The sequence below is a fragment of the Aquarana catesbeiana genome, linkage group LG01 (assembly GCF_042186555.1).
Source record: "Aquarana catesbeiana isolate 2022-GZ linkage group LG01, ASM4218655v1, whole genome shotgun sequence".
Taxonomy (NCBI): Eukaryota; Metazoa; Chordata; class Amphibia; order Anura; family Ranidae; genus Aquarana; species Aquarana catesbeiana.
The window spans coordinates 354,254,194-354,398,372 of NC_133324.1; the positions used below are offsets into that span (position 1 = coordinate 354,254,194).

The window sequence follows — 144,179 nt, forward strand, 5'->3', positions numbered from 1 at the left end:
ATTTTGAAGCTGAAATGACAGACAGCTTGATGCAAATGAAAAAAAATGAAGAATGTGAAATATCCTTTGGCCATTACTTGAATGAAGAATATACTCAATAACGGTATTAGGATTACAGTGCTGAACAGAACAATCAGAACACATTGGTTCCAAGAAGGCTCCAGATGGAGACTGAACCTGTGACCTCTTTGCATAAAAACAATCTATGATACCAATTATACCATCTGTTGGCCATAAAATCATGTACATTATCTCTCCTTGGCTCTTTCACTACACAAGAAGCTGAAGGGTAATACACAGGACTGTTCTGCTTTATACGTGCTCTTTAATGCAGAACATATTTCCAAAGCGAAAGAACAAAGGACAATAGCATTAAAATTCAATTTACATTCTCAGTCGGCACAAAATAAATTGAAAATAGAAAACAGTTGTCAGCACAAAAAAAAAGAAAACAAGAACACAAAACAAGTTGAAATAGGAACTTTCCTGAAAAGTTGAAAAAAAGGAAATTTAAAAATAGCAAATATTAGAGAACCATAAAATTACTAAGAAGGAGTTCTGTTGCAGCTAATGAATATCTTACACGCTGGTGCAGTTCGCCAACATACAAGTATTAAAATCCTCACTAAGAGCATATGTTCAAGGCGGTGTGTACAACACGAGTTATAAGTTATGCTGAGCTCCTCTTAAGGACTGGAAAAAGTACAGAACATTCATCCAGTAGCTCTATTCAATGTAGACTCTAACAAAATTAGTCTATGCATAGCCAAAACTTCTTTCTTTTTTAGTTTTTGGATGCAGTAACAGTTTAGGAGGTGAGAGTAAATTTTCCAGTCTGGATAAATGTTTGGATGATCACTTTCAAAGAATGGAATTCCATTTTCTTTGCTTAGATTTCTTTTTACTTCCTATTGCATCTCCAAGACAGGAAGTAAAGTGAAATCTCCAAATGTCTCCCAACATGAAATGTTCCAATGGGACAAATACGGTAACATATAAACTGACACATCATACCCATCTTTACTGTATCAAAAACTAAAGAAAAGTTTGGGCTATACACATTTTAAAGGAAATCTGTCACAAGATAAATATATTGATTGCCATTGCTGATGTCTTTTGAAAATGCTAGTTGCCTGGCTGCAATTCTTATTTAATGTCTCCAATGCTGTCTGTAATGTAAAAGCAAGACACAGCCAGGCCATGTTCAGAAGGAGATTGCACAATTTTAGGTTGTTATTTAATCTTTTCTTCTTTTTTAAAACTCATACCTATGGTCTTCCAATGCAACATGTGATATTTTGTACACCATTTTTGTACAGAATTCCTCCCAGGAATATATTTTTTTTATGTCATTGATTCACTGCTTTCTTCACATAACTAGAAGTTACATTACAGGCTTCGCATGCAATTAAGAGCTTTGCACAAAGCAAGGTCCATAAAGACATGGATGAGTGAGTTTGGGGTGGAGGAACTTGACTGGCCTGCACAGAGTCCTGACCTCAACCCGACAGAACACTTTTGGGATGAATTAGAGCGGAGACTGCGACCCAGGCCTTCTCTCCAACATCAGTGACTGACCTCACAAATGTGCTTCTGGAAGAATGGTCAAACATTCCCATAGACACACTCCTAAACCTTGTGGACAGCCTTCATAAAAGAGTTGAAGCTGTTATAACTGCAAAGGGTGGACAAACTCATAGTTGAACCCTACGGACTAAGACTGGGATGCCATTACAGTTCATGTGCTTGTAAAGGCAGGCGTCACAATACTTTTGGCAACATAGTGTATATGTCGTTTTGTGCAAGACCACATCCGTTCCCTCTTACTCTGTATGGCCTGCCTAAGGAACAGAAAATCATTACAAATATTTCCTATTCTTTCTGGCAACAATTAAACCCTGCATTGTTAGCATTCCTCTGTTTTATCATTTTCTCTCTGGTAATAATCACACATAAAACTCCAATTATGTATGAAGTTTGGACATTAGTAAAAGACAAAAAAACGTTCAATAAATAGGTAAAAAACACAATAAAGAAATTTACTGCAGAACACAATGTAATCATTTTTTTAAGTTTGATTTCTACTGGCAATCAGTAGATGACATGAACTACTTACATCTGTTATTGATCTCCTAAGCAGGAATGTTACAACCATGTGAACACAATCAATGAATAAATAATGGCTGCCATATTTGCCAACAGTTGGTGCATTTCCTTCCATCAAGAAGAAGCAGTAATTAAAAAAAAAAATGAGATCAGAGAAAATATGTAATATCTGCTTACACATGTGCCTAAATGTGGTTTTGAAAGTTGCATGTGTTATGTGTAGATTATTTTTCTACCTTTCTTCCCACATGAGGCATCCAGAAGCAGCTGTTAAGGGACAAAGGTGGTTAGGATCAGGGAAGGGAAGACCAACTCTCTTAGCATGGCTTGTCTGGTGCTGCTAATATGGTCTCTTAAAGTGGTTGTAAACCCTTACAGATCACTTTGTGCTACAGGTAAGCCTATAATAAGGCTTACCTGTAGCTACCCAGGATATCCCCTGTATTTGTATGTGCCGACGTCATCGGCACATGCGCACTGACACAAACTGAAGCAAAAGCATGTATGTTCCGTTGCTTCAGTGAGTGTGCCGTTACTGCTCGACGTCATCGCAGCTCCGGCCAATCACAGCGCCGGAGCCGCGATACCCGGAAGTAACCCCTGGGAGTGATGCTACCGGAGTGGTGTATGTGCACCGCAGCGAGGGCTTCGATCTCTGGTGAGTATTACATAATGAGCTAGTATGCTATGCATACTAGCTCATTATGCCTTTGTCTTGCAGGTGTTTTTTTTTTTTTTAAACTGGTTGCCGCCTGCCCCGCCGTCAAATGACGGCAAGGCGGTGCGGCTCTCTTTCTGGGACAACGTCATATGACGGCGTCCCAGGACGGCCGCTCTCGCGCACCCCCGATCTTTGCAAAGAGCCACGTCTGCGGCTCTTTAACCTTGTGATCGACTGTGTCCAATCACAGCTGGTCACACGTAAACAAGGAAGTTCCGGTAATCGGCACTCCTCGCCTCACACTGACAGAGTGTGTGGCGGGGAGAGGCAGATCAGCGGCATCTCCACGCAGGGGGACATGTAGGCATGTAATCAGGGCATTGATCATCAAAAATAAAACAGTGTCACCATACAGTGCCCATCAGTGCCCACCTGTGGCAGCAATCAGTGCCCACAAGTGCCACCAATCAGTGCCCATTAGCGATGCCAGTCAGTGCTGGCAATCAGTGCCGCCTATCACTGCTGTCAATAGATGCCCATCACTGCTGTTGATCAATGCCCATCAGTGTCGCCCATCAGTGCCACCCATCAATGCCCATTAGTACCGCCTATCCAGGCCACCTATCCGTGCCGCCTATCAGTGCCCACCAGTGCCGCCTAACAGTGCCCATCAGTGCCACCTATCAGTGCCCATAAGTACAACATATTAGTGCCTCCTCATCAGTGCCACCTCATCAATGCCCACTAGTTCAGCCTATCAGTGCCCATCAGTGTCGCCTCATCAGCTCACATCAGTGAAGGCGAAAAATTACTTAGTTACAAAATTTACTGACAGAAAAAGAGTCAAAAACATTTTTTTTTTTCAAAATTTTTGGCCTTTTTTTTTTTTTTTTGCACCTTAGGCCAGTATCTATACTGATATGTTGGACCGGTGGCCCTGATTCAAGATACTTTACACTTAGACATTGATCAGCCAGTGGCACATGGGGGGTGATTTACTAAAGGCAAATAGGCTGTCCTCGCTTCGGCAGGACATATACTAAAATTGGAACGATACAGAGAAGATTAGCATGGCCCCTGCGCAAGGATGACATGCAAATTCGTGAAGCATTCTATATTTAAAAAAAAAAAAAAAAAAAAGGCAAATAGGCTGTTCACTTTGCAAGGGAATTTCCAAGGTCAGCCACCCCTCTATCACCAATAGATAGATTCATGCATTGCATGAATCTATCTATGGCCGGCCCTGCCACCTACTATTCAAGCATCTGGCCCCTTTTCGGGCGACAGACCCATGAATTAAAGCGGCGGGGTATTTTTGAAGCACCTGATTAGAGCCATAGGCTCTAAAAGGCATCAAAAAAGGTAAACAGCAAACGCCATGCTTGACGCTCGCAGTTCACTCAGCTGTGTTAGGAAAGTGAATGAATATTCGCTTTCCTAACACTGAACTGCCTCTCCACCAATCAGATGCTCGAGTCTGTTACCCGCCACCTGATTGGCTGAAAGAACAGGCGCTGTGATTGGAGGCCTATCAGGCATCCAATCATAGGAGAGGACGGGAGAAGGACATGGAGGAAACCGCTCGCCGCCATCACCCGCTGCCCCACTGAGACAGGGTAAGTGCCGGGGCAGAGAGCGGGCGGGGGGGCACAGTGGCAGCATTGGATGGGCACAGTGGGAGCAATTGATGGCACAGTGCCAGCATTGGATGGGCACAGTGGGAGCATTTGATGGGCACAGTGGGAGTATTTGATGCCACAGTGGGAGAATTTGATGGGGCACAATGGGAGCATTTGATGGGGCACAGTGGGAGCATTTGATGGCAAAGTGGCAGCGTTTGATGGGCATGGTGGCTGCGTTTGATGGGCACAGTAGCGGCAATTGAGGGGCACAGTGGCTGCGTTTGATGGCACAGTGGCTGTGTTTGATGGTACAGTGGCCGCGTTTGATGGGCACAGTGGCTGCATTTGATTGTACAGTGGCTGCGCTTGATGGGCACAGTGAGGCTGCAATTAATGGGGGTTTTCTTTCAGTTTGTTTGCGCACCAAAAAAAATTTGAGCACCAGCCGCCACTGAATTGGATGATTTTATATCAATCAGATGGGACAACTATATACACTTGACTTACTCCAGTCTCTCTCCAGCACATCATTTAACTCCAGGCACAGCTAGCACATGGTTAGGCCCAACTCTAACTCAGTCAGGCCTCAGCAACTGCCTTTTGTAGGCAGAGACAGCGGGTTCCTTTGATGTAGCAAAAATAGAAATAGGAAGTCTTTTAGTGCTAGCTGTCCTATGGTGGACTACTGCTCCTACTAAGTCCTCTTCAAGCCCTGCCATCCCTCCTGGCTGCAGCTGCCCAACTCCACTGCCTGACTCTCAGAGTCCTTACTGATGGTCCCATCTCAGACTGCACACTCCCAGTCCTCTCAGGCGTGCCTCCCAAGTCCTCCCAACCTTGCCTGTCACTCACTGACCCTCCTGGCCACACATACATCGGTGGTTCCCTCCCGAAGACTTGCCCGGCAGTACTAGCTCCCGCTGTTCTCTCTGACTCCTCTCTGTGCCTCCTGTCCAGATCCTTCATGCATTCTTGAAGGGTTCCCTTCTGTACCCGAGTTCCAGGCCCAAGGTCACCCCCCCAGACTGGGGAGCGCCCTCAAAGGCCACGACAACCTAGCACTCCATCCTCAGTTCTTCCACCCAACAACTCCCCTCTGCTGGGCTGACCCTGGATATATCAAGGAGGCCTGCCCCCTGCCAATCCTAAATGGGGATTAGTCAGGGATCCCTGAGACACCTCAGACAGCTCCACCTCTCTTCCCCTCCTCGCTTCTAGAATCTTCCAGAAGCCAGAGGGAGGTATCCGAGAAGTGATGCTATCTGTGAGTCACCAGCCTAAATTTACCTGTACTCACCAAAAATCTACCTCTAGCGTCTACCTAGGTAGAGGGTGCTACATTCACCCCCACCAGAATCCAGCTGGTCCCTCAGCTGGGAAAATTTACAAAAATATGGCTCCTGGGCCCAGGAGCAAGGGCATCCCATAAGAAAAAATGGAAGGGGGAAAGGGAAATTACTTGGATGGGGAATTGTACAAATAAATACGTACAAAAATAGAGTCAATTTTGTGGGTATTTACAGTGTTCACATCACTGTACACTCCTAACTACAGGTCCCTGTAGCTGACATCAACATTACACAATATTGTCAGTTGCGGGTATGGAGATCGAGATGCTAAGAGGGCCCCCTTGCGGCTAAGTGCAGCGCACCCCTGGAGTTGGGAACAGGTAATGCGGTGCCTAAAGAAGCACGGTTGGCCAGGTGCTTGTTTGAGATGGACTTGGCCACTGAGGGATGACCGGAACAGGCAGAGCTGAACTTGCTGTGTTCTGGTAAATGGAGAAACTGGGAGCCAGGCCAGAGGTCATACACGGATATGACCTCAATCCAGAGCATAAATGGGGACGAGCCAAGGTCAAACACGGAAGACAGAAAGAAGCCGGGTCCAGGTACAAGCTGAAGGTCACGCCGGGTAATCAGGAAACACAGTCAGGGTTCAGAAGCAGGCCAAGGGTCAAACTGGGAGAGAGTCAAGGAGCGAGGTCAAGGCAAGCCAGGTCACAACAGGTAATAACAATCAGGAAGCAAGGTCAAGGCACACAGGGAAGCTGAGGAGATAATCCAGCAATGTCCTGTAGTCCCAGGCTGGCTTAAATAGGGCTGTTGGTGCCAGTGTCTGTCACGCCACTTGCGCGATGTCGCGCACGCTCGTGCACGTCTCGGAACCCTCTGTGAGCGTCCATGTAGGTTCTGGGCAACATTGCCAGTTCTGTGAAGGTCATGTCCCTGACAAATATACACATTTGAGCCAGAGCATCTCTCCCGCAAGAAAGATCTTGACTCCAGCCGCTCAATAGAGATAGAAAAGAGAAACACGTGTTTCTTTTTTCCTTTTTGTTCTGTCAGGAGGGGGTTATGACCTGCTGGCAGAAACAATAAGGGGGGAAAACACATAAAATTAAACATCAGTTGGCCCCTCCCCGAGCAGTCAGGCTCCTAAAGGATCAGTTCAAGAAATAGGCCTCACCCAAGTGTCCTTGCAACAGAGAAAAAAAAGATCCATTCATTGAGCACACAGGTGGCAGGCTGGCCTGTTCCTGCAAAGTCAGGGAGGAAAAAGAACACAAACCTGCAACTCCCCTGCAGTTTCTGTGATTTTTTTTTCTCTATGATGGCTGTACACTCACAGTCCTCTCACGCATAGAAGTGAGGATCAGGTAGTCTCCTCCTGCCTACCCCATCCTCCCTGAGGAAGACCGAATGGCTTTTTGTAGGCCGTGCCGCCATCGCAATCAGCAACCGGTCTTTGTAAATGGCTCTCCCCAGCCTCCATTCCTGATGAATGTCCACAAAATGGACCCAGGCTTCATTCTACAGCTTCCGCAGAAGCTTGGGGATATGCAAATAGTCCCAGATCAGGTCATCCTCCCACTCTCCCCGGGAGTTTTCAATAACGTCCATGATCTGGGGAGAGACATAGGGATAGTCCATTCCCCACTCCAGAGCAACTTTCCTCTGCACCTCCTGCTGGAATCGGTAACCCTGGACATCTCCTTAGGTCTCCCCTCACCCGGCAGGACAAAGGCATCCTGGGATCTCACAACCCAGTGGTCAATAGGTGGGTGTTTGGTCTGGGTGGTGGAAGGTTTGTTCACAAAGAGTTTACTGCTGTGGGCAAGGGTTCCTGTAGCTTCCTCTGTTCCCAGCACTGGCTTTGGTCCATTTCCTCCCTCAGACTGACCATGTGAACCTCCTGTCTCCCATTCTACCTCATCCGAGCTTTCCTCGGGGGATGACCACTCCACCAGTCTCTCCAGGGACCCAAATTCTGCCAATAGTCTGGGGGTACCCCAATCGATGACCCTGCCCTCACACTCCCTATCCAGCACACTTTAGGGCACACCCTCCTCCTTGCACTAGCTGTGCTGAAATTTGAATGGTGAGGGGCATAGGAGCACAGGCATCTCAGGGACTTCTGGCACCTGCTATGCAGTACTCACAGTTACCAGGTTATCTGCCTTTAGGAAATAATCCAAGGCCCTCTCTGGCCTTCCAGGACATTCGCGGCTGTAACTGGCACAGTCCTGATTGCAGGTCCACATTGTAATATCGTGGCTCCTGCTGGGCGGATGCTAGCCGGATCAGCAATTCGCCACAATGGCCACACCAGATCCATGCGCTGACCACCGCGGTCGGTATCTGGCATTCAGGACACTGTAGGCAGAGTCGCTCTGTCCCATTGACCATCCCCAAGCAAACCCCCCGCGATGCTCCAATTGGACACCATTGTCCACTAGTGTCCGCTCCGACAGTCCGGGCAACCAAGACAATGCCAGTAGTAAACGACTTCCCTGCGCCGTCTTTCTGCGCCTCGTGGTGTCTAATGCTAGCAGGGAATGCTGGGTCTCCTCCAGGGTGCGGCACCGCCCCCTCGCTTCCAGACAGGCTGGCGCCAGTGAAATTGATAGGCAGACTCCTCCCTGGGAATGCTGCTGTAACTAATGTGGAAACAAACTGAATTTTGCAGGCATGCTTATGCTAGCAGGACTTGTCCAGGCATGTTGCCCAGCACCGACTGTGCCCGAGCAACTGAAAACAGATGACCGCTGACTTTTTCGTTATCAACAATAAAGTTTGTAACCAATGTCTTACTGAAGGGTACTATCTCAACACAGTCCCCCCTGCAGGCCCCCACAGGTTTACCCCGCTCACCCCAGGCAACACTAGACACTTCCAGGCACACTTTACTGTCTATAGCAGTAGTGTGGCACAAAGGTTTAAGATGCCCAGCATTTGCAGAGCGCTGGGCATATTTGTAATCCAGTGAAAAATGTTCAGAATTAGCAGAACGCTGGACATATTTGTAATCCATGGGCGCAATCACCGCCGTGGTTGCCACGGTTGACAGCACATGGTGAAAAGTCAATGAATTGCAGGATTTACTAAAAGTGTCCACTCCAGCGCTGAAGCCACTGGGTAGCAGGCAGCAATAATTTACAATACTTCTGCTGGTTCCTATGGGCAATGGCACCTATTTTTACAGCTCTGAATAGCAGGCAAAGCACACAAGTCCTTTCCAGGGTTCAATTCCTCAATACGGTTGGAACAAACACAGTTCCCACTGCTCACTTCCAGGGTTGCTAGGGGCAATGGCTGGCAGTCACACATGATCAGGTGATCCCGGACGAGCCCCCAAATGTATCGGTACCCCATAGGAGCTGCTGAAAGTTGTGGCCCACCTGTCACCCTGACCAGCCCGGCATTCACTTCCCAGTCACTTTTGAGACAATGAACAGTCCATGTGGTTGTTTTATATTTTAAATGAGGGATTTGAATTTGGATAGGGATGGGAATATGGGATGACCAGTAGAACAAGCAATTGATTGATTGTATATCAATCAGATGGGACAACTATATACACTTGACTTACTCCTGTCTCCTCCAGCCCATAACTTGTTTGCAGACTGTTACTCTCTCTCTCTCTCCCTCCCTCTCCAGCACATCACTTAACTCCAGGCACAGCTAGCATGTGGTTAGGCCCAACTCTAACTCAGTCAGGCATCAACAACTGCCTTTTGCAGGCAGGGACCGTGGGTCCCTTTCATGTAGCAAAAATAGAAATAGGAAGTCTTTTAGTTCTAGCTGTCCTATGGTGGACTACTGCTCCCAGTAAGTCCTCTTCAGGCCCTGCCAGTCCTCCTGGCTGCAGCTGTCTGACTCCACTGCCTGTGACATCACTGTCCTTACTGTTGGCTCTGCACCCATCCCAGACTGCACACTCCCAGTTCTCTCAGGCGTGCCTCCTCAGTCCTCCCAACCGTGCCTGTCACTCACCGACCCTCCTGGCCACACATACATAGGTGGTTCCCCCCTGAAGACTTGCCTGGCAGTACTAGCTCCCTCTGTCCTCTCTGACTCCTCTCTGTGCCTCCTGTCCAGATCCTTCATGCTTTCTTGAAGGGATCCTTCCTGCACCCGAGTCCTAGGCCCAAGGTCACCTCCCCAGACTTGGGAGCGCCAAAGGCCACGACCGCCTAGCACTCCATCCTTAGTTTTTCCACCCAACAACTCCCGTCTGCTGGGCTGACCCTGGGTATAGCAAGGAGGCCCCCCCCCAATCCTAAATGGGGATTGGTCAGACCTCTCTGAGACACCTCAGACAGCTCCACCTCTCTTCCCCTTCTCTCTTCTAGAAACCTCCAGAAGCCAGAGGGAGGTAACCAAGAAGTGATGCTATCTGTGAGTCACCTGCCTACTCTGAGACAGTATATAACCAAAAGAGAAAAAGTCTCTCTCCTGCGCTCAAGTGTCTAGATATCCAGTGTGTGATTTAAGGCCAGCAGGCTTAGTGGTATGTGGCGTCTTGCAGCCCTCTTCAGAATGTTGGGCATTCAAAAACTACAAAGAGGAAACAAAAAGAAGAGAGGGCGCACCGACCTAGCGCATTACCACTGGTAGCGTTTATTAAAAAGTAAATAGCAAGTAACATACTCACAAACGAGCTTGAAATACAGGCATGGACATGGACTGCAAGTATGCAGTAACAGACACCAGGATAGAATGGGACCGGACATCAAGTAGATGCGGCAACGGCTAACGCGTTTCGGGGGTGAGCCCCTTTCCTCAGAGCCTAAGCGGATGGTGACTGCTTACAGGTAAGAGCTCCTCTATATATGTGTGCATACATGCAACCTAGCCTCCCAATGATCACCAGCACCAGCCTACCATGGCCACTCCCCCCTCCCAAAGGCAAAAAAAAAAAAAAAACCCTCCCAGCTGAAAGAACCCTTTCAGGTGTCACCATGTCTTCGTGGTAACACTATAGTAGTCTCACATCCGAGAAAAAGCGTGCATATAGGTCGATATTAATTAATGGTATAATAATTGGTATAATAAATGTACCCAATCATAGTGCACTATAGAGCACTTATCCTGCGGGCTAATACGGGCCATCTGGGACTATACTATGGCCACCTGGTAAGTATAAATGTGAAAGTAAGCAGGCAAAAGTAACCTAATCAACTAGTTGATTAGGTTACTTTTGCCTGCTTACTTTCACATTTATACTTACCAGGTGGCCATAGTATAGTCCCAGATGGCCCGTATTAGCCCGCAGGATAAGTGCTCTATAGTGCACTATGATTGGGTACATTTATTATACCAATTATTATACCATTAATTAATATCGACCTATATGCACGCTTTTTCTCGGATGTGAGACTACTATAGTGTTACCATGAAGACATGGTGACACCTGAAAGGGTTCTTTCAGCTGGGAGGGTTTTTTTTTTTTGACTTTGGGAGGGGGGAGTGGCCATGGTAGGCTGGTACTGGTGATCATTGGGAGACTAGGTTGCATGTATGCACACATATATAGAGGAGCTCTTACCTGTAAGCAGTCACCATCCGCTTAGGCTCTGAGGAAAGGGGCTCGCCCCCGAAACGCGTTAGCCGTTGCCGCATCTACTTGATGTCCGGTCCCATTCTATCCTGGTGTCTGTTACTGCATACTTGCAGTCCATGTCCATGCCTGTATTTCAAGCTCGTTTGTGAGTATGTTACTTGCTATTTACTTTTTAATAAACGCTACCAGTGGTAATGCGCTAGGTCGGTGCGCCCTCTCTTCTTTTTGTTTACTCTGAGACAGTCCCAGCCCACACAGATCAAAACAAACAGGCTTAGCTTCTAGCTAGGTCTGCCTAAGTTTAACTGTACTCATCAAAAATCTACCTCTAGCACCTAGCTAGGTAGAGGGTGCTCCAAAAGTATATTTACTTGCACATGATTCAATGATGTAAGTCACCAGAGCTTCAACTCATAGACCAAGCTAAGGGGAACATTTCCTTGCAAAGTGAAAATAGTTTTGCAAAGTGAACAGCCTGTTTCCCTTTAGTAAATTAACTCATTGTATGCACTATCTAGATACCTGTTCCTGTTCAGACTTGTGATCACAGTGTCTGGCAGAAGAAAGTCTTCCAGCAACGACTTCTGGCTCTGCAGAAGTCATGCACACAGATGTTTATTAACTGATGATTAAAATCCCTGGTGAAAGCGGCGTGTTTGGGGAAATGCACCATATGTGCATGCACAAGGAAATGTCAAATCAGAAGTGACCAGCGTTTACATGAGTATGGCTGCATGTAGTCATGCAATTGTTTTGGCAGTTGTATGCGGCACCTGTGGTTCCCTAGGAACTGAAAAGCACCTGGGATTTTTTGCTTGTGGACACAAGATGTTAAAGGTCCATGTGCATGAGGTCAAATGAAGCTGATGCTTGAAGGTGTAAAAACGTGTGTCACAATAACCCATATCTTTTACTAGCTCATGCCTTTCACCAGTCACTATGGGACACTTTCCATGGCACACTTTAGCCCACAGAAATCTGCCAATGTCATGAAGGGGCCAATTTGTTGTGTTTGCCCCTCAGGCCAAAAATTCCCTGTCCACCCCTGGACTCTGACATCTAGTATGATGGGTCTGACCAAGGCCAGTACTAACAGTTTTCTAGTCCTGGTCCTGACAGCAATCACATGACCTTGGATCCAACAAGATGGTTTGAGTGCTAGCTTTATTAACATGGTTCTGGATTTGTATTGCCAGCACTACTCAGCACATAACTAATTCATAGATCTTTGAGTAGTGAAGCCTAAATCACTTTAGAAGCACTCTGCAGCATCTCTATTTCTTCTTGTGATGTCTGTAATTGAGAATATTATTGATGTAGTACACCTGTACAGACACACTGTGGTTGAGTTTCTAAAGAGAAATAGACTGCTAACTTTGCAAGGGAAGTTGCTCTTTAGAAGGGAATTTTCCCCCGAGCTTAGTGAATATAGTGCAAGTAATACCCAATCATGTGTAAGGAAAACAAAAAAAGAAGTATTTTTACTTGCACATGATTGGATGATGAAGTCAGAGCTTCACCTCGTTCATTAAGCTTTGGGGAAAGATTCCTTTCCAAAGTGAAACAGTCTATTTACCTTTAGTAAATCAACCCCACAGTGACACAGAGTTCCATATCATATTGTCAATTTTTCTATAAAATTATTCTCTTAGAACAAACGACCCGGCAGTACTACCAAGTGAATTGATTGCTTTGGAATAGATCACAACATAAGCACAATTCTTTCAGACAGAATTCTGTTCAAAGTATATACCTTTAATCCACATGAGTTTAGTACATTTTAGATTATTGGGCCAGTACGTGGTTACAAGCTGCAGCAGTGTTTTACTTTGAAGAGTGCGTTACAGGCTGCATACATTTTAATGAATTACTGCACACATCGTAGCTGACAACTCCTTGGCGTTCAGTTCTTTAAAAGAAACCAAATCAGTGCTTGCACTTCATAAAAAAAACAGATAATGATCAGTAACAATGAACAAAGGAATATTTTATAACCTCTCTGCAGTCCAAGTATTCTTCGTGGTTTTCATTTCATTTTAACATTACAGATTTTGAGAATTCTGATATTAAAACTGGCAATGCAGCATACTGTACAGTTTTACTTATTTCTGGTGCTGTTTGACATACCATGTCACCTTATCCTCCTAAAGTTGCTCTCCAGCTTATAGCGAAGCCTAAATAGTTTGACCCAAACAAAGGATTACCTTCAATACTAGATGTGCCTGCTTTGTGCGCTGTATAAACTGTATGTAGCTTCAGCTACACCACAATCTCTAAATCAGCCAATCACAGGAAGTCTTGTTTTCGTTCAAAGAATACAAAGCTCCCTGTAAATGGCTGAGCAACAATCAACCCAACTCAATTTTGTTCCGAGAATGGAATGAGAAGTTTGTGTCCTGCAGCCGGAACACAGTTTTGTATACTTTGTGTAGCTGAGGCTACACAGTGTTTATACAGAGTACACAGCAAGACAATCTAGTAGTGAAGGTAATAGGTTGTTTGGGCCAGTTTGGTCCAAACGAACTATCTAACCACTTGCAGACTGCCTGTCCGCAATTCACTGTGGATGGGTGGCCCACCCAGGCAGAGTGACGTACTAGTACATTGCTGCCTGTTTCCTGAGTTTAGGCCGCGACCTCCCCCTTTGCTGACATGGGTTTGTCAGCAGGTCCTGGCCATTGATTCATGGGATAAGAATCAAAGAGATCTTTAGTAAAAATCAGCACACATTACAAATTGCTAGGCACACATTTAACCCCTTGATTACCCGAGATGTTAACCCCTTCCCAGCTAATGTCATTACTACAGTGACAGTGTATATGGTGCAGGGGTTAGGGGTATAATGTACAACATAACATAGACAGTGCAGAGGTCAGGGGTATAATTTACAATATAGTGAGTGCAGCGCAGGGATCAGGAGAGTAACTTACAACATAGTGTATACGGTTCAGGTGTCAGGAGTATAACATACAACATAGCATATACAGTGCACTGGTCAGGGGTTTAGCTTACAACACAGTGTATACAGTGCAGGGTTCAGGAGTATGACATACAACATAGCAAATAGAATGCAGGGGTCAGGAGTATAACATACAACATAGTGTATATATAGTGCAGGGGCAGGGCTATATTGTACAACATAATGCATATAGTTCAGAAGTCAGGTGTATAATGTACAACATAGTAAATACAGGATGGGGTCAGGAGTATAATGTACAATACAGTATATGCAGTGCAGGAGTAAGGAGTAAAATATAAAACATAGCATATACAGTTCAGAGGTCAGGAGTATAATGTACAACATAATGAATGCAGTGTAGAGATCAGGAGTATAATGTACACCAAAATGAATGCAGTGCAGAGGTCAGGAATATAATCTACAACATAGTAAATGCAGTTCAGGGGTCAGGAGTATAATGTACAGCATAGCGTATACACTGCAGGAGTCAGGAAAATAATGTACAACAGTCAAATGTAGTGCAGAGGTCAGGAATATAATGTACAATATAGTGAATGCCGTGCAGAGGTCAGGAATATCATTTACAATATAGTGAATGCAATGTAGAGGTCAGGAAGATCATGTACAATATAGTCAATGCAGTGCAGAGGTCAGAATTATTAGCACTATGTAAGATACAGGACTTTGTACAGAATGCAGTAGTCAGTAAAATACTGTGCCCCTTAATGCTGGTTAGTGCAAGAAATAAGCCCCAAATTTGGTGTAAGGAAGTGGAATAATGAACCCCCCCCCCTCCTTACCACACCCCTGTCATAAAATGACTAGCTCTTCTTTGTCTAACCCACCATAGGACCTCCAGTGCCTTGTTATCTGCATGGGTACAACGTGTGGGTGAACAGTATCTCAGCCCTCTCCCTCTCACCAGCTCTTCCACTGCTTCCTCTTCTAAACACCAGACCATGGCCAGGACCAAGTTTCATATATATATTGGAATTGTATATACACGTTCAAGCATATCTAAACCCCAACATAAAAAGCATTGCAAATTACCAGTCCTTAGATGTTCATTATTATTTTTTTTTTTTTTTATTCAGGCTGTGAAGGCACAGGAAGTGTGTTATTCACCGGATTAACTGCCACTGCCAATTCATGCTGGAACAACTTATTGTTGAATACAGAAAATCTTCTAAAACTTCACTGTCCCATGTTCTTATGAAAAAGTGCCTGCCATATGTTTGAGGTGGAACACAAAATCAATATGAATTTCAAAGTTGAGGTAAAAGGGATCTTGTTATAATGAGCATCTGTCTAATTATTGATTTCTTCATCCACTTTGTCCGCTTTTTCCTTTATATGCTAACTTAGGAAAACATTTCAAATCATTGTCTTTGGCTTTTAGAACAAATATGGCCCAGCTGGACCACGGTTAAAACATACTTCTCTGTAGAACGGATTCTTGTGGGAAAAGTGATATATAAATCAATACTTCCACTTCTGGAAGCACTGCTACGTTTTGCCTCTCTGCAAAGTTGACATGTGTTAAAGTTTTGTAAAGTGATGATAACCAGAACTATTCATTGTCACTTTCAGAAAAAATGCAGACCATTCATGTTCCAGAAGTAAATATTTAGGACATTAGCATTCTTACTGTACCCTGTGTCAAACAGATTACTTAACAGATTCCATATTTAAAATAATCTAATATCTATAATAAAAGAAAGTTGTACATATTCTGCTCTATTTAATCGAGGGGACGTGACAGCTCAGCTGCAGTATTTATTAAAAACACCTGATGTGGAATAATCAACTGTATATCTCAAATGCTAGTTCCAGGGTGGAAATTTCTTGTGTGGAGAAGCTGCTTGCTTTCAGTTCTATAGCCCTGGATAGAACATTTGTGCTATGCTGTCTGACATTTACACAAAGAAGGAAATTTACAGAAGTGAAATCAGGTGAACTGAAGTTTACTTCAATTATCCAATCAACTGCAAGGGAAATCTCGTATGCATATACATTGAGGATACCACCTGATACAAAGCTGTCACCCTGTTTTGTTCTCGGAGCAACTCTGATAAGTCATCAGCCAGCATTTAATGAGGATGTTACATTAGAACTATGGAATACAAAGAATAAAATAATTTATGTTATGTAGGGTACCCACAATTTGATACTGGTAGCAGATCTCCTAATTGAACAATTTCTTTAGCAGGGTGACAATACTTTATAAATTAATTCCAGTGCTGTCATTCTTTGTAGCTGCTTGGACTAGTAGGTAAGGCTGGCCATATATTATACAATTTTCTTGTACAATTTTTCTTTGGATTTACCAAAACCATATAATATGAGGTCAACCCTAAACACTTTCAATTTAAATGCAATCAGCAGGTCCTTGTACTACATAGTTAAAGGTAAATCTAAAGGCAATTGAATAGGAAAATTGTATAATGTATGGCCAGCTTAAATAATTTTCTTGCCATGCCCAGCTAATCGCCAAGGTCTTAATAATGTCTGATTACTGAAGAAGCTGAGAATCCACACACTATAAATTGTGTGAATATGCACTTTTTTTTTTTGCAAGAAATTTATATTACTAGACATTGGCAGGTACAAACAATATCAGTTACATCACATATTTTGTGCATAGAAATGTAAGTACAAAAAGGCATTGTTACATCTGAAAATGGTTACACAATGTACATGACATAAAAAAACAACATCCAGACCCAAAATAAGTAAACTTGGACGAACTGTATCCCGCCTAGCCTAGTAAGCGTTTTAATGGTTTAAGATTTAACTCAACCCATAAAAAACAATGTAATAAAACATATGAAATATGACATTCTGCCAAGAAAGCCCAAAGAAACAAAAGATATGCAGGTCCTTTAGAGTGTGTGAGACCCCCGTTACCACTTTCCATCTATAGAGTGAATATTCACTTTAATTATCGAATCATGTACTGTAAATAGCAAAATCCTCTTTACTTATTTCATTTGCACAAGATTGGATTTTCAAAGTGAACATTTTTCTTTTCATATGTTTGGATGATTGAAGTTAACATTCACGATTCTCCAAGCTGAATCATGGGTAGATATGAAAGGGCAGCACAGTGGTTTAGTGGTTAGCACTAAAACAGGTCAGGACACTATCTGCATGGAATTTGCATGTATTCTCTGTGCTTATGCGAGTTACCTTCCACAATATAAAGACAAATGCTGGTGGGTTACTCGGCTCCTTTCAAAAATTGGCCCTTGTATGATATTCTACTGAGCGCACCCAAGATGGCTGTCCCGACAGCAGATAAAGTGCTTTGAGTCCACAGGGAGAATAGTGCTATAGAAATATAAATTCAATAAAACTTAATTAATTAAAAAAACAATATAATGCAGCTCTGTAATCCTTAAAATTATTTTTTTGAATGCAAGTGGCACAAGCACCTGAATTTGACCTGACGTCACTCACGTACAGTCCTTGTTCAGCAGGGCTGGATTGTAAGAACAAGCAGCGGTACAAGCAGCCATATGCCGCGTACACACGGTCGGAATTTCCGACAACAAGTGTTCGATGTGAGCTTGTTGTCGGAAATTCCGACTATGTTTAGGCTTCATCGGACATTTGCTGTTGGAATTTCCGACAACAAATGTTTGAGAGCTGGGTCTCAAATTTGTTGTTTGAAATTCAGAGCATGTGTACACAATTCCGACGCACAAAATTCCACGCATGTTCGGAATCAAGCAGAAGAGCCACACTGGCTATTGAACTTCATTTTTCTCGGCTCGTTGTACATCTTGTACATCACCGCGTTCTTGACGTTCGGAATTTCCGACAACATTTGTGTGACCGTGTGTATGCAAGACAAATTTGAGCCAACGTCCGTCGGAAATAAATCCACGGTTTTGTTGTCGGAATGTCCGATTGTGTGCGCGGCAATAGAGTTCATGTGCTGGCAAGGAGCATCCTAATAGGAGGAAAGAATAGTGACAGAAAGATAAGCTCATCGCTGTACTGCTTCTGCTTTTCAGTCACAAATAGGGATGAAGTTTGACTTCACTGCAAACTATACCTGTTTATGGGGGACTGAGATTGCCAGATTTGGCCTGTTCACCTACACAAATCTCTGACTGCTTCTACAGCCGGAAATCATTAATTTAGTGGCAATGTTATTACCACTGCTAAATAACAACTTCCCACTGTGCGAGCTGCAAGTGACTTTCGTTGCTAGGATGCATGTGGTCCCACAGTGTCATTGGTTGCTAGGATGCTGGCAGCTGCCTGCTTATTTGCAAGGGTGCTGTGGATTGCCTAATGCTTGCGTTCTAGCAAATGACTACATTATTATGGTGCATTGTTATGGAGTAACAGATGACATCATTATTAATGGTGCACCATAACAACAATGATGGTACCCAAAAAAAAACACCACATGCGTTCTTCCCCAAAATCCAAAAATCCATACCAGACTCATTTACTAGAAAGGGGTCTGCTATGGATTTTAAGGGGATACCTCATGCTATAAACCAAAAAAAGCGTGAGGTCCCCAAAAATCTATATTAGAGCCTTACCTGAGCGGGCAACCCTGCTGGCTGGGGGGGGGGGCGCCAGTGTGTGTTGCAAATACTCCCCTGCTGAAACATACCAGGCCACATGCCCTCCACATGATAAGGGTACTGTGACCCCTCCCCAACACAACCCCCAAACACCGCCCTCCCCTTTCTTTTACCACATCCCTGGCTCGATGGATGTGGGGATCCTCTAGAGAGCAGATTTATTGGAATTTGGACACTCCCTTTCAAATAAGGGGGCCCTTAGATATCTGTCCCCATGTATGTGAATGAGTAAGGGGTACATAGTGCCCCAGGTTGCTCATTTCCTCCTGGCAGTGACCCATGCCGTTTGTTTGATTATTGCTTGGCTATTAGTGTTGAAAATGGAGAACTGATTTTCAAGATTTGACTCCCCTTGACTCGAAAGGGGTTTGCATTAAAATTCCCAGTTTACAGATTTTTGGATGTGTTCACTGAACGTGCCTGCAGATCATATCCAAACAGATTTGCCCATCATTTGTGACATAAGAAGGGGTGGATCCAGGACAGCCTGGATTTAGAGGAAGTAGACTGAATGCTGCTGGCAATCATAATGTGATGGAAAAAAAGAATGGCAGACGAGGATGCCAAATTTAAAGTAAATATTGCAACAAAAGTTTACTTTTTTTTTAAATTTAGCTTTTAGTGTACATGCACACAAATGTTTGCAGATGCAAATGTCCTCTAATGTAAAATTCCCAGCGATTTCCTGTGCCCAGGGAGCTGCAGATGACACGTACAGCCAGTCATAAAAGTGAATGGCTTTACACACTTGTACATGTTTACCTGCGCATTTGCATTTGACAAATTTCCCAAATGCGGACGTTTTATGTTCAGGGAATATGTGATTCACACATACACAGGTAAACATGATGCAAAAGGGAATCAGCATTTACATGAGTACAAGTGCATACAGCCATTCACTTCTATAGCTGACTGTATGCACCACCTGCAAATTCACGGGCAGAGGAAAATGCCAGCAAACATCCATGTGCATGTACCTTTAATGGTATATTCATTTTATTTTTATTTTTTTCACTTGATTGGATAACTGAGGCAAAATATCACACAATGTACAGTATTGAGTGAAGATTCTTTTAGTAAAATCAGCTTCCCTGCCACTGCTCATGGAAGGTATATCTTCAGAATGTGCTTCCACTTTTATAAACGAAGCATAGAAAAACCTAACAGTGTATGGCAAGCTTTAGTGCAAAAGCTGAAAAGCAATTCTTCCCCAGTTGTAAAAGGTCCCCCACCTGGATTTCTGTTATTTTCCTGATGGTTGCTCTAGGCATTGGAATATTCAGCATTTGGCAGCTCTCTTCTCTTCTTCAGAAAGCCAAAAATAAATTTATTTGTTTTGGATCGAATTCTGCTTTAAGTAGAAAATTAATGTAATATTGATGGATGCTGGGACAGTAGCTCTGTCAGTGCATTCCAGTGTTTCATTTGTATACTCAAAATATATCGTTGCATTATTTTTGTTCTTAATACATACTATTGATATCCAATAAACACATTCCCCTAATATGAGTTAACACATATACTTAACCACTTCAATACCGGGCACTTTCCCCTCTTCCCGCCCAGGCCAATTTTCAGCCTTCAGTGCTGTCACATTTTAAATGACAATTGCGCGGTCATGCAACACTGTACCCAAACACATTTTTTATCATTTTGTTCCCACAAATAGAGCTTTCTTTTGGTGGTATTTGATCACCTCTGTTTTTTTTTTTTTTTGCTAAACAAATAAAAAAAGACAGAAAAAAGGGTTTTCTGTTTCTGTTATAACATTTTGTAAATAAGTAAGTTTCCTCCTTAACTGATGGGCATTGATAAGGCTGCACTGACGGGCACTGATAAGGCGGCACTGATGGGCACTGATTGGGTGGCACTGAGGAGGTGGCACTGATGGGCACTGATGATGAAGCACTGATGAGCACTGATAGGCGGCACTGATGGGCACTGATGAGGTGGCATTAATGGGGTGGCACTGATGTGCACTGATGATGAAGCACTAATATGCAGCACTAATGGCCACTGATAGGTGGCACTGATGGGCACTGATGAGGTGGCATTAATGGGGTGGCACTGATAAGGTGACACTGATGGGCACTGATGATGAGGCACTAATACGCAGCACTGATAGGCACTGATAGATGGCACTGATATGCAGCACTGATGGGCATTGATAGGCAGCACTTATGGGCACTCATAGGTGGCAATGATAGGCGACACTGATGGGCATTGAAAGGCTGCACTGATGGACACTTGTTGGTGGCACTGATGGGTGCTTATAGATGGCACTGATGGACACTGATGGGTGGTACTGATGGGCACTGATAGATGGCACTTATAGGCAGCACTGATGAGGAGGCACTGACAGGCATTACTGATGGACACTGATTGGCATCTCTAATGGGCACTGATTGGCACATCTAATAGGCTCTGATTTGCATCCCTGGTGGTCATGGGTGGGCATCCCTGGTGGGCATGGGTGGGCTTCCCTGGTGGGAATCCTTGGTGAGTCTGCACTGATAATCAATGCGCTGATTATCAGCTCAGACACTGTCAAGAGAGCAGCTGATTGGCTCTCCTCTACCCGCACCTTGTCAGCGCGAATAGAGGAAAAACCGATAAACGGCACTTCCTATTTACGACGAGACCAGCTGTGATTGAACACAGCTGATCACATGGTAAAGAGCCCACGTCATAGGCTCTTTACCAAGATCGGAGATTCGGTGTGTCAGAATGACACACCACCAATCGCCGCCCCTGTGGGTGGGCACCAGCGGCTTATCCTGCTGGACTTCATATTATGTCCAGTCAGGATAATGAAACCACTTTGCAGCCGTCATATTGCTATATGGCGGGCGGGAAGTAGTTAAAGTGTTACCAAACCCAGGACCCTGCATTCACTATATCTGGTCTCCCACAGTACACAGAACATGGAAATGCAATTATTTTAGAAAAATATAAACTGCTAAATACCTTTTCTCATTAGCAGTTAGAGCAGTCTTGTGACTTCTATCAATGTCTTGTTAAAGCTTGTAGGAGGAGTTTTCATTCTCCCCTGATTGTCCTATGAGGCTGCAGGACCCCTGACCCTCTGTCTGGACAGTGCTGATTGGCCCTTTGCATATGCAGCTTTCCCCCAAGGCTCTGTACTGTCAGAAGATGGATTGGGGACTGTGGAAGAAGGGGAGGATCAGAGAAGACAGGATCAAACAGCCTTCTTACACATTGCAGAGGATTAACCCCTTAGGTTCCACAGTGAGTAAAACAAGCATGCTTTACTGCATATACAGACTTATTTTACTGTCATCAGTTTAGTAACACTTTAATATCAGTGAACACGTTGACCTAATATGAGTTTCTGTTACAAGGGTGGTATAGTCTTGTTAAACTCAAGCTCCAGAGCTCTTTATATAGTGAGCAAAGTTTGGTCAAAGTTTAGGAGACACATACTGTCCTAGACCTTTTGAAATTTGTGCGAAGAGTTATGTAATAATGCTAAAAGTTTTTTTATTTATCAAGTACCAGGACATCCTCCACTTGTCAAAGGGTAAGATCCCACCAAAGGATAGGAACTGATATTTGCACCACTCATTAATTAACACTGGAATCAAATCCCGGGGAAGAGTCAGGATTATGTACTAGTTGCTATAAGGAGGTGTGGGGTAATTAGTTTGCCTTAGTATTTGACCCTGTCCTAAATTTCAATGAATACTTTGGAATGGAATTGACTATGTTCTTACATTGAGATTGAAGGATCCATAATAAGGTATACAAAGCAGCACTGGCAGTTTCATTTCTTTTCAGGTTTACCCAAAGAGGGCTCACTGGAATGGTATGAAAGCTATATTGCCTGAGTCCATATCATCTGTGCTGGAAGAGAAGGTGAAGTGCATAAAAGCACATTAAAATGGGCCCAATATATCTGTTGGAACATTGCTTGGTAAGGCTCTCTTGGGGTTTTGGAATTTAAGGAGCAGGGACATTTTAAGTGTAAAAATACAGTCAAGCCATGACATTTGGTAGCATTTCCAGGATTCAAGAAATTACTAAGTTTGTTGTAGGAGAGCCAGGATATTTGCCAAACATAATATATTATAATTCAATGTAATATGGACCTGAGCTACTGCAAACGTGTCATTTCCCACTTGTAGGGAGGTGCAGTATTTCATCCAGTAGGTGGTGCTGTACTACTATACAGAGGCTTAGGGGAACATTGTTCCTTTGCAGGCATCAAAGGTGTCACAGAGGGAACAGCTATCTGATTGGACGCTGCTTCCTCTGGTGACCTTCGGCGACCATCTTGGGTGAGGCAACCCTTTTAAATAAGGGTGTACAGCTCATTTTGGTGCAGTGACTGACAGTCTCGAGAGAGACCCTGCAAATAACCTGGTCGTCCTACACGAAACAAATATTCCTGCTCCCCAACACCCAAAACTCCAATAGAGCCTTACCAAATCATAAACCGACCGATATATTGAGCCTATTTTAATGTACAGGAATAGAGGGACCTGAGGAAAGTAGCACTCAGAGCACCTAGTAAACAAAGATGCGTTTACCCTAGTAAACAAAATGTGTTCATTTTGCACTCAGTTCTTTACCCCACAAAATGAGAGGAATTCCACTAGAACAACTTTCTAACTTGAGAATGTGGGATGTGTGAAAATGTCTGGCTTGGTGGACCACAGGAAAGTATATTATAATATACCTGGCAGCCTGTAGAACATTTATTGTTCGGTCACTTGTGGACAAGTTGCAACCATGTCCCTGATGCACCAGAGGAGAATTTTTGAATAGTCTCATTGGAACTGTTGTTTGTTAGTTGTTTTGTGATCCAATGATTTCCTTGTTTCTCTAACCTGTGTTTAGCAGAATAACCCTTGTGGTCTCTGAAAAATGTATGCGAGAAAGACATTATTCTCAGCCACCATGTGTGAAGTGCTGTGTCGTTCCATGCACCGTCACTACTTCTTCTGAGTCCTTGCTGAAACAATCCTGCAGTACTAATTATATAAACAGTTTATTTCTGGATTTGACTTTGTTTCAAAAATTGCTGCATTAACGTGTATGCAAGCCAAAACTTTTTTTGTTTCAATTTGGATACAGAGGGGAAGGATTACATTCCTTTGTCAGAGACAAAAATGTAGGGAAATCCAAGATTATACAGTAGCCAGCACAGGTAAGCCAGAATCTTCCAATAGGAACACCTATGCATGCTACTTCCTTTGTAGAGATCTCCTCTCGATTCCTGTTGCATCTTGGATTTAAAAGTTAAAGGAGAAGTACAGCCAAAGCTTGCTTGGCTGTACTTCTACTGTGAATCACAGGAGTGCAGTTCGTTCTGCACTCTTGTGACCTGTTTTCAGCAGGCAGCAGCCCACTGTCGGTTGACGTCACAGAGCCGGTCCAGGCTTGAGAAAGATCGCGACCATATGGTCGGGATCCTGCCACATGCCTGGACCTGCACCTGGCTCAGCCTCTCAGCTCCCCCCTTCCACAGCCCAGTGCTCCAGTGAGTGAGGGGGCAGAGCAGACAGCAGCGACTGACAGTCACCAGCTCTCTGCTCAGGGAACTTTGAGAACAGAGTGATCATGGTGTTTGATTGCTCAGTTCTTGGCCTTGGACAGATGCAGCACCCACCTAGGTAAGTATGATTCTAAAATAAAAAAAATCCCATACTTCTCTTTTAGGATGAATTTCACCAATGGAACTGAGACAGCAAAAAATAAACTTAAAGGGAATTTACCCCTTTCCTATGTTATTCACAACTTCACACTGCCTCCCGACAGCCCTTTAAGTGGGCTTTAATGGCAGTGGGTAGTGTGGCTTCTCTATCATGTGACTGCAATAATTGTCTCTTACAGCTGTCACATGATGGGGAGCGCACTCTGTTTGCTCCTGATCAGAAGCGGAGACTGAGAGCTGTTGTACACAGATCGTCATTGTGCTGGCTCAGCACACAACCTCAGGCCACCAAGGTCACATACGTGTGACCACTGGGTGTTAAAAGGTAAAGAGGAACAAGATGGACTTTTAAGGTGCCAGCAAGAACACGCAAATAAAATTAATACATTTTATTATTTCAACATGTGTAAAATCATTCTCTTAAGAGACAGGACCAATATAATAAAATTAACTTCCCTCAAGTACCTCCCACAGAGTAACAGGCACTTAAGTCATCAAATGAACAGATAGTTCCCAACCAAAAATAGAATAACAGATAAGGTGTCTTCCGTGAGTGGGTAATCTTGGTCAAGCTCAATGCGTTTTGCAGGAATACCCTGCTTCTTCAGGAGGCGAGGGGAGTTGAAAGGTAAAATAAATATAATGATTCACAGTACAGAGTAGATGATTTTCAATAGCAATAATAATACCACACAGACATCATAGTAATCTCACCAAGGTATATAGGTCCAACCAAGAACAAGAGGGGGTGCAAGATGATCAAAGGCATGTACTGTCTCTCCCTGGGGGTAGGTGTGGGAGTCAGGGCAAAGCAGAAAAACTCATTATCCTACCACGACCCTACCAGACCTTGCCCTGACTCCTACACCTGCCCCCAGGGAGAGATAGTACATGCCTCTGACCATGCTGCACCACCTCTTGTTCTTGATTGGACCTATATATCTTAGTGGGATTTCTATGATGTTTGAGTGGTAATATTGTTATTGCTATTGAAAATCACCTTCCCTGTGCTGTAAAATGAAGCAGGGTATTCCTGCAAAGTGCATTGAGATTGAGCAAGATTACCCACCCATGGAAGACACCTTACCTGTTATTCAATTTTCAGTTGGGAGCTATCTGTTAATTTCATGTATTAGGTGTCTGTTACTCTGTGGGAGGTACTTAGGGAGGTCCATTTTATTATATTGGTTCTGCCTTTTATGAGAATGTTTTTATACATGTTGGAATAATAAAATGTATTGATTATATTTTGAGTTTTCTTGTCGGAACCCTAAAAGTACATCTTGTTCTTCTCCTTTTGACCATAATGTAGGATGTGGGTGCCTTTTGGCAAACCTTTTGGCAAACCTTAAAAATATCCTACAAATTACCACTGGGTGTTAAAGCCCACTTTTCCTACCCCTGCATGTATGCGTTACGCGGTCGCAAAGAGGTTAACAATGGATGCTAGCCCTGTAGATAAATGCCTTCAATACCCCTTTCCAACCTGCTCCTATAGCATTCAACTTGTGTGTCTCCGTTACTGGAACCTGCAGGACCTTCAGAAACCGTTGTCTTTGGTGCCATACAGTAGGAAAAGGTTACTTATTTTCTCACTCTCAATTTCTCAGAGATGCTTTTTATGCAATGGAATATGTAAAATCAGCTATACACAGCTAACTCCCAAATATGTGACATAGTCTTCATTAACCCCGAGTCTGGAATTTGCAATCTCCAAACGGTCGGTTCTTTGTTCTGTCAACTTTGAACAAATTTGCCTTTTTTGTACAGTATTTCAACATCTGAGACTCGCTGTGAGTCAGCTTTCAGCTGTAACAATAAAATGTAGGCCAACAGTAAACAAAGATTTTAGTACAGTGATCTCAAGTGTGAGGTAAATTGCACAATGTTGTAAGAGGTTAGGAAACTGAAGAATGAAGGCATAAAGAATGAAAGCATAGTTAAAGCACGTAACTGTCTAGAGACACATATGTCAGACATATTGTAAGTCTACCGCATGTGCATAAAAAAATGAAGTTACTGTGTTTCTGGGGTATGACAGGATGTAAGAAAACAGATCTTTTAATCTAACATGATGAAAACATTTTGGAGTTAAAGTTGAAAAAGGATTGTATAATAAAAAAGAAAAACATTTAGGTATTGGGCCCTTCAAGCTCCAACATGTGCCTGAAGAATTCTTTATTGTAGACAAGAGTCTCTGAGAAGGCCATAGACACTGAGAAACCAAAAGCCAACACTGAATCTTGTGTCATCATGTGGGACTGTTAATATTTTAAGGCAACAGAGTAGATATGTTTTCAAAGAATATCTTCTCCAAAGAGGCAGAAGCATAACAGCCCCAATTATGTAAGAGTTTCCTGTCCTCTCTATGAACACTTTATGATCATCTAAATTACTGTCAGCATACAATTCTTTCTTATGCCTATGGAACATTGCAGACAATGGAGATGCCAAAACAGTTGCCTAGAAAACCCTGTCACGAACAGAAAAACTGGATGCTGCCATTGCTATATTCTCCTAAATGTACATAATATAACTGGCTACTAACATTTATAGGTAAAGCTAATCCAGGGAATATCCGATTGCCTCTCAGGGGGATCAGGAAGGAATTTTCCCCCTGCTGGAGCAAATTGGATCATACTTTGTTGGGGTCTTTTTGCCTTCCTTTGGATCAACTGTGGGTATAGGATTGTGTATATGGGATTGTATGATTTTTTTTCCCCACTTTTATTGGTTACTAGAAGGCCTTGTGTCTTTTTTCAACCAGACTAACTATGTAACTGGGCAACTAGAATTTTCAAAAACAGCCTGCACATACTTGTGTCTGTGCTGCAGCCCGTGTTTCCTCCATGCTGCTCACAGGATCAGGGAGAGAGGGGAATTAAGATACAAATGGTTGCATCAGTAGCCCCAAACCTAAGCCCCACAAGGGAGCAGTACGATGGTGGCTGTGTGTGGGATGAAAAAAAGAACCCCAGGTAAACACACGACCGGGGGCATCATGCTAGTAAGAAAGGATGATGTAGGCTGGAAGAAAGAATTATGGGATCCTCCAGGGAGACCCAGATATTGTGGCCCAAATTGAAGATATTTGTTTTGTTCCAGATTGGAGATATTTGTTGCATTATTGGTGTTTATTATTGTTTTGCAGTGTTGTTTTTTACCTATCCAGTGCATTTAACCACTTGCTTACTGGGCACTTAAACCCCCCTCCTGCCCAGACCAATTTGCAGCTTTCAGCGCTGATGCACTTTGAATGACAATTGCGTGGTCATACAACACTGTACCCAAATGAAATTTTTAACATTTTTTTCCCCACAAATAGAGCTTTCTTTTGGTGGTATTTAATCACAGCTGGGATTTTTATTTTTTGCTAAACAAACAAAAAAAGATGGAAAATTTTTGAAAAAAAAAAATCATGTTTCATAGTTTGTTATAAAATTTTGCAAACAGGTAATTTTTCTCCTTCATTGATATGCGCTGATGAGGCGGCACTGGTGGGCACTGATAGGCTGTACTGATGGGCACGGATAGGCACAGTTAAGGTGGCACTGATAGTCACAGTTAAGGCGGCACTCATGGGCACAGTTAAGGCGGTACTGATAGGCACAGATAAGGCGGCACTGATGGGGACAGATAAGGCGGTACTGATGGGCAAAGATAAGGTGGCACTGATGGCCACTGATGGGCCCTGGTGGGTGGCACTGATGGGTGGCACGGATGGGTGGCACTGATGGGCACTGATGGGCGGCACTGATGGGCACTTATGGGCACTGGTAGATGACACTGATGGGCACTGATAGGTGGCACTGATGTGCAGCACTGTTGTTGAGGCACTGGTTGTGGGCACTGATGGGTGGCACTGTGGGCACTGATGGGTGGCACTGTGGGCACTGATGGGTGACACTGGTGGGCACTGGTAGGCGGCACTGCTGCCTATTGCTAGGTGGCACTAGCGGGGGGCACAGGTGGGCACTGAGGATCTTTAGAAGCTTGCCATGATCGGGACTGATGTCCCTCTCACGGCCGCCGGTGATCGGCTTTTTTTTTCAGCTCTGTTGACATCACATGATCAGCTGTCATTGGCTGACAGCTGATCATGTGGTAAGGGGTCGGGATCGACCCTTTACTCCGATCTGTGATCAGGCGAGTCTCATAGACTCGCTGATCATAGAGCGCGCTGCGCGCGCCCTGCAGGGGGCATGCAGGCTGCTCGTGCACGGGACGACGTCAATGGACGTAATCCCGGCAAAGCAGGTCCGCGCTGTAGCCGTCATTCGGCTATAGCGCGGATCTCTGGTGGTTAAAGCAAGACCTCTCACTGGCGGTAAAAAGAACAAAAAGCAGTCCTATTTGTTTTGTTGCGTTATTGAATTTTATTGCTGTTATTGAACTGTTGTTTTTACCACTGTTAAACATTCTTGTCCAATGCTTTCATGTGAAGTGTATCTCTGTTTTAATAAAGCCCATTTATTTCACTATTGTTGGTGTACAGTCGGGTCCACCCCAGTTGGGCTAAAGGACAGGTCATCAATAGAAACATTAGGAGAAGCCAGCTTTTGCAGCAGCGCCTTTGGAGGTCATTGTTACAGTAAATACTGTTCACATCAATGTACCAGTCCTATTTCCCTCAAATATCTTTGGGAATTCACAGTAAACACAAGTTCATCACATTTACTAATGTTCATTTTTTTAAAGGGAATATACGAGGGGTGTTTAAGTCAAACTGGCACTTTTAATTTTACAGGTTAAAAAAAAAGGATGCTAGCGTGGCGGTACTACACGCAGTAGTTAGTTGCAAGTGTATCCTATTACTGATAGGAGGTGCACGTGACACGGGCCAGTCCAGAGACTGTTAATCAAGATGGCAGGCAGAGTGTTGGTGCGTGCATGGAACAGCATGTGGTGATGAAGTTTCTTGTAAATGAAGGCGTAAAACCCGTGGATATCAACAGAACACTTCAAGCACAGTATGGTGATGAGACGCTCAGCCGCAGTAAGACATTCCTCTAGAGAGGAATACATGGAGACAGTTGGGAATGGCTTTCCTCCATGGCTGACGATCTGAGAATATCCACCTAGCACTCCATAGCGGAACCCATCCACAGAAGGTGCAGCATCCTAAGAGGAGATCAGTTTATGCCTTTTTCCATAGGCTATCCGGTAAGCCTTAAATCTTTCTGAGGTGACGGGGTTCACAGTGGTGGAAGTCGGTTATCCAACAGTGATAATTTCACAATTTATGGACTTTATATAAATGGTTTAGCAATTCTTATTTTACACTCAATATTCACGGACAATATTTTGGTGGATTAATGTGCACTTTTCTCTAATCATAAGTGTTTGCACATAGTATAAATTATTTTCATTATATGTTTATGTATTTATTTTTTGTGAACAAATTGTGCACTTCTTTTTGCTTATATTTTAAAAGTATTGGCACATAGCACGACATTTTGTTTATATCCAGCGCTGCGCTCTTTTGTTTATGTTTAGTGGTGCCCCCTATCAGGGTTATAGCATATAGTCGCAGGATACCTTTTCACAGGTTTATATTTTATTCAATAGGTATATTTTTTATTCACAACAATTTTTATTCACAACATTTGTACACCTAGCGCAAATTCTTTCTTTTAAAAAATGCAGTAAGACATTTGAATGGTGTAAACATTTCAGAAATGGCCGTATGTCTGTCAGTAACAATCCAGGCCGTGGTGATTCCCAGCCCACAACAGCCATTCCGTGGAACGCCTGAGTGATGTGCATATGTGTCTGTGGAAAAAATTACCTGATTCGATTACTAAGGGCGTCCAGGACAATGCACAAACTCATACTGCTCACCGCACTACGTGTACATTACAGCAACTTGGCTGGGAGGTATTGCCACATCCCCCTTACAGTCTGGATCTCGCTCCGAGTCATTTCCACCTGTTTGGACCCCTAAAACGTTCCTTGGAGGTCAGCATTACAGCACTGATGACGAAATGAAGCAGGCTGTCCTAGGATGGTTCAGCTGTACCGACAAATCTTTCTATGCCCAAGCTTTTCAGGCATTAGTTAAACACTGGGATAAGTGTATAAATGTAACAGGGGAGTATGTTGAAATATAAATGCAGTTTCCATTTCTTGAAATTTGTTCTTTTATTATAAAAACTCGAAAGTCCTGGTCTGACTTGTACATTTTGCCAATGAGCCACCACTATTCCACCACGTCCCTTGTACATTTTGCCAATGAACCACCACTATTCCTTTAGTAAATCAACCCTTTAGTTTGAACTTTCTGAACAAAACTACCTTAATAATTCCTGAAGATCTTAATAACATCAAATTAAGCGCATAGAACAATTTGTGTAAAATTACATACACTGTAGATATCTTCAGTTCAGCTGGACATCCTATCTGGGTTAGAAGTGCAGTGCTCAACCCTTCTCCTACTGTTGTGTAAAAGAATAAAACCTCTGTGTTGGAATTAATTCAAACATAATCGTTCTTGTGTGATATACAAAATAAGAAATGTATGATGTTTTTAAGTCTACAATAAAAACAGTGTGCACTGTACATGGCTAGCTATGCCATGGACTTAAATATAGTGTATGCTTTACACAGATAAAATAAATTAAAAGGAATTTCCGGCAGTCTCTTTCTACTTAGTCAGACATTAGATTCTTTCTTCTTGACTTTCCATGCTGCATGCTTCTATAAAACAGATTCACTGCTCTCCCTGATTCCTCTGACAGTTTATTTAAATATGCCACACAGTCAGTGATTCAGCTACTGCCCTTAAACTGACAGATGATTTGTTAACACTCTTCTGTATTTAAACATACATGACTAATTGTCTATAAATCTATTTTCTTTTTAACAAAGAAGATCACTTGCAGGACATGTAAATTTGTCACAGGTCATTTCTTTGCATATTTCTAAGTTTTTCTCTTGCCTGGAAAAGAAAAAGCATCTGCGTAGTAATGCCCGTGGTGCTGACAGTGAAAAATAAATTTGAGCTACAGTATATACAGCGGGTAAAATAAGTATTGAACACGTCACCATTTTTCTAGGTAAATATATTTCTAAAGGTGCTATTGACATGAAATTTTGACCACATGTCAGTAACAACCCATGCAATCCATACATACAATGAAACCAAAACAAATAAGTTCAGAAATGATGTTATGTGTAATAAAATCGTATGACACAGGGAAAAAGTATTAAACACGCTAACTAAAATTTATTTAATACTTTGTGCAAAATCCTTTGTTGGTAATGACAGTTTCAAGATGCCTCCTGTATGGAGAAATTAGTCGCATGTATTGTTCAGGTGTGATTTTGGCCGATTCTTCCACACAAATAGTCTTTAAATCTTGAAGGTTCTGTGGGCCTCTTCTATGAACTCTGATCTTTAGTTCTTTCCATAAATGTTCAATTGAATTCAAGTCAGGTGATTGGCTGGGCCATTCTTACAGCTTTATTTTCTTTCTTTGAAACCAATTGAGAGTCTACTTGGCTTTGTGTTTGGGATCATTGTCTTGCTGAAATGGCGACGGGCAATTCATCCTCATCATCCTGGTAGATGACAAAAGATTTTTATCAAAAATGTCTTGGTAAATTTTCCATTCATCCTTCCTGCAATGATATGAAATTTGCCAGTACTGTATCCTGAAAAACAGCCCTGCACCATGATGTTTCCACCTCCAAACATCACTGTCGATATGGTGTTTTTGGGGTGATGTGCAGTGCCTCCAAACATGGTGTGTATTATGGCATCCAAAGAGTTTAATTTTGGTCTCATGTGCCCAGACTATATTCACCCAGTATTTCACAGGCTTGTCTAAAAGTTGTGCAGCAAACTTTAAACAAGCTTCAACGTGCTTTTTCTTCAGCAATGGAGTCTTGCGTTGTGAGTGTGCATACATGCCATGGCGGTTGAGTGCTTTACTTATTGTTTTCTTTTTGAATAAATTGTGCATGCTAATTCCAGGTCTTTCTGAAGCTCTCCACCAGTGGTCCTTGGCTCTTGGACAGATCTTCTGCACTTCTTTGTTAGAAATCTTGCGAGGAGCACCTGGTCTTGGCCATTTTTTGGTGAAATTATGTTCTTTCTACTTCTGGATAATGGGCTCAACAGTGCTCACTGGAACATTCAGATGTTTAGTAATCCTTCTGTAACCAATGCCATCAGTATGTTTTGCAACAGTAAGGTTGTGAAGGTCTTTAGAGAGCTCTTTGCTTTTACCCATCATGAGATGTTTCTTGTGTGACACCTTGGTAAAGAGACATCTTTTTATAGGCCATTATTTAAGACTGAACCAGCTAATATTAATTTGCACTGACAAGGGGCAGGATTGCTTTCTTGTCTCTTTTTTTTTTAAATATATTTTTATTGAGTTTTTATAAACCAACATACAAAAAAGCCTTTGGTTATTCATAGTAGTGCATAAATAGGTAATAAACTTGAACATTCAATAAACAGATATCAACTTACATGCCTCTTGTGATTATTAAATGCAAGATTATGAGAGATGACCAACATACAGTTCTCCAAATTTAAAAGGCAACCAGATGTGTTAACATGGTGAAGTGCATGGCATGATCAAGAATAGTATATAACAATGTACCTACCCTGGGGTAAGGGTTAGAGGGCTAGCTATTCATCTGCCTCATATTTTTTGAAAGGCTTTGGTTCCCTTCCGAGTCTCAAACGTGAGTTTATATAGTGGTAAAGAGTCTTTAATCAATTTTAACCAGAGGGATTTTAGAGGTGTCTGTGATCCTTTCCAGGACAATAAAATGGACTTCTTCGCATAGAAGTACAGGATGTGGAGAAGTGTCTTATAATGGGACAATATATGTAGGTCACCAAAAATGCCCAGGAGGCAATTTTTGGGATGTATAATGTTTGGGAGACCTACTGCTGACAAGATGAAGGAACCTATCTCCACCCAAAAGTCCTGGACTACTGGACAGGACCAAAAACAGTTTATGAAGTCTGCCACTTGAAGGATTGCTTTCTAATTACTGATAGATTTTAGATGGTGTCTTGACTCTCCATGCCTTTTTGCACCTCCCTTTCTTCATGTGTTCAATACTTTTATCCTGAGTCATTCCATTTTATTACACATAACTTAATTTCTGAACTTATTTGTTTTGGTTTCTTTGTATGTAAGAATTGCACCAACATGTGGTGAAAAATTCATGTCAATAGAAATATAGAGATATAGAAATATATTTACCTAGAAAAATGGTGACATGTTCAATACTTACTTTAATATATATATATATATATATATATATATATATATATATACACTAAATCAATAAACTCTGACAGGCTGACCTGGGCACTGCTGTCTTTCAACACAGGAAGGGTTGGTCTTTGGAAGATTTTCTGGGTCAGTTGCCATAATTTCCCCAAGATATCACTAACACCAAAGTAGTCTGCTTAGTATATGAATTTGTATGTTTGGTCAAATATAAATGTTTATGGAAAGATATTTCATAAGAAAACCATTCCTTTAAAAATCATAAATTGTATTGCTACATTTAACTAGCAAAGGGAACTGAGTCTGGATATCAATCTCCTTCAAATCAAAGTGGTCAGAGATATTTTATCGCAGTGTTTCTGTTTCTTCACTGTCCAATCAGAAGGCTGATTGAAGGCTGACAAGTGTGACACTGCTGTATTTAACAGAGAAAGTGGTGCCACCCCTCCTGGTTGTGCTGTCTGGCAGAGGTGAATGAATCACAGCCACCCATAGACGTGAATGGTGAATAGACATGAATACTCGGGTATATGCCCGTAAAAACAATAAATAGAATTTTTTCTATTTTTTGCATACGCCTGTAAGCTACACTTTTATGTGAGCACCAGCGTATACTTGAGTACAGCCACACAGGGCCATTCATATCTATGAGCAGCTGTATTGAGCATTAGGCAGGGAAATACACCCATAGGAAGGCCCGTAGATGTGGTGTATCTGGATTTTGCAAAAGCATTTGACACAGTTCCCGATAAACCTTTACTGTACAAAATAAGGTCCGTTGGCATGGACCATAGGGTGAGTACATGGATTGAAAACTGGCTACAAGGGCGAGTTCAGAGGGTGGTGATAAATGGGAAATACTCGGAATGGTCAGGGGTGGGTAGTGGGGTTCCCCAGGGTTCTGTGCTGGGATCAATCCTGTTTAATTTGTTCATAAACGACCCGGAGGATGGGGTAAACACTTCAATCTCTGTATTTGCAGACGATACTAAGCTAAGCACGGCAATAACTACAAAGGAAATGGAAATGGAGCGAGTACAAAGAAGGGCAACAAAGCTAATAAAGGGTCTGGAGGATATTAGTTATGAGCAAAGGTTGTGAGCACTGAACTTATTTTCTCTGGGGAAGAGACGCTTGAGAGGGGATATGATTTCAATTTACAAATACAATACTGGTGACCCCACAATAGGGATAAAACTTTTTCGCGGAAGGGAGTTTAACAAGACACGTGGCCACTCATTAAAATTAGAAGAAAAGAGGTTTAACCTTAAACTATGTAGAGGGTTCTTTACTGTAAGAGCGGCAAGGATGTGGAATTCCCTTCCACAGGCAGTGGTCTCAGTGGGGGGGGGGGCATCGATAGTTTCAGATAGTTTTAGATAAGCACCTGGATGACCACAACATACAGGGATATGCAATGTAATACTGACATATAAGCACACACAAAGGTTGGACTTGATGGACTTTTTGTCTCTTTTATGTCTTTTTCAACCTCACCTACTACGTAACTATGTTGGGCTCAGACGCCCCTGTGCTAGGTCTGTATGCAATGGAATCTCATTTTTCAATTGTTATCTGACCACTAGTGTTTAGAATGTAAAAGAACAACGATAGCCGTCTTTGACAGAAACTAGAGACACTTGTAATTAAAGCGGATCTTTGCCTCAGCGAGTCCCTTGGGCTCTTGCGATAAAGTTCAAGTATGCACAGCACATTGTTTTATGGCAGAAGAGACATGCAGAGCCTTTTCTTCCATAAAACTCTAACTATTAGCAATTTTTAAAGATGCAACTTCAGTTTCCCTTAAATAACACAATCGTTACATATTGGTTTAATTTTATGCCTCATACAAGCGCATTTTTTATGACTTAGTCAGCCATCTTGTTTGTCCGAGGCACAGTAACTATCCAGAGATCTCTTTCTTGCTTACATAGATCTGAACTGCTTTAGGAATACAGAAACTTGATGCCGTGTGAAACGTAAAGAAAATAATCACTCTTTTTTTTTAAGTTAGTCTAGGTTACAACTTTAAGGGTTTTTTTTTTTCTTTCATAATCAGAAACAGAGGGTCTGCCAGTTCAGGCCTGCATGGATCATTAATTCAGAAATGTAAATATTATCAGCAGGAGGATATTGGTCATAACTCCTAAACCTGTGTTGCTTAGCAGATGTGTAAAAACTACAGTTTGTATTGTCAGTTATTGCTAGTACTGCTGAACAGGAGAGCTGGCAAGTGGTTTAAGATACATTGTTTACCCAAATAAGGCCATCTGGATGGTAACAGTCTTTTGTTTTAAAGTGTAACTAAAAGGCAAAACTTTTGTTTAGTTTTGGATAGAGTGGAGAGGGTTAGAACCACTGGCAGGTTTGTTTTGCTGCCTGTGTTCCTGTTAGAGAGATGTGCTCTGTCTCATTGTCCTGATCACCAATGTCACCAGGAATGAAAGTAAGGGTAAGTCCGAAATTCTAAATTGCCACCAAAACAGAAACAGAGGGGAAATAATCCCTCACATTGGAAAGATATACTCTCACTTCCTGTTGAGTCTAGTAGACAGGAAATGAATGAGAGTCTCCCCAATGAGACACAAAAAAAAAATAAAAAGAAACTGACAGTGGTTTTGTCAGATTTTTAGGGCTAGTTCATACTATAGGGTTGATTTACTAAAAGCAAATAGACTGTGTACTTTGCAAATTGCAGTTGCACTCTCCAAGTGCAATTGTTCCAGAGCTAAGTAAATGAGGTAAAGCTTCACTTTACAATGAATACCCAATCACATGCAAGGAAAATAAAAACACAGCATTTTTGCTTGCCCATGATTGGATGATGGAAGTCAGCAGAGCTTCTGCTCATTTACTAAGCTCTGGAGTAACTGCACTTGCAGAGGAGTGCAACTGCACTTTGAAAAGTGCACAATCTATTTGTCTTTAGTAAATCAACCCCTATGTGTGGTGACCAACATTTTACTGCACTGCCAAATGTCGGTCAAAAAACAATTGTTTTCTGTGTGTCCTATTCACACTGCAATGCATTCCAGAGCTGCGCTGCAGTGAGCTGCCATAAAATGCAGACATGCTGCATTTTTTCACAGCACACCATACAGGATTACATATCACTGTACAGCAGCGCAGCACAAGTGCCACCTTTATGCACTTCAAATAAAAAGTTTCAGCAAACAAAAGGGAGTTTTGTGATGCACTGAATTGCGCACAACACCGCCGCCTACTGCAGTCTGAACAGGCAGCTGCCATAGGGTAAGGTGCTGTCTGGCAGCTGTCATTTCAGTGTGAATTTAGCTTTAGTCTAACTATTTTTTTAAATGCTGTATCTGACATATTAGATGTATGTGATCATAAGTTCACAAATATTGGATAAGTTCACTATGGATAATGACCATGTTTAGCTTGTTTTTAAAGCGGAACTTCAGTCATTTTTTCAACTTTCCATCTATTAAATCTTCTGCCCTTGTTTTAACTTTGGATAGTAAAACATTTTTTTTTTCTGCCAGTAAATACCTTATACAGCCCACTTCCTGTTTCTTGTCTGGTCATTAGCCTAGGCTTATAACATCATGCACAGCTCTCGTTCTCACTCTCATGAGAGTTTGCTAGGAAGGGAGGGAGGGGGGGATGAGTCATAAGAGGGCAAATGAGAGCTGCAGAGCTGGGGGTGTGCCTCTGTGTGTCTGTGTAAATCCAGGAAGTGAACAGGCAGCAGCTTCAGCTGCCCACAGTTAAAATGGTTGCAGCCAGACTCAGTGGAGGGAGATTTCTGCAGCATATTTGGCAAGTACAACATCACAGTATATATAAAATAATATGCAAAGTGGTTGGAGGGAAGCTTAAGAATGGCAAACGTGTTTTTATTACAAATTATGTGAGCAGACTACAGTTATTCTCTAAGTTGAACAAGACAAAAGAAAACGCTCAATAGGGGAGCTGGGATTTTTTAGGTGCTGATAACTTAGGTCACAGCATCTGATAAAAATCAATCAGTTTATGCATATATTATATGATATAAAAAAAGGTAAAGAGAACAAGAAATATTAAAAAAAAATTGGATCATTTCATGTTTGATATCCACATTACAAATTGGTTACAATTGCATGTCCTGGTGCAGCAATGCCGACATGTTTCGCCATTTAAAATGGTTCTTCAGGGGATATGTGCTACCACATCTGGACAAATAAATCAAACACATGGATGAATATGTATACAGATGAGCTTAAATATAACAGAATTACATCAAGGATAACACCAAATAAATGAAATATCCATTAATAATAATTTTGTCAAAAAAGATGAGTTATGGCTGAAAAATCAGCACCACATCCCTACAGTAATAGAAGAACAAGACAATATAGAAGTGGGACTTTATAAGTGCCAAACAAACCTCCTCTCAGAATGAAAAATACTACAAATATAAAGATAAAAAGTTTTTTATTACAAATCTGATAAAAAGGACATACTAGGGGTAATACCCCTTAAAAACATGAATATACCCACATATTTTGTTCAGATCATTAATAATAATATGGAGATTTTGCAACATCAACAAAGTTCATCTTATCAATGTACCAAACTAAGCAGAAAGGTTGATGAAATGCATCTTAACAATTTCAAAAAATATAGTTACGCAAACACTGATCCAAAAACATTCCTCAGACAGAAGGATTTAAATCCAAATTCAGCAGAAGGAAAGGAGGGAGGAAAATGTTTTCCATCCATATGAGCCACAAGGAAGGGAGCTGTATTGTGATTGGCTGCAGGAGGAGCAGACAAGGCATGCGTAAAGTGAAAATACTGATCCCTACGGAATTTCCTCTGACCAATTTATCATGTGCAATACAATATTGTTTTTAAGTTGTTTAAAGTGAGAATATAATTATATATAAACTGTTTTGGTTTTCAGTAGAGTGTAGACGGGTTGGAAACCCTTCCAGGTTTTTAAATTTGTTTATTGAGTTTTGAAAAAAAACTACTCCAAAAAAACATATATTTCAGCCAGTTAGTCAGGCAGTCAGTCAGTCATTTTTTCAAGTTTTATATTTGTCAGGTGAGAGTAATTCTTCCTATGTTGACAGTTGTCTAAAAGGGGATATACTCTCACTTTGCAGAGATTTTCTATCACTTCATGTTGCATCTCTGAGACAGAAAATGAAAGAGGTTAAAGAGAGCAAAATTTGCACAGAAATCAAGAAATGTCAGCATCCCCCTTACATCACAGAGTCCCAATCAGTAGCCCCCTTCACATCAGTGTGTCCCCATCAGAGAGAGTCCCCATCAGAAGCCCCCTTCACATCAGAGTCCCCATCAGAAGCCCCCTTCACATCAGAGTCCCCACCAGCAGCCCCCTTCACATCAAAATCCCCACCAGAAGCCCACTTCACATCAAAGTCCCCACCAGCAGCCCCCTTCACATCAGAGTCCCCATCAGAGAGTCCCCACCAGCAGCTCCCTTCACATCAGAGATCCCCCCTCAGCAGCCCCCTTCACATCAGAGTGTCCTCCCCCTCCCACATGTACTCACAGTTTTGAAGGCAGCTTCTCGTTCCTCTCTCCAGTCATGTGATAACAAGTGATAGGAGAGAGAGGAAGGAAAGTCTACCGTTGGTCTATCTCCCCCTGCAGGCTGGAGAGAGCAGAAAGCCTAATGCTCTCTCCAGCATATGACGGAAGCTGCTCCTCCTGACAGGAGTGAAATTACGATCACTCACTGTCAGAGAGGAGCGGCTCCAGGACTGCACCTGACTGGCCCACTGAGCCATCGGCCCACCAGGAATCTCCCGGTAGTCCCGATGGCCAGTACATGCCTGGGCAAGGAACTCTGGTTAGCCTAGGCCAAAAACAGCTGGACCTCACTCCTTACTAGCTGAAGTCAGTTCTCCAAGTACATCATGAGGGGCTTTTCAGAAGCGGAAAAAGACCCAAAGCCATGGATCCTCTTCCTGACCTTAAAAAAGCTACACCCTCCGTCTCTGTGACTGAATAAAAAAAAAAAAGAAGATAACACATGTGCAGTGTAAGTGCTTGTGATAAATACATGCAATGAATATGAAATAAAAAAGTGCCATGTGCAATACACACCTGTGGTACTGATCGGTACCAGTTGCTCACCGTGTTCATTCAGAAAAAGAAGGGCTTGGTAAATGACATATTTACAGGACCCTTTCCCCACTCTCCATCCTGAAAATCCCCTCCCAGAGCAGCTGGCAGGAGAGGGGGGGGGGGGGGCAGCAGCTGTGGGAGGGAGGGGAAGCAGGGGAGCACACGGGGGGGCCGGGCAGCAGAAGGAAGGGGAACCTGGACAGGAGGGGTGGTGGGGGCATCATTTACTGGAACTGATCTCCTGTATTTCCTGTGGCAGTTGAATGCCGGTGGGAGAGAGAAGAGGAGAGGCGACTTTCAACAGCTGCAGGAGAAAAATCCAGGGGATCGATTCCAGTAAATGCTGCCTTTGCTCCTATCCAGGTTCTGGGTGTTAGCATGGAAGCAATGAACTCTACCCATCGCCTGCCTGCAATCAACAAGTTGATGACCCCTGAGTTACAGAGCTCTTCAAAACTGAGCATTCATTTGTGAGAGTTATGTTTTACTTCAAGTATAATAACAAATAATGATACAAATAGTACGAAAATAAAAAGCCCAGCTACATATATGATGCAGCTCCTTCTTTTGTGGCTGTATTAAAACAATGATAATTGAATCAGCAAGGAAGGTTGAAAAGTGAATGTTAGCTTTAGAATTAGAAAGTATTTATTTAGTTTGCATAGTGAATGTTGGTAATTAAGGTGAATATCCAATCACGTGTAAATACATTTTACAAAAAGACAGGAGTTTTAACAGCACAGGATTGGTTGATTGGAATGAACAAAGTCTCACTTTATTCACTCCCTGCAATTTGCTAACCCCATCGATAAGCCCACATCTGAAACAAAAAAAGTTTAGTTAAAACAAAATTGCATATGATCCAAATGATTTTGTACAGTGGGTTAGCCAATTTTTGGACCTATTAACCGCTTGCCGACTGGCTCACGCCAATATACGCTGGCAGAAGGGCACGTACAGGCAGATTAACGTACCTGTACGTTTCCCTTTAAGAAGCAGTTTGCGGCACGCCGCGACCTCCGTGAGTATGATCGCGGGTCCCGCGGACCCGATGTCTGCGGGGATACCCGAATTGTCTCACAGAGAGGAAGAACGGGGAAATGCTGATGTAAACAAGCATTTCCCCGTTCTGCCTAGTGACAGGACACTGATCACCGCTCCCTGTAATCGGGAGCGGTGATCAGTGTCATGTCACACGTAGCCCCTCCCCCCCCCAATTAGAATCACTCCCTAGGACACACTTAACCCCTACAGCGCTACCTAGTGGTTAACCCCTTCACTGCCAGTCACATTTACACAGTAATCAATGCATTTTTAATTGCACTGATCAATGTATAAATGTGAATGGTCCCAAAATTGAGCCAAAAGTGTCCGATCTGTCCGCCATAATGTCGCAGTCATGATAAAAATCGCTGTTCGCCACCATTACTAGTAAAAAAAAAAATTATTAATAAAAATGCCATTAAACTATCCCCTATTTTGTAGACGCTATAACTTTTGCGCAAACCAATCAATAAACGCTTATTGCGATTTTTTTACCAAAAATATGTAGAAGAATACGTATCGGCCTAAACTGAGGAAAAAAAATGTTTTTTTATATATTTTTTGGGGATATTTATTATAGCAAAAAGTTAAAAAATTATGCATTTTTTTCAAAATTGTCACTATTTTTTTGTTTATAGCGCAAAAAATAAAAACCGCAGAGGTGATCAAATAGCACCAAAAGAAAGCTCTATTTGTGGGGAAAAAAGGACATCAATTTTGTTTGGGAGCCACTTCGCACGACCGCGCAATTGTCAGTTAAAGCGATGCAGTGCCGAACCGCAAAAAGTGCTCTGGTCTTTGGGCAGCCAAATGGTTCGGGGCTTTAGTGGTTAAAGCCTAACTCCAGTCAGAAATATGTTTTAGATAAAGTGGGGGAAGGTTAAAGTAGTTCTAAAGGCAGAAGGTTTTTTATGCTTTAAGATAAAAAACCTTCTGTGTGCAGCAGCCGCCCTGAGCTCCCCCCTAATACCTACCTGAGCCCCATCTTGATCCAGCGATGTTGCAAGAGAGCCTCGGCTGTCCGGGACTCTTCGCTCCTGATTGGCTGAGACACAGCAGCAGGCGCTATTGGCTCCCCCTGCTGTCAATCAAAGTCACTGAGGCAATGAGGAGAGGGATGGGGAGGGGCCAAGCCATGGTTCCGTGTCTGAATGGACACACAGAGCAGCGGCTCGACTCCGGAGCTCCTATAGCAAGCTGCTTGCTGTGGAGGCAGGAGGGAGGGGCCCAGTGCACCGGTGAGGGACACGCGAAGAGGAGGATTGGGGCTGCTCTGTGCAAAACCACTGCACAGAGCAGGTAAGGATAACATGTTTGTTATTTTAAAACCAAAAAAACACCATGACTTTAATGTCACTTAAGATTTCTGTGAAGTGTTTTTTTTTTTTGTCTGTGGTGCCATTCTTATGTCTGTGATACCTGTACAAAAAAGAGAGAGCATCTGTCTTTGAATCAGAAAGGCACAATCAGCAATAAAACACTCCTTATCCTGATAGGACGCGAGAGGAATATTCCCCAATAAGGACACAGACAGCAACAAAAATAGGATTTTTTTTATTCATCATACCTTTTCTTAGGGTCCAACTTTATTACATTCCCACCCCACACCTGTTCAGTTGTAGAAAGAAGTACAAAGACCAAAGGAAATCATATGAAGGGAGGGAGCCATGTCCCTTAATGGATTTTCTAGTGAGTATAAAAAAATTCTCATTATCCATTGGGGTCACAATTTTATCAAGCATCCAAGAAATATCCAAAAGTAGTCCAAAACCAAGGGGTAGATGCACCAATAACACATAGGTGACCCAGTCCAACAGAAAAAATTAAAACCAAAACAAGGACAAAACAAGGGCATTAGGTTGTCCCTTGCAGAACTTTTCATCCGAAACTAGCATCCACAGAGGCAGATATATCAACCTTTTAAAACTAAGAGAACATGTGAACAGATGATCTGATTGCAGTTTTACAGATGTGAGGTAGAGAGGCTAGATGCCAAAAAGACCAATAAATGCTCACTGCTCTGGTGAAGTGGGTTTTTGGGGAAAGGGGGGCACTTCATCTTGTAACACATAGCACAGGCTTGCACAAAAACCTGTTGAATCCATTTACAACTTGTGGACCTGGAGGCAGAAAAAAAAAATTTTAGGACCTCCTGGAATAACAAACTGGGATTCAGTCTGAATCAATCACCAAGATGTAAACCCTAATGGCTTTAACCCTGTCGAGACAATGGAAAAAAATCCTATTGGGGCGAATCGGATGATAAATCTTAGGGGAAGTAGATTTACAAGCTTTAAACATGGCAGGGATAACAGCATCGTAATGTCTTTGTGAATTGGGCCAAGTCATCAAAAGCAGAAGCATATTGTAAGATGGGTCCTTGGAATAACAGATCTGGCTGATCTAGTAGATGATACAGCAGGAGTAGGCAACCTCGGCACTCCAGCTGTGGTAAAACTACAACTCCCATCATGCCTCTGCCTCTAGGAGTCATGCCTGTGATTTTCAGGGTCTTGCAATGTCTCATGGAACTTGTAGTTTCACCACAGCTGGAGGGCCGAGGTTGCCTACCCCCGCGCTACAGAGTCTTGACTTACAGAATAATGAGGTCAGCATACCACACACTCTGAAAGACCAATCCTAAACTATGAGAATGACTGTAATGCCTTTGCTTTTAATCCTTCAAAGCAGTTTAGGTAGTTGCTTCAGCAGAGAAAGGCATATATCAAGGCATACTGATCCCATGGTGCTACCAGGGTGTCCACTGCATTTGCCATTAGGTTCCTTGTCCTGCAGACAAATCTGTCCAGCTTCTTGTTGAACTGAGATGCTAACAGATCCACATCCAGAAACCTCCAACACAGACATGTGTCCTGGAACAACTCCTAATAGAAAGGCTGTTCTTTCTCTTTGATGAAGAAGTTGTCTGCTGAGAAAATTTGACCTCATCATGGATTTGTGCATCTCCAAGATCACTAGAACATGAAGCTCCACCCAGGACAGGTTGGCTTTTACTTTCTTCACCGCCACAGCACTCCTTGTCCCCTCCTTATGACTGATGTAAGCTACAACTGTGGCATTGTTCAATTCCAGCTGCTGCCCGATCTTTACTTAATGATTTTCACCAGTCAGCTAAAGTCTGAGAAATAGTTACAGTGTCAAGAAAGATTGAAGGGCTGAATTCAAAAAGTAGATAGATCGAGAGGGTGCTTTGATATTGTTATCAGTAGGGTCCTTAAAGGATGGAGCATCTTTGATAGGAAAGATAACAACCTTGTTAAAATAAGACACTGGAGAGTCAATCTGGGGAGGAGTAGACCATTTGGTGACAATATCATCAGCAAAGGGATAGAGATTTTTTGTCTGGTTATTCCCATATATTGTAGCTCAATTAACTGAATAGTGGATGAAGCGGAAACTCACTGGAGAAACAATTAGGTCTATGAAAACTAAGGCCAGATACCATAATAGGTAAAGTAATTGTGGAATCCTCTAATTCTAATGTGGAATGTACAGCCTTAATGAGAAAGGAAACAGTTTGTTTTGATGAAATAAATTCTGACTGATAGTTAGCAGGCAGTGCCACCTCCTCCTCCTGGGAAGAGAGAGACTATGCATATGAAAATAAATGATCTGGAGGATCTCTAATGCCGCGTACACATGAGCGGACTTTACGGCAGACTTTGTCCAGCGGACTTTTCGACGGACTTTACGATGGACTTTCCGAATGAACGAACTTGCCTACACACGATCAACCAAAATCCGACGGATTCGTATGTGATGACGTACGACCAGACTAAAACAAGGAAGTTCATAGCCAGTAGTCAATAGCTGCCCTAGCGTTGTTTTTTGTCCGTCGGGCTAGCATACAGACGAGCGGACTTTTCGACCGGACTCGAGTCTGTCGGAAAGATTTGAAACATGTTTCATTTCTAGGTCCGTCGGACTTTTGGGGAAAAAAAGACCGCTGGAGCCCACACACAATCGAATTGTCTGACGGACTCCGATCCGCCGGAACAAGTATGCCGTAAAGTCCGGTCGTGTGTACGTGGCATAACAGACTCAGAAACGGTATATATCATTGTATCTGAATTTGTTGGGGAAATGTGTTGGATGGCATTTATAATCCATAAGATCAAGGGCAGCAACTAGTTGCATTAACTGAGATATAAAACCTTGATTTACAGAAAAGAATTCATCCCTAAAATAGGGGAGGCCATTTCAATTCCTTCAGGTTTAAGGGGAGCAACAAGTTGCCTTAACTGAGACCTTAGACCTGAGATAGGAAGGATCATCTGAAGAAGGAAGAAGGGCTTCAGAAATTTCCATCAGCACAGGCAATTCTGATTGAGATGTGTGAGAATGACAAACATTTGGAGGTAGAAATTTTTTAACTAACAAAAGCAAGTATGCCTTTAAGAAAAGCAGCTACAGATAACCCAAACCCAAACTGGGGTCAGTCAGTCAGGGATTAACCAACAGCAATGAGTCTGTGACTACTGGTAACTGCAGCCAGCATGTAGGGAAAACCCAGAATGGTGTCCCAATGACAGAAAGCTGTGGGTAGCGCAGGAGGGACGTTTCTGGTGGGAGAGAAGTCAGTCAGTGCTTCCGTGAAGGGAAAAACACAGGAAGTCAGCAGCAGATGCACACGCATGCGTGCACAGTCTGTTGTCACTGTGTAACCAAGCCCCAACCACAGAAGAAAGGCAGTGGGACACTAAAAACGCTCAAGCCAATGACCTTTGTGTGTGTGTATGCGCATATCAAAGCAAGTGGTTCACAGGATGGTGGGAAGTTTAAAATGACGTGTAGGCTGAAGGTCCCAGCCACCTAAAACAGAATACATGTCAAAGAGAATAAAAAGCTCCCAAATGCAGTGCAATGAGAAAGGCATGTCTATAATGCACATACTGCAGATACAATCCCCAGAAACAGCAGCTATTCTTTAACCTCCACATATAGCCCTATCCTCACAGCATAGCAATAGCCCTCCAGAAACTCACAACAGTGAACTTTCAGAGTATACCAGAATCTGTGTAATCACAAATGTATGTTACCTAAAGTCACATGTAACTATCATGTCAGGTTAAGAATGTGTTTTGGATGTGTTACAAATGAATGGTGCATGCCATGGTTTTGCAGTACAAACCTTTTATGTTGTCTATGTTATCTGATACATGTAATGTTCCCCAGTCTTGAAAATAGAGATGGTAGATACTTTAAACTGCAGTAGGCGCCATATTTTTCTACCTAAAATAAATAACAATTTTTATGATTATTTGCAGGCAACCTTCCTTTTGTAAACCAAATTCAATGCAAATTTACCACTTGAGCTCCGGTAGATTTTACCCCCTTCATGGCCAGGCCGTTTTTTGCTATTTAGCACTGCACTACTTTAACTGGTAATTGCGCTGACATGCAACACTGTACCCAAACAAAATATATATCATTTTTTTCACACAAATAGAGCTTTTTTTTGGTGGTATCTGGGTTTTTAATTTTGCAATATAAATGAAAAATTAACAAAAAAAAAAATCTTTATTTAATTGCTGCTATAAAACATATCCAATAAAAAAAATGTTGGCCAAAATGTATTCTGCTACATGTCTTTGGTAAAAAAAATCCCAATAAGTGTATATTGATATATTAGTTTGCTTGAATCTCATAGCTTCTACAAACTATATATATTGGAATTTGTATTTATTTATTTTTTATACTACTAATGGCGGTGATTAGCGGTGATCAGTGACTTATAATGGGACTGCGATAGTGCAGTGGGCACTGACACTAACTGATGCTGGGGGGGACAAACTAACTGCCACTGACATCACTAGTGACACTAACACAGTGATCAGTGATAATACTGTACTATACACTGTCACTAAACTAATGACACTGGCTGGGAAGGGGTAACAGGGGTTAACATCTAGGGCGATCAAGGGGTTAAATGCGTACCTAACAATTATTACTGTGTGTGTTTTACTAAGCAATGTGCAACTCCTGTTGCAGGGAGAAAAAAAACAGCACATTACTGCTGACAGTGGAGCGCCCTGTGTTGTTTACCTACACAGGGCTCTCTTCTGTCATTCGCTCAGCCGATCGGCAGGTTCCGGCCATAAATCATTGGCTGGGACCCATTGATTGGCTAGTGTTGCAGCGAATGGCAGGACAGCCAGGGCAGCAGGCGCACGAGCGTGTCCCCTACCTGGAAGTGCTGGATCACATACATGTACGTGATGCAGCGCAACGGGGTTAGTCTCCTGCACAAAGGTATTATATTAAAACATTCTCATGTTTTAGAAAGCTATTTTTCCTTTCATTTTAATGTTCTATATGGGCACATCGAACAGTGGCTAAGGAGCTCTAAAATGTTTTCATACATTGTTATGTTGGACTTATGCTGCTGCTGGCTAAGACTGAAAGCTGTACCTTTTAATTTGTGAAAGTGAGAGGTTTGAAGGAACCAAGTGTTAAAAAAAAAAAATCTTGTATTGAGAATATAAATAGATTACTATGCTGATCGATGGGCTTTAATACTTTGGGTCACTGGCATGGAACAAGGTCAGAAATTCTGGCTTTCCTCTTAACTTACTTTCTTCATGCTTGTACTAGGTCAAGAGACACAAAAAGTATTAAGGTGTCCGTTTATGAAGCAGTGATCAGCGGTGATCCCGAGGATCACCGCTGATCACAGTCCATAAACAGTTTATGAAACAGTGATAATCGGGGGAGAACATGTTTGAACTTGTTCTCCCGCCGATTATCTCTACACGCTGAGAATCCTCATGAATGACACAGTAAGGGCCAGTTTATGAAGCGGTGATCTCACCGCTTCACTGCCGATCTGAGTCAAAATTCACACTCCCAGGTTCACCAGCTCAGAGGTGGTGAATCGGGGAGTGAAGAGGAAATCTGGGGGGATCTGAGGGGGAAGGAGGAAGATTTTTAACTTCCTTATGCCTCGTTCAGACCCCCCAACACTGTTAGCATGTCCCCCTGTCATATTTATGTGTATACATATATATACATATATACATATAATGTGTATATGTATATATATATAATGTGTGTGTATATACATGTATATATAATGTGTGTGTGTGTATACATATGTATATAATGTAGGGGGACTCATTATTTTATTAACATTAATCGTCCGTGTATTGAGCGGTGATAATTTATCACCGCTTAATAAACTGACATCTCTGTATTTCTGGTGCTGTAATCTCGTAAAGTCTCACGAGATTCCAGTATCAGGGGCCGTTCTCCACTGTTTGAAGCATTTGTAGATCTCTTCACTCCTCCGAAGGTGAAGCGATCTACAAAGCTTCATAAACTGGCACACAGAGGAGAAAGATCTTCACTGTGAATGCCAGAGAACGAAGCAGTGAATAGATTTCACTGCTTCATAAACGGACACCTAAGACCAGAGGCACCAGGAAACTATCATTTTCAGGAGTTCGGCAATGAAAGGCATCATGACTGTTCAGTGCACAACCATGTTACTTTGGACAGATCAGACTCTTGAACACCACATCTATGGATCAGTAAGCTGCAGTATATGAATTTGGGGGGTGTTAAGATTTAAAAGCAAAAGTGTGAGGAATTTTATCAATTAGTCAAATTAGTCATGCAAAACAATTGATTTTTTTGACTTGGACAAACCCATCCAGTGATCAACTTGCACTATGGAAAAACAATGATTATAATAAATCTAAAGTCAATCTAAAATTTAGAGTCTTATTTACTTGATTTTCTTGAATCATGTAAATTGTGGACATATAAAGACTTGATGTGCCATCAAACACCACACTTTATTGTAATAAAATGACAAATTAGAACTGGACATTTATTATTTTGTCAGCTAAACCCCATGAAACACACTTAATTTTGCAGGCTATGCAGGGCATGTTTATGGCATTATGCTACTTTTTTTCTGTCAGTCTAGTATCATTAATATTACTAATTAGGTCACTATTTAAAAAAAAATCAACATTAAATACAAAAGCAGAATTTTCTGAAAAAGACATAGCAAAAAATGAACAAAGAATATATATAAGAATATATGCAAATATATATGCAAATATATAAAAATAAAGCCCTTGTAGATTGTAAGCTCTAACAAGCAGGGCCCTCTGATTCCTCTTGTATTGAATTATATTGTAGCTGTAATGTCTCCTCTTATTTTCTTTTTTTTAATTGGAAAAAAACAACTTTATTGAGATGTTAACATGTTATACATTGATATGTTCAACATACATGCAGAGTTTTGTACATAGCATACTTTCAATAAACTTCTTTATATACCATTTTTACCACTGCTGCTCATTTTTTAACTATAAAGATTTTTTTTTTTGGTATTTTATTTTATTTATTCCCCTTTTTTTATTAGTAATGCCGGCGATCTGCAATTTTTATCAAGTATGCAACATTATGGCGACCACATCGGACACTTTTGACACTGTTTTGGGACCATTGTCATTTATACAGCGATCAGTGCTATAAAAATGCTCTGATTACTGTGTAAATGACACTGGCAGGGAAGGGGTTAACCACTAGGGGCGATAAAGGGGTTAAGTGTGTCCTAGGGAGTGATTCTAACAGTGGGGGGGATGGGCTTCAACTTACACGACAGCGCTCACTGCTCCCGATGACAGGGAGCAGTGATCTCTGTCATGATACAAGGCAGAACGGGGAAATGCCTTGTTTACATAGGCACTTCCCTGTTTTGTGGCTCCGTGACATGATCGCCGGGAGACTGGGACACCTCCAGTGGCGTGCACGCGCCTGCTATCCCCGCTTCTTAAATAGGTGCCCCCTGCTTCCATTGTGCTGACGTATATCGGCGTGCAGCGGTCAGCAAGTGGTTAACAGTTCCAAACACAAAGCTTAACAGTTCCTTCACTAATTCTTCAGCACACTGAGCTCCCAGTCTCTCACTAGACCCACTGATTTACTGCCACTGAATCCCTTCATCTCCTCCAATGTTCATGGTGGTATCTTCCTCAAGCGTCTCTGCTGGGTCCCTAACTTGGCACTCTAGATACCTCTCAAGCTTCACCCCCGCTGGCCTGCTTGGTCCCTAGCTTGATACACAAGGCTGCTCGGCAAGCGTCACCTCCACCCGCTGGGTCCCTGGCTTAATACCCACTGAAGTTTGCCAATTCTTTACCATCCCCGGTTGGAGAAGCAAGTACTTGCTTCAGTTACTCACTGTGGTCCCTGGTAATTAGGCGGATAGTCCCTTACTGGTGATAGCTTCCCCTCTACTCCCGACCACGACAGGTTCTCCGGCTGGCAGAACCGTCACTTTTGGCTGGACTGCAAGCTGCAGTCCCAACCCTGCGCTGCTCTCTTGCTTTTGCATAGGCCCTAAGACACCCTAGCAGCCAGATGTGCCCAGGATAGGCCCCATCTCCGGCCTAGCAGCCCAGGCAGTACAACACAAGTCCACCCAGACAGCTGTCCAGGTGGCACAGAACATAGATCACCTGACTCCACCCGAATATATAGACTCTCTCAGCAGGCCAAGGGATCCAAGAAAAACCCTGCCCTTGCTGAGACACCCTATATACCCACAACTTGACCTTGCATTGCCCTTCTCGCATCTAGTACCACCAAGTACCCGGCCACCCAGTGGTAGAAGAGAAAAGTGCAACAAGGCCAAACTTAGGGAGGAAAGTTTTTGTTTTAAGTAGTAATAAAATGGTTACATTATCCTGTATGAACTCATTTTTGTATAATGTAAAATTGCATCACTTTAATACAAAAAAATAACAAAGTCACGTGTAAGAATTGATAAAACGTACTTGAAATTATTCCTGAAGGTGTGCCGCCGTTCTATTCTTTGCTAGAAGCTAGTGACTAAACACACTTTAAAGATTGCTTACGCCCAGTGAAAGTGATAATATGACAGGTTGTTGAATGCAGCTTTTTTAGCCTGTGAAAATAAGTATAGTGTGATTCTTTGTACCTGCTGAGCTAGCTTTGTGGTCACATCCATCATTATAGACAAGGAATTATCAAACTATATCCAGATGTTCACAGCTGCGTGGCACTAGATGCTGGGATACATATTTTTATGTTAACAGTATGTCCTATCTACTAATCAGCCATCCAGACAGGCATGTTACAAAATCAGCTGAAACAATGTTAGATGCTCAGGGAAAAAGTTTTTGGATACCTCCTGTGTAATCACTAGTCTTACAAATCAATCCTACATTCTTCACTTGTTCATATTATTTTTATGTTATAGTAAAGTAAAGGAAGCAGCCTTGGCAGCTGGGGTCATGCAAGAATCTGAATATTCAGCCTTCAGTTATTATACAGTAAATCCACAGGCATATTTATGAAATATTTCCTTTTATTTAGCTTTACATACTCTGATTGACACTTTAGTGAGTATCTGGGGTCAGAGATCATATGAAGCATGGTTGTTGCTGTCCTAGTCAATTGATAGGGTTCTTACACTGGGCCTAAAACATTTGACTAATCCAAATGAACAAGAGCAGGGATACATCATTATGATATACTTGCATTTGCGGCTCGGATGTACGCACACAGAGTAAATCCCTGGACATAGCTTATGTGACACTTATGCTTAATTTATATAGATAATTTCTAGTTTATCATGTGTATTTATATGTGTGGAGAAGCTGCCCTGTTCAAGCTACAAGTTGATCAAGTCATTACTTACACGAGGTAGTGCTGGTGCTTGGTGATTGACCCAGTACTTTCACATGTAGTGGGTCCCTACCCTGAAGTACCTGGTATTTTCTTGACTCCTGCCAGCTGCATGGAGCAGCAGGGGAGTGGAGAAAAGGTAACTATGTGGTGCATAGGGAGGGAATTTTAACACAAACCTGTTGTTTGGCTCATTAGATTTAATGTTTTGCCCCACACCAATGATGATTATAGATAATCTGCAACCAAAATTGTCCATTTATGGGTATGGTTAGAGAAGCCCCTATTTAACTATTGGCCCTGAGGCTACATTATGTTTTTTTTTTTTTTCATTTAAAGCATTAGCTTTATAATATAAAAAACAATGTTTCAATTATTTTCAATTATTTCGATTTATTTCTTTAAACGGGTTTTGAAGAAGGAGCCTCGTGCGCATGCTCCGAAACGTGTCACTGCCCCTATTCTGACGTCACTTCGGATGCACCATGGTTCAGGAAGAGCGGCGGCCATCCTGACTAGGTGATCCTACCCTCCCTCACAGCTGCTAGTCGGCACAGGGAGATAGGGATACATTGACAAGAGCCCTGCCAGTAATGTCTTGATATGATAAGCCCATTATACGTCCACTTCTTGTGAGTTTTTTAACCTGTGCTTTTTAATAAACTGCCTACCTTGTTCTTCTCTTTTCCTGCTAGAGCTGCTTCTACTCTTCTGAAGAGCTGCCGTAAGTGTTATCTCCAGCTTTGTGAGATCATTTACTTCCATACTGGACTGGTCCACCTGGCAGAAGCACCCTATTCCCTTTCCCCTATTGAACAGGAACATCTACCAAAACATGCTGCCTATAAGCATTATCAGATATATATGTTAGTTTACATTACATAACTATTCAAAATCTCATTGATGTATGCCACAACATTATTTAATACAGCTTTGCATTTTTTGGGGTCAGTCCCCCAAAAGGTGAAATCTGAATCACAACTGGTAGACTGAGCCAGTCATTGAATGCTCCAGCAGTAAAATCTTACCACCATAATTCTCATTTCTGCTCTCTTATCTAGGAATCTTACTCTTCTTGCTACAACAGGAGCATCCTTGTTATGCCCACATTTCTTATTGCATTCTCTCATAATAAATTAAATTAACAATCCAGCAGGAAGAGTGACTCGCCATGGCAGCTGTACACATTTGGATCCTGAGATCTCACCTCCGGAGTCCCTAAGAGACATATTAAACGGAAAGGCTTCATGTACACGGGACGTTGTTTAACCTCTCCTGAATGATTTAACTTGACAGCTAGAAACTGACGTCTAAAAACGTCCGTTTAGCCGCGTTTGCATCTAGAAGCGATTTTTTTAGTTGTTAAAATGAAAAACATCTGTAAACGAAATGCTGCTAAACACGAGTTACCGCGTTTAGAAGCATTTACAGGTTGTTACAGGCATTTGGCGTTTCAAATGCCTCTGAACATCCATCCTGAACACATTGTTTTGTGTTCCAAAATATGATTCTAAACTCAACTGCCTAGAAACGACTATAAACGACCCTGTGTATATGTACTGATAAGATAACATAGAAAAGAGTTCAGGGGCAGCTGAAAAAAATGCCCAACTGCTTCTAAACATCCGTTTGCCAGCAGCAGTGTACATGAGGCCTTAGGGGATTCAACTCTGCTGCATGAAGCGAAAATTGAAATCTCAGTATAAAGCGTGCTTCCTACAAAGATTTCTGAATCCCCACCACACTATATTCTCATTGATCTATAATATTCTTCATTTATAAACTGAAGAAAGCATTCTTAGAAAGGCAGAGTTATGAATGCTAGTGAATCAGTTGCTAAAACTACACAAGGGAGTAAAAGTCCCCATCTCTCCTTGGAGACTATGCTGTTTGCTAAGTAGGACTTGTCAGATCTGGTCCAAATTAAGGAATCATTTAGCTGCAGGCATCTACAGCAAAAATTGATTGGCCTCCTCCGATTACTGCCTCACCAGAAAATATTACCTGCTAAGAAGGACCAACACTGACTGGGAATTATCTGCACTGGCTCAGAACCAGCTCTTTAATGAATTCCTGCTGTACCAGTAGAGGACTGGAAGAAGTGTTTGCCAGAATGTAGCTCTGTCCTGAAATATATCACTCATCTTGGAACACTGCTCATTGTCTGTCAGATGTTACACACACTGATTATGTCATTCATAGAAACACAGGACTAATACCTACATGTGTCATATAACGTCACATTTAATAGGTCAAATATTATGCTTATATTGTTTCATATTCCCTCAGTGTCCCTTAGATAGACACATACCATTTTTTATTGTTTGGGAAGAAATAAATGCATTTCAGTGCAGTCATACTAGAATATAACAGAAGTTCACTCATGACAGGCTGATAATATAAGAACTCAACAACATCTAGTATACTGACTCATGAGTTCTTACTTGCCCTTAGGCTACTCTCCCGTGCTTTCTTAATCAGATCTGTTGGATGGTTTACAACCTAGTCACTCCAACTGTGGCCTGGGACATCAAGCAGGATCTCTGTAAGAGAAGCTCAGTATGTATTGGAAAAAGAAGGCTACTATATGCTCATGCTCATAATTCTGAGCAAAAGATCACTGCAAAATAGGCATTGGCACGTAGCCAAACATATTAGCGTGCATACAAAACTGTGCGGGAAATTTAAGCTGGACTACAACATGCACACACTCAGCTTGCTTCTGACCTGCCTTGGGATTTCTGCCTGCCTGCTGTGACCGCGGCTTGTATTCTGACTCTGCTTCTGTCTTGTGCTCCTGTACTTCACTGCCCAACTGTGTATCGATCCCAGCTTGTATCTTGACTCCTCCTCTGCCCGATGTTCCTGTACCTCGCTGCCCGGCTGTTGATGACCTTTTGGCTTGTGTCCTGTCTACGCTCCTGTTTGTCCATCAAGTGTGACCGTGTTCCAGTTCCTGGCTCCTGTTTGGTGGTCATTTGCTTCCTGCATATACCAGCTGGCGCTGCCTTTTTCACTGACCCTTGTGCCACTCTGTGTCTTCACACCTTCTGTCATCACTATCAGGGGTGTCGGACAAGAGGTGCAAGAGAAGCCCCCTCTCCAGCTTGATCTCCAGCAGATATGTGACAATCCCAAAATAAATTGTTGAGGTCCCCAGGTTCTTATTTATTCCAGAAACTACTATTAAAATGTACATATTTTGGTTTCAAAACAGCACATCCATTGGTATATATAGACAAAATATAGCATCTTACTTTTGACTTTTCTTAAAGGATAGGGTCACATTTGGGAACATGTAATATGCTCCCAATGCTGCAGCTACTGCCCGACCCCCCCCCCCCTCCCCTCCCTCCCTGTGGCAACAGTACAGGGAGAAGATCCCCATACTAGCTGTCACTTTTTGAAATCAGTGCACCTGTGCGGGGCCCCACCCACGCAACCACGTCATTCATTCACACAGCTCTGTATGTGAATGAACTACAAGCCCCGACATCTTTAGCGGCTGTCGGCTTGTAGTTCTCAATGAGCTACCACAGTGCTGTGGAGCGCCGTGCTAGTTAATTGATTCTTTCTGTTAGTGTATCTGCTTCCCCGAATGGGATGTAGGGGCACACAGATACACTGACAGATCTGCAGGAGACCAGCATGGCAATGCTTTACAGGCTCCAAAAAAAGAAAAAATAATAAATGCACATTTTTTTACCTGCAAAAAAATGAACATTTATTTATTTATTTATTTTTAGAAAAGTGAACTTATCCTATAACTTGTGGTTTGAGAACTGTTTTCACATACCATGAGTAAACACTGCTTTAACCTATCTGCAAGCTGAAATGACACACATCTGCAGACCAGAACTAATAACAAGGAAGGCATTCTGGTTTTTACAATTGGCTAGCTGGGATCACGTGGAAGGAGGGAATGGGTAGGGAATAACAAAATGTATTCAGGGGCTGCCTTCTTCTAAGCACCGGTTCACACAGGGGCAACACGACTTGCAGGTCAACTCACCGAGGCGACCTGCACACAACTTCAGCAGCAACTTGCAAAATGACTTCTGTATAGAAGTCAATGCAAGTCGCCTGAAGTCGCCCCAAAAATACTACAGGAACCTTTTTCTAAGTTGGAGCGACTTGCGTCGTTCCTATTAGAACGCTTCCGTAGTAGAGAACGGGACGCGACTTGTCAGGCGGCTAGGTCGCCTGACAAGTCGCCCCTGTGTGAACCGGGGCTAAGAGTTGGCAATTATATATATATATATATATATATATACACACACACACACACACTTTTCAGTGCACACCCTAATGCAATAGTCTGCGCACACCAATGTGTACCACTCAACCACTCAAAGCAAGTGGATCTTGTTTGCATGTCTAGCTGACCTCTGTAGTGTGTGGGCAGCCTCTGAGTTATTACAGAAAGTGAGCTTTACAAGATAACATTGCAGTAAATGTGGTACCACTTTCTCAGCATAAAAATGAGAAGGAAAGAATTTAATTCCTTTAACCACTTGCCGACCGCCGCACGATGATGTACGTCGGCAGAATGGCACGGGCAGGCATAAGGACTTACCTGTACGTCCTTGCCTGCTCGCGGGCGGGGGGTCCGATCGGACTGCGGCGGTTGGATTATCATCAGGGGCAATCAAAGGTGAGGGGGAGGCCACTCATTCGTGGCTCCCTCCTTGCGATCGCTCCTGGCAAATGACAAGCTTCCTCGGCTTCTGTAATGTAAACAGAAGCGGAGGACGTGATGTCATCTCTCCTTGAGCCGGTCTTTTCATTCTGTCGCCGAGGAGAGAAGACATCAATGTGAGTTTGCACAACACTACACTTACAGTAGAACACGCAGGCACACTTTTCACCCCCCAGTCACCCCCGATCACTCCCCAATCACCCCCCTGTACCCCCTGTCACACTGACACCAATAGCAGGTTTTTTTTTTGCATTGGTGTCAGTTTGTGACAGTTATAAGTGTTAGGGCAGTTAGGGTTAGCCCCCTTTAGGTCTAGGGTACCCCCCTTTAGATCTAGGGTACCCCCCTAACCCCCCCTAATAAAGGTTAACCCCTTGATCACCCCCCGTCGCCAGTGTCACTAAGCAATCGTTTTTCTGATCGCTGTATTAGTGTCACTGGTGACGCTAGTTAGGGAGGTAAGTATATAGGTTCGCCGTCAGTGTTTTATAGCGACAGGGACCCCCATATACTACCTAATAAAGGTTTTAACCCCTTGATTGCCCCCTAGTTAACCCTTTCACCAGTGATCACCGTATAAGTGTTACGGGTGACGCTGGTTAGTTAGTTTGTTAATTGTTCCTATTTAATTTGTTCATAAATGACCTGGAGGATGGGATAAACAGTTCAATCTCTGTATTTGCAGACGATACTAAGCTAAGCAGGGCAATAACTTCTCCGCAGGATGTGGAAATCTTGCAAAAAGACCTGAACAAATTAATGGGGTGGGCGACTACATGGCAAATGAGGTTCAATGTAGAAAAATGTAAAATAATGCATTTGGGTGGCAAAAATATGAATGCAATCTATACACTGGGGGGAGAACCTCTGGGGGAATCTAGGATGGAAAAGGACCTGGGGGTCCTAGTGGATGATAGGCTCAGCAATGGCATGCAATGCCAAGCTGCTGCTAATAAAGCAAACAGAATATTGGCATGCATTAAAAGGGGGATCAACTGCAGAGATAAAACGATAATTCTCCCGCTCTACAAGACTCTGGTCCACCCGCACCTGGAGTATGCTGTCCAGTTCTGGGCACCAGTCCTCAGGAGGGACGTACTGGAAATGGAGCGAGTACAAAGAAGGGCAACAAAGCTAATAAAGGGTCTGGAGGATCTTAGTTATGAGGAAAGGTTGCGAGCACTGAACTTATTCTCTCTGGAGAAGAGACGCTTGAGAGGGGATATGATTTCAATTTACAAATACTGTACTGGTGACCCCACAATAGGGATAAAACTTTTTCGCAGAAGAGAGTTTAATAAGACTCGTGGCCACTCATTACAATTAGAAGAAAAGAGGTTTAACCTTAAACTACGTAGAGGGTTCTTTACTGTAAGAGCGGCAAGGATGTGGAATTCCCTTCCACAGGCGGTGGTCTCAGCGGGGAGCATTGATAGCTTCAAGAAACTATTAGATAATCACCTGAATGACCGCAATATACAGGGATATGTAATGTAATACTGACACATAATCACACACATAGGTTGGACTTGATGGACTTGTGTCTTTTTTCAACCTCACCTACTATGTAACTATAGTTTATCATAGTTTCAGGGCACCCACCGTTTATTACCTTATAAAGGTTTAACCCCCTAATTGACCGGCGGTGATATAAGTTAAGTTTTTAGGGTCAGATAAGGTCTGTGTCGCCCCAGGCAGCGTCAGGTTAGCGTCAGTACCGCTAACACCCACGCACGCAGCATACACCTCCCTTAGTGCTATAGTATCTGAACAGATCAATATCTGATCAGATCTATACTAGCGTCCCCAGCAGTTTAGGGTCCCCAAAAACGCCCACCCAAGTGCAGTATCGATCGATCACTGACACTTACAAAACACTAAGCACACATAACAGCAGCGTTCGCAGAGTCAGGCCTGATCCCTGCGATTGCTAACAGTTTTTTGGTAGCGTTTTGATACAGTCGCTGACAGTCAGGAGCTTTTTTGCCTGTGAGTCTCACTAGTGTACCACTAAATTTAGTGGTACACTAAATTCCCAAAATGGCAAATCGAAGGTACACTAGTGAAGAGGCCTACACGTTTCTGAGCATGACAGATAGTGAAGAGGAAGTCACTCATCTGTTAGATTCAGGCTCAGAATACAAACCTGTAGACAGCAGCGGCTCCATGACAAATAGCTCTGACGACGGAGTTGTGGTCCCTGCCAAGGTCAGGCGTACCAGACCCCAAACTTCTTTTTCTGTCCTTGAAGTGCAAGAACCGCAGGTCCCTCATATGGAGCAGAGCAGTACTAGCGCCGCTATTCCTTCTGGTGAACTGGCAAGCACCGGCGGCCTAGTACACCTTGGTCGTACATCCAGCACTGCAGTATCACGTGGTCACGTGGCGAGTCCCATAAGTGCAGTTCAAGCTGGCGAGGTGGCAAGCACAAGTAGTGTCCCGCTGCCACCAAGAAGACAAACACAGGCCCGTCGTGCCCATAGTGCCCTTCCACTTCTGCAGCACCCGTACTTCCCCCATTCACTGGTCAACCCGGAATTCAGGTGGAAACAGTTGATTTTACGCCACTGGATTTTTATTCGCTGTTTTTCACCGAAGATCTCTATAGATCTGTTGTGGACCAAAGCAATTTATACGCTGGTCAACACATCGCCACTATTCCCCAGTCCTCCTTGCCAGAGATTGGAGACCAATTACGGTCTCCGAATTTAAGCTCTTTCTGGGCCTTTACCTCAACATGGGCATAACTAAAAAGAGTGAGTTGTGGTCATATTGGTCCACTGACCCAATTCATCATATGCCCTTGTTCTCTGCCTCCATTACCAGGGCACGATACGAGCAGATCTTGCGGTTCATGCACTTCAACAACAATGAACTCTTTCGTCCTCGTGGAGACCCTGAATATGATCAGCTCTACAAAATTCGACCCCTGATAAACCACTTCAACCAACGTTTTGCAGACTTGTTTACTCCCCATCAAGTTGTCTGCCTTGATGAGTCCCTGATTAAGTTTTCTGGACGCTTGTCATTCAAACAGTACCTTCCCAGCAAGCGTGCCAGATACGGGGTCGAGATGTATAAGCTCTGTGACAGGGCCACAGGCTATACATGTAGTTTTATGGTTTACGAGGGCAAAGATAGTCACGTAGAGCCGACAAACTGCCCTGACTACATAGGAAGCGCTGGCAAGATGGTGTGGTGACTTGGTGTCACGCTTATTCGGAAAGGGGTACCATTTATATGTGGACAATTATTACACGAGCTTGCCACTTTTTAGTCACCTTTTTGATCATCAAATTGGAGCATGTGGCACCGTGCGACCTAATCGCCGGGGCTTTCCCCAGCAGCTTGTAGATTCCCATCTTAGGCTGGGGGAGAGAGCCTGCTTGCGGTGTAATAATTTGCTCGCTATGAAGTGGAGGGACAATAAGAATGTTTTCGTTCTTACCTCCCTTCATGCAGACATGACGGTCCAAATTACTACGGCGACTGGTGTTGTGGAGAAACCCCTCTGTGTCCACGAATATAACCAAAATATGGGATGGGTGGACCTCAACGACCAGTTGTTGGCGCCGTACCTAGTTGCTCGTAAGACCAGGCGCTGGTATAAAAAAGTGTCTGTATACTTATTTCAATTGGCTTTGCTGAACGCTCATGTGCTATACAGAGCTTCAGGACAGACTGGATCCTTCCTTAAATTCCAGGAAGAGATCGTCAGAGCCCTTCTGTTTCCAGACGGTGCTCCACCTCACCTTTCCCAACCAAATGCAGTAAGCTGGCTGCTTGAGAGGCATTTTCCTTATGTCCTCCCGAGTACCTCTACCCAACGAGCCCCCCAAAGAAAATGTCGTGTCTGCAGAAAGCGTGGATATAGGCGTGATACCCGGTATTATTGCCCCTCCTGTCCTGGCAATCCTGGTCTTTGCATTGGTGAATGTTTTTTTTTTTTTAAATATTTATTGATTTTTTCAAAATATATTCATAGAAGACATTGTACAGAACAATTGTAAGGCTTGAATATACACAATTATTCTTTATACAGAATGCACGTTCTATCTAAACATAAACATATTTATAAGGAGCACTGGGGAGAGGGAGGGGAGAGGGGAGGGAGAGGGGGGTAAGCAATTCACGTTTGCCAGCTTGTCACTAACATTAGGCAAGAAGTTGCCAAAAGGGTTTATCCTACATTTTTGTACCTTTAGGGAATGGATTGGGCTGGGTGTAAGAGGGACGGAAGTAAGAGAGCTAAACGTGATGCTACGATTTTAGACAAGATTTTTACGTCTACATTTATTAATGAAATTGGACGTTAGGAGCCTGGAAGTAAGGGATCCTTTCCTTTCTTGGAGATTAATTTAATATGAGCTTGTGTCCCTGTGGGGAGGTATGGACCTCCGTCCCACATGGCTGCATATACATGCTTCAGTGTGTTGGGAATGAAATCGGCCGTTAATTTGAAGAATTCCGCAGTGTACCCGTCAGGACCCGGAGCTTTAGCAGAGGCCATAGATTTGATCGTGTGTTGTATGTCTTCTAAGGTAATAGGCGCATTAAGTGCCTCCAAGTGTGACGTTTGAAGCCTGGGCAGGCGTATCTTGTCTAGCAGAGCTTCCACGGCAGGTTGATCTGCTGGGTCTGCTCGGTACAGATCAGTATAATAATCTGCAAGTAGTTTGCTGACTTCGGTAGGCGAGGTAACTAACGAGCCGGAATCATTTCTCAAGGTTGGGATATGTGTAGAACATCTTGGTCCTGAACATAGTCTGGCAAGCAATCTGCCTGCCTTGTTGCCAAATTTGTGAAAGTGAAGAGTAGAGTACGAAGTTTTAGCAGCTTCGTGTTGTTCTGCCCAGAGATCAAAGGCACACTTGGCCCGCTTCCATTCCTGTATATTAGCTAAGGTGCGGTCTAGTGTCAGCTTGTCGTGAGCTAGACGTAGGGATTTACTTGCTTGCATATATTGTTGTCGGGTGTGTTTTTTAAATTGTACGGTGTACGAGATGATTTTACCCCGAAGGAAGGCTTTGCCTGCTTCCCAGAAGAGGTTTGGGTCAGAGATATGTGCTCCATTTGTGGAGATATATTCTTCCCATGTTTGGTGCAATACTTGTCGGAAGTCTTCATTATCCGCCAGATATGAAGGGAAACGCCAGGTAGGGGAAGGAGTTGAGGGTGTGGAATGAGTCATATGGACTGCGATGGGGCTGTGATCTGAGATTCTGGCATCGTAAATGTCTGGGGTATTTATTACAGATACTAGGGCCGTGGAGGCAAAGAAGTAGTCTATACGAGAGAAGGTATTATGTGGGGGCGAGAAGAAAGTATATTCTCTGTCCGTTGGATGTGCCAGGCGCCAGATGTCTACAAATTGCATAGATTCAATGGAGTGCGCTAAGGGAGTCAAGTCTGGTGTATGGGAGGGACCGGGCCTTGTCTTTTGCTTAGGGGGATAAGTGCGGTCTGCCGGTGTGGACATGGCCGAGTTAAAGTCCCCGCCCACTAAATGCAATACCTCAGGGGCAGTGAGGACCCATTGAACCATGTCCTGAAAGAATGAAGTGTCTGGAGAGTTGGGAGCATAGATATTAGTGATAGCTACGGCTTTGTCGCCTATGGTCATATGTAAGGTCAGTTTGCGGCCTAGGGCGTCAGCCCTCACTTCTCTGACAGAGTGTCGTAAGTTTTTATTAAAATAGCTACACCAGCCTTGCGGCCTAATGCAGGGGACCCGTAAACAGAACCTACCCACATTTTTTGAAGGCGTGTTAAATCGTCTGCGGAGAGATGTGTCTCCTGTAATAGGGCCACATCTGCCCGAAGACGCCGTAGATGTCTAAGGATGGACATACGTTTATTCGGGGATCGGAGCCCCTTAACATTCCATGATATAAATTTCAGGTGACTCCCATCGGCTGAAAAAGACATGATTGGATATGATAGTTGTGATGAATGGGAGGCTGATTAGGGAGCCTCCTGATATGTACAGTGTCAGCCATACAGGAATCACCCAAAAGTTGTAGGTCACATAAGAGAAAAGGTACTAATAGGACAACCATGAATTGCAAATGTATAAAGCAATAGGTATTGAGCTGTAACAAAGCAGGGTTACGGTTATAGCATAACAAACTACAAACAGTGTACTTCAATTTTTTCCACATGGGATACAACTACCCATAATGCCTCTCAGCAACCCGCTAGCTCCTCACATATGAGCATGATTTTGGCTAAGAGGAGTGGGATAAGGGAGGAAGAGATAAGGGAAAGGGGGGAGGGGTGGTAGGTAGGAGTTGGTATAGGGGTAGGATCAGGGTATGGGGTTAAGGGAAGTGGCTGGTTGTATCTGTGTCAAAGAATAGGCTCAGCTAAGATAATAAAGTACAAAAAAAGGGGGGGGGCTTAATCAAAGGGTCTGCCCCGTGAGGGGTCTATAGCCATGGAGATCACCTGAGTTATTATGTTAACCTTTTGGGTAAACAGAGTGTGGGCGGTGGGTAGTGGTAAACCAGGCTGGGAGGCATTATAACAGGATCTTTAGCTAACAAGTAATAGCAACCGTGTAAGACATTACACCTAAAACAGGCTAACATATAAAATAGGAAAAAAAACAAAAACAAAAACAAAAAAATCAGGTTAGAGACAATGGGGGGTAGTATTACCCATCCTAGGAAGTGTAAATGGTTAGATAAGGTTCCTGGAGTCCTTCATCGATTTGCAGAGCGGTCGTCTTGGTTAGTGAAGCGGCTGCGCTTGTATGGAGGTTTTGTGGGGCTGCGTTGATGTTTAGGTGGTACCTTCGCTGTCGACGGTGATGATGACGGTGAATTCTCCTCAATGTTGCTATGCTCCATTTCTGTGCCTCGGGTGGCGAGAAAATGTTCCGCCTCCTCAGGGGTATGAAACGTGAGGTGTTCTCCTTCATGTGTTTGGATGCGGAGGACAGCCGGATAGGCTAAGGAGAACCGGATTTGGTTATGATGAAGGGTGGAGCAAATCGGTGAAAACGCTTTACGCTGCTTCATTACCTCTATGGAATAATCTGCAAAAAGTAGGAGTTTTGCACCATCAACCATTAAAGACCGTGAACGACGAAACTTTTGCATTATGGCATTCTTGTCCGCGTAGTTGAGGTACTTTACAATAACATGGCGGGGTTTAGCGCGTGATTCTGAGAATTGACCTATGCGGTGCGCGCGTTCAATAGTGCAGGGAATGCGAAGGCCCAGTTGTTCTGGGATGATTTTTGCGCATATATTGGTTAGCTGTGGTGTGGAGACTGATTCAGGCAGACCAATGATGCGTAAATTGTTTCTCCTCGAACGATTTTCCAAATCATCGAGTTTGTCCTATATGTCCCTATTAGTAGCTGTGAGACGTGCTACTGCTGCAGATGAGGCTGCGAGTTCATCTTCCAGGGAGGAAATCCTATCCTCTACCTGATTGATTCTCTGTGCCTGTGCTTGTAGGTCAATATGTAGCTGCTCTAACCCTCTATGAACTGCTGCATCCACTGTAGCTGTGAGAGTGGGGCCCAGCAGCGTGACTACTGCCTGTGCAATTCCAGCAGGGGAGGTAGGGTCCGTACCTGTCATGTCAGGAGCTGAGGGGAGCTGTGGTTGCAGCTGGGGCTGCGTGTGTGCCTGCTCCATCATGCCTGGGGCGGCCGCCATCTTGGCTGTGTCCACCGCTGTATCTCCTCCGGTGGGGATCGTGGATGTGACCGCCCGAGCGTACGATCGCTCCACAAAGCGATCCATGGGAGCCCGCTGTATATCCGCACTGCGATGGGGGGTCTCCTCAGAGCAATAGCCGGTTTGAGAGGCAGATTAGTGAGGAGCGCTGCGGGAGCTGGAGCTCGCTACCTCCTCCTCATGTGGCGCCGGAACCGGAAGTTTGGTGAATGTTTTGAGTGCTACCATACACTAGTTGAGTTTTAGCGTAGGGTACAGCATTGCACAGACTAGGGCACACTTTCACAGGGTCTCCCAAGATGCCATCGCATTTTGAGAGACCCGAACCTGGTACCAGTTACAGTTATAAAAGTTACAGTTATAAAAAAAATGTTAAAAAAAAAAATACCAAAAAAAATAAAATTAAAAAAACCAAAAATAGTTGTCATTTTATTGTTCTCTCTCTCTCTATTCTCTCTCTATTGTTCTGCTTTTTTTTACTGTATTCTATTCTGCAATGTTTTATTGTTGTTATGTTTTATCATGTTTGCTTTTCAGGTATGTACTTTTTTTATAGTTTACTGTGTTTTATTGTTAACCATTTTTTTGTTTTCAGGTACGCCATTCAGCTGCAGCGCAGATTTATTTATCTTGACAGCAACAGCGTTTGCTCCCACGATACATAAAGCCGTGACTCCAGCGCTGTCGGAGGTGATTTCACCACCACAGTTACATACTTCAGCATATATGCCGAAGCGTGGGGGCAGCAGTGGGTGGAGGAGCGATTTGCTCCTACCTTTTGCGGGAGGATGCCCCCATGCTTCGGCATATATATATTTTAGGCACAGGTTGTGTTAAATGTTTTATTTTTTACTATTTTTTCTTGTATTTCCTTTGCAGGTATGGTAAGTCTTACTGTTATACTTTAATGTTATTTTGTTTTATTGTTAACCATCATTTGCTTAGCAGGTACGCCATTCAGTTGCAGCACGGATTTATTTATCTTGACAGCAACAGCGTTTGCTCCCCCGATACATAAAGCCGTGACTCAATCGCTGTCGGAGGTGATTTCACCACCACAGTTACATACTTCAGCATATATGCCAAAGCGTGGGGGCAGCAGAGGGCGGAGGAGCGATTTGTTCCTACCTTTTGTGGGAGGATGCCCCCATGCTTCGGCATATATATATTTTAGGAGCGATTTGCTCCTACCTTTTGCTCCTACCTTTTGCGGGAGGATGCCCCCATACTTCGGCATATATAAACGGTGCATATATGCCCATCATTAGAAGTGGGTGGATGAAGGGAGGTATTCTAATGGTGGGCATACCCACCGATCAATCTCTTTTTTTCGTTCAGCCCACAGGCTGCATGAAAAAAAAGTTTACAATATATGCCCAACAAGGACCAGCAAGGTACTGGTATGTTGCTGGACTTTAAGTGGTTATATCAGAATGATGTCTGCAGGTTTAGGTATCATCTTGGTATCATTCTTTTCAGCCAGCAGTCGGCTTTCATGTAAAAGCAATCCTAGCAGCTAATTAGCCTCTAGACTGCTTTTACAAGCAGTGGGAGGGAATGCCCCCCCACCATCTTCCATTTCTCTGGCTCTCCTGTCCCAACAGGGAACCTGAGAATGCAGCCGTTGATTCGGCCAGCTGAACATAGAGCTGATCAGAGACCAGAATGGCTCCAATCATCTCTATGGCTTAAGAAACCTGAAGCTACGAGCATTTTATGACTTAGATTTCGCCGGATGTAAACAGCGCCATTGGGAAATTGGGAAAGCATTTTATCACACCGATCTTGGTGTGGTCAGATGCTTTGAGGGCAGGGGAGAGATCTAGGGTCTAATAGACCCCAATTTTTTCAAAAAAGAGTACCTGTCACTACCTATTGCTACCATAGGGGATATTTACATACCGAGATAACAATAAAAATGCTAACTAAAAAAAAATGAAAGGAACAGTTTAAAAATAACATAAAAAAGCAAAAAAAATAAGAAAAAAAAAAAAAAAAAAAGCACCCTTGTCCCCCCCCCCGCTCTTGCGCAAAGGCGAACGCAAGCGTCGGTCTGGCGTCAAATGTAAACAGCAATTGCACCATGCATATGAGGTATCACCACGAAGGTCAGATCGAGGGCGGTAATTTTAGCATAGACCTCCTCTGTAAATCTAAGGTGGTAACCTGTAAAGGCTTTTAAAGGCTTTTAAAAATGTATTTAGCTTGTCGCCACTGCACGTTTGTGCGCAATTTTAAAGCATGTGTGAAAAAAAAAATGAAACACCCACCATTTTAATCTGTAGGGCCTTTGCTTTAAAAAAAATATATAATGTTTGGGGGTTCAAAGTAATTTTCTTGCAAAAAAAATAATTTTTTCAAAAAGTGTCAGAAAGGGCTTTGTCTTCAAGTGGTTAGAAGAGTGGGTGATGTGTGACATAAGCTTCTAAATGTTGTGCATAAAATTCCAAAACCCCCCCAAATGACCCCATTTTGGAAAGTAGACACCCCAAGCTATTTGCTGAGAGGCATGTCGAGTATTTTGCAGACTTCACTTTTTGTCACAAAGTTTTGAAAATTGAAAAAATAAAAAAAAATAAATTTTTCTTGTCTTTCTTCATTTTCGAAAACAAATGAGAGCTGCAAAATACTCACCATGCCTCTTAGCAAATAGCTTGGGGTGTCTACTTTCCAAAATGGGGTCATTTGGGGGGGGGGGGGGGGGGTTGTGCTAGCTTGGCATTTTATGGCCTACGAAACTGTGATAGGTAGTGAGGAGTGAAATCAAAAATGTATGCCCTTAGAAATCCTGAAGGCAGTGGTTTTCGGGGCCCCGTATGCAGCTAGGTTCCCAAAAAGTCCCACACATGTGGTATCCCCGTACTCAGGAGAAGCAGCAGAATGTATTTTGGGGTGCAATTCCACATATGCCCATGGCCTGTGTGAGCAATATATCATTTAGTGACAAACTTTGTGCAAAAAAAAAAAAGTTTGACATTTTCCTGCAACTTGTGGCAAAATATAAAATATTCCATGGATTCAACATGCCTCTCAGCAAATAGCTTGGGGTGTCTACTTTACAAAATGGGGTCATTTGGGGGGGCTTGTGCCATCTTGGCATTTTATGGCCTTCAAAACTGTGATAGGTAGTGAGGAGTGAAATCAAAAATTTACGCCCTTCGAAATCCTGAAGGCGGTGCTTGGTTTTCGGGGCCCCGTACGTGGCTAGGCTCCCAAAAAGTCCCATACATGTGGTATCCCCATACTCAGGAAAAGCAGCTAAATGTATTTTGGGGTGCAATTCAACATATAACCATGGCATGTGTGAGCAATATATCATTTAGTGACAACTTTTTGTAAAAAAATTTTTATTTTTATTTTTTTTATCATTATCCAATCACTTGGGACAAAAAAATGTAATATTCAATGGGCTTAACGTGCCTCTCAGCAATTTCCTTGGGGTGTCTACTTTACAAAATGGGGTCATTTGGGGGGAGGGGTTGTACTGCCCTGCCATTTTAGCACCTCAAGAAATGAGATAGGCAGTCATAAACTAAAAACTGTGTAAATTCCAGAAAATGTACCCTAGTTTGTAGACGCTATAACTTTTGCGCAAACCAATAAATATACGCGTATTGACATTTTTTTTACCAAGGATATGTGGCTGAATACATTTTGGCCTAAATGTATGACTAAAATTGAGTTTATTGGATTTTTTTTATAACAAAAAGTTGAAAATATCATTTTTTTTCAAAATTTTCGGTCTTTGTCTGTTAATAGCGCAAAAAACAAAAACCGCAGAGGTGATCAAATACCATCAAAAGAAAGCTCTATTTGTGGGAAGAAAAGGACGCAAATTTCGTTTGGATACAGCATTCCATGACCGCGCAATCAGCAGTTAAAGCAACACAGTGCCAAATTGTAAAAAGTGCTCTGGTCAGGAAGGGGGTAAATCCTTCCGGGGCTGAAGTGGTTAAAAAAATAATTTGGTGTGAATTTACTATGCAGAAAAGGAGGCTGAATCCATCAAAAACAAATACATTTTAGTTTATAAAAATTAGGTTTCAACTAATTTTCTCATGTATATCTAATATTGGTTAGAACATCTACTATAAAAAAAGTTAAATAAATAAGCACAGAAACATTGGTGCTGCCATTGATGACTTTTTTTAATTGCAAACACCAGGGATGATAGCCTCATCCCAGTTTCAAATAGGGATCCACTGATGTAAAACAAGTATGCAAATCAGGTGTACTGACATATCTCATGTGTTCTCCATACTGTACATAATGTATCCTTCGCAAAAAGTATTGAACATTTGAAAAGTATGATGGCCATGAAGCTTGCACCTACAAAAACAAATTAGCAGTGGCAGTTTCTGTTTTTTTTTTTAATAAAATATACAGCGGGGACGGAAAGTATTCAGACCCCTTTACATTTTTTACTCTTTGTTATATTGCAGCCATTTGCTAAAATCATTTAAGTTCATTTTTTCCTCATTAATGTACACACAGCACCCCATATTGACAGAAAAACACAAAATTGTTGACATTTTTGCAGATTTATTAAAAAAGAAAAACTGAAAGATCACATGGTCCTAAGTATTCAGACCCTTTACTCAGTATTTAGTAGAAGCACCTTTTTGATCTAATACAGCCATGAGTCTTTTTGGGAGAGATGCAACAAGTTTTTCACACCTGGATTTGGGGATCCTCTGCCATTCCTCCTTGCAGATCCTCTCCAATTCTGTCAGGTTGGATGGTAAACGTTGGTGGACAGCCATTTTTAGGTCTCTACAGAGATGCTCAATTGGGTTTAAGTCAGGGCTCTGACTGGGCCATTCAAGAACAGTCACGGAGTTGTTGTGAAGCCACTCCTTCGTTACTTTAGCTGTGTGCTTAGGGCCATTGTCTTGTTGGAAGGTAAACCTTCGGCCCAGTCTGAGGTCCTGAGCACTCTGGAGAAAGTTTTCGTCCAGGATATCCCTGTACTTGGCCGCATTCATCTTTCCCTCGATTGCAACCAGTGTCCTGTCCCTGCAGCTGAAAAACACCCCCACAGCATGATGCTGCCACCACCATGCTTCACTGTTGGGACTGTATTGGACAGGTGATGAGCAGTGCCTGGTTTTCTCCCAACATACCGCTTAGAATTAAGGCCAAAAAGTTCTATCTTGGTCTCATCAGACCAGAGAATCTTATTTCTCACCATCTTGGAGTCCTTCAGGTGTTTTTTAGCTTTCATGTGACTTGCACTGAGGAGAGGCTTTCGTTGGGCCACTCTGCCATAAAGCCCCCACTGGTGGAGGGCTGCAGTGATGGTTGACTTTCTACAACTTTCTCCCATCTGCATCTCTGGAGCTCAGCCACAGTGATCTTTGGGTTCTTCTTTACCTCTCTCACCAAGGCTCTTCTCCCCCCCCGATAGCTAAGTTTGGACGGACGGCCAGCTCTAGGAAAGGGTTCTGGTCGTCCCAAACATCTTCCATTTAAGGATTATGGAGGCCACTGTGCTCTTAGGGACCTTAAGTGCAGCAGAAATTTTTTTGTAACCCTGGCCAGATCTGTGCCTTGCCACAATTCTGTCTCTGAGCTCTTCAGGCAGTTCCTTTGACCTCATGATTCTCATTTGCTCTGACATGCAGTGTGAGCTGTAAGGTATTATATAGGACAGGTGTGTGGCTTTCCTAATCAAGCCCAATCAGTATAATCAAACACAGCTGGACTCAAATGAACCCTCTGAAGGATGATCAGAAGAAATGGACAGCACCTGATTTAAATATATGAGTGTCACAGCAAAGGGTCTGAATACTTAGGACCATGTGATATTTCAGTTTTTCTTTTTTAATAAATCTGCAAAAATGTCCACAATTCTGTGTTTTTCTGTCAATATGGGGTGCTGTGTGTACATTAATGAGGAAAAAAATGAACTTAAATTATTTTAGCAAATGGCTGCAATATAACAAAGAGTGAAAAATGTAAGGGGGTCTGAATACTTTCCGTCCCCACTGTACATAAACTACAATGGTGATCTTACCTATAGCAGTAATAATGTTTCATTGGGGAAGGAATTTTAAGCTGCAATTTCTCCACCATAGAAATAAGTGATTGCCAAATGTTCAGGCTACTAAAGATATTTAAGCACCTTATCTTCCTAAAGACTATTTTGTATTATTGGTCCTTTTTACATTGTGCTTTATTAAAAAATAGATAGTTGTGGTGTGCAACATTGTGTCAAGGGAGTAAGAAAACACATAACCACATACTATACCATATAATGCAAAATAGGCCATATTGGTAGGCTTATAGTTAGTGAATCCATTTTAGATGTAGTCTGGCATACATCTCCTAGAGATCAGAAGTAGAAGGAAATGAGCAGATAGAAAGAAGAGGTAAGGTAAGGTGTGTGTGTGGAGGGGAGGGAGGGGATGTCAGACATGGCACAACACATTATAGTGAGTGTGTTTAGTTGTGCTGCCACTTGCAGCATTTATCCTAATGAGCCGTTCTGACAATCTGTAAAAAGGTAAAACTTTAGTTCTGTGCATAGTCCATTAATAGTAGATTCCATGCCTTGTAGGCATCCATGTAATTACGTAAAGCTGCTGTAAGTTTATCCATCAAGCGTATGAAATGTAGCTTCTTTTGAAGAGTAGTCATAGGTAGAGCTGAGTTTCTTTAGGATAAGGAGATGGAACATCTGGCTTCCATTAACATCTGGTTTAAAAATGTTTCCAGTGGGCAGGTGAATGTATTAAACTAAAAAATCCATAAAAAAATCCATGAATGTTGCTTGACAGATAAAGTAACTGTCTGCTAAAACTTCTGAATATTTGTGCAAGGCCAGAATAAATGTGATATGGTCCTAGGAGGACTGCAAATTTGCCCAGTCAGAACAAAATAGGATATTGAGCCTTTCTGATGTAAAGTACCAGCGAAACATAACTTTATTTTGTACGTGATGGGGTACAAATTGGGATTTTGATTGCATAAAGCTATATTTTCTAGGTCAGGAATTTGACCAAATTGTTATTCTCTGTAATGAATATGCATGACCTTTTGGGAATAAAAAATAACTCAGATGCCCTCCTGCCATTTTTTAATGACAGATACTTTTTTAACTGAACACTAGATTCACAGACTTCAAATAAGCCCTTAAAATTGAAGACATATCACAAAAATTCAATTTTACGTACTTTTAATGGCTATGAAATGTAAATGATACAGGATCTATAAGCTATAAGATCCCTATGTTTTGAGTGTATTGGTTAAGAGTCTGGGTCAGATCAAGGTGGTAGTCACTAAACATATAATATTATCTGCCTCTACAGCAAGCCTTCATGGAAGATGGATTGGCTAGTTGTAAATCTGGATTAAACACACATGTCAGTATAGCTGCACCTGCAAAGTGCTCTCTGCCCTGTGCTGCCTGTCATAATTTAGTGAATCATTTGTCCATGTCCTCCATCTTTTTCAGTGCAATAAGCCACATGTTGAATAATTCCCCTTATTCTCTGCATGCACTACACACTGTGAAAGCACCTTCAAGCGCATGCATTTCAGCACACCACAATGCACAATAACTAGCTATTGTGTGTTGTGTTGTGCTGCTTTGCCATAAGTGCGACATGTTTGTTTTTGTTTTTTTTTTGGTGCATTGCCAGCCCATTCAACTGAATGGTTTACATTAATGCAATGCACAATAATGCGTGGAAGGAAAAAGCATGTTAATGCAATGCACCAGGATGCCAAGGTCTAAGTGGGCGCTTACTGACATGCAATAATATGCATGATATAACTAAAACACACAGTAAAGGAAATATGTGATGTGTTGTTTTGAATCTGTTACTAACACGTGGCAAGGGCAAGCTGCGGCAATGTAAAAACTTGTAAAACTACAGATAATAGATGGGTTACATTTCCCTCATCCTTTAAGGAATAGATGGTTTACTTTAATTGAGCACAATACCCTATTTATTATTTATTACAGGTACTTATATAGCGCAGTCAATTTACACAGTGTGTTACATATATATTGCACATTCATATCAGTCCCTGCCCTGAAGGAGCTTACAATCTAAGGTATATCTAAACAGACTAATAATTTATAGCGGTATATCAAGCAAAACATTTATTTGGATCTAATTGCAACATCAAAAGAAGCTGTGTTTCTAATGTTTCAGCACCCTATTTTTTCACTTTTCAAGCATTGTTTTGAACCTGTATTGATTATGTCATATACAAAAAATGTTTTTTATAAAAAAAAAAAAGTCTTTATTTTGTTCGTAAACATCTTTACTAGTATAATAAACAGGGAAAACTATAGAATAAAATGTCCACTTTTTATGTAGAGTAACACTAGTTGTTTCAAAATGAACAATAGTACAATTAGCAGAAAGTGTATTTTTTTTATTTTGTTTGTTTTATGAGCTTAAAACCATACTCATAGTACATGCAAGGAAGCTAAGAAAAGTAATGTCAAGCCAAATAATTTTTCATCTAAATCAACAAGGATCATGTCAGCACTCCTTGGGTTGCTGACAACAAATGGGTTTTATTCATCAGATAAGCAACCAGAGTTGAAGAATGCAGTGATTCCCAAAGACCAAGCACTTTACTGGCGGTCAACTTAACAAAGATAAGATAATCAGAGAAAATATACTTATGCCGCGTACACACGATCGGAAATTTGGCCAGCAAAAGACTGATGAGAGCTTTTGGTCGGAAAATGCGACTGTGTGTATGCTCCATCAGACTTTTGGTGGCTGATTGAGAGCATGTTCTCAATTTTTTGGTTGGAAAAAGTTCCTATCCGAATATGCGATCGTCTGTAGCAATTCCGACGCGCAAAATTCCTACGCATGCTCGGAAACAATTCAATGCATGCTCAGAAGTATTGAACTTCATTTATTTGGCTCGTCGTAGTGTTGTACGTCACTGCGTTCTTGACGGTCGTAAGTTCAGCGAACTTTTGCGTGACCATGTGTATGCAAGGCAAGCTTGAGCAGAATCCCGTCAGAAAAGCCATCATATCTTTTTCCGACCAAAATCCTGATCGTGTGTACGCGGCATAAGAGGAATTAGATCTTTTCAGATGTTGAATGCAGGTCCTTCTGAAAAAGCTATGAACCAAATTATTATTATTATTATACAGGATTTATACTGCGCCAACAGTTTACGCAGCGCTTTACAACATGAGGACAGACAGTACACTTACAATACAAATCAACACAGGAGGGATCAGAGGGCCCTACTCGTTAGAGCTTACAATCTAGAAGGGAGGGTCAAGTGGAAACAAAAAGGTAAACACTGTGGGGGGGGAGCTGATGGAGAAAATGAAAAAACTGTTGTTTTAAGCTGTAAGAGCTAATAGAGTAGGAGATAAACGGACAGATTGGCGTAGGGCATTCCATAGGGTTGGAGAGGCTTTGGAAGGTCTTGAGAGGAACGAAGAGAACGAATATGTTGGTATTTAGAGACTAGGCTAGTGATGTAGCTGGGGGCTAAATTGTGGATGGCTTTGTACGTAGTTGTTAGTATTTTGAATTTAATTATTTGGCCGAACGGAAGCCAGTGGATTGACAGAGAGGGGTAGCAGAGACAGAGCGATTGGTAAGGTGGATGAGTCTGGCAGCAGCATTCATGATGGATTGAAGAGGTGATAGACTATGTAGAGGTAAGCCAATGAGAAGGGAGTTGCAGTAGTCGAGGCGAGAGATGACCAGCGAGTGAATTAAGAGCTTTGTTGTGTCATTGGTTAGAAAGGGGCGTATTTTGGAAATGTTGCGAAGGTTGAGGCGGCAGGATTTGGACAGTGATTGGATGTGGTGCTTAAAGGAGAGTTCGGAGTCAAAGACTACACCTAGAACCTTGGCATATGGGAATGAGCTTGTAGATGTGCCATCGATTTTGACAGAGAGATCAGGGGAAAGGGCATATGGGGGAGGAAAAATTATAAGTTCGGTTTTGGATAGATTGAGTTTGAGGAAGTGGTGTGACATCCAGACTGATATATCTGATAGTAAATTAGTGATACGTGAGGAGACAGAGGGAGTGAGCTAATGGGTAGAGAAATAGATTTGGGTGTCGTCAGCGTAGAGGTGGTATTGGAAGCCATGGGAGGCTATCAGCTGACCCAGGGAGGAGGTGTAGATTGAAAATAGGAGTGGTCCAAGAACAGAACCTTGGGGGACCCCAACTGAGAAAGGAAGAGGAGAAGAGGAAGTAGAGTTGTAGGAAACGCTAAAGGTGTGGTTGGATAAGTAGGAAGAGGGCCAGGGAAGACTACAGTCATGGAGACTAAAGGCATGGAGTTTTTTGAGGAGGAGGGGGTGGTCAACTGTATCAAAGGCAGCAGAAAGGTCCAGGAGTAGGAGTACAGAATAGTGTTGATTGGTTTTGGCTGTTAGATCATTTGTTAGTTTTAGGAGAGCAGTTTCTGTGGAGTGTTGAGGTCAAAATCCAGACTGAAGGGGATCAAGAAGGCTATTATCAGTGAGGTGGATGCTCAGTCAGTTGTAGACCAGACGTTCGAGGAGTTTGGATAAGAAGGAGAGCAAGGAGATGGGTCATAGGTTGTTAAGATTAGATGGGTCCAGTGAGGGCTTTTTAAGTATGGGTCTGACGAGTGCATGTTTTAGAGAGTTGGGGAAGATGCCAGAAGAGAAGGAGAGATTGAAGATGTGGGTTAGAGAGTGTAGCATAGAGCCAGAGGATGAATGTAGCATTTGTGAGGGAACAGGATCCAGGGAGCAGGTGGTAAGGTGGACATTAGCAAGTAGTTTAGCAACCTAGTCTATAGTGGTGGGGTTGAAAGAGGGAAGTAATGATTGTGCCTGTGGGCATAAAGTTTAAAGCGTGGAGGGTATCGGAACAGTAGAGATCTCCTCATGAATTGTATCAATCTTCTGTTTGAAGTGATTGGCGATCTCCTGGGCAGTGAGTGAGTTGGCGGGTGGAGGATGAAGTAGAGAGTTGAAGGCAGAGAAGAGTTGACAGGAACGGGATGATAAATTGCTAATGAGAGTGATAAAATAGGTCTGCTTGGCAGTGAGGAGGCTGGAATTGTATTTTTTTTTTTTTTTTATTTATCATTTTATCATAACAAAATCATATCCATCCGGGAACATTCCATGCTACAAATCCCCAATAGTATAAAAATAATTGTCCCCAACTTCCCCCCGCCGCCCTTCCCCCATCCCCCCCAACCCACCCAATCCTGCAGGGGACTGCTCACGGGGATCGCCCTCCGTCTTGGTCTTGCCAATCTCAAAATGAATTCCTGCCTTATTATGCCGTATTTATAATGTCCTTTAGATAACTCCAGGTCTTTTTAAATTTAAGCCATCCTGCCCATTTCCCCGTATGTTCCTCCTCTTCATCAGGTACCACACCCCCATCGTCCAAACACTCAACATTATATATTTCATTTATGCAGAGGTGCCATTCTCGTGTGTTAGGACTTGATGAATCAAGCCAATTCAAAGCGATCTGCCTCTTGGCTACATCTAACATTATGGGGACCAAAGAGGATTTATAGCTCTTTACCGGCATCGTAGTCCCGTGAAAGAGACAAACCCACGAGTCCTCTACTTTTACTGTCTCAGAGATCTCCTTGATCAGTGATATAATTTTTTTCCAATAGGTTTTGATGATGGGGCACTCCTACCAGATATGGGCCATTGTTCCCACACATGTGCACCCCCTCCAGCAGGTATCAGGCTTCGCCCTATCCATTTTGCTTAATCTGTCTGGGGTGGCATACCATCTTGCGAGGTATTTATAGTGAATTTCCGTTCTCCTAGTGTCTAACGCTGAATAATGAACCAACCTCAAAATCTTTTCTATCATATATTTACTACATTGTGACCCTAATTCCTGCTCCCACCTTTTGATGTAAGGGGGCACCTCCAGTTCCATCTCTGCTCCCAGAATCCTATAGATTTGAGCTATAACACCGCCTGTTTGCTTCTTCGTACAAAGCTGCTCAAACGGTCTGAGTTCCTCCTCACTTCTAAGTGGTTTCGGTAATTTATCTATAAAGTGAGAGAGCTGAAGGTACCTCCATCCATCCATCACCCATAACTCTGACTCACTCCTTAATTCAGTGAATGTGCGAATTCTCCCCTTACTTATAAAATTTTTTAGTTGAATGGAGTTATCTTTCAACCAATTCCCTCCCACCTCCCTCCTCCCAGGTTCAAAAAATAAATTATTTTTCATGTATATCAGTGGTGAGTTGTGTGACCATTTATTCTGAATGTGTATCTGATCCCAGTATTTAAGAGTGTTGTGAGTCAACATAGCTGTGTTAATACTTAGTGCTCTAAATTTTGGAGGGTTCCATAACGCGTGCCCAAGGTTAGTGTTACTCAAATAGTGCTCAATGTTAACCCACCACTTCTCCGACCCCTTTTTAACCCATTCAATAACTCGTGAAAGTACTACAGATATGTAGTACCTGTTGAAGTCAGGCAGAGCAAGTCCGCCTTTTTTTTTCCCCTGCTCAATATTACATAGGAGATACGTGTTTTTTTGCCACCCCAGACACCTATTAAGCTCCTTACCTATTAAGCTCCTTATAGCTCTAAAGAAGTACTTGGGTAGAGGGATAGGTAACAACTGAAATTTATACAGTAGTTTGGGAGTCAGTATCATTTTGACCGCATTTACACGCCCAAACCATGAGAAGGGCCTAGATCGTATTCTTCTCGCTTCTTGCCTAATCTCATCCAGCAACGGGATATAATTTTTTAGATACAGTTTTTTAAAACTATTAGCTAATTTAATCCCCAGGTACTTGATTTCCTTTTTCCAAGGGAAGGGGAACACTTCGGCTAGGTGGCCTTCTTCTAGCTTGCCCAGGTTGATGTTTAGAATCTCAGACTTCCTCAGATTTATTTTAAAGTTTGAAATATCTCCATATCTTCTAAGAATCCGGAGCAAGTTAGGAAGAGTTATTCTGGGGTTTGTGATGAAAAACAAAACATCATCGGCAAATGCCGCAAGTTTGTGTTCCTTAGTTCCTACCTTCACACCACTACAATCAGGACTGTTACGAATAGTGGCCAGCAGAGGTTCGAGGGACAGGACGGACAGAAGGGGGGAGAGGGGGCAGCCCTGCCTAGTTCCGTTTACCATCCTGAATGGTTTTGAGATGGCCCCATTTACTCTTACAGCAGCCGTCGGGTTGCTGTAAAGTATTCTGACCCATGAGACGAACCTCGGGCCAAACCCCAAGGCCTCCAGAGTATTCATCATGAACCCCCAGTCTACCCTGTTGAACGCTTTTTCGGCGTCCACTGACAGGAATAGAGCTGAGGGCCCACCCCGTTTACAGATTTCTGTCAGAAGCACTGCCCGTACCCCGTTATCCCTGCACTGTCTACCAGGTACAAAACCTGCCTGGTTCGGATGGACCAGGGTGGTCATTTTTTCTTTCAGTCTATTGGCCAAAACTTTCGCGTATAATTTAACATCTGCATTCAGCATCGAGATAGGTCTATAGCTTGAATACAACCTAGCATCCTTCCCCTCTTTCAAGATCAGGGTAATCGTAGCGGCCAGTGCTTCTCCCTCCATTCCACAGTTGGCACCCAGTTCGTTCCAGTAGTGGCAGAGCCTAGGAACCAATATATGTTTCATTTTCTCTAAATAGCTAGTGGTGAATCCATCCGGGGCTGGGCTCTTACCCTTCGGGGAGTCTTTCAGGGCAGCCATAATTTCCTCCTCCTCAATGGGCTTGTCCAGGGAAGAACTATCCTCAACGGACAACTCTACTAGCCCTGCCCCCTTTAGGAATTCCTCGCCCCTACCTATACGGGCACTGTCCTCCACCCCCTGTTGACCAATAGAGTAAAGGGCGGCATAGAACTTTTTAAACTCTTCTGCCATACCTCCACTGGTCACTATCGCCTCGCCTCTTTTGTTGTGTATTTTATCGATAAAGTTCCGACCTCTTTTTTTCCTTATTAGTCTGGCCATGTGTTTACTAGACTTGTTCGCCCAAAGATAGTTGTCCCTGGTTATCATATTGAAAGATCTTTTAGCCTCTTGTTCCATCGAGTCCCTCAGCTCCTCCCTTTTGGCAGCCAATTGGCGATAACAGTCCTGATCCTGCCCCTTTGACTTTTTATGTACCTGTTCCAGGGAAAAGATTTCCTCTATCAGCTTTTCCCTTCCTTCCCTTCTCTTTTTTTTTAGCCCTGCTCCTATTGAGATGAGGATCCCTCTAATATAGGCTTTGTGTGTTTCCCATAGAATAGAGGGGGACACCTCTCCCGTGTCATTTGCTTTAAAGAAGAAATCCACTTCCTCCTGAATCCTCTCAACTACTTTGGGATCTTTCAGCATACCTTCATTCAGCTTCCACGAGAAGGGCCGACCCATCGCTTCTGGGATCTTCACCCTCATCGTGACCGGAGAATGGTCTGAAAGAGACAGTATCTCTATTCTGGTTTCTTCAACCCACTCCAATAAGCTGTGGTCTACAAAGATGTAGTCTAGTCTGGAGTAAGTCCCATGCACAGGGAAGAAGAAGGTGAAATCTCTCTCTTTAGCATGTTGCAGTCTCCATACGTCCATCAACTGACTGCGAAACAACTTCCACCTGATTGCACCTAACGACACCTTCTTTATCCCCTGGGCACGGGACGTACTATCCAGGTCAGGATCGAGGCAGAAGTTTAAGTCCCCTGCCAGAACTACCTCCCCCTCCCCAAATTCTGCCAGCTTCGTCAATACTTGTCCCAGAAAAAACGTTGGATCTTTATTGGGGCAGTAGACATTCGTCAAGGTAAACGTCCTGATTCCTATGTTACCTTTTAAAAAGATATAGCGACCCTCAGGGTCAGTCATTCTATCCAGTAGCGAGAAGTTAGAGGCCTTAGAGAACCCTATGGCGACTCCCTTTGACCTTTTATCCGGGGAATCCCCATAAAACCACTGAGGCATCCCCGGGGAAAATAGCCTGATTCTAGTATCCAGGGTCAAATGAGTCTCCTGAAGGAATACTATATCACCTCGCAGGTGGCATAGTTCCCTTAATATTTTATGTCTTTTCTTAGGCGAGTTTAACCCTTTCACATTGTATGATTTGAATTTAAGCTCAGGCATATCTGTTGAATCGGCCCTTCTCCCCTGCCACCTGCTCCCCTAGAGCCCGTCCTGCAGGAACCCCTTCCCAGCCCCACACCCTTCCCCCCCTCACCCTTCCCCCCCTCACCCTCCCCATCCCTCCTCCCTCCCCATCCCCACACCCCACCCCCCCTCCCCTCTCCCTCCTCCTCCACCACTCCCAATCTCACCCTCCGCCCTCACCTTGGCTGGAAATTCGCCCCAAGCCCACACGTATGGAAATTCTCCAATTCCAAACTATGTAACTCCTCCCCCGGGGCGGAACTCCAACACCAGCATCCGGTGCCCACCCCTCCCTGGGGAGGGAGTGGCGTCGGAGGAATAGAGACAGAACGCCCTGACCGGGTGACACGCCACCGCCCCCCTCCCTCCTGCACAAACAACATACTATTAAGGAGAGTCCTCAAGTGTCCGTCCCCTCCTAATCCCCGAGTCCTATCTTGGTGCAACTTGAGTCCAGAAACATAACTCCAACTACCTCCCGAGGTGGTCGTCCTCTGGGGAGGGAGGGGAAAGGGGGCAGAGAAAAAAAAAAACCGCCCCCCCACCCACGGTTCCCCACCTGTACTCTCTTTCTCCTTTTATGACGCATCAGGGATGGGTATACCCAGACTGTTACAGAAGTCCTGCGTCTCTTCCTGGAATCTCATTCTGTATGATCTGCCATCCTTTGTTACTATCAGGGATGTTGGGAACCCCCAACTATATTTGAGGTTTGCCCTCCTGAGTTGATCGAGGATTGGTCTCATCTGTCTGCTACGCGCCAGAGTTCCTGCTGAGAGATCTGAGAATATCTGCAAATTTTTACTTTCAAAACTTATTGGGGGAACCCTCTTTAAGTTCTTCCATATTCTTTCTTTATCCTCATACGAATGGAACTTAACAATGACGTCTCTGGGGATATCTTGCTTTATATTGGGGGGCTTTCTCACTCTGTGTACCCTATCGATCCTTAGGGCCTCTTCTTCTCGCCTACCCAAGGGTTGAATATCTTTCTCATCTTCTCTCCCAGATCCTCATTTTGTTGTTCCGGAATGAATCTGATGCGCAAATTTTGTCACCGGCTCTGATTCTCCTGTTCTTCTAATCTGAACGCCAATATGCGATTTTCATTCTGCATTTTCCTGACTTATTCTTTTAAATCCGAGATTTCTTTGGCTTGATTTCCTGAGGCCTCTTCTACTTCCTCCACCCGACGGAGGAGGTGTCCCAAGTCCGAACGAACATTTAGAATTTCTGCTTTTATCGCATTTTCTAGTTTGGCGAACATTTCACTCAGATCAGTTTTACTTGGTACCAGGGCCATTATTCTTTGCTCATCGGCCGAACTCCAGGCGGACGCACCTTCGAGGTCTTGACCTTCTCGGGTTCTATCCCCCTGTCCCCCCTTTTGTTTCTGTTGATCTTTCTTCTTATCCTTCATTCCTAATTGTTTCGCCTACATTCCGGGGCTCTTTGTGCTTGCTTCTTTTAGATATTTTTGTATGGAACTGGTATTTAAGCTCTCCCTTGAGTTCTGGGGTTTCGTTGTTCTAGATGAGCGGCCTCTCATACTTCTTCTCCCTGTTCACACTTCGCCCCTTGTAATAAGTGAGTATGTAAGAGGAATCAAAGTCGCTACCTCCAAGATTCTCAAAGCACTTCACTATTCAGAAATCTCCTTCTCACCCCGTACCGTAGACCTATGAGACTATATGCTCACAGGAAATGTCTATATGTAATACCGGGCCTTCTTCCTCATCCCTGCCCAGTCAACTATATATTCTACAGGTGAATGCCTCTTGCAACCAATTTTTTCGCTAACTGCCCACACCTGTAGTCCCCCGTATTACATGACCATACGCCGGGTGGGGAGAAGGGGCCCACTGCGCGTTCACAATAGCTAATCAGAGAGGGGGGCAGATAGGAAAGGTAAATCAAAAAGTCACAAAGAATACTGCAAAGCGTGAGCGAAGCGTCCCTAGTCTCTTCAGGTTTTTGATCGCTGTTGACAAAAATTTAATTGGAGGATTCAACTCCAGGCCATGCATTGAAGTTACTATTTCAGTTTAGTAGCCGTGATACTTGTCTGGCCCACCGGTGACCTCACGCACAAAGCTTGTGATCGAGGAGGGGGGTCAGGGGGGGCCTCAACTCTTTTTCATTCAACCCCATCCAAGGTAAGGCAAATAAGGGTATACATGTGGTAGTCCTGAAATCTTGTATCCACCTAGCCTCACAATCTCCCAGCAGACAATTCAGATTAGGTACCAACAGTTCTTGTCTATGGTTATTTATGCACACAAATAAGACTGCAGAGCTTTCCATACCTTGCTTCCTGCTTCTCTGAACACCGCCGACATTCAGTACTTGGCTGTAGTAACTTTATTTTTGGTTGCTGCATGTCATGAGGCAGAGGCTCTGAGTTCTCGGTATGAGCAGCCGCTCCGGCCCGTGAGCCCTCGGACCGGGGCTCGATAGGACCCGTCGTCTACGGTTGTCTCCAGCTTCCGGGATTCCAGGCTTCAGAGAGGAGGGTCGCCGCTGGCCTGTCCCGGCTCTCACCAGTCAGCGAACCAGAGGGTTCTCTCCCAGCGCCACTGCCATAGCATCAGCAGGAGGGAAGGGGTCAGGCGATCAAGCGGCCGCACACCCGCTCTCGTCCAGGCGTCCCGCGGGCTCTCACCCCGCACGGCATCACCAAGACTCGCGGGCGCGCCATCTCCAAACCTCCCCGGAGCCGGCGTTAGGCTCCTCCCCCATGCGGACGTCACACGTCACATCACGTCCGCGCCCCTCCTTCTGGAATTGTATTTTTGGAGGGCAGATTTATATTGGTTGAAATCTCCCTGAGACTTAGTCTTACGCCACAGGCACTCGTGAGTATGACTATGCTTTTTCAGACTTCTAGTAACATCTGTTTGCCAAGGTTGAAGGGGTCGGGGCCTGATTCTGTGTGTAAGGAGGGGGGCCATTGAGTCCAGTGAGGCTAGAAGTGAGGCGTTGTAGACTGAAGTGGCTAGGTTGGTGCAGGATAGGGGTGAGATTTTGTTGTAGAGGTTGTCGATAGCAGAGTAGAGAAGAAGGGTTGAGATGACGTAGGTTTCTGCGGGTAACTTTTCGGCGGTTGGAGGGAGAGGAGGTAGAGGAGAGGGAGAGAGTGAAACTAATAAGGTGGTGATCAGAGAGAGGGAATGGATAGTTAGAGAGGTTGCATGGAGTGCAAAGGTGGGAGAAAACGAGGTCAAGGGTATTGCCTTCGGAGTGAGTAGGAGCATGTATCCACTGCTTCAGGTCAAAGGAAGAGGTTAGGCTGAGAAGTTTGGAAGTGGCAGGAGTGTTAGTATTAATAGGGATGTTTAAGTTCCTGAGAATGATTGTGGGGATTTCAAAAGAAAGAAAGTAGGGTAGCCAGGCAGAGAGGTCAACAAGAAAGGTTGATACTGGTCCAGGGGGCCTGTAGATCACAGCTATCGTTAGAAAAACTGGAGTGAAAAGACGAACTCAGTGTGCTTCAAAAGAAGAGAGTAAAAGAGAGGGAGGTAGGTGTAGTACCTGAAAGGTGCTATGTGGGGCTAGAAGGATTCCGACACCTCCTCCCTTGTGTCCACTGGATCTGGGGGAGTGAGTCCAGAGAAGACCACCATAGGATAGGGCAGCAGAAGACACAGTGTCGGATTCGTGGAGCCAGGTTTCGGTAATGGCCAGTAGGTTAAATGAGTTGGCAATAAAAAGGTCATGGAGAGAGGTGAGTTTGTTGCTGACAGAGCGGGAGTTCCAGAGGGCACAAGAGAAAGGGAGTCTGGTCTTAGGAAGAATAGAAATGGCAACTAAATTGTGTTGATTGGGGCGGCTACCAGAGGTGCAGGGTGATGGGTGCATGGGGTACAGTTAAATGATGGAGGAGTTGGAGCAGGAGTTGGTGGGTGCAGTAATAAGGAGAGAGCAGAAGTGAGGGTGATATATATATATATACTGTGGGGGGGGAGAAGAGGGGTGAAGGAGAGATAGTTTAAGGATAGAGGACACAGCTGTCAAAAGGAGTGGTAGAGAGTGCATGTTACAAGGAGAAGGAGCTGAAGGGGTAAGCAATGTAACCTGATGTATGTCTGGTGTTTTTTAAAGTATTTTCTTGTGTTCATTTGCTTTGTGTATTTGCTGAAGTGCAGAGTCAGAAGTGCGCCCACTTTGAGAAAGAGCCCCAGTTGCAAATGTGCCCCCTGCAGATGCTTCCCCCAAAAGAAGCTTATATTTATACTGAGAGGGGTATGTGGTGGGTGGATTTGAATTAGCAATCAAGAGGTAATAAAGGTTGGCTGGTTAACAGGGCAAAATTCTTACTTCAGAAACAGACTAGCAAGAGGGCACTAAAGTTAACGGGCCATAATTCTGGGTAAGACAAGAGAGATAATAAAGCATTGTAATGTGGACAGGTCTACAGACTGTTAAGCAAAAATAACATACCAGCAATTATTAAAGACACCTAAGCAAAGCAAATAGCAGTGTTTCAGTTTTTAGGTGGAGATGGTTCAGTTAGCACATACCCTAGCAATTTAGACTAGGGAAAACAAATACTTTTCAGTTTTCAATTCTGGGTGGATGGCAGTCAGCTGCAAACATACCAAATCAACTCTTTTGCTGATATTGGCTAAACACCAACAACTTCTCAAAATGACTACTGCACTACTACATCTGCGCTACTACATCTATTAAGAGCCCTTAGGCCGGCCATAGATGGTTCGAATCTCAGGCAGTTCAGCAGGAACCTGCCGAGATTCGAATCATTTATGGGCAGGCTGAATGTACTGAGTTGATCGATCAACTTGGGTACAACCAGCCTGCCAGATTTCACTTGCGATTATAGCTAGTGGCTGCTATAGCCACTAGCAGTAATTACTGTCTTCTCCCAGGGGTACAGCTTCCCCCACCCTGCAGCCGGGAGAAAACAATGTCTCAGCAGGAAGGATTGCCCCATCAGCACTGTCTGTGTTGATGGGAAAATCATGTGAATTTCTTTCCTGCAACCTGTGGTTGCAGGAAAGAAATTCATACTGTCTATGGCCTGCCTAGCTCTACCTAGCTGAACTGGCCACCATCAAAGGGACCACCTATGGCTATTGTTCTCCCCTTGAGATAATTGGTAACAGCTTTTGGATCTAGGGGCAACCTAATATACCAACCTAATATCCAACTAATCTCCTACCACTTCCACCAGCTCATTCCCCACAGTTACAACCTTTTGTACCACCTGCCCCACCCTATTAGATTGTAAGCTCTTCTGAGCAGGGCCCTCTTAATCCTATTGTATTATATTGTATTGTATTATAACTGTATTGTCTCCCTTTTATATTGTAAAGCGCTGCGTAAACTGTTGGCGCTATATAAATCCTGAATAATAATAATAATAATAATAATGATAATAATAATAATATGATCATAAACCCTTAGAAAGGGGTAAATGACTAAATTAAAAATATTAAATATATAGTGGAAAGAAAATAAAGGTATACGCTGCTAGTAAGGAAGCTTGTTATGAAGACAGAACTGATAGTGATTGTAATATCACTTCTGGGGTCCACTCAATATGTATGCAAAGATCAAGAAGATGAAATTAAACCCCAAAACAAAAATGTGATATATTGCAGATTACTAGTACTTGGTGTGTTGGTTGCATTGATTTTCTTTTTTGAAGATTCTTTGATTTATTTTCAGCGGATAATCCTTAAAAAACACATCACACATCCTTGGGCACCTACATCACTCCTCTGCAGTATCTATGAATGAGCCATGGTTGTCGCCCTAGACTGCTCTCTTGATATGGACTCCAAACATGTCCATATCTCTTCATCTCCATTAAATGGGTGGCTAGACCAACAGGTAGTTTCTGTATTTGCTGAAAATGTTGTAGTTTGAAAATAAGAAAGCTAATGCAGCCACCACATCTAAGGACTATAAGCTACAATATACTTCAATTTTGTTTTAGGTTTAGTTATCACTATCATAATCACTGCTAATAACAAATACTTCATTATTTGAATTAAGTTTAAGTTAGGTTTAACAGAGGAAAGATTAAAAGTAAAATGACATTCATGTTTCTGGAGAAAACATTAAAAACAATAATTTGAAGGAGTATACCAAAATGAAGAAACATATTAGCTATAATTCATTAGAAAGTGTTCAAATCCAAAATGAAAGCGGTATTAAAGGATTTGTAAACCCAACATTTCATATTCATAATATGTGCCTACTGTACCATGTACTTGAATGAAAAAGTATCCTGTTTTCTTTGTATTGCTTCCTTTGTGTGAAATTCCTGGTGTTCCTTTCATAATAAAAAAAACTGACCACACTAAGCAGGAGAACACACTGTGGTCAGTTTTCTAGCTATGCTGGGAACTCAGTCCCCTCAACAGCCTTTTACTGGGAAAACCAGTGTGCTGCTGTTTCTCTTCCCTGAGTTCTTATGCAGCTGAGAACAAAGGCAGTATGATTACAAAATGATTTAAAAAAAAGGGACAAAAAATACAGTATACAGTATATATGTTTTTTCTACATATACACAAATGTTTTGCCTTTCATTTCTATTTTAAACTGAATGATTTTTTTTAACAAAGTAATCGTTTACAATCACCTTAAAGCCCTAACAAAGTGTAATATATTGCAACTTACCAATCATTAACTGTGGTGGCTGTATTAGTTTTCTTTTTTTTAGGCTTTTTCATTCTGTTTTCGCCTGGTGTTCAGTCCAATAACACACTTCATTTATTAGAGTGCCCTCTCTCTAGATGAAGGAGCACAGGGGCACCTATGGAGCATTGTTAGTCTGGGGGGAGGGGAGTTTTAGATGGACTAGCAGATTTAGACACTAAGAAATTGAAGCCAAACACCAGATCACACTGCAGTTACACAAGCAATACAGCAACAGGTTTTTCTTTTGGGTTAAAGGTTATACATGACTAAATAAATGCTGATCATTGTAAGAACCCACGGCAGTGGTAAATGGTTTGTCTCAACACTCTAACTGATACATTTGCAGGAGAGCCTGTTCTGTTGAAAAACAACAGACTTACTGGCCAAATCATCAGATGAAAATAAATGAAATAAAGTCTAAAAAATAATGCAGCCATCACATCTAAGAATTGTTAAAGCGTAACTCCACTTTTGTCGAGAAAAAAAATCTATGATCTATGTACATTGCAAGGATTATAACAACCTGTTGCAGATTCCTACCTTTTGCTATTCTGAAGAAATCCCTCTGTGGTTCTCTGTGCTTCTCTGTGTTTCTGTTCTGAGTGTGTCTAATGGGTGTGGTTCCATATTTAACTGTCAGAGCAGCTGCAGAGCACTAATGAGGAAATCTACTGGGCCTGCATCCCTTTAGACATGTTCCTATTGAAAGTATCTCTCCAAAAATGAAATTTTTGTTGCAAGGGATGCCTGAAATCTGACTTGTATCTTAGGCAAGCTTCAGGGAAAATTGGTGAGCCAATCACGCAAGCAGGAAATGATGTTTCTGGGGAGTGGTCTGTACACATTGTGTGTACAGAACAACCCCAGGTAGCCATATTCCATTACATTCTCAGAAAATTACAGTGGCTGCAGATTGAAAAGGAAAGGTAATTTTTAATAACATTCAATTAAAATATGATTAGTGTCACAATTATATGCGCTATATTATTTTTTCTTTATTTGCTATTTTTTTTCCCCATGAAAGTGGAGTTACCCTTTAACCACCTCAATACTGGGCACTTTCACCCCCTTCCTGCCCAAGCCATTTTTCAGTTTTCAGCACTGTCGCAATTTGAATGACAATTGCGCGGTCATGTTACACTGCACCCTAATGACATTTTTATCATTTTTTCCCCACAAATAGAGCTTTCTTTTGGTGGTATTTGATTACCTCTGCGTTTTTTATTTATTGCGCTATAAACAAAAGAAGAGGGACAAGTTTGAAAAAACACAATATTTTTTGCTATAATAAATATCCAATTTTTTTTTTTATTTTAAACAAATTTTTTTCTCAGTTTAGGCCAATATCTATTTTTCTACATATTTTTGGTAAAAAAACCCGCAATAAGCGTATATTGATTGGTTTGCGCAAAAGTTATAGCGTCTACAAAATAGGGGATAGATTTATAGCATTTTTATTATTATTTTTTTTTTTTTTAACTAGTAATGGCAGCGATCCGCGATTTTTATTGTGACTGCGATATTGCGGCGGACATATCGGACACTTTTGACACATTTTTGGGACCATTCACATTTATACAGCAATTCGTGCTATAAAAATGCATTGATTACTGTGTAAATGTGACTGGCAGGGAAGGGGTTAACACTAGTGGGTGATCGAGAGGTTGAATGTGTGTCTTAAGGAGGTGATTCTAACTGTGGGGGAGGGGACTGACTGGGGGAGGTGACCGATTGGTGTCCCTATGTACAAGGGACACACCATCGGTCTCCTCTCCTCTGACAGGACGTGGATCTGTGTGTTTACACACACAGATCCACGGTCCTGCTCTGTTAACCGGCAATCACGGGTGCCCGGCTGATATCGCAGCTGCATCGGGTCCCCTAGTGGCTCGGGTGGGCAATCACGTCATATGACGTCCGCCCAGAACGAGAGCTGCCTCGTCCCGCAGTCATATGACAGTGGGCAGGCAGCTAGTGGTTAAGCTCCAATATAATAAATGTTTGCTTTTTAGTTTAATACTGCTTGAGTGGTGGCAATTGTATTAAACACATCAATAGTTCATTCCATACACTGCAGGGATAATGGACTGGACTAGGGCAAAGCTGGAGGTCTACAATAGGAATACAGGAGGAGGGGCACTCGTTTCCCAGTGGAACACTTGCAGAGAACTCTCTGCAGCAATAGGAAAGTCAAAAAATCGGGCTTATAACAGGGGAGGAGCTGCTGGGCTATAATGGAGGAGAGCACAAGAAAGCATTTGTTACACAATCATTCAACATTTCAATGTTTAAAGTGGAGTTCCACTCACTTTTACAACTCTTCAGCATCCCTCACTAAACTGTGCACTGTAAACAAATTAGATATTTTTAAATTTTTTTTCTCAGCACTTACTGTATATCTGCTGTATTCATTTTTCACTTCCTCCTCCCTGGCCGCGGCCCATCGCATCATTTCCTGTTTGCAATGCCTTCTGGGAAGGGGCGGCAACTTCCTCTGACACTGCCACTGCTATGGAAACCTGACCTGAAACCTATTACACTGCTTGGGCTGCACTGAGCATGTGCGAGATCTGCAAGGATGAGATCCAGGAAGAAACACAGTCTGACTTCAGATGCCCACACTTAAGATGGCCACGGCCTGCTGTAAGTTTATAAAATAACAAACTACTGCTATAAACTAACAAAACAGACCTTAGTTTAAAGACTAACATTACTAGAATACATTAGGCTTGTGTATTATAGGGGTATTTTTATTTAAAAAGTATAATTTCGGCCGGAACACCACTTTAAGTATATCAACATGAATCTATGCACCAGAATTAAATGTTTCATTGTTCATAAGACTTCCTCTTTAATGAAAGCTGCAGATTTAAAAATACTTAAAATTATTTTTGAAATTATTTTAACATGTTAAAGCTTCTATGGGATTTAAGTAATTGTTTGGTTATATGTTAAACAACAAGATACACTAGGATACCTTAAAATGTAAAGGTAACAACATTGTGAATTCCTTTAAAGGTTTGCTGTAGCAATTTTATTATTTCAGTCTGTTTTCGCTTTAATTATGCAAGTAAAAGACAGTTAAGTAAATGAGTAATTTCTTTGACTGCACAAATGTTTAACTGTAAGAATATAGATGGCATAAAACCCCAGCAAGCACAGTAGTATTAAAACTTGCTGTCATCATTATTATTATCACACCAGTGGCACTGGAAAGGCACAGTATGTTCAGTAATGTGTCCCAGAGGAAACAGCTTTTTACCATTTTCTTTTCCTGAAAATTGCATGTTGTTAAAGATTCAAGTCATTAAGTTTTATTGATTCTGAAATTAGTTCCAGAATTTTACAAATAAAGACAAATATTTATCTTTAATACAACAATCACACTGTGAATCCTCAGAGTTTTGCTGTTAACTTCTCGTTGTCTTATTTATTAAATACGACATAGAATCTAAAAGCTTTTAATCATTTTTGTGTGATTAGAATTTAAGTAATTAAAGAGCAGGACTTACAAATGTTTACCTTAAAGACCCCTTTACAAATGTTCATATGTGAGTTAATAGTAGTACCCGTCCCCAATCATCTCCTATGGGGTTCTCAATGAGTGCCCACACACAAGAAATGTACCTGACCACTTTTCCAACTCACTGCATGTGTTTTCTGTATCTATGCTGGTGCCCTAAAGGGTGAGATACAGTGTTTATGCATTTATGTGGATCTGCATTTGGGGCCCTTTATAAATAAATAGCAGAGTGCACATTGTAATACATGTGCATGTGTGTAAAACTGTCCTATTGTATTCTGTCATTAGATAATCATTGCCCAAACATGCTACTAGTTATAGTCGGTGCTTGACTTTAAAACAAACAACACTCGAGTGAGATTTGGGGCAAAACTATGTCCCCTTTTTCAAGGCTTAGGATGCTGTGTATGATGGCTGTCAGAGTCTTTTTTTTTTCAGAAAAAAGTTTTCACCAGTTTAAAAGGCTAACTAGACAGAGTCCTGATTTGTTTTCACCATACATAGCATTCTAATCTCTGAAGAAGGCCAGAGCGTGTCCTGCCTACCAACTCCCCAACACCCCCCCCCCCCCCCAAAAATGCATTGGCATGTTGTCTGTTTGAATAAAACTTTTTGGACTCAAAAGGTGTCGTACTTTTATTCATCTACTGATTCCTGGTTTCCCTCAAAACAAATAGTAAAGGACCAGCTTTGACTGAACAACGGGATAAATTATTACAGACAGTATGGCATTGTGAAAAGTGGGTGTGTATTAATGGAAATGGGTTTGCTTAACAGGCATAAATTAATAGTGGCTTATTTTGAAATATCAGTTTGATTTTGTAATGCTGATAAAGTATTATTTTCTAGGGGTAACCCTGGCAGTTTGGTTGTTAAGCACATATATAAGAGCAGTGTATTCTTAACTTGCATAGGATGCTAGAAATATGTACCTGTTACAATGTAATTTCAAGCAAATTGCTGTACTGACAGGGTAATCAGAACATAACAATAAATTTTGTCTGGACATAGTTATGCATACAGTATATAGACTGTAGGTATGCATGTGTGATCTAACCATTTTCACTCTATTTAATGCTATAAAAAAAGATATACAGCATTAGAATAATAGTATGAGTCTACAGCATTAGAGTGTATTTAAACCCAATAACAAATATTGAATATATTGAAGCTAGTCCTTAGTAAGGATGGGCCAAATGTATCTGGGTTCAGATACCGAATCTGATCCCCACTGAAGTCCATGGGAGCCAAATTATTTCATTTAATGTTAGCTATAAGCAACAAGCTCATACTGGAAATATACCGTAAATACACTTAACTTTAAGAGAGCAAATTTTCCAAGGATGAGGGCTGCTCTCCAAGACTTCGACTGGGAGGGAAAAGTAGCATCCAAGAACACAGAACATAAATGGGAATTCTTTAAAAAGACTGTATGCAAACTCGCTGCAAAGTATGTTCCCATGGGCAATAAGTTTAAAAGGCCAAAAATAAAATCTATGTGGCTCACGGCCAAAGTTCAAAAAGCTATAAATAATAAGAAAAGAGCGTTTAAAAAATATAAAAATAAAGGAACACTATCATTATTTTATTATTATTATTATACAGGATTTATAGAGCTCCAACAGTTTACATAGCGCTTTACAACTTGAGGGTAGACAGTACAAATAGAATACACTTTAATACAGTAGGAATCAGAGGGCCCTGCTCCTTAGAGCTTACAATCTAAGAGGGAAGGTCAAGAGATACAAGAGGTAATAACTGTGGGTGATGTGCTGACTGAGAAGATGAATGTACAGTTGTTAGGTGGGGGCCAGATAGGCTTCTCTGAAGAGATGAGTTTTCAGGGATTGTCTGAAAGTGGATAAAGTAGGAGAAAATCGGATGGATTGGGGTAGAGCATTCCAGAGGATGGGAGAGGCTCTGGAGAAGTCGAGCATGGGATGAGGTTACAAGGGAGTTTGAGAGCAGGAGGTCTTGGGAGGAGCAAAGAGATGGATTAGGTTGGTATTTTGAGACTAGGTTAGAGATGTAGTGGGGGGCCAGGTTGTGGATGGCTTTGTAAATTATAGTTAGTATCTTGTATTTAATTCGGTGACTGAGTGGCAACCAATGGAGGGATTGGCAGAGGGGTATAGCAGACACTGAGTGGTTTGTGAGGTGGATGAGCCTGGCAGCAGCGTTCATGGTGGACTGAAGTGGGGATAACCTATTTAGAGGTAAGCCAATGAGGAGGGAGATGACCAGGGAGTGGATTAGAAGCTTTGTGGTGACATTGGTTAGGAAGGGACGTATCTTGGAGATGTTGCGGAGGTTGAGGCGGCAAATTTTGGATAGTGATAGAATGTGGGGTCGAAAGGTTAGTTCAGAGCCCAGGATTACACCTAGGACCTTGGCGTGGGGGGATGGGTTGATAGTTGAACCGTTGATATTGAAATAGCTTAAATGTTACAAAGAACATAACAGAATATGTAAAAAGGAACGAACAACAGATTGCAAAAGATAGTAGGACAAGCCCCCAAAAATTCTTCAAATATATTAATAGTAAAAATGACATGTCTAAGCATGTAGGCCCTTTACAAAATAATCTGGAGTGGGGGACTGGGGACAAAGAGAAGGCAAATTTATTATAAACTTTCTTAAGTTCTGTGTATACCAAAGAGCATGGGGGAGCTCATGTCCATAATGGGGGTGGTAGTGACACAGCCCCAAATGATCCACAATGGCTCAAAAGTGATATGGTCATAAAAGATTTGAGCTCTGTCATTTCAAAGCCATCATTTCTAATTTTTAGGGTCTCTAATGACTGGAATAGTACCACAGTATTGGCGTAGGGCCAATATGGTGCCTATATTTTAAAAGGAATCAAAGTCTTTACCAAGTAACTATAGACCTGTTAGTTTAACTTCTATAGTCTGGAAGATACTGGAGAGTTTAACCACTAGGTGGCGTGGTGCTCAATTGCCGGGAGAGCGTCCCTGGACGTCCTCCTGTTTACTTGTTCCCCTTGCGCAGCCGCGGGCGCGCATCAGGGAAAATCTGTGTTGGCCATTTCCCTTGGATACAGCCAATCACAGATCGTTCTAAATGGCCAATCAGAGAGGCCATTTAGCATTCAATCGGCGTGTCCAATGAGAGATGATCTCAAATGTAAACATATGAGATCATCTCTCATTGCCGACTCTCCCTCCTCAAACGCAGTCTCTGCGACCTGTGCTGCAGAGAGAGTGAAAACTATATAAAACACAATAAATACAGTGCCCACAGTACCTGTCAGTGCCATCTGTCCCCAGTGCCACTTGTCTCCAGTGCCACCTGTCAGTGCCATCTGTCCCCAGTGTCACGTGTCATCTGTTATCAGTGTGACGTGTCATCAGTGCCAGGTATCAGTGCCATCTGTCATCAGTGCCACATCAGTGTCATCAGTGCCACGTATTAGTGCCATCTGTCATCAGTGCCACGTATTAGTGTCATCTGTCATCAGTGCCACATCAGTGTCACATGCCATCAGTGCCACGTATTAGTGCCATCTGTCATCAGTGTCACATCAGTGTCATCAGTGCCACGTATCAGTGCCATCTTTCATCAGTGCCACATCAGTGTTACGTGTCATTGTCCTGGTGCTCCAGGGCCTTCAAAAGTGTAATAGGTAGTCAACAAGTTAGATGTGAAATTTATGCTCCTAGAACATCTGATGGTGCTCCCTGCATGTTGGGCCTCTCTATGTGGCCAGGCTGTGAAAAATTCCCACACATGTGGTATCGCCATACTCGGGAGGAGTAGCAGAATGTATTTTGGGGTGTCATTTGTGGTATACACATGCCATGTGAGAGGAATAACCTATTACAATGACAATTTTGGGGGAAAAAAATCTTCATTTTGCTAAGAATTGTGGGAAAAAATGACAACATCAAAAACCTCACCATGCATCTTACCTGTTAAATACCTTGGAATGTCTACTTTCAAAAAAGGGATAATTTTGGGGGTATTTGTACTTTCCTGGCTTGTTTGGGTCGCAAGAAATGAGATAGGCCACCAGTACATCAGGTGTGATCAATTTTTTATGATTTGCACCGCAGCTTGTAGACTGTCTAACTTTCACACAGACCAAATAATATCCACTGATCTGGGTTATTTTTACCAAAGATATGTAGCAGTATAAATGGTGGCCAAAATGTATGAAGAAAAATTAATAATTTGCAAAATTTTATCACAGAAACTAAGAAAAATGCGTTTTTTTCAAAACGTTTTGTCTTTTTTTATTTATAGCAACTTACAAGCCAACCTCAATGCACTGTTTAACCGCTTGCTGACCAGCCGCCGTCATTATATGGTGGCAGGTCGGCTCGTTCCTGTGAATCGCCGTACTGGTACATTGTCTCCTCTAAGAGCCATAGCAGGTGCGCCTGCTGCACGGCAGAGGACCCGATGCACGTGGCTGGTGGCCGCGATGTCTGCTGGCCACCCGCGATCACGAGAGCAAGAACGGGGATCTGTGTATGTAAACACACAAATCCCCATTCTGACAGGGGAGGAGAGACAGATCTGCTGTTCCTAGTAATTAGGAACAGCGATCTGTTCCCTCCTCAAGTCAGTCCCATCCCCCCACAGTTAGAAACACACATGAGGGAACACATTTAACCCCTTGATTGCCCCTTAGTGTTAACCCCCTCCCTGCCAGTGACATTTACACAGTAATCAGTGCATTTTTATAGCTCTGATCACTGTATAAATGTCAATGGTCCCAAAAAAGTGTTAACAGTGTTTGATCTGTCCGCCGCAATGTCACAGTCCCGCTAAAAATCATAGATTGTCACCATTACTAGTAAAATAAAAAAATAATAAAAATGCCATAAACCTATCCCCTATTTTGTAGACGCTATAACTTTTACCAAAAATGTGTAGAAGAATACATATTGGCCTAAACTGATGAAGACATTTTTATTTTGGGATATTTATTATAGCAAAAAGTAAAAAATATTTTTTTTTTTCAAAATTGTCGTTTTTTTTTTGCTTATAGTGCAAAAAATAAAAACCGCAGAGGTGATCAAATACCACCAAAAGAAAGCTCTACTTGTGGGAAAAAAAGGACGGCAATTTTGTTTGGCTACAGCATTGCACGACCGTGTGATTGTCAGTTAAAGCGATGCAGTGCTGTATCGCAAAAAATGGCCTGGTCAATAAGGGGGCAAATCCTACTGGTCCTTAAGTGGTTAATTGGGCAACTATGTGGCAAATGAGGTTTAATGTTGATAAATGTGAAGTTATGCACTTGGGGTTAAGAATATGCATACATCATACATACTAGGGGGAGTACAACTGGGGGAATCCATAGTGGGGAAGGATCTGGGGGTTTTGGTAGATCATAAGCCTAATAATAGCATGCAATGTCAAGCTTTGGTTTCCAAAGCGAGCAAAGTTCTTTCTTGTATTAACAGAGGTATGGACTCCAGTGAGAGAGATATAATTTTGCTCCTGTACAAATCATTAGTAAGACCTCATCTGGAATATGCAGTTCAGTTTTGGGCACCAGTTCTCAAAAAGGATATCAGGGAACTGGAGAAAGTGCAGGGAAGGGCAACCAAACTGATAAGAGGCATGGAGAAGCTCAGCTATGAGGAAAGATTAGAGGAACTGAATTTATTCTCTCTTGAGAAGAGGAGATTAAGGGGGGTATATGATCAACATATACAAATACATAAAGGGTCCATATAGTGAATTTGGTGTTGAGTTATTCACTTTAAGGTCATCACAGAGGACAAGGGGGCACTCTTTAGGTCTAGAGAAAAAGAGATTTCATCTCCAAATACGGAAAGGTTTCTTCACGATAAGAGCTGTGAAAATGTGGAATAGACTCCCTCAAGAGCCAGTTCTGTCCAGCTCAGTAGATTGCTTTAAAAAAGGCCTGGATTATTTCCTACATGTACATAATATAACTGGGTACTAACATTTATAGGATGAAGTTGATCCAGGGAATGTCCGATTGCCTCTCGGGGGATCAGGAAGGATTTTTTTCTCCTGCTGTAGCAAATTGGATCCTGCTTTGCTGGGGTTTTTCGCCTTCTTCTGGATCAACTGTGGGTATAGGATTGTGTATATGGGATTGTATGCTCTTTTTTTTTTTTTTCTATTGGTTGAACTAGATGGACTTTTTTCAACCTGACTAACTATGTAACTAGGTAAATGTTAAACAGTGATGACCATTTTCTTGGCTTGTAGACAAATGGCATGGGGTCTGGGTGCTTCCCTGGGGAATATGTACCAAAGCAAAACATAATTAAAAAATTCAGTTTCCACTTTAAAAATGCTTTAAGGACAACATTACCATTGCAAAATTACTTTAAATAGCATGCCTGGGAGCATCCCTAACCTGCCTGTGAAGTGATGTATACAACCTACTGGAGCAAAACTGACATTTACAAGGAAAAAGAATGCTGTTTAAATTGCCAGCAAATGACAGCTCTGGCTGCTTTACTTTTGCTTGTAAACAAACAGCTGGGATTCCCTTTATCTATACCCTTATCTTAAATGAGGGTGTGATATAGATGTTAATAAGGGGCCCCCACAAAAAATGTATATTTATACCCTAAAAATACATATCAAACCCTTATCCTTGACTAGGGTCTGGTATGGATGTCAAGACAGAACCCGTTGTGCAAAACAAAAAAAGTGAGGGGTTCCCACAAAAGATTCATACCAGACACTTATGCGAGCACGCAACCTGGTAGGATAGGAGAGTGGGGGGATGAGCATGCACTGCCTGAACCATACCAGGCCACATGTCCTCAACATGGGTGGGGGGAGGACACTTTACCAGGGTGGACCAACTCTGGCAAACCACCTTGTTCCCATGTTGATGAGGACAAGGGCTTCTTACACAGAACCCTGACCCAATGGTTTTTTGAGGCATTGCGGGCAGGAATCTTATCAGAATCTGTAAGCCCCCTTTAACAAAAAGAGGGATCCCAGATACTGCTTCTTGACCTCTATGTGAATAGATAAGGGGTACAAAGTACCCCTACTCATTCACATAAAAAAGTAAATAGATATACTTACACAGTTTATGACAAGTGATTTATTTAATAGAAAAACCCCGAAAATGTCCTAAAATGTAAATCCTTCATCAATAACCTTGTACAGCGATGCAGATCAACATAATTTACAATGAACAATGCTTGATGCCTCCTGAAAGAAACTCTCAGCTAAAAAGGCCCCCCCCATTTTGTCTCTAAAAGTTGAGCGGTATGGACAGAGAGCACAACTTTAAAGAGGTAATGTCACAATGCACCTTTAAAAAAGCTATCAGCCTCTCCACCACCTGCCCACACTAGTTACATTCACTTATGCCGTGTACACACGGGCGGACCTTTCGACCAGACTGGTCCGACGGAACGTATGCGTCGGACCATCCGACCGTGTGTGGGCTTAATCGGACCTGCAGCGGATTTTTTCGGTCGAAAATCAGACAGACTTTAGATTTAAAACATGTTTCAAATCTTTCCGACGGATTCGAGTCCAGTTGAAAAATCAGTTCGTCGAGGGCAGGAGGCGGAGCCTAGCAGAGCAGACATGCATTGTTAGAGCTCCACACCGCTGAGGAGAGAAGAGAAGGACAAAGCGGAGCCTGCAGGCTCAAAAGGTATCCATTTGAACCTTTTTGCCCCAGGGAACAAACTGTGAAAGTTTGGGCAGGAAATATGGTACTGGGAGGAAACCGTGGCAGAAATAAAAATCACCTCACAAAGAGCTCACAGGCACTCACTGCAGCTGAAGCAGCTCCAGTCACCTCACAAGATACAGCATCAGGGTGCTCTCACAGACAGAAAATGTCACAGCAAGACTCTCCATTTGAGTCAGATACAGAACAAATCCTCTCACAAACTTCTCCACAAGCCTCCTCAGTATCCCCAGTAATATTATTACAATTTGAAAAGATGCTTCATAAGGCTTTAAAACAAACCTCAGACCAAATAACAAAAATCCTAACCAAAGAAATAAGAGAGCTGGGAAACCGCACCGCAGCCTTAGAAATAAAAATGGATGAAATTGAAATTACAACCCAAGAAAATATAACAGAATTGGAACAATTAAAAAAAGAGAATTTAATACTTCAAACTAAGCTCGAAGATTAAGAAAATAGAGCCAGACGTTCAAACTTGCGCATAAGGGGAATACCTGAAACTGTGACAGACCTGCAATCTACTATTACTGCTCTATTACAAGAACTAAAGCCAGATATCCCTATTGAACGTTTAGAACTGGACAGAGTACACATTGCCCTCACAGCCAAAAAGAAAGATGGACCCCCACGTGATATAATCACAAAATTTCATTATTACAGAACGAAAGAACAAATACTAATTGCTGCAAGAGAAAAAAAGAAACTTAATTTTCAAGGACACAATTATCAAATTTTTGCTGACCTATCCCAACTTACTATTACTAAAAGACGATCCATAAAACCCCAACTAATGGAACTGCAACGCCACAACATTATGTATCAATGGGGCTTCCCCTTTTCAGTCAGGTTTAACTACCAAGGTACAATTTACAGAAGCAGATCAGCAGATGAACTACAACAAACCCTTTTAAAATTAAATCTGACAGAACCCACAAGCAGCAACACTCCCACACGCAGAAGAATGGCGTCATCTTCACCTTCAGGCAGCACCCAGAAAATTTCAGAACAAAATGGGAATCATCATTCTCACAAAAGAGGCCGTTATGCCACATCATCCATGGACCAAGAAGATTCAATGGACTGACATCCTAATTCCTGATATCTCTTCATTTATTATACTAAGAGATGGTTCTCTATAAAAAACCTATATTTATAACTGAATGTAACTGCATTCTGATAGTCACACACTGTGTGGGATCATGTTACATTCCAGTTATATTTCTTATTACTTCTGATTCATATAGCCTTAGAATATATAAGTGAAATAAGGAAATTCTTGTTCAGTTATATATTATCAGGTAATAACAATAGATTTATTACTTTTTAGGACAAATATGTTCAATAATCCAGAAGTAATGGAAGCTTTTTCTTTCTTTTCTTAAAACAAATATATTATTACCTAACTAGTTCCTAGAATTATGTTTTTGTTTATTCTAATCTGAAGCAATACAACCTCAATTTTATAAGTTAACATATCTAAACAGTTACATATGAATAAAATATGTAATTGTTTACTCTAAAAGGGTTAAAATCCCAAAATAATTCAAACTATCTTCATCAATACCAAAGTTATTAACAGTACCTTTCTAACTGAATTATTTAGCCTAGGGCAAGACTAACCATATACAACCACCCTGGAATAAATAATTTCAACAAAAACTATATTCTGCACTCCAATTAATGAAACATCATTTTGATGTCTTTTGACATAGCACTTCTCTCCTGTAAGCGGAAGATCCGTGTACCCCCATTAGCCCTCCTCATTCTCCCAACCATATTATGTGGGAGTGTGACGAAGGCACTTATTCCCCTGAGAGAGATATTTATTCTCTTTCACGGGTAAATTGTGATTACTTGCAAAAAATAATTTATACAATGTATCATCTAATCTCATATGTTTTTTGTTTACTCTTTACTCCAGAATTCACTGATTTCTTTTCTATCTATTCATCTCTTCAGTCCACACAGGTTGATCTGCGCAGTCAGCTCTGCATAACAAAAAGTAAGTCAAAACTATTTGATCTATTGCCATGGCACCACTGAATATACTTTCCCTGAATGTTCAGGGAATAAATGTCCCTCAAAAAAGGACCAAAGCCTTCCGTACTTTCCATAACAAGAAGGCTCACATAGTATGCCTCCAAGAAACACACTTCACCAAAGATTCTACTCCAAAATATATTTCTCCTTTTTATCAACAAATTTACACGGCTTCTGCCTGTACCAAGCAAAGGGGAACTCTAATTGCATTTTACCGATCCACACCATTCACCTTATCATCAGAAATTAAAGACCCAGAAGGTAGATACCTGATACTCATGGGTTATATAATGGATACAGCAATCACAGTGATTTCCTACTACGCTCCTAACAAACAACCTACACCATTCCTCTCACATATATTACAAGTGATTAATACACACAAAATAGGAACAGTGATAATGTGTGGGGATTCGAACCAGGTCCTCCTCCCATTTCTAGATAAATCACCTTTTACACCATCCAAAATAACCTCTAGATTACCTTTTTCTCAACTTCTTTCCAAATACAATCTGGTAGATTCATGGAGAGAAAGTAACCCAATGAAAAAGAAATTCACTTATTTCTCGCACCCTCATCAAACCTTCACCAGAATAGATCATATTTTTCTAACAATAGGAATGATACCAGAAATTATTGCATCAGATATAATTCCGATTCCGTGGTCTGACCATAATGCAGTATACACTACTATAGCCTCAGCCATACCAAAAGCGCATGACCCAACGTGGTACTTACCGGACATAATGCTCAAACACCCACTACATCAGATGGCCATTGAACAAGCTTTAAAGGAATACATATCAATTAATAATACAACAGACATCTCCCCAATAACACTGTGGGAAGCTCATAAGCCTGTCTTGTGTGGTACAATACAAAGACAAATGGCACTATTTAAACGGGAACGCAAAAATCTAGCAAAAAAACTAGAACTCAATTTTAATGCAGCCTACATATCATTTCAAGATAATCCATCTCAGAGTACAAAATCTCATCTGGAAAAATCTAGATTGGAATACGATCTATTTCTCACTGAGTCAGTTGATAAATCCCTCAAACGCTCCAAACACAATTTCTACATGAATACAAACAAACCAGGTACATATTTGGCTTGGGCATTAAATTCAACTAACAAATCTTTCAAACCAATACGTTTGAAATGATCAAAAAATGTTTACACTTGTAATCCAGTTAAAATAGTCCATAAATTTCACTCACATCTCGCAACTTTATACAAGACAAACAATGAATTTAATCCTACAGAAGCTGAATCCTTCTTCTCAAAAATAACCTTACCTGAGTTATCTCAGAATCAAAAAAGCATTTTGGATGAGCCTATAACTATAGATGAAGTTGCTAACGCCATAAAAGACCTAAAACTTAACAAAAGACCAGGCCCAGACGGCTACTCGGCTTTATACTATAAAACATTCTCAGAAATACTCTCTCCCATTCTCACTGAAACTTTTAACAAACTTCTAGATGGACATTCTTTTCGGCAAGAAACACTAATGGCAATTGTTTGTATGATCCCAAAACCCCTTTCTGATGATACTTCCTGTGTGAATTCTCGGCCTATCTCTCTGTTAAACCTCGATATTAAATTATTAGCAAAAATAATAGCAAAACGCCTCAATAGCATTATAGGAAAATTAATACATAGAGATCAAGTAGGCTTCATGCCAAATAGACAGGCAGGCGATAATATACGCAGGGCAGTGTTATTGGCACATATTGCTAAAAAACGGAAAATCCCTTTATGTTTTCTATCTCTCGATATTAAGAGGGCATTTGACACAGTATCCTGGCAATATATGCAATATTCATTACAAAAATGGGGTTTTGGACCCCACTTTTTAACATGGATCAAAGCATTATATAATAAACCCAAAGCCTATATAAAATATGCTGGATACAAATCTGAAGCCTTTAATATCGAAAGAGGTACCCGACAGGGTTGCCCATTATCTCCCTTATTATTTGCCCTTATACTCGAACCCATGGCCCAATACATCAGAACAAACCAAACTATAACTGGCATTGAAGTAGGAGGTATTACACACAAATTATGTATATTTGCAGACGATATATTACTTTTTCTATCATCACCACAGGTCTCTGGTCCTAACTTAATACCAGCTCTTGATGGATTTGCAGCCCTATCCGGCCTTATGATTAATCCTAAGAAATGCCTAGTGCTTAATATTTCACTCACAAACATGGAATTGATCCCGGCTAGGGCTGCACTCCCATTCACATGGGCAGAAAAATCAATCCCATATCTTGGAATTCATTTAACAGCATCTCATTCTGACTTATTCTCAAACAATTATCCTCCTGTATTAAGACAGATCACAAATCTAATAAAACAATGGTCGCAACTTCCTTTATCCTGGATAGGGAAGATTAATGCAATCAAAATGACTATTCTACCCAAATTGCTTTATCTATTCAGAGTCCTCCCTATTCCAATTCCTTCCTATTTTTTGAGAATAGTACAAAAAAGAGCAACTTCGTTTATATGGGGCTCTTCTAAACCACGTATACCTATACACACACTACATCTTGCCAAAAATAAAGGAGGCCTGGGATACCCTAATTTTACTAACTACTACAGAGCAGCACATTTGGCCAGTCTGTCCAAATACCATGCAAAACAGGAAATCCCATTATGGGTATTTATAGAGGCTTCAGAAAATGACCCTCTATTAATATCAAATTTATTATGGCTTGATCCTAAAGACCGCTTTAAAATTCATAATCCCATAACTAAACACTTCTTATCTCTCTGGGATAAACTAAAAACCAAATATCAGTTACAATCTCCACACAATCCTCTCCTTTCTTTTATCAGAAATCCGGCCTTTTATCCGGCATGGATCTACCCAAATTCTTTTAAAGCTTGGACAACATCAGGCATTCAGACACTAAATGATTTCATAGCATCTAAATCATTCCTTTCATTTCCATCGCTTAGAGAAAAATATGATCTACCAAACTCTGAGATATTTAGATATCTCCAAATCAAAAATTTCTATACACCATTCCTAAAGGGGGATACACCATTATCCCAATTATCCATTTTTGAATCAATCTGTACAAAAGATCCATTTGCTAAAGGTACAATTTCATCACTTTATAATGAATTATATGGAGTAGCAAATCTTAATAGACCCTCTTACGTTCAGAGGTGGGAGGAGGACCTGGGACGAACTTTAGAAGACACGGACTGGTCTAATATATGGCTCACATCTAAGTCATCTTCACCCAACATCTTGGCACTGGAGACAAATTATAAAGTCCTAACTCGCTGGTACCTTGTACCCGCTAGAGTGGCAAAATATTCACCTAATACCTCAACTCTTTGTTTTCGAGGATGCCCAGAAATAGGCACATATTTACACATATGGTGGACGTGCCCAGTAATCCAAACCTTCTGGAAGGAAGTCTTCGTGATTGCATTTAAAATATTTTAAAAAATAATACAACCAGATCCATATTTAACTTTACTTAATCTAAAACCGGAATGGTTAACACTCTCTCAATTCAAACTTATGATCCAACTAATAACGGCTGCAAAACAAACAGTGGCCAAGGCATGGAAATCTCCTACATTGGTACTAGCAGAAACAATTCACAGAATGAATAATACAATGTCCCATGCTAAGATGGTAGCCATCGATCAAAATCAAATTCCAAAATTTGAAAAACTTTGGCATCCTTGGATAAAACAACAGTTCCTGTCAAATTTCAATGACTCTGTCCTGTTGCCATGGTAACAGATTAAATGACTTACAGAGACACCCATTCTAAGGCTTCAAAGAGAACTAAAAAGAATAATAAACTGACGAGCGGGACAACCTTGTGGACCATACCTATACCTTTCAACCCTTTTTCTTCTTTCTCTTTCCTTTTCTCCACCTTACGATTAAAGCTCATTATCAGAATTTATTTGACCTATATACACTCTACTTGTAAACAATATGTATAGTAGGTATAAATCATTTAAATACCTACAAAAGTAACTAAGGAAATGATATATATCTTTAATTTAGGTTTACGTGAACCCAATGTTTAATATTTGAAATTTCATGATATTTACCTATATAAACCCTACTGTAAAACAATGAGCTTACTTTATAGATCCTTGTAAACTTACTTTATGTATCTTTATGTATCTTTATAACATTGTATACTCAATAAACTTCTTTTGACAAGGAAAAATCAGTTCGTCTGTATGCTAGTCCAACAGATGAAAACCGATGCTAGGGAGCTATTGGCTACTGGCTATGAACCTTATTTTAGTCATCACATACGAATCCGTCGGACTTTGGTGTGATCCTGTGTAGGCAAGTCAGTTTGTTCGAAAGTCCGTCGGAAGTCCGTCAAAAGTCTGTACACGGCATAAGATTAGTATAGACAAAGACACTCTCACTTTGTTCTGAATGGGCAAGGTGATAGTGTTTCTTAAAAAAATAGGATAATAACCATTATAAGTTCTGATTCTGATGATCGTTATTATGTTATCATGCTTCTGTCCCAGTGACACCTTTTCTGCTCATTTTTTGTTGTCACAGGTATTTTATGTGAAGGGAAATCCCGAATGGAGTCACAGGCAGCAATAAACACTAGACAGGCTCTAACTCTTCCTTATTCTGTCCAAAACTTTAAAAGAAAAGAAATCACTTTAGCTGGGTATTTATTTCTCTGCAAAGAAACAATGATGTTTTGTACCGACCCATCACCTTAAAATGCCCATCTTTTTCTCATTACTATGCTCTTTGAAGATGAGCCCATGCCATCTACAAATTGTATTGCATAATTGCCTGTTTTATCTGCCACGCCTTTGAAAGCAGTGCGGGACATTTTATTGGCACTGTAAATTTTATTTTGCCAGGTTAATAGCTATCTGCCCGTATGTTTCGTTTTATATCAACAATCATTAAGAAAAACCTCTGTACTATCTGTTGCATTTTGTAAAGTCATTTTGAGACTATGAAATAGCTTATAACATCCAGTGGAATTAATTTTTTTCTTGTAGCACTCTCTGTAAAACTGAATTATAAAGACTTGCAGCTAGCATTGTCAATAAAGGGGTTAAACTGCCTATCCATAAAAGTGAATATGTGCTGGAGTTGAAGAGAGCATACACATGTGTTTCACATTGGTGTTGCATATATAAAATACCTTTTAGAAGGGAAATATAGCCTGATTTTCTCATCTAGTCTAGCTCCTAATTGAGTGAATATCCCTGTCACGCAAGATCAAATGTGCGCAATAATATTCACTTTACTCCAGGCAACATCCTGCAACCATTACATTACCAAAACGTGAGTCCAGTATAGAACATAGCTTTTTTTTTTTTTTTTTGGTATAGACTTGCCTGAAATACTGTTTCCATTGTTAGAACACGCTTATTCTTTAAGGTTGTATATACAGTATATTCCCTTTTTCTTATAGAGAGCACTATTCATGTTGTCAATGGAAACCATATTTGTTTCTCACTCTCCCATGCTACAGTTGGGGAAGCAATGGAAGAGTCTGGTTTCTATGGTCAACAAGCATACCAACAAAATACATAATACATTTAAAATCAGTTAAAGTTGAACTAAACCCTCCTCTCCTTTACAGTTAAGAAAGCTGCCATCTTAGCCTCTCTTTGATCTGTAGTTGCCATGGTGCTGCACATGACCAGTTATGATTTATGGCATGCCTTAAATGTGACTCTTTTGGGAAATAGTTAAATCAATGAGTTTAGTTTGCTTTAAAGTGGAGCTAAACTCTGCAATACGTACCTATCCTTCAAAGGTTTGATGTCCCTTGCCAGTGCCATCTTGTTCTACCTGGCTTCTTCCGGGTGCGGGCTGTGGCCATCTACGTAGGTTGGTGCGGGATGAGGTCACTCTTGTCATCCTGTCATCAATCACAGTCATCCTGGCGCACAGGCGCTGTGCTGGAATATACACTGAGCTGTGCTTGTGCAGCTCAGTGTACATTCCAAAGAAGACTGTGAGCAGGCAGGTAAGATTCTTTTACTGCAGAAAAAACATTGCATGTCTCTTCTGCATAAAGAGCCTGCCTGCTCCCAGTTTTTAAAGTGGAACTTCAGTAATTTTTTCATCTTTCCATCTATTAAATCTTCTGCCCTTGTTGTTTTAACTTTGGATAGTAAAACATTTTTTTCTGCCAGCAAATACCTTATACAACCCACTTCCTGTTTCTTGTCTGGTAAAAATTTATGGCATGGGTATCCACGCAGGGGTCCCTGAAGATTGAGTACACAAACTATTGATGGGAAGAAGGGGGGAGGGAGAATGGGAGTAGGTCTGATAGTCACCCTGAAGAATCATTTAGCTGTAATGGAAAGATCTGAATTGGATATAGTTTTCTCAATCATAATTGAAGGTAATGTCTATAAAAATAGATTTATGTTGAAGGAACAATTTGCAACGATGTTACTAGTGTGGATATATAGTCCAGGTTAAATCCAGGGCGGTGGCTGTAGGATATCCTATATAATGCAAGGAGAGTTATACTCTTATATCTGCCTAGGAGATAGGGCCGATAATGCCGTGGAGCAAATTCACTTCTTGTGATGGACTAAATTATTGCTATTTCATTGTATAGATCAAGCAAAATAGTATGATCTGATTGTTGGTCCTTACACATGTATTATGTGTTAACCAATCGGGTTTCGCAATGATGAATCACATAGCTTCGTCTGGTCTCCTGGTCTCCCCCCTTCTTCCCATCAATAGTTTGTGGACTCGAGTCTTCCAGGGACCCCTGCGTGGATACCCATGCCATAAGTTACTAACTATTATGTAATGCATATAAGACACGTTGGTCTTGGCATGGACATACACACATACACACATAGATCTCTGGTGTCCAGACGATTGTTTATTTGTTTAATTGTAATGTTCTGTGTTGTCTTGTGTTGCATGTTGCCATATCTAGGGACTATCTGACACAACAGCCTCTGGATATTTGTCATTTTATTAGTGTCACAAGTGCAATTAGCGGGCCTCCAGCTGTTGCAGAACTACAAGTCCCATAAGGCATAGCAAGACTCTGACAGCCACAAGCATGACACCCAGAGGCAGAGGCATGATGGGACTTGTAGTTTTGCAACAGCTGGAGGTGCGCTAATTGCATATCCCAGATATAGAGTGTACCATCAGTGCCCCTTGCCACTAATGAGGTTATACTTGAGGTCAGAGATTTTATATGTTTTTATTTATGTACAGGGAAACAAAAGACAAAATACAAAAGGCATTAGCAGCATGGGAGCCCCCAAGAGGAAAATTGGCACCAACAAACCCCCCACCACCGGTCCAGAGTCAACAACAAACTATCTGAAAGAAGACCAAAAGGAAAAGAAAAATGGCACAGAGAGATTTCAAAGTGTAACTCCTGACTCCTAGCATGCATGGGATACCTTGGTTAAGTAGACAATATCACTGATCACTTACAACAACTTTGATTATCTAAACTCCTGTTGCCCAACTTGTGGCCCAGGAGCCACATACTGTCCTTTACCACTTTTGGTGCTGCCCTCAGGCCCCCCCCCCGCAAACACTAATCTAGGTTTCACTGTTATAGCAGTCTCATGTAAAATGTCTCCAGTCTGTGACTGTATACTGAAGCATGTTCACAATCTCCAACAACTCCTATAGCATGTTCATAATCTCAGAGACTCCTTCAGCATGTCCACAGTCTCTGACCATCTCCTGTAATGTAAAAGAGAGAGAAAGACAGAGGCGCCTCTGAGTAAGGACTGTAGCATTTAATGAGAAAAGTGCATTAAAAACTCACATTTGAGGTATCTGTATATAGGCATGATAGGGTCCAGTGAACCGCACTATCACCGTCCAGGCTGTCTGCAGCAAACACACCTCACAGGGAACCAGCGTCCTGACCAGCAGGAATCGTTGGAGCTTGGGTGGGATCCAAACCGAGGGTTGGAGCACAGCTGGGGACCACAGGAGAGGGCTGGAACGTGATGGCGTCACGGACGTGCTCGCGACGCATTTCGGAGCATGCGCATTGGGGAGATGTGTACAGTGCACACTCCTTTTTCAAGCAAGTGCCTTCTGCTGGCAGGATTCCAGCTCCACCTGGACCTGTGAGACGTGTTTGCTGCAGACAGCCTGGACGGTGATAGTGCGGTTCACTGGACCCTATTGTGCCTATATACAGATACCTCAAATGTGAGTTTTTAATGAACCATTCTCATTAAATGCTACAGTCCTTACTCAGAGGCGCCTGTGTCTTTCTCTCTCTTTTACATGTTTGGTGTGTTGCTTCAACTTCCCCTGCAAGGCTTGCCCTGGCACAGTGGACTCTTTTCTCAGTATAGAGCTGGTTAGATCAAAAGACTTCTTATGGACTTGTGTTACATTTAAATATATCGCAGGTTGCGCTACTACCCCATGTATTCTTACATCTCCTGTAATATATTTGCAGTTTGTGCACATCTCTTGTATCATGTCTGTAGCCTCTAACCATCTCTTGTATCACATTTGCAGTCTCTGACCATCTCTTTTATAATGTCTACTGTCTTTGACCATCTCTTGTATCATGTCTGCAGTCTTTCACCATCTCTTGTATCATGTCTGCAGTCTCTGACCATCTTTTTATCTGTCTGCAGTTTCTGACCATCCCCTGTTTTATGTCTACAATCTCTGACCATTTCTTGTATCATGCCCATAGTCTTTGACTATATCCTGTTGTGTGCCTGACACTGAATATTTACTGAATTTTATGTTTGGCCCTTTGGTGTTATTGGGGGCCGCACTTGAGGCTCCCCATATTAAGAAACCACCACTGATCTAAACCCTCATTGGATATCCTTTAGTCCAAGGCTTCGTTCAGATGAGTGTTGACATCCATTCTGCATGCAGGACGCATTTGTTATTGCACCTGCATCCACCCCAAGCTGCATGCAAGTAGCCTATAGAGGCGGATGCAGACGCAATGGCTGCACTGACAGCTGGATGCAGCCACATGTAAAAATTTGACATGCATGTAGAAGAGGGTACATTGATCCGAACACAGTAATGCCCCGTACACACGGTCGGATTTTCCGATGGAAAATGTCCGATCCGACCGTGTGTGGGCTCCATCGGACATTTTCCATCGGATTTTCCGACACACAAAGTTGGGGAGCAGGAGATAAAATTTTCCGACAACAAAATCCGATCGCGTCAATTCCGACCGTGTGTGGCCTGTTCCGACGCACAAAGTGCCACGCATGCTCAGAAGAAATTCCAAGACGGAACAGCTCGTTCTGGTAAACTTAGCGTTCGCAATGGATACAGCACTTTCGTCACGCTGCAATGTTAAAAATGGTTTAATACAGCGCACTCTCTTCTTCTTTATAATGTGACAAGAATTAAGTAGTTTTGCTGCTCATATTCACACACACTTCTCACAAAGTTTTATTTTTGTTTTTTTATTGGGATTCCCTGAATATATTGTTATTAGTTGTCACATCTGACTGAATTTTTTTTTTTATTTAATTTTTTTGGGATTTTAAGCCTTTTATTTTTTTTAATGTTTAAATTTTTTCAAAGGCTGATCTTTGTTCAATGTTATTTTTATTTTTCCTCCAGAATATTTTTGTGTGTGTTTTGTGTGTCAAGTTACCCCAACACCATTGATATCTTTTATTATTTAATCTCAAGGAGATTGTTTGGTGTTGGTGTCCCTTGTTCATTTCACATTGTATATTTGAAATGTACCTGAATCCTCACAAACCAACTGTCCTTATTGAAGTAAAACACATAGGAGAGTATAATTCAAAACAAAAATCCTTTATTAAGGGCTCAGAACCAAACAAAGAGGAAGGCAACACTGGATCAACAGGAGAAATTAGCGAAGCCTGGGACCCCCAGGGCAGACATCAATTCTTGAACATCAAAATTGGTGGCCTGAGGAGTCCATATGTAAGGGAGGGCAGTCTGGTCCAGAATTCGCAGAGATCCAGATAGCAGCAGATGACATGCATTTTTTGGCCGACCAGACTGGATCCAGGGTCCTCACTTTCTGGTCTTCCTTTCATGCTTCATTCCGGGCTGTGGCTGTGCAGTTGGAGATGTGGCAGGAGGAGGAGTAGGACCTGGAGGAGGATTGGGAGGACCTGGAGGAGAAGGAGGAGGAGGACCTGCAGGAGGAGGAGGAGGACCATCGCAAAGGTGTGTCTGAGCTGTCATTTGGCCCCTCATACCTTTATTAAGAGCCTCCAATATGAGCGCCTCACACAAGACTTGTTGGCCCTCCTCCATCCTCTGCATTTTATATGCAATGACTGCAGCAATGTCCTCCTCCACGGTCTGTCATGCTCCCAGGACCTCTGTAGCCCTCCAAAAGAGTCCTCCGGTAGCCTCCTCTAGGGTACTCCTCCTACTGCCACTTTCTCTTTTCAGGGGGGGTGGAGGGACCTGCAGATCAGCCAGCCAGCCGGCTCGGCCCGGCCACCTCCTGGCTGAGACTTCCCTGTGTATGAAAAAGGGACATGGTTGTAATGTTTTGCTTCATCAATCACAATCCTAAATTAGTACTCCAAACTAACATCTAGGTAACATCATTGATTGGACAAGCAGAAATATTTAGAGGAATGCTATACCTGGCTCAATCTGGGCTCCTCCACATGTTGCCTGGAAGGCCCAGGTTGGGCGTCAGAAGCCTCAGCCGGGGGGGAAGGAAGCGTGGAAGGAAGACTGGAGAGGGATGGCCTGGGTTCAGTCTGGCCTGCCAGAAAATGCAGCCTGTCGTAGTACAACATCCTGGGGACATAGATATCATCCGCTGCTCTGGATCTCTGTGAATCCAGGACTTTCTTGCGCTCCCTTAGATATGTGCTCCTCAGGCCACCAATTAAGATCTTTAAATAGGTGATGTCTGCCGAGGGGATCACCTGCTTCACAATTTCACACAATTGCACCAGTGCTGCCTTCCTCTTTGCTTGGTTCTTGTAATGGGGGTGTTTAATCTCCCACAGACATGGCAGCTCCCTTAAGATATCTATGAATACTGACATGAAGTCATTGTCTTTCACTAAGATATCCATGTTCACTGCAAGACACAACACAAGACAAAGCCTAATGTCAGACAAAACTCTCCTAATCTTGTTACAATATAGGCTTCGAAGTAGAAGCAGTATAGGCAGAAGTTTGTCTCTTACCTTTGTTCTTACGATCGGTGCGTCCAATGCTCCTTCCTCCGCTCACAGATCGTACGTAATACGCACGCGTGTTACGCTTTATACACACTGCGCATGCGTATAACTCCGCCCGCCCCTGACGTTCTTTCTAGTCTATTCCCCGCCCCTTTTCATTCGGCGCAGTGGGGGAAGAGCATATGGCGGAGTCACAGCAGGTGCGTGCTAATTGCAGGAACGTGGAGGAGGAGGAGGAAAGCCCGGATCCGGACACGTCCCGATCCAGAAGGAGACATTTTAAGGCCACAAATATGTCCTTTGGGGAGATGTTGGAGATGGTCGACATCATGAAGAAGTCCGACTATGACGGAAAGTATGGGCCTTACCCCAACCCCAACATCAGAAAGGCAAAGATCATGGCGAAAGTGGTCAAAAGCCTTCACAAGAATTTCGGGGTACGACGATCGAAAGATCAGCTCAGGAAGCGGTGGTCGGACCTGAAGTTAAGAGAGCCAGAGCAGTACAGAAAGATCCGGAGAGTGCTGCAAAAAAGTAAGTAGATGTGCTGTGTTCATATTCTTTCTGTCTTTAGTGCGTTTGTGCTGCTCCATATGCTTTTCTTAATTGTACAGTTTAAAAGGGCAACTTTAATGTTCATGGGTCCATTATTCGTTCGTATCAAACATTTTTCTTTCGGCCTCTAAAACACCATTGTTTAGGCCATATGCATTTTCCCACATTTTTTTTGGGCCTACTTGGATGCCAAATAGTTGTTTGTGTAGATGGGTTTGTTACTAGAATGAAATGCCAACTAGATTCTGTGTAAGGAGAGGACACTGAGCAGCTGTTTTCACATCTGGACACTGGAGCACTAGTGTGGGACACAAGAACACCATTTTTATTAGGGGGCCACACAGGTGCTCCAGTGTATACTATAGGGGGGTCTCCATCTGTGAAGCTTGTACTAAACAGGTAAAGTATTGCAGCTTGACAAAGGCCAATAAAAAAAATACATCTTGGAACTCGGCTAAAATAGACAATTGTACCCCACTTCCAAGCAATGTTTCCTATTTCTAGGTTTGCCATCAAATATCTGTGTGCTAATTATACCATTTTTGTTTTACATAGGGGAGAAAAGACTCGGAGGACACCCCTCATCCGAGGAGACCATAGACCCTCCACCTCTGGAAGAAGGGGAACTAACACCAATCCAAGAAGAGCAGGAGGAAGAAGAAGATGTGGTGGAGATTGGCACCACAACAGGTGAGTGTCTGCGACCACAGGCTCAGGTAAAAGAGATGGATGGTGGCAGATTTTTGAGACCTGTTTTTGTTTTCTTTCTCTCTTTTTAGGTGATCGTGATGTTGTGGATCCAGAACGTTTCACGTCAGAAAGTGCCCAGATCCTGATCAGGGAGATCATGGGGTGTAATGTCGAACTGCAAAACATACAGCAAAAAATCAATGATGTTATTAAAAAAAATAATAACATCATTGATGTTTTGGGGCGAATTTAAAACCCCACAAAATCACTTTTTGGATTGTGGTCGAATCTTTTAAATATTTTTGCAATGTTTTGAAAAGCCAAATTTGGAGGATGCACACAGTGTGCCAACATGTGCTATCTGCCATCACGGGAGATCAATGGACGCGTTTTGGGGGTGCAACCCCTTCCTCAATTATAAAGTAGCGTTGAGGAAGGGCTTGCTCCCCAAAAACACGTCCCTTGATCCCCCCTGATGGCAGATAGCACATGTTGACATTCGTAAATTGGTGTGCATCTTCCAAATTTGGCTTTTCCAGGGGTGATTACCCCCCATCTGAACGCTATATCAAACCCAGTTCCTAAATACTGATGTCTGATATAGCCTTCAGGTTTTACCTAATGTGAACTTTGTAAGTTCAAGTTTTTTGGCTTTCTTGTTGGTTTTACACAGGCCTGTTTTATCTGAAATGGACATTTCGATTTTTGATAATGCTGCTGCAAAAATTGTTATACAACAAACATGTTGGTTTGTTTTAAAAACCTTTGGTAAATGCACATGTGATTGTGCAGGTATAAAAAAGTTGCTTACTCAAGAATGTGTGGATTATTGTCTCAACACTACAATACAACACTTTTGGGGTGATGCAATTGCTGTTTTCTGCAAAAATGGGTGTTATTTCCTAAGGGCAAATCCTCTTTGCACTACAAGTGCAGTTTCAGTGCAGTTGCAAGTGCACTTGTAGTGAAATGTGTTTTTGCATTTAGGAAATAACAGCCAACAGTGCTTTGTTTAAGGTTACACAATCACATTTTCTGGACTCAACACATTTCTGTCAGGGTCAGCTAAAACAAACACCAGCAGTAAATGTCCACCAAGAATTTCTTTTTTTTTTATTATAAAAAGGCTTCACAGATTGTCTGGCATATTGATAGCCCCCCTACCCGCAAAAAACTCCAGGTAGCGTAACCGGACATCACGGGCACTCAGGGAGGGCAAGCCAGGACGGCCACTTTCAAGCGCCGTCAGTGTGGTTTGATGTAGGATTCCGGCCTCAGGCCCAACTGAGCCAGCATAGTTGGCCGAATGTTTCCTTAAAAAGTTATGGAGAACACAGCACGCCAGTATAATATGGTTCAGTTTATACTCCGCCATATGGATGGGTGTCAGAAATAGTCGGAACCGGCTGGCCAGGATTCCAAATGTGTTCTCCACCACTCTTCGGGCTCTGGCCAGCCGGTAATTAAAAACCCTCTGTTCCGGGGTGAGGGTCCTCATTGGGAATGGCCGCATCAGGTGGTCCCCCAGCGCAAACGCTTCATCGGCAACGAACACAAATGGGAGTCCTTCAACATTGTCCTCTGGAGCTGGCAAGTCCAAGCTGCCATTCTGGAGACGCCTGTAAAACTCCGTCTGGGCGATGACTCCACCATCGGACATCCGGCCATTCTTCCCCACGTCCACATACAGGAAGTCGTAATTAGCCGACACCACCGCCAACATCACTATACTATTGAACCCCTTGTAATTATAATAGTACGACCCCGAGTTGGGTGGTGGGATGATGTGGACGTGTTTCCCATCAATTGCCCCTCCGCAGTTAGGAAAGTCCCACCGCTGGGCAAAGTGGGAGGCCACAGTCTGCCATTCCTGTGGCGTGGAAGGAAACTGTTGAGGAAAAAACAATAAACATTACTATTTTTTCACAGAAACATGGCAAGCAGATTAGGCACAAACATTATGTGGCAACCTCCAGATAGCATTTAGTAAGGGGAATTTAACAAGGCCAAAGTATAAGGTACACCTATCATATTCCCCCTCCCCCCTCTCATGGGCCATTTCTAACATTATAGGGGGGGGGGGGGAATCTTGGACAGGTAACCCTCTTCACTTCATTGAGAGCTGAATGCCTAAATAATGGGTATTACTTGGAACAGCCCCTCCTTAGTTGCGCTATTGGCAGACCACTGGACAGGTAAGAAGTGTCATAATACAAAGATATAAATACACATTGTACACATTTGAGGACATTTGGACATTCTGCTATTACCTATCAAGATAATAATAGAATACAAAAACTTGAAACAGTACCATTGGAAAGTATACAGGCAGGCCCTTGCACTACATGCTTTGGGCAATTCATCCATAAATCTGACCAGTAAAGAGGTGGGTATAGTGTGTATGGGTTTGGCAAAGTCAGCAGATAGATGATTGAGGATACATAGAGAATTGGGATCAGCTGACTTAGCAGTTGGGGGAGGGAGGGTTACAAAAAATTATTTGGGGACACCAACAAAAAAAGCCTCTGGCACTCTGCCGGAATTTAAATCAAAAATAACATTTCCAAACATTTTAGGGGGTGTTTGGGGTAAAGCACTACTATAGAGCTGATAAAATACATTGTTAAGTGATTACATGAGGTGAATATAGGCCAGGAGACACCATGCTAGGGAGGTTATTGAAGGGCAAATATGTATGAAGGACCTAAAATAATAATTACATAAAAATCCAGCATGCATGAGGACAAAGGGGACATTCACAGCATATTCCAATCATGGTAATTAGGGAATGAGGAAAGAAATACAATATATTAGCAAACATTCAATACAATAAAATGTGATATAAAAGGAGAAAAATCTTACCTTCATATACTCCTTCTGCAGGACCTGTATGATGGCAGAACAGGTCTCTGGGATGATGATACCCAGAGCCTGGGGGGAGATGCCTGTCGAGAACTTCAAGTCCTGCAGGATTCTCCCTGTCGCCAAATAACGCAGGGTAGCGACCAACCTCTGCTCCGGAGTGATGGCTTGCCTCATGCAGGTATCCTGCCTGCTGATATAGGGGGTCAGCGAAGCCAAAAAACGGTGAAACACGGGGTCCGCCATCCTGAGAAAATTCCTGAAATCATCAGGATTATTCTCACGGATCTCACGGAGCAAAGGCATATGAGAGAACTGGTCACGCTGAAGCAACCAATTCTTGGTCCATGAACTCCTCCCCACCCTGTTCATGGACTGGACTTGTGTCAAGGTCAGGACCCCAACACCAAGCCCCCGCACAGCACGAACTCTACGAGGAGTACGCATACGAAACATGGCTAGAAAACGGTCGGCTGCTCAGAACGAAGTAACAGAACGCACTGAAGAACAGCAAGGCCTGTGAAGAGCGACCTGAAAACCAGTAACGAACGAACAAGAATACAATGACTACTTAAAGTCACGCGGAACTTGCTTGCACGCACTGAAGAGCAGATACAAACCCACAAGCACAAACTGAACGGCAGAAAACGATCTGAAAGCCACGAGTCTGAAAAAGCGCGAATCGTCTCTCACCAAACTTTTACTAACACGAGATTAGCAAAAGGAGCCCAAAGGGTGCCGCGCTTGGTTCTGAACCGGCCTTTTCTAGTCTCGTCGTACGTGGTGTACGTGACCGCGTGGTTGGCGATCGGAAATTCCGACAACTTTGTGCGACCGTGTGTAAACAAAAAAAGTTTGAGCCAACATCCGTCGGAAAAAATCTTAGGATTTTGTTGTCGGAATGTCCGAACAAAGTCCGACCGTGTGTACGCCCTATAAGTGTGCGTTTGGATCCCTGCACTTGCTCCTGCATGCATGTCAAATTTTTACATTTGTACCCTCTTTGCCACTGTACATATAAGTTACATGGGAGGCAAGATGTTAGCATGTTAAAGAGAATGTGAGATTTAGGTGATTGGGTTTAAACTGTACACATCTAATCTGTATTGTACATTTTTGATATTTTGCTATACTGGATGTGAGCACTGACCTTGTATGGTCAAAAATATTAAAAGAGTGAATGAATAATGAATATATAAGCATTGTTATAAATGGACAATCAGAACAATCAAATATTGCCAAATGTACACATTGTAAAAAACTATTTCCCCTTTTAACTAATATTTTAGAATGATCTCCCACTGCAATTCTAATCACAATAGGCATAAAAAACACAGATCTCAGACTATGCAGACTATACGTAGTACTGCTGTCCTATCAAAATTCATAACCCCATGTCCCTTACCCCCCCCCCCCCCTCCACCTTGTAATAGGATGTGTAATATGCCCAGCACCTTCATAAAGTATAAATGCTATAATGAGTGCAAACACAGAGATTGACCATTATACTTTGTGGAGATATAGGGTACGCACTGAAAAGTTAAGTGAAAGGTGTAGTTATTTGTTAGCTCAATGCTTTCCAGGGGTAGGGCTTTTGGGCAAAGTTGTTTTCACTGTGACATGTTATATTTGCGGCACATGCATTTAGGTAAAATTGAGCGCAGCACTCTAATTTCAGAGACTTCCAGAGTATTTCTGAGCAATAAATAACACTCATTGTTCTGCCACTGTGTGTATACATAGATGGGGATTTATGGAGGGGTCCTATAGCTAAGAGTATCACCAGACTGTATACATGGGTGGGCTGCACATGAAACATATTAGGATTTTTAGTACTTACCTTTCCTTTTCTGTTTCTCTTCTATTCCTCTCACATGTACTTTCTTTAGTTGCAATATGCACAAATACCTATGTTTTTTACATTCCTGCTTTAAATCTAAGACCATACCTCAGTTGTATACCCCCAGGAGACAACTTTTATTGTGGAACCCCCATAACTCCAGCTTTTCATGCTGCCTCAGTTTCTTTAATCCTTTTAATAAACATATACTACACAAGATTTAATGTAATTTCCCCAATCATTTTCTATGATGTCTTACATATTAAATGACAGAATATGAGAAATAGTTTGAAGAATTAGTCTACTGCCCTAAAATGTTGCCGTTCTGTGACAATGTGCTACGTGGCATTTTTAAAAATCTGGGCCAACTTATGTGTGCATGAGATGCCTGCTTATTTTTCTTAATATTTGCAAAGAATTATGCTCTTGAACTATAGGCAATTTTATATATTTTGTGTCCTTTCATCATGTCTTTCTAACAATGTATCATCTCTAAAAACATATTGTAGTACATTTGTTTGCATGATATTGCGGATTCCAGTTAGTCATGGCAAAAGTAGACACTGTAGTTTAAATTTATTCTTTTTCTGAAAAAGAAAAAAAAGAAGCAGATTTACTGATATGCAGTCACAGTCCCAGAACACCCTAAAATCTTTTTATATAGTTATAAAGGAGAGAGAGAGATAGATTTACCTGTATTTCCTTTCCCTAGGGACACAACAAGAAGCAAGTGGAAAACCAGAACAACTCCTTATCTCCTTCAAGGAGATCCATAACTAGAACGATCTAACCACACTCTATTAGCTCTATTAAACAGGCTTGGGATCCTCTCTGTTGAGAAGAAACAACACTCATGCAGGCATATCTCAGCAGTCATACATGCCTACAACAGCACAGAGAACGATGCCACAGGGTACTCCCCCTATATACTCATGTTCAGTAGAGAGGCCCAGCTATATATTGAACTGGCATTTGGCACGTCCCTGGACCAGACATCTGTGGCATTCCACAGGGGATATGTACAGTAGATAACCTGAGGAAGAATCTTAAGACGATGTATGAACAGGCTCAGGTGACTTCAGACATCTGACGTCAGCAAAACAATAAACATTGATCAGGGAGTGCAGGTGCAGGACCTGCAACCAGGTGATTGAGTGTTGCTGAGGAATCTGAGTGTTCCCAAGGAAACATAAGCTAGCTGATCAGTGGAAATACCAGCCCTATATTGTCTGTAAGCAGTTGCCCAAACTTCCTGTATGCCAGATCTGACCAGAAGATTGAACTGACCCTTAAAGACCTGGTACCGTAATCAGCTCTTACCGCTTGTGGAAGCAGCGTGTGTGCCTCAGCAACCAGATTCATGACCTACTCAGAATGTTTCTCAAAGACCACATCTAGTGACTAGATCTTAGTCATCACTACCAGACACAAACGAAGTAGAAAGCAGTGGGAAAAAGATGTTTGTATGGACTGGCTGTGGCCAGGTACATCTGTGGATGCCACTTTACCCCTTACAGCTACAGCTGCATTTATGGATACCACTTTACCCCGAACAGATACAGGAACGCTCAGGCTTGAGGCTCCAGAATTTATACCCCATAATAAATCACTGGAAAGTCAAGATGACCCTCCAACTTCCCTGACTGCAGAGGACACAGACACTTCTCAACTACCCATAGAATTGGAGGAATAGCTGGTTGGAGAGCCTACGAGCCGAAAGAACAAAGATAAAAGAAAATAATTCAACCCCCAAAAAGACTGACTTAAGACACCTTGGTTTCACCACTCAAAGGACCTATGAAGTGCCAACTCTTCCCACTACAGATTTAGTGGAAGATGACTCAGACTCACCCCCTAACACATCAGCAACCTTGCTCTTTTTAACAAATGGTTGGAGGTTCCATTGTCAAATTTGTATGTCAATGAGAATTATATGAATTTGTGTAAATGTTGACTTAAGTTTACCTTTAGTTGTTCATTCAAGTTGATCTAAATTATGGACATTATATGTCAGACTCTACCCTTACTTTGGGGACCAAAGATTTTGGGCAGAGGGAGTGTATAGCCAGGTGCTTGGCTAGAGACAGAGAGCAATTTAGGATACTGTGCTGTAATGCTTTCTGTGTATCCACTGGACTTCAGCTGAATGGGTTAACACTACCTCACCTCCAACCACCCGGGGGACTTGACAAGCAGAAGGAGCTCAAGGGACTTGATGGTGGGCAGCATTGAATTATGGGAGATGAAGTTCAGGAAAGAAACTTTACTATGGAAGTTAAGCGACTTTTGGATTACAATTTTCAATGTGAGCAGGGTATAAAGAAGAGATGCTTGTATTTTCACAGGCTGAATACTGAGAGATTTCCTATTTGATGTGAGGAGACTGGGGTGTGCACATCACTGCTCCTATGTGCACACATAGGTGTGCACATCAACCTGCTACAAGCCTATGGCCACGTGCTGACGACTGAACTCCAGGCAGATCCAGAAGTGAACTGCATCTGAACAGCAGGACCCTGAAATAAAAGGCTAAACATTTGTGTATAGATATAAAAACATTATAAACACCTTTTCCCCCTTTTTTTATAAGTGATCACACACCCAAGGGAGGAGAAACAGCACCACACTGGTCTTACCAGTGAATGTCTGTGAAGGGGGCGTTTCAGCACAAGTCTGATAATTGGAAGAGAGCAGGCTGAGTTGCCAGCATAACTAGAGAACTGACCACACTGTGCTCTCATGCCTTGTATGGTCAGTTTAATAGGAAAGCAAAGGGACAGGCAGGGTCACCAGGAATTTCACACAAAGGAAGCAATACAAAGAGAACAGGATACTTTTTCTTACAAGTACATGTTATAGAAGGCACATATCAGGAATATTAAATGTTGGGTTTACATATTCTTTAACCAATTGCTGATAGCAGAGATTGAGAACATAGGGACTGATCACCTAACTAGCAACATTATTTTCTGTATGCAGACTTTACTCTACTCATGTGCACCACCATAAATACTGGGCCCCAAAACTAGCTTGCTGAAGAACTAAGGCTCTCAGATAGCTGCATCACAAGAATTTGCATATTGTCCATAGTAAGAGGTACCTCTTTAGGCAGTCTGCAATTTCATCGCTGCCATTTATATAGAGTGCACACTAAAGTGGTTATGGCCTCCTTTTTACACAGTTGTTCTCGTACTATTGAATACCATTACTATTACAGTTTTCTAATGCAATTACTTATTTTTGATTTTGTGATTTACCAGGTTTACTCTAATTTGGAATTCATTTTAAATATATTGAATCTGGGTGTTTTTTTATTTTTATTTTATTTATGCAGTGCTACAATTAATGGCATGATATATTTACTGTACTCTGATTAAGCTGTATAGAACAGGAGTGTTGAATTAAAATTCACAGAGGTCAAGCCAGTAAAATTTTCTTTCAGTCGAGGTCTGAATCGCATTTTTGTGCGATGAATCGGATCCTTCACATCACAGCCCCCTCTCTTCTTAGGCTAGGTTCAAATCTCTGTTGCTGGGAAACATGTGCAAAATCGCATGCATTCCCAACCCACAGGGAAATGTGCTGCACTTAAGCAGATACGTTTGGGGTGCCATGAATTCTTATTGGTAGCCCCACACATCTGCACCTACAGCAACATTTTCAAGCACAACAAACCACGTGGTGATGCTGTATCATGCAGCTTTATGCGGTGCGATTAAAAAAAGGGTTGAGACTTCTTTCCCTGCATTTCTCATGGGTAGTGCATCCCATTAAAATGAATGGGCTGCCCTACCCACGATGTGTGCATGCCAACGCGCATGCACAGATCTGAATCGAGCCTGATATCACAATCAGGTTCTTACACCAGCCAGTCCGGACTTGGACCACAGTGTGACATTTAGTGATGCCTGGCATAGAATTCTGTGCTCCTCCTATAGCCTAGTGATTGGCCTACTCCTTTACTTACTCATTTATGTGAATACTGCTATTTACTGCAACCTGTGGCAATATATTGTATTGGGTTCATTTACTGCTAACCAGTCATTTTTCTTTTGATACTAAACTTTAGTTGTATGCAGGGTATCAGTATGTTTGCTCCCAGTAGCAGTACAGTATCCATTTGCCTAATCTGGTGTATCAGTGGGTCTAGGGTTATTCTCTGAGTCAAAGCAGAAGAACAAATAACCCAATCTACCAAGCAGCTCCTGGCAGAGTTTAGTGATTGGAGTGAAGCTCTGCTGACTTCCATCATCCATCCATCATCCATCATGTACATCCATCATCTTGCACTTGATTGGATATATTTTGCAAAGTGAAACTTCACCACATTGACTAAGCTCTGCGGTAAATTCTCTTACAAAGTGTAACTTCTCTTGCAAAGCGACCAGCCTTTTTGCTTTTTGTAAATCAACCCCTTAGGCTTAGTTTAGACTTGGGGCTGGGGGGGTGGGGTGGCAAAAATGCATGGCTGAGCCACATTTTTGCTTCTTGGCAACTTCCCTCTGTTAAGTTGCAATAGGCAGTGGAGGGGGATGTTTACATGCTGCCGCGATGATTTGTGTCCATGGCTAAATTGACATGCAGTAAATGGGCAGGTGGCAAGTCTGTCAAACGCTACACTTGCAAGTCAGTAGGGAAGCGCCATAAATGCCCCACATTGTGGCACAAATGTCAGCAAAATGGGGTTAAAGCAGGCAGTGAAGAGGCATAGCAGTGCTTCCTGACAGTAGCCTCTGGAGCGCAATGTGAACGTGGATCAGACTTTAGAGGCATGGGAAATTTAGACGCATGTCTAAATCTACCATTAAAAGTCAGGAATTAACCAAGATCAGCAGAAGGAAATCAGCCAAATGCTGTAACAGATAGGTCAGATGAGTGTCAGGGGTCAGCAAAGGGCAGATGGATTGAGGCAAGGTAGTGTTAGCTCATTCAGCTGAAGTCCAGTGGAGACACAGAAAGAACTGCAGTGCAGTGTCCAAAATCGCTGTCTTTAGCCAAGCACTACTCTTGCAAAGTTCAACTTTGTTTGCATGTACACCCCATAATTGGGATTTTAAAGGCAATTAACCAAAATTAAAAGTTTTAATAAAGTATTTTAAATGTTTAAAAACAGTAAACCATCTTTGCAAAGTATTCCATCACAGTATAGTAATGTTCAAGTTTCAAAAAACATCAGAGCATATTGAAGTGGTATTCCTCAGCTACTTGCTCTTCCACCATCAGTTATACAAATGAGGATGGTTCCCAGTAGGTGGGGATATCCAACGCATTTTAAAGTATACAAACAAAATCTTCAGGGAAAATACCACTTCTAAAATACAGACTAATTGTATTTTAGCATAAATGCCGCTTAAATTTATACATAAAGTTTAAACCATATATTGGAGGATCCATCCGCATAGGGGACCAGGGCCGCTGATAAAGCAGCACAGCCAGCCCTGTTGTACCGGGCCCGGGCTTTATAAATTCCACAGGGGGGCCCAGTTAGCTCTACAGTTAATTTCTAGCTAAAAAAAAAAAAAATAGGACTTTATAACCCACAGCCCCACTTGATTTCCAGGGAATATAATAATTTTCTGGGCCCCCTCAGGTCAACATAGGGGTGCAGCAGGTTAGAGCAGAGGAACTTTTCGCCATTTTCGGGTGCAGGCACACAATCACGTGCCGCATGCGGCTCTTCACCTGTGCACCTACACAGAATTATGGGGGATGGATTCTATTGTGGAGTGGCTCTCCTGCATCAGAGTCCCAGCGCTGCAGCCTGAGGGAGAGGGCGATCACTGAGGAGGCTCAGAGTTCAGCGGGAGTACTTCTGGCAGAGGTACACAGGCAAGCAGTCCCCTGCAGGTGACACACTGACAAGTCATATAGGCTACTCAGGAAAGTGCAGTCCTCAGACTCCCTGCTGTGTGCTTATGATGATCATCATTATTATAGAGATCACAGCACAGCAGGTTCTATATGACTCTCTCAGTGTCACATGGCTATTGGATGCTGACTTTGCTATGGCTGTGCTGTGTTATAGTCTGTAACACACAGTACAGCATAAGTGTCAGGGCTGGGCTCAGCCTTTTCTTCTCAAAGCTGGCCGCTCAGCTGTCGGCTAATTGCCAGCTCCTTTCCCTCCACAGTGACTCACCTGTTCATGATATCCTGCTCGTCAGTCCTTCCTACTTATGCCGTCCGTTTACACCCACCTACCTCCATGTCCATTGAAGTCCAAAAAAAAATTGAAAAGGACTGTGCCCTAAATGTGGCAGATCAGAGTTAGCCTGATGTAAATGGACCCAAGTCCATTTACATCTGGCCACCCATAAAGCCACCACAAGTCCGTGGTGTATGTGGACACACACTGAATGGGCATGGACATCAAAACACTGACATCTGTCCCCATTCAGCTCCAATTATGATTGGTGGGGCGCTGTGACAGTTTCCTGGCAGGATAACTAAGGTGGTTTCAGACTACACACCCGAGCTCATCCCATTTAATTAGTTGTGAAAAAAATTCTAAAACAAGACATCTGTGCTGCTTTATAATAAGTGTAATGTGCTTAGAATATTAAAGGTAATTGGTTACCTGTTTTTTTCAAGAATGTGGAATGTGTGACATGCTTTTGCCACCAGTTTCCCTGCCCCCCCCCCCCCGTGACAGCATGGGGTCGGTCAGTTGAGGGTCAGATGTGGGGTCGAGTGCGGGATTGAGGTGGCCCCTATCGGGTAGGCTGTACGGGGCCCCATGATTTCTAACAGAGGCCCTGTAGGGTACTATATCATCAAATTAGACAATAATGTCAACTGATGGTCTCCCGAAAACAAATGCATAGCATGAGGATTGGCAATTTATATCTGCCTCTTGGTCGACATATTGCCAAGAAACAATATGCAGAGACCGGATATTTTTTCAATTCTAACCATTGCTGGCTATGTTTGTTATCAATCTTCTTTTTATTAAATACACATCATACCATCTTCAAAAATACATACATTAAAAATTCCTTTTACATAATAAATAATCTTAATGATACCCACTTCCTCCTGTTTCTATAGAATCATCTAACTAAATTCCTATTACTCATACATACCTCAAAACATTAATTTCCTATTGCTCATACATACATCCAAACATTAAAAAAAAAAATCCCTCCCCTTTCTTTTTTTCTTTTTCCCTTCCTCCCCCTTCTTCCCTCCCTTTTATCCCATATCCTTCCCATTCCCCTCCAATTATAAATACTCCATCAATCTATATATTCGAGGACCAAAATTCCTCCCATTTTTGCCATATTTCTGGCATCTGACCCCCTACATACCCTTCTTCTCTTATCTGTTTTTCCATATATTCAATTTCTTTCATTTCACATATCCATTCCAACACAGTTGGCTTATTTGTTTTTTTTCAATTTCACGCTATAATTGTTCTAGCTGCAGTTGTCATGCGGTGAAGAATATCTATTTTGGTTACCCTTATTGTATCTGATGTAAGGGAAAACAACGAGGTGCTTATATTTGGACTCCTTTCTACTCCTAACACTTTCTGATATATCTCAAATATTTTGTTCCAGAAGCTCCTCACTCCTTGACAACTGTACCATACATGATCCATAGTCCCTCTTTCTACCTTACATCTCCAACACGTTTCTGTATTAACTTTGTTAACTATATTTAAAGCTACTGGGCTCCAATACCATCTCATTGCGATCTTATAATTTCTTTCTTGATATTTATTTGCTATAGATGTTTTATGTATTATTTCAAAGATTTTCTCCCATTCCTCCTCTGATATAGGATTTTCTATTTCCTTTTCCCATTTCTTCATTCCTATTAATTCTCTAAGGGAACTGGAGGGGAGTAATAAGTTATATATCTTTGATAATTTTTTAGTTGGTTCTTGTTCCTCTACTAATATTTTTTCAAATTTTGTTTTTGGTCTATTTATCAAAGGTATTTTTAACTCAACAAATGTCTTTAATTGATAATATTGTAACCATTTGCTTTTATATTCAGGCCCCAAGTCCTGCAATTTTGTTAGTTTACCATCCACTAGGATCTGTTCCACCCTTGCGTTCTCCAAAATATTCAATTTTAATTAATTTGTGGTTTCTAAAGCTGGCGGAAATTCAGGGTTGGAGAACAAAGGTGTCATAGGGCCAGTCATAGTGGAAAGTTTCCCCTTTTTATTATAGTATGCTGTCAATGTTTGGCGGTTTTTGGGGGATCATCAGTTGACATTATTGTCTAACTTGATGATGTAGTCCCCTATGTGGATGGATTCTGCAATATACCGGTACTTATTTCCTCCTTTCTCTGCTTCTCTACTTTCCAGCCACAAATTTCTTTTGGTGCCACAAGCTTTGGATATTTATCCAGTAGTCCTTGTATTGCAAGAAGAATAAGTCACATACAATGTGGGAGTTTCTTTTGGAGAGCACTCTAGCCAAGGTTGGAATATAATGTAAGTAGAAAATATATGCACTGTGGTTTAAACTTTATGTATAAATTTAAGAGGCATTTATACTAAAATACAATTACTCTGTATTTCAGAAGTGGTATTTTCCCTGAAGAAGATTTTGTTTGTATACTTTGAAACTCGTGTATAGTTTGAAACCACCTACTGGAAAACATCCTCATTTGTATAACCGATGGTGGAACAGCAAGTAGCTGGGAAATACCACTTCAATATGCTCTGATGTTTTTTGTAACTTGAACATTACTATACTGTGATGGAATACTTTGCAAAGGTGGTTTACTGTTTTCAAACATGTATAATACTTTATTAAAACTTTTTTAATGAACAACAGAAAATATTTTTTTCAAGAATTATGAATTGTGGTTAATTGCCTGTAAAATCCCAATTATGAGGTTTACATTATACATACTTATGGGAGGATGGCAAGCACACACTTAGTCACATGAGTCTCTTTTTTTCAATTAATTCAGGGTGGATAATACACCCATTCCTCCTTTTGAATTATGTGACTATGAGTGAACCCAAGTAAGGTGCAACTTAAGAGATATATCTCTATTATTTCCCCCAATATGTTGGGGGCTTTTTTCAGCAAGTGTTAGAATCATTTTGACTGAATATTTTGGAGCAAGTTAAATTTGGTTGTCTTGTTTTTTTTTCTTCCATTTGGGATCCAGGATGGGGGATCTTCAGGGGAAGGAATGGGGGGAGCTTATGTCCAATATTCAAACTAATTATCAAACCAAGGAACAAGTAGTATTGGCTTTGTCTTCCCTCTTCTTCAGTCTCACCAAAATTTTGGAAAGATATATTAAAGAGAATATCAACCCTGTAGGCTTGAGAATCCAGATAATTCCCATTCTTGATCATATCACCAATGATCTTAAAAAGAATTGGGAAAGCAAATTAAATAATTGTTCAAAAAATGTGATAATATTGCAAAATGGGTATTGACAACAACGAGACACTTTAGATAAAGATATAAGTTCTTTATTTGCTCAACTCACTCCACTAAAAACTCATGAAGAATATACCGATCATGAAAAAAAGCTGAAAGATCATGTGGAGAAACACAGTAAACAAATACTACAGAAAAAAGAGAAAAAATACTGGAGAAACAAAAATGTTTTTGGTGAAGGTCGAACTTATAAATGGAACAAAGATAAAAAAAATTCCAAAAAAGGAATCAGGACACTAAAGGCAATGATACAAATAGAAATATTGACTATTTATCTGACACGCCATCTAATTCCTCCTCTTCAGTTTCTGCTCACACAGATCATCCCTTCCAGAAAAGAAAGGGTCCCTTTTCCAAACAACCTGAGGCAGATGGGGAACCACAACAAGCTCACAAAAAGCGCACAACGGAAACGCACCAGATGGAATTCTCACGTGGTGGTAAAGGTGGTGGGCATAACACTAGGAGACGTAACAATGCACAAAATGTAGGCACAATTAAAAATCCTAATTCAACTCAAGGCAAAACACCCATGACCAAAAGAGATTTGGGAGCAATAAACAAAACACATTTGGATGATTTTTTTAGACCAATCCCATACAGCCAAATCACCCATAATACAGAAGGGAATAGAGCCCTATGTAGTGAAAACTTCACAGAAGATAGATTGAATATTATCAATCTATCCTCTCACAATTTAACACAAGAGGAGGAACAAGTACTATCACTGGTATTATCATTTTGTCCAAATAAAAGCATGGACACATTTGAGATAATAAAATATATAAATGTATTTGCTAGGAAAATAATATTCAAAAGTATGTATACAAAACAAATCAATAAAGGAGATGAAATTGAACCTAATCTTACAACAGAAGATTTCTAGGCCCTTCAGGACCTAAATCTGCTGCTGCAGGAAAATGAATCGTGCAAAGACATGTGAGAAGAAGATCTGGATAGTGAGGGAAGTAAGGAAGAGGAGTGTAACACTCCTCAAAAAAGTTTAAAAAGAAATCACAGAGATTTCCACCACTTAACCAAAATCCAGCTCTGGAACTTTTTGTCAGACAAACAACAAAGGCGATATCAAATATCCTCCCACTTTTTACGCACTTCCCAGGGTGCACAAGTATATACATAATCCACCAGGAAGACCTATTATTTTGGGGAATGGGTGCCTTTCTGAGGGGATGTCAAGTCATTGATCAACACCTGAGACCCCATGTCATGAATTTGGCTTCTTATATGAAAAGACACGATTCACTTATTGCAGATTCTGGAAAATCTTGAAGTTCCCAGGTCTGCATTATTGGTAACGATTGACGTTGAATCACTCTACAGCAGCATCCCACATAATCTGGGAATTGCTGCTGTGGGACGTGTGCTTCAACAAAGGGCAACACAAGAATGCAAATTCAATACGTTTGTATTACAGATGTTAGAATTCATTCTACATCATAATGTTTTTCTCTTTAAAGGCTCCAACTACCTCCAGGTACAGGGTGTAGCTATGGGGACGTGTTGTGCCCCCTCCTATGGCAACCTGTACCTGGGGGAGTGGGAGAAAGACTTTTTATCCAGTAATCAATTATCTATGTACAGGAAACACATAGTTTTGTGGCAAAGGTATATAGATGATGTACTACTTGTTTGGGATGACCCAAAGGACAAATTAAAACTTTGTCTTGACCAAATTAATCAAAATTAACTCAATCTTTTCTTTACAATGACATGTGATTAACACAAAATTGACTTTCTTGACATTAGCATCCTTAAGGATGAAAATGGTAAACTAACCAGTAGGCTTTTTAGGAAAGAAACTGCCGGTAACACTTTGTTGCATGCTGATAGTTTTTGCCCAGAATCTTTAAAAAAAATTATACCTTTTAGTCAATACCTGTGTATTAAACGCAACTGTAGTACAAATGAAGACTTTCAACAGGAGGCAGAAGAATTGACTAAGAGGCTATTAATGAGGGGGTATAATAAATCAACTTTAAAATCGTGTAAAAGATAATTAGAGGCAGGATCTTATCTTCAAACCCCCAAAAAAAGAAGCAAGATAACATCACAAGAGTAATATTACAATACTCAAATGAACACGATAAAGTGAGTAGAATTTTAACCAAATATTGGCCTATCCTCACAGAGGATCCGGTCATTGGTAACTTAGTAACTAAAAATCCACAAATCACATATAAAAAAGCTGGACCCATTGGAGAATCACTTGTACGAAGTGAATATAAAGGAGAATTAAGGAGGGATCCCTGTGAAACCTGGGGTACCTTTCCCTGTGGATCCTGTGCACAATGTTCAGTCATCAACAGAAGGATGCATCTGACACTGCCCAATGGTGAGCGCTCCCGTGTGATGCATTTTGCAACTGTAAAACATAGGGGGTGGTCAACCTAATGCAGTGCCAGTGTGGTTCCTTCTATATTGGTAAAACACAGCAAAAATTTGGACAACATGTTAGTAAACATATGCATAGCATGAAGATTGGTAATTCATATCTGCCTCTTGGTTGACATATTGCCAAGAAACATAATTATCGAATGCCGAGAGTAATTTTACAGTCTTGGACGGTGTTCATATTCCACTCGGGGGGGGGGGATTGAAATAAGATTCTACTGCAGCGTGAAATGCGCTGGATTAGATATCCTAATGCCACTACCCACCCCGGGTTTGAATGAAACAGAAAGTGTTAGACCATTCCTTGAGGGTTTTACCTCAGGGAAGACAGATTCATTCATATTAACACATTGAACTTCTAGAACGCTTCCTAAAATGTATCCTTTGATAGTTAAGGACGAACACCTGGATGGACATTCCCTCCCATCCACCCATATGATAGGTGTTGTGTCCTGGGCACCTATGGTAGACAGATAGACAATGCACCCTTGGGTTATGAATATATAATATACTATATTGCTATTTCTTTTTCCTTTTTTGGTAGTTTTTTCCTTTGTATATATGCTTGCTTGTGATATTAACATCTATGTTCCTGATGTACTGGTGTGAGTGCTCCCCTGGAGGTACATCTCCCAGATCTACGTATTCTCGTGTATTTACCCGGCACAGAAAAGCCCCTACATTTTTTGGGGGGCTTAGCTTTTTCCCCAAAATGTACTGAGGTTAATGGAAATATCTTCCACACTCAGACACTGGAGACATTCTGTGTCGGTGACTTTTTTGTCCCCAATATGGCCGCTATACCAGTCTCTGGATGTTGTCATTGGGGAGACTGGATATGACACGGCAACGCATGACGTCATGATGACACGCATGTGCAATATAGAAGGACATATAGGGGATTGCAGGTGCCGCCATTCCTCTCTCCACTGCTTTTGCAGTGGATGAAATGATCTATTTGCATCTGTCTACCTGGACAGCTGGGAGATGGTCTGAGACCAGAGAGGAGTACATGCATATTTTTTCAATACTTTGTACTTTGGCTTTTGCAAAGGTGACTCATCAGTAAGTAGTTTCGCTGGCTATGTTTCGTGTTTTTTTGGGGGATCATCAGTTAACATTATTGTCTAACTTAATGATGTAGTCCCCTATGTGGATGAATCCTCCAATATACTTATTTCCTCCTTTCTCCACTTCTCTACTGCACAATTAATCACTGAAGGATTGCAAAGGGATTTTAAATTACCTAAATAAAACTTTCCACAGTTCTTGCCCGCTTCTTCTAATATCTACTCTTCTGATGCTTTCTCATAAGTGCACCCTGTCTGATGTATCATCACTGTCACTCCTTAAAGCAATATTAAACCCAAAATCAAAAATGTAATATCTTACAGCTTACCAATCATTAGATGTGGTGGCTGCACTAATTTTCTTGTTTTTCTTTTTACTTGGTGATCTGGCCAGTAGCACACCTCACCTTCTGAATTAGAGTGCTTCCACTCTGGATGAATGAGCACAGGGGGCACCTTTGGACAGCAACATTGTTAGTCTGGGGGGGGGGGGGTAGTATTAAATGTGCTAGCAGATTTAGATACACTAAACACATTGAAGCCAAACTCCAGTTAACACTTTATAACCAGTCACAGGAACATTTTTTTTATTTTGAGATAATGGTTTTACATAAATAAATACTGACCATTTTAAGCATCCCTGTCAGATAGTGGACTAACTAGAATCTTCAGGGCCTCAAAATCTCTGTATAGTGCTTCCTGTTCATTCACAAATGATAGGCATAGTAAACACAGTTTTCTAAAGGATCACCAGCTCAAAATAAAAAAACAAAGCCTAAAAAAAGGAAAACTAATGCCAAGAATTGGTGGGCTACAATATAATAATGATAGCTTTTGGGTTTAATGCCGTTTTAAACAAACCTAGGGGTTACAGTTTGGGAATCTTGCAATTAAGACCCAAACTTTCTTGCATAAAGTTCCTGGTGAAGTCTAGACATACCTTGTAGAGATACCTTGTAGAGGAAGAATAGTCACCCACACCTCTAAGGGTCGGTTCACACCACAAAAACGCACTTCAGATCCATTCCGGATGCGTTTCTGCATGCAAGTTTTTAATGCTTTTTTGATACATTCTGGTGTGTTTTTGGTGCGTTTTTGATGCATTTCTAGATGCATTTCAGGTTCCTTTTTTTTCTGTTTTTTTCACTATACTAGGGTCCAGTGCGTTTTTGTTGCATTTCTGATGCGATCCAGTGCGTTTTTATTACATTTTACTGCATTGCAGTACAGTCCAGTGCAGGAAAAATGCAGCATGTTCTACTTTTTGTTCTGAAACTGAAAAGCCCTGGAACTGATTGCACTGGTGTGCACTATGCCATTGTAAACCATATAACCTACTTTCCATGCATTTTTGATGTAGAACAAAAATGCACTGGACTGCATGTGGCGTGAACTGGCCCTCAATAGGTCAGTGGTGATAATAGTTAATAATGCTCTGTCTAAAAGTTCTGTTATACGACTGGCACTTGTTTTTTTCCACTTGCATCACTCTTGCTTATGTGGGTTAACATTTATCAAAATTAAATCCTTCCATAAGGTTTTCAACAGTTCAGAACATATTGACAAACTACTTGTACAATGTCCTTACTGTTAAACATGCTTTATTTATTAACTGCCCTAAAGGATTTGCTGGCGATAGCTTTAAGATTTACAGGGGTAGATGTTTATGCTTAAATCATATTACTGTAACTACAGCATCAATTTTTATATTCTTTGTGGATTTTTAACAGTGTGTTTTTTAAAGAATATTATAGTATTTGTAGTATTTGGTCAGATTGCACCTTTACATTGATTTCATACTAGTTAGTGAAATGTCTTTGTTGCAGGCATGTTTGCTAGCAGTTCTTTTTAATGCTGTGCATAATTTTGTTCTATGTATGATAGCATGCTGGATACATAAAAAAAACAATTTTCCTTTTTTGCATGAAATATCCTCCATAACCATATTTGGATGTATCTGCTTACGTTTTCAGTTGTTAGTAGGGGTTGAAAGCATTCAAATCAGGTGACTCTGTCAGACTGATTTCTCCAGTAATATTTCCCATTCTCAGAAAAAAAATGTTTATTTTTTTATTTTTCTCATTGGTGCAGTTAGAGATGCTTCAGGGTGAATATACAGTGCTAAGAACCTTATCATGTTTAATAACATCTGTAGACTCTTTTTGCCATGTGGTCCATTATGTTTTTAACTGTTGCAATTCATCAGCAGGAATCACACTGTTGATGTGATGCTAAGATGTACCCAATGCATTTTACTTCTGACACTGACTTCACCTTTGTTGCTGTCCCTTACCCCCACCCCCATAAATTTAAACATCCCCTGGGTTTGTGAATAATATCAACAAGTCTCCAATGTACGAACTGATAAACGAATCACTAAACCTACCTCTAGAGCCCATATTTACACATCCAAGTGTGCACACCTTTCTTGGTTCCTCCCAAGGTGAGCTGGGAAACCCCTGCTGGATAAATACAAATGAATATATTCATTCATTTGGTGTCATTGTCACACTTTTAGGAACCCAAACTTCAAAGCAAAAGGCTTGGTTACTGTCCATCAGACTAGTGGTCAGACTTTGGCCAGTAGAGCAAATAAATGCCTCTGTTTCAAAAATGAGTGGGAGTAAAAAATGCTTTGGCATGCATGATCAGTACGAATAATAGATGTTCATGGGCCATGACCAGTTGAGGAGTACTAAATGCCCCAACATCAGTGTTCAATAGGATTAATAAAAGCCCTTGCCCTAGTGGTCAGAGGGAGTAAATAGAAATGCCCTCTGTCACCAATTGGATTAATTAATGCCCTGGCATCAGTAGTAGCTGAAAGTAATAAATGTCCCTGCATTAATGTAAGTAATAAATGCCCTGGTGTCAGTAAATATTAAGTGCCCTTTTGTCACCAGGAATAATAAATTCCCCAGCATAGTAGAAGTCATAAATACCCTGACATCGGTGGGTAGAATAAATATTAGTAGTCAGAATATTTCAGTGATCTGAAAGTTCCCACTATTATTCGTGTTAGGTGGGATTCTGAATTTTCCTCCTCATGATTAGTGTTCAATTTACCATTGAATGTCTCCATGTCTCCATCATAACCAGGACTATACATGCACCATTAAGCCAATGATCATGTCAACTGACAGTACCTGATAGACTGCTGGGAGCTGAAATGCTCTGTGTTTGAGCACATAGGACCTGCTGCCACTCTACAATCAGCGTCTCTCTCCAGTGTGCAATCAAAACATGGTGCAACACATTTTATTAGGGCTGGTTCACACCACAAAAACGCACTTCAGATCCGTTCTGGATGTGTTTCTGCATGTGCACCTTTAACACACTTTTGGCACAATCCGGGGCGATTTTGATGTGTTTCCAGATGCATTCCAGATGCTTTTTTTCTTCTTTTTTCCTGTTTTTTTATACTGGGGTCCGGTGCATTTTTCATGCATTTTTGATGCTTTCCAGTGCATTCCGATGCATTTTATATGCCCATTACTGTGTTCCAGTACAGTCCAGTGCAGGAAAAATGCAGCATGTTTTTTTTTTTCTGGAACTGCAAATCCCTTGAACTGACTGCACTGGTGTGGACTATGCCATTGGAGACCATATAACCTATTTTCCATGCGTTTTTGATACAGAAAAAAATGCACTGGACTGCATGTGGCATGGACTGGCCCTTAATATTCTTCTGTAAAGTAGACTCAAAGTATTAGATGTGTAGCGGAATGTCCTTTTACTCACCATGCTCAGAGATGCAGGCTCATGCCCCTTTAACTCCTTTTTCCACAACTCCCTGGATTCCTGGACATGCCCAGGGAAAATAAGATTCTTTGCTTTCCTCCCTCAGCAGCTCAGAAAGACCACACCTGATAAGACAGAGTTGGCTGGGCAAATAATCTACTGCCAGGTGAAAAGCCCTCCACTGTCAAAACCGGCATGCAGGCAGCAGGGCCAGAGCTTAATTACATGCAGTATTTCCAAAAGGCCCAGCAACTGTGGGGAGCCCCTCCCAGATTGCTACCAGAGTAATCCAGTTTCAGTGAGGTGGTCCTTTGTACTTGGATCCCTCCAGATGTTCACCTGTGTTACCAGAGCTACCCCAGACTTCACTGTGAGGGATGCTATTTTACTTAAAGCAGAGTTCCACCCCTACTTAAACTCATGGCCTCACTGTTAGCCGATACCTGTGCCTGTAATCTTTGGCTTTTTAATTTTTTTTGTTTAGTTACCTTTTTTTTGTTTAAAATTCCATCCACTTCCGGCCCTAGTTGCCACGGCGATGTACGTCATATCTTGACTCCCATTGACTCCTGAGATTGATGACACTGATATCCCAGGAGTCAATGGGAGTCAAAATTGTCGGTGTCAGGGCTGAGCTCAGCCCTTCCTTCTCTGAGCTGGCCGCTCAGCTGTCGGCTAATTGCCAGCTTCTATCTCTCCACAGTTACTCAGCTGTTCATGATATCCTGCTCATCAGTCCTGCCTACTTAAGCCGTCCAGCCCAGAGGATCTCTGCATTCTTCTGGTCAATATCACAGAAACCATCTCCTGCGATCCTGTTCAAGACTTGCTTTGCTGACATCCCTTCTGGCTCCAGATCCTGCTTGCTGTTCCACTACATTGATCCCTGACTTCTGGCTTGGCTGACTATTCATTACGGTTACTGAACTTTGGCTATATTTTGACTACGTTTGTTCTTTTTACTTTTATTAAACAAGTGTGATTTAACTGTACTTCTGTCTCGGCCTGATTTCATGGTTTCTGACAGTAGGCGAAAGCCATAAATTCAGAAGATGCAGTCAATCCACTTGTTGATAATATTTTTTCCAGATTGGATGAACTAGATCACTGCATGGATCAGTTTGCCATGGCGTTACAAACGCTCCTGAGTCGCATGGCTCACCTGGAATCTCCCACTGTAGCCACCCCGGTACAACCTATGTTGCAGGCTGACCCTGCTGCTGCTCCAGTCTCTGTGCAGGCACTCACCTCGAGTATTACCTCCATAAGAGGTATGTCTGGTTCCGCTCCGCTTCCCCAGCGATTTGGGGGTGATCCAGTCCAATGCAGAGGGTTTCTCAACCAGGTTGAGATATACTTTGAGATGCTGCACCAGGCATTTCCCACGGACAGAAGCATAGTAGGTTTTGTGATATCTTTGCTTTGTGAGAGAGCCTTGGCCTGGGCAAACCCTCTATGGGAGACGCAAAAACCTGTTGTCTTGAGCTACCCTGAGTTTGTGGCTTAGTTTAAAAGGGTATTTGATGTTCCCGCACGCTCCGCTTCTGCTGCCAAGTGCCTCAGGTCCATCGAGTACGAGAATTGTTGCCGACTACGCCATTGAATTCCGTACTCTGGCAGCAGAGGTTGGCGTGGAACAATGAGGCCCTCGTGGCTACTTTTTCTCATGGTCTCTCAGATACCAAGGATGAGATAGCAGCCCGAGATATACCTACTGAGCTGGAGAAGTTGATCACATTTGCCATCCTCATTGACTCCAGACTCAGAGAAAGACTCTCTTTTAAGGAGCGCATGCAGAAGCCCTTCTGTATGTTTGTCTCTGAGCTTTGCAGTCCCACCCATGCCTCCCTCACCTCCCATGCCTCCTGGTACCGAGTCGGTCAGTGAATGTGAACCCATGCACTTGGGTTTCACGCGTCTCTCTGTGGATGAGAGAAACTTTAGGAGGAGGGAGAGATTGTGTCTTTATTGTGGCCAGGCAGGTCACTTTTTGAAGTCTTGTCCTACCCTTCCAGGGAACGGCCGAGCCTTGAGGTCCTGTCACGGACAGACCTTAGGTGGCGTTGTTTCGTCCCCAGTTATCCAGAAGGATAAGCCCCTGGTTCCGGTTACCCTTTCTTGGGCTGAGTCGTCTGTCGAGATACAGGCTCTAATTGACTCTGGGGCTGCAGGCTTGTTCATTGATGCCTCCTTTGTATCGAAGCACTCGATTCCGCTGCAGCTGCATAACACTCTACTTGCCATTAAGGCTCTTGACGGGAGACCTCTACAGCCTGCCCATGTGACTCATGAGATAGTTCCGTTGTCCATTGCCGTAGGGGCTTTCCCCATGAGATAATCCAATTCCAAGTTATTTCCTCACCTAAGTTTCCGCTGGTTATGGGTTATCCTTGGTTACAGAGGCACAACCCCTCTTTTGATTGGCTCCATGCTGAGGTTCTCTCCTGGTCACCACAATGCAGTGAGACATGCTTCCAGAAGGTAGCCAAGGTCCTGTGCACCTCTTCACTCTCCTCCCTGCCGGAGGAGTACCGCGATTTTAGCGATGTCTTTGACAAAGGTCAAGCCGGTAGTTTGCCTCCACACCGGCCGTATGATTGCGCAATTAACCTTCAACCTGGTGCCAGACTTGGACGATAATGCCATGGAGGAGTATGTTGCAGATGCACTTTCTCGAGGTTTCATACGCAAATACTTGTCCCCTGCTGGTGCTGGTTTCTTCTTTGTGGAGAAGAAGAGTGGTGAACTGAGGTTTTGTATTGATTATAGGGGTTTCAATCGTTTCACGATTAAGAATGCCTATCTGATTGCATTAATTACGGAATTATTTGACCGCCTCAAGGTGCAACAGTTTTCACGAAGCTTGATTTGAGAGGAGCATACAATCTCGTGAGGATTAAGGAGGGCGACGAGTGGAAAACTGTGTTTAATACCAGAACAGGCCATTATGAGTACCTCGTAATGCTTTTTGCCCTTTGTAACGCCCCAGCAGTTTTCCAGGAATTTATTAACGATGTCCCCTGAGATTTGTTGCAGTTATGTGTTATGGTTTATCTCGATGATATCCTCATATTTTCCAAGTCCCCGGAGAGCCACCACACAGATGTCTGTCGTGTGCTCCAGAAACTAAGCGAGAACAATCTCTATTGTAAACTGGAGAAGTGCGCGTTCCATCGTGAACAGGTTAAATTCCTGGGTTATGTCATTTCCACTGCTGGTTTTTCGATGGGCCCAGAGAAACTTTCAGCAGTTCTACAGTGGCCCCGACTCATGGGTTTACGTCCTCTGCAGCGTTTCCTGGGCTTTGCCAACTATTATCGGAAGTTTATTCGTAACTTCTCCTCTTTGGTCAAGCCCCTGACTGATATGACCAGAAAGGACGGTAACCCACAAAGTTGGTCTCCGGAGTCCTTTAAGGCCTTTGAGAGTCTCAAGGCTGACTTTGTTTCTGCTCCTGTGTTGGCACATCCTGATCCTATGTTACCTTTTAAGCTTGAGGTTGATGCTTCTGAGACTGGTGCTGGTGCCCTTCTGTCTCAATGTCCTACCTCTGAGAGTGCTATGCATCCTTGTGGCTACTTTTCCAAGAAATTGTCACCTGCGGAGTGCAATTACGAGATTGGTGACAGAGAGCTGTTGGCGATCATTTTAGCCCTGAAAGAATGGAGACATCTCCTCGAAGGTACCACTGTGCTGGTTCTCATTCTTACTGACCATAAGAATCTCAAATTCTTGTCTGAGGCTAAACGCCTCTTTCCCAGAAGGGCGCGATGGGCTCTTTTCTTGTCAAGTTTAAATTACATTGTCTCATTCTTACCCAGTACTAAGAATGTAAGGGCTGACGCCTTGTCACGACAATTTTCCTCCACTTCCAAGTTGGAGTTGGTTCCGGTTCCTGTGTTCCTCCTGATCGTATTCTAGCTACAGTTCGCACCAGTCTCACTTCTGCTTTGGGTGACAAAATTCTTGCTGCTCAGGCCCATGCTCCTCCTGAGAAACCTTGTGACCGCTGCTTTGTTCCAGAGAGTCTCCGTACTGCCGTGCTCCAGACTTACCATTCTCCCAAGGCTTCTGGCCACCCTGGGAATAATCAACTCTTTTGGGCCATTTCCCAACAATTCTGGTGGCCTACTCTACATGCTGATGTAACTGCCTTTGTAGCTGCCTGTTCCATGTGTGCTCAGAGTAAAACTCCACGACACCTTCCAGTGGGCCTTCTACAACCCAAACCAATGGGGAGAGGCCCTGGACCCACCTGTCTATGGATTTCATTGTGGAGTTACCCAACTCCCAGGGCAACACAGTTATCCTTATGGTGGTTGACCGGTTCTCAAAGATGTGTCATTGTATTCCTGTCATGAAAGGCATAGCCGTGCAGCAGGAATTGCACGGCAGACGCACGCATTCACGGCGCATCGGCACGCGTGCACACGTGCGCCTGCCACCAACATTGGCACCAAAGGGGGCTATTTAAAGTGAGTGGAGCAAAGACTCTTTGCTGTTTGGTCTGCAGCTTCTGTGTGTCTGAAACCTGTTACCTGTGTTAACCCCTGATCTTGAACCCGACTCGCTCTCACTAACCTTGTCTGCTTGATACCCTGACTTGTTTTTGATTTCTCTACTTCCTGCTGCTCTGCCTGATCCACCAGAACGCTGGCGACCCAGCCTACCTGACTCTGCATCTGCTTCTCTGCCTGCTGCTGTTCATCTCTGCAAATCGCACCAGTTCCTGTCTCACCTGCGATCAAGCCTGCCACAGCTCTGGTCTACCCAGCCCTGCCGGTCTGCTCGTTGCATCACCAGCCACGAACATCCAGCCGTATCAAATACTGGACTGATCATAGGCACTCCTGCATCACCGTGCTTCTGTGGCTACTGTCCCAACCTCAGGGTCCCATAAGCCGGTGCGGCAAGAGAGGCTCTCCTCTACACGTCAGGTTCACGATCCATGTAGGTGACAATTCCACCTAAGAAGTTGCCCACTTCTAAGGAACTGGCTTCCATTTTTGCTCGGGAGATCTTTTGCTTACATGGGCTACCCAAGGTGATTGTGTAGGACAGGGGTAGTCAGTTTGTGTCCCGATTCTGGCGAGCCATTTGTGCACAGTTGGGAATTCAGCTTGCTTTCTCCTCTGCGTATCACCCGCAGTCTAATTGGGCCGCAGAAAGAGCCAATCAGTCCTTGGAGCAATTCCTACGTTGCTATATTTCTGACCATCATAACAACTGGTCAGACCTATTATCGTGGGCAGAGTTTGCTCACAGCAGTGCCTTGAATTCTGCTTCCCGATCGTCCCCGTTTATGGCGAATTATGGTTTCCAACCTTCCATGTTGCCTGACTCGTTTGTTCCGCAGAGTATTCCTGCTTTAGAGGAGCATCTCTGTGGTCTTCGTTCTACTTGGACACAAGTCCAGGAGGCTTTGCAACATGCTAATGATAGGTACAGACTCCATGCTGACCGCAGACGCCTGCCTGCGCCTTCCTACCAGGTTGGGGACAGGGTCTGGCTGTCATCTCGCAACCTCCGACTTTGTGTTCCCTCACTGAAGTTTGCACCTCGGTTTATTGGGCCTTTTCATATTCTTTGCAGGATTAACTCAGTGTCTTATGCATTAGACCTTTCTTCTAATATGCGTATTTCGAATGTATTTCATGTCTCCTTATTAAAACCATTGGTCTGCAACCGCTTTCCACCTCGGTACCACGTCCTCACCCTGTACAGGTTGAGAACCATGAGGAGTATGAAGTACAGTCCATTGTTACTGCCGTGGGTTCCGTGGGCACATACAGTACCTGGTGCATTGGAAAGGGTACGGTCCGGAGGAACGCTCTTGGGTCTCATCCTCAGACGTACATGCCCCTGTCCTCCTCCGTGATTTCCATAGACGTTTTCCCCTCAAGCCTGGTGGTCCTCCAAGGGGGAGGGGTCATTGAGGAGGGGGCACTGTCAGGGCTTGGCTCAGCCCTTCCTTCTCTGAGCTGGCCGCTCAGCTGTCGACTAATTGACAGCTTCTATCTCTCCACAGTTACTCAGCTGTTCATGATATCCTGCTCATCAGTCCTGCCTACTTAAGCCGTCCAGTCCAGAGGATCTCTGCCTTCGCCATGGTCAACGTCACAGAAACCATCTACTGCGATCCTGTTCAAGACTTGCTTTGCTGACATCCTTTCTGGCTCCAGATCCTGCTTGCTGTTCCATTACACTGACTTCTGGCTTGGCTGACTATGCGTTCCAGTTACTGAACTTTGGCTATGTTTTTGACTACGTTTGTTCTTTTTACTTTTATTATTAAACAAGTGTGATTTAACTGTATTTCTGTCTTGGCCTGATATCATGGTTTCTGACAGTTGGGCATCCTCCGCTGCCATTTCTGCAATCCACAGTGCGCCGTGCTGTATCCTGACTGCGCAGGCGCAAGATCGGGAGGTGCATGCTGGGTAGCCAGCTGCATCAAATCCCAGAAACATGTACCAGTGAGTTTCAAATGCCCAGAGTAGCAACGAGTGCTGTCTGCATACCGAGGACACTGTGAGTAAACGAAGATTGTTAAGCCACATCAATGATCACACTGATAACAGTTTACACTTTTGATTGCACTAGCAAAAAAGAACACGGGGGTGCTTTTTTAAAAAAATTGACAAGGAGACTGGAACACCACTTTAAATACTGATTCAGAGCTTAACTCTGTTGTTATAGAGTTTTAAATAATTTATGCTATGCAGCCACATGTTACCCTGGTTAATTAGTTACATAGTTACATAGTTACATAGTAGGGGTGGTTGAAAAAAGTCCATCAAGTCCAACCTATGTGTGTGATTATATGTCAGTATTACATTGTATATCCTTGTATGTTGTGGTCGTTCAAGTGTTTAATAGTTTTTTGAAACTATCGATGCTGAAACCACTGCAATGAAAACATTGCTTTGAAGTTCAGCATAACTTTATTGAACTCAAACATTATTAATCTGCCCAGTTATCAGAACTCGAGCAGCAAGGCATCAACATTGTACCATATACAAAACACGTCTCCCCTAGATATCCAGGGTAACCCGATCACATAAATAGTGCCTGCGACTAGGGAGGGAGCGAGGGAGCTCTTGTGCTGCTGCTGGGAAAAGGAATATAAGGAAAAGGGGAATAGGGGTTTCAAGCCCCCTCTTTTCCTCATGAGAGCACAGCAGCAGGAGTTTCAAGTCTCCCCTCAGGTCAGGGGCTTGTGGATTTGGGGGAGCCTTGTGACTGCTGAAGTGGGGAGCCTTGAAAATAGGTAGAAGGTTCTGGAACCCCTTGGGGTCCCTATATAAATGGGGTACAGATAGGGTCCGATGCCAGTCGACGGTAGATGGTATAGCTGCAGGAGCTCAGGCAAAAGAGCTTCCCCTCTTAGCCCGAAGCATTATACCTCCTAAGGCGGCATGAAGACCCTGCTTCTGAAGCTTCTGGAGCTGACCGAGGATGAAGGTGGCGAGGGCTGGATTCGAAGATGCCTTTCCCTACCTATGGGTGAAGATGCTCCAGAAGACGGCGGCGGGGGGTTCCTTTGCGGATATAGCGGCGGCCGAAGAAGGCGAGGTAGATGCAGGCAGTGCGGCGGAGTCCCTCCGGGAAGAAGACGGAGTTCCTGGTTCCGGGTCAGCGTGAAGGAACTGCCAGGGGAGGAGCTGTCGAGGTCGCAAGGTGGGACTGAAGAAGGAGGAGCCAGAAGAGGCCATACAGTCTACCGGCTCCCTCCAGGAGAAGAAGACAGAATGAAGACGCGGCTGTCTCCACCCGCCAGAAGAGAGCCAGCGACGTCAGCCAAGAGAGGGCAGAGCCTGAGCGGGGCCGGCCCCGCCCGGTGGCACAGTTGATCGTCGTCCAGACAACCTGGAACGCCAGCGCAGCTGTTGGAGGTGCCTGGGGTAGCCGTGGGTTTTAACCCAGGCTTGAGCACAGCAGTGCAGTCAACATACTCACTCTCAGCTGATGCAGAGCAGGGCCCTATGGTATCCAATGTGCGGAATGCCAGTGTTACTGGTGAGTCTGATAAAATTAGCCTTTTATCTTCCTAGTCTTCTACTCTATTGCAGTTGGTTTCTAATCTATATGCAGCTACACCTCAAAGACCAATCGTGTCGGACAAAGATGCGGCGGCTTCTGTATGGGCAGGTCACTCGGGGTCGCTGGGTTTGGACAGATTGCTAATGCATCTATGTTTGCTTCTCCCCCAGCACAAGTTCCATCTCTGAGCAATGCTACATTGGACAAGGTGCCTGAAAACTGTGGGAAAGAGTCTATGCCCTGTATATTGTCCCCATTGGGTTTTCTTTTGTCAACCAGCACAAAAGAGAAGATTTGGTGTTGGGAGTTTATGGACATTTTATCATTACTCCCTTTGCAAAAATAATATTATTCTAGGTAAAAATAATATTATTCTAGGTTGGATAAATATAACGATGAAGATGATAAAAAAGACCAGTTGCTAGGACATTTAATAATTGGCTGCAAGCATTCTCTGCATTACTCTGCAAGCATTATGTGTGAAAAGTTTCCAGAGCGTAGTTCGGGCCTTTTTCAGCACATAGATGTCATTTTGGAGGCCTATAGGAATTTTAGAGGTTTATTGTGGTATTTCTACGATGAATCTTTTAGACAAAAGATGGCGGTGCATCCTAATATTCAGTGGGGTAATAAAAATATAGGGCTCTGGTTATATTTATTTGTTCCCCAGAAACCTCCAGTGCCTCGCCTAAACAACACATTGCCTTCCACTTCGGCAGGTACCTATAAGAAGGGCATTTGCTTTTCTTTAAACGACACCCAATGCAAATGGCCGAATTCTTGTAGATTCCGGCATAAGTGTGCCTTTTGTTCCGGTCCTCATCCAGTCAGTAAATGTTTTTAAAAAATCATCAATAAATACCCATCAGCTGGGTAGTGATTCCTTTCTTAAAAGCCAACACCCCAGTGATTCTGTCAAACATGGAGCCACAATTAATCACTGAAGGTTTTCAAAGGGGTTTTAAAATACCTAAATTTAGTGGTTCTGGCTGTGCATTCGTAAAAAATGTAAAATCGATTGATGAGTTGTCAGTCATTGTTAGGGAAAAAAATGGTAAACAGCTTCTGGAAGGTAGGATGTCTGGCCCTTTTGATGCCCCTCCATTTGATAATTTTCAGTTATCTCCACTGGGCATTGTTCCGAAAAAAGATTCTGGGAGTTATAGACTTATACATCATTTGTCATACCCTCCTTATCATTCTCTTAATAATCAGATTGGAGATGATTTATGTTCAGTCTCTTATACATCATTTGAGGAATCCACTATTAAATTCCAGAAGCTTGGGCATGCAGCTTTAATTGCGAAAGCTGATATAAAACCAGCCTTTAGACTCCTTCCCATTCACCCGGATAGCTTTAGCTCCCTAGGTTTTCAGTTTGAGGGTCAATATTTCTTCAATAGATGTTTACCGATAGGATGCTCTCTTTCCTGCTTTTATTTTGAGAGCTTTTCCTTCTTTATTGAATGGGTAGTATCAACGGTAGCACATACAGACAATATCTTACATTACCGTGATGATTTTTTGTTTTTAGGTCCAGCAGATTCGGTTAATTGTGAGACATTATTACTTATCTTTTTTGGCATATGCCATCATTTTGGCATCCCATTGGCACATGACAAAATAGTTTATCCTACTACATGCCTAGAATTTTTAGTTATAACTATAGATACCATACCTATGGAATTTAGGCTGCCTCAGGAAAAGATTAATAAGATCTGCATGTTAATATCTAGGATTCTTCACTCCAAAAAAGTGTATCTGAAAACTATGTAGAATTTATTAGGTCTCCTCACATTTGCAACTAGGGTACTTCCAATGGGGCGTATATTTTCTAGAAGGCTGTACCTGGCTATTTTGGGTTTTCAGAATCCTTACTCACATATAAGGGTGTCGCCAGACATGAAAGAAGATTTATTAGTCTGGCAAAAGTTTTTATTCGATTTTAATGGGAGATCTGTTTGGAAAGAAGATTTTATTTTAGATCAGGATTTTCAATTATTTATGGATTCTGCAGGATCTTTGGGTTTTGCTGCAATTTGGCAAACACACTGGTGTGCAGAACAATGGCCATTGGATTGGAATTTAAAAGGATTACTTAAAAATATTGTTTTATTGGAATTATTTCCCATAATTGTAGCTACTGAAATTTGGGGAGTTCACTTTAGGAATAAAAGACTTTTATGTAGTACAGACAATTAGGGTGTTCTATATGCCATAAATTGCCTTCCTTCAAAATCTAGACCTGTCATAGTTTTGTTACGTTATTTAGTTTATAAATGTCTACGTTTAAATATCTGGGTCAAAGCATGATATGTTCCTGGTAAAGAATATAGCATAGCAGATGCTCTTTCTAGATTTTAAATCGATCGTTTTTTCCAGCTATTTTCAGAGGCAGACGTGAGAGGAACTTCATGCCCCCAGCAGCTTTGGAAAATAGTTTAGTCACGGACAACATTATCAATTCATTGGCGCCTCCTACGTGGTCTGGTTATACTACAGCATGGTGGCTATGGCTGTCTTTTCTTAATTCACACATCCAGAGTTTTTTTTAGATTTTTCAGAACATTTAGTGTTATCATTTTTGAATGACTTAATGTCTAAGAAATATTCTTGGTCTCACACAAACAAAATCTTATCGGGAGTGTCATTTTTTCTTAAAATGCATTCTTTACCATCCCGTTTTAGCTTATTCTCCATATGTCAGGCACTGAAGGGTTATAAGAAATTGCATTATTGTTTGGATAAAAGAAGACTCATTACTCCAGAAATTTTGATGGAGTTATGTAAAATCTCCAATGTGGTCTGTTTCTCCCCTTATGAGGCATGCTTATTTAGAGCTGCATTTTCTATTTGTTTCTTAGCTACTCTGAGAGTTTCCGAGCTAGTCCCAAATAATCTTAAAAGCAAGAAAGGCCTTAGAATTAATGACATCATAACTAACCCCAAAAATATTCAGTTATTTATTAGTCAGTCAAAAACTGATCAGATTGGCAAAGGCTCTTGGATCACGCTGGCAGCATGCTCCAAAATATATATATATATATATATATATTTTTTTTTTATTATTCTGCGCTTGCCCAACCAACAATATAAGTGATACCTGAATTAATTGAGTGAAAAAATTGTGATAAACTATTTAAAAAAGGTATGAATGCTGCTATCTCCTGACAAAATTAAATACTCAATTTAAACATATATATAAACACAAAGGAGTTTGCGCAAAAACTTTTACAGCACAATATGTGAACCATATGTGAAAAACGTGCAACACATTAATAAAATAATATATTAAGGTGAGTAAAAAAAATCACTAATAAATGAAACAATATAGTGATAAAGTGTGAAATATCCCAAGTGAAAACGTAAGAGTTAAAAATC

At 42.2% G+C, this 144,179-nt stretch overlaps 1 non-coding gene across 1 annotated transcript; it reads left to right on the forward strand.

Moving 5' to 3' along the window:
* The first annotated feature begins 3,782 nt into the window (after positions 1–3,782).
* Positions 3,783–3,889, forward strand: LOC141124994 (U6 spliceosomal RNA). Its single transcript, XR_012241305.1, has one exon. It is a non-coding gene; the product is annotated as a U6 spliceosomal RNA (small nuclear RNA).
* Positions 3,890–144,179: the final 140,290 nt, after the last annotated feature.